This window comes from Suillus paluster (genome assembly GCF_016628075.1).
Source record: "Suillus paluster strain FC165 chromosome Unknown EDB91scaffold_74, whole genome shotgun sequence".
NCBI classification, from domain to species: domain Eukaryota; kingdom Fungi; phylum Basidiomycota; class Agaricomycetes; order Boletales; family Suillaceae; genus Suillus; species Suillus paluster.
In genome coordinates, this window is record NW_024537634.1 from 3,640 (window position 1) to 137,953 (window position 134,314).

The window sequence follows — 134,314 nt, forward strand, 5'->3', positions numbered from 1 at the left end:
CCCGTTTGCTCTGTATACAAATCAAGTATTTCTGAGTGAGTAATGGCGTTCGTTTGGTGAGCAAGAGCTGAGATTGTCCCGCAAGAGAAATCAGCGACAAAGCCTCCCAAAAAGATGCAGAGTCTTAGATAGACTCGAAGCGAGAGCAGTTGAATTTGTGATGATCTAAGCTATGGCGCAAATTCAGAAAGGAGGAAATCTGGGCACATGGAGAAGGCACTGCCGCTCCGCGCGGAGAAGCGAGGAAGGGGAAGAGTCTTCTTCAGTAGCGCATAGACCCTCGGATAAGGATGTCGCTTGGCAGCTTCCTGAAGTCCAGTAGGCAGTCGAAAGTTGACGCTGTCTTCTTCATGCTATGGTGAGACATGGCCTGAGCTAATGCTGCGGAGCACATACCTGATTCGCACGAGAAACAGATGTTCAAGAATCCAAGGAGTGCTGGTGCGTTCCTGCTTGATGATTGAGTCATTGAGGTATCGATACTGGTAAATGGTTGTCAACCGAGAGATGTCTGAAGAGATACGGGAACTGCTTGCTGAGATGATTTGCGAGACACGTGCTATAGAAGACAACGCGATGGAGTCGGATAGACGTCTCCGAGTCTCAGAGATATTTCTTGCTGGCGATGGACATGAGGGCGGGTGAAGAACGATAGAAATGCGGGCTCGCTTGATAACAGGACTGCCAGATGTGATGCTGAGATGTCGATATCGATGAAGAAAGTGGTTGTCAGACAACGTGACTCTTGCGCTTGATCGGCACAGCAAGCTGCAAGAGGATAAAGCAAGAAAGACGCACATGTACAGGACTTGAACAGCAACCTCCCTCTAGCTCTAGCGAGGATCAAACAATAAATCCATTCCTTTTGAGCTTTCATTCGTCCTGGGCGGGTGTGTTCTGTGTAAAACCAAGTACCTCTGAGTGATTGATGGCGTTCGTTTGGTGGGCAAGAGCTGAAATTGTCCCGCTCCTATTAGGTGAAGTCCAAAATCATGTCTTCACGAGGCCCTGCAAAGCAAGAAAGATCAGCGAGAAAGCCTCTCAAAAAGATGCAAGGACACACCAGCTTGGTTTCTGGCGTCCTACGGCTGCCCGATAACCGGCGGATTATCACCTGTTCATTCGACGACACACTTCGAGTCTGGGACTTGGAGAGCGGTATGCAGGTCGGGAAGGCCTGGATGGACGAAGGAAGTGGACTTGTGATTACCATAGCACTTTCGCCAGACGGCAAGACAGTAGCAAGTGGGAGTGGGGACGGTACAGTGAGATTGTGGGAAATTGACACAGGCAAGGTCATCAAAAAATTGACGGGGCACACAAAGCAAGTGTGGTCTGTGTGCTGGAGTCCAGATGGAGGGCGAGTGGTGAGCGGGTGTAAAGGTGGGACATTCAGAGTATGGGACGTCGAGAGCGGAAAGATAATCCTGGGACCAATCGAGGGAGTGAAAAACGACTGGGCGTGCAAGGTTTACTACTCACCCGATGGTACGATGATTGCGACGGGCGGGGACAAGCTGAGAGTCTGGGATGCCAACACAGGCCAATTGCTCAAAACACTCCACTTCGCAGTTTTCTGTCTGGCATGGATCTCGGACGGAAAGACACTTATCGTCGGGTCATACCGCGATAGTTGCTATCAAATCAGGAAATTTAACACCGCCACCTGGACCGAAACCGCTGTTCTGGAGGGACACGGTCATGTCCGGGATATTTCACTGTCTCCAAATGAACGCATCCTCGCAAGCGTATCACATGACCAGACAGCGCAACTATGGGACCTAGAAACCAATCAGCCCATCGGACAACCCTTCTACCATGAAGACTGGGTGAACTGTGCAACCTTTTCTGTGGATGGAAGGTTGCTCATCACCGGCTGCTACACCAAGGACATATACAAATGGGATGTCTCTGTTATTGTCAAGGAAGCTGGCCTCGGTCATCTTCTATCAGACAATGTAAGCTTGTGTGCATTTCATCCTCAATCACACTGACAATGGGTCATCCTTTCAGGTGGTATGTCGCATCAGGTCTCTTCAACAGCCTTTCTCACTCATCTTCATTCATCGCAGAATACAGTCAAAAAGCCATTTAACATTAATGTATGCTATGTGCCTCTTGACCTTTTTCATGACCTTGAATATCTACATACTAGGCTGATGCTGCACGGCCACGACCTTCGCAAATCGACAGTGCTCGTCCGAGTCGACTACCCCCCGGATTTTTTAATGATGCACGTGATCTCCCTCTGTAATCTCACGTCCCCTTTGACCATTATCTTATTAGTTCTCTACCTCCCGAGGACGAAATGCCACCACCACACCAAATCAACACACACTCCTCGGTCGCTTACCTTCCCTCTGGCGCCGGCGCTCCAATTCACGCGGAGCAACTGAACACGACACCCCGTCCAGATCCCACCCTCATAGCTGGGCTAAAAACATCATGTCCAGCAGACAACACAGACAAGATGGATCAAACATCCAGTTGCGAGAGCTACCGGTAGTTGACGTCCCGTGCACCGCTGGGAAGCGTGTACGCTTTTTCCCACCTCTATTCTTCTTATCACTGACACATTTTCACGCAGAGGGACTATCATGCAAGAGGGAAGAAAGCAGCCAGCTCCTCTCGACCTTCCAAGATCCATGTCATGCAGAAACCTACTGGCGGAGCAACCCAGAGCACACCCCCACCATCCTCATCACAGCAAGCCACGACAACAGCTGCAATTCCTACGGTCTCCACTACTGCGGCAGCGACTGGAACCTCACACGTTGATATCACCATACGCGGGGCTGGATGCTGGACGCAGTTCTGGCTCTGGATTGGTTGTATCTCTGTCGAAAATAATCAACTATAGGGCAGAAACATCTTCGTGTACCATTGTCATTTTCTTTCGTCTCATCTATAGCGATCTATAGCTCTTCTACCCTCCACCATTGTATTGTATTCCCTACTTACTCTGCTACGCTTGTCGTTCCTTTTCTATTGCCTTATGTCGGTCGAACTCGGTTCCACTTCGTACTTGTAGAAGCTGATGGCTTAGGCTCTTTGTAGAGGAATGGTACTCCTCACAGTATTGTGCCGCTGTTCTTTGTCATGTAGTAAGCTGACACTCTCTCATTCAGTCAGTAATAGGACTCAATAGTACACTTGAGATGGTTATTATGATACTACGCTTCATTGATAGAGCCCCAGAAGTGTTTCATTACACAGATAAGTATGCAGAGATAGGGTCCCTCAATGAGGACAAACTCATAATGTTTACTCCACTTGCTTCTCTTGGATCCCAGAATCCCCCCAGTGGTCACCAATCCTCATTGATTGTTCCCACCCGCTTCAACATGGCAGAGGAAAGGGGAACTTTACCCCCTGGAGGGGGGTGGGAATTCCGCAACATACTGGCAAATTATCTTGAGAAATGAGTGGCTGAGAAGCAAGAGAAGACTTACATTGAAGATGACACGACCATCCCACACGACCTTGCCGGTCTCTGGCTTCACCCAGGTGGTCACAAACTTCCAACCCTGGGTCCCATCCTCCTCAATGTGGCAGAGGAGGCAGGTGACTTTACTGCCCTTGGGAGGGATTGGGAAACCTGTAGAGTACTGGTGAATAATATTGAAAAGAGGGGAGTTCAGAGATAAAATAGGACTTGCCTTGAGGATAGGATGGTTGTCCCAAACCACCTCCATACGTTCTTTCTCATACCTGAACACCTGCAGGAGAGAGAACTGATCAGTGTGATATCGAAGATCAGAGGGAAACAGCCTACATTTTCTGGTTGTGGCTGGTTTAAGGAGAGTATTGGGACCTGCAAGTAAAGTCTATCAGACCGGATCCACGAACAAGATAAAAAACCTGACATTCCAAAGGTTGCAATTGTTGCAGGTGGGCTGTCCACGGTTCATCATGACTTTTCTGCCCTGCACATGCAGAAATGTGAATTGACACAGATGCAAAACAGGAAGAGCATACCTGTGGGACTTGAATGACTTCCTCACATTCAAAGCATACTTGGTTGTTTCCTTTCATCTTAAAGACAAAATATCTTGGAGATGATGATGACTTGATAATTCCAACGGCTTGAAAGTTTGAGTGATGAGAGAAGAAACATGGTGGCTGATATATGAGATGAAAAGGTACAAGTGTAGTGAGGAGATGTGGAAGGTAGGAGCATGAAGGCCTAACCATGGGTGGAAGAATGACAAGAGTGAGGGTGACAAGTGTAAGTCCAAGCAAAAACAATGTGTCATAGAACGTGCCAGAGATGTGGCTGCATTTGAGATGATCAGGTGTGGAACTCCCTACAACAACATAACTGAGACATAACGCAAGAGAAGGTGGAAATAATGCTCACCTGTATTTCTGCTCCACAGTACTTACTTTCTGTGTAGCAGACAAACATTTCCATGTGGCAGGTGGGTTAGGGTAACCAATGAAACATGGAGCAAATTGACTCGTCGAGCTCAATACTGCAGCTCTTTGTTGATACAGCAGCTATCTGAGAATACTACTTGCCTTTTTGCAAGTTCTTTAGTTTCTTGTATCACGGTAGCACAAAATGGTGTACTTGACAAAGTTAGTACCCCTCCTCTTTGACAGAGGCCTGGAAGTGCCTCATTATGCCAAACCAACTTTATTTATTATAGCCATATGAAACAGATTAGGTTGTTGTTCGTCACAAACATATTGATGCTGCTTTCCTCCTCACTCAACTATAAGTATTTCTTGACAAAGACAATGGAATATGACCACTTGCATGGATGATCATGATGTTGCACTGATGATATCCTGCTGCCTGCAAGAGATCCCTCAACCAATTTCAAGATAATGCATGTATCCAGCACTTATGAATTTTGAAGACAGAATAATAGATATCCAAGACATTTTTAGTTTAAGTGATAGCAGCCAAGCTTTTGATGGAAGTTTCAATGACTGGTTCAGAGTCTTCCTTGTATGGTTTGCTCTCCCAACTCTAGTGCAAATGTGTTCCTAAATCTGATATTGTTGTTCTCATTGTCATTGTCGTTGTTGTTGCTAACATTGACCTTGTTGAGTTACTCATGTGTTCATATCTGTTAAACAGGTTTCAGATTACCTGCGCCCTGATAGACACCCATACAGCAAGTGTAACTTCACCCACACCACCATGTCTACCGGCTTGGATGCATGAAAGCGAACATTTTTATGAGCAGAACGACTGTCATATCCTGTACCTCCAGACCTGGAATTCTGGATGCTCCCCTATGAAAGTTCCAGTTCTTCATCCTATTCTCCGCCCGGTGCTTCGCTTTCATCTCTGGACTCACTCCTATCTCATTTTAGAATTCTGCTTTTCAGCTACCGGTTATGTCTTTCTGCTTTGCTTACTGATCTGTCTGTTTGTACTTCATTTCCGACTTCACTGCTTTGATCTGTTATACTCTTACTAATAGACTTTCCATATGCTTTGGACATAGCCTTTACTTTGCTAACTGATTTACTTACATGATACTGTTAAGGTTGTGCTTAAGGGAAAGGTAACTCAAAGGGCTTTGGCTTCAGCTTGTGCGCTGCACCCCTTACCTGAGTACATGCCCTTAATTTCTGAGAGGCAGAGGGGAAGTCCAACGGAAGTCCAGGTAAGTCCGGAGTAGAAGCGGAACAGAGTTAGACTACCCTAAGGTAGAGCCAGAGATATAGTCCTAAGGATTAATCCCTAAGACTCGGAGGTGGACAAGAGATCAGACTCAAGTCCAGAGAAGCAGGAATGAGCAGAACTAAGATGATATTTGAACTGAGGAGGTACTGGAGCATTACAGGAGTTTATATACTGTAGGTATCATGTGAGTAAATCAGTTAGCAAAGTAAAAGCTATGGCCGAAGCATGTGGAAAGTCTATTAGTAAGAGTATAATGGATCAAAGGAGTGAAGTCAGAAATGAAGTACGAATGGACAGGTCAGTAAGCAAAGTGGTGTGGGTACAACAAGTGCGGCAGAGGGAAATCGATCTACTACAAAGTTGGGTCTTTGCTGCCTGCTGCCTCACTTGAGAACAAGCACGTTCGACCCTAAAGGGGATTGCTACTGGGGAGTGCTAATCTCTGTCTAAGCGACCCTAATCAACCCTACTGCAGGTAGGATGAGGATCTGCAAAAATGCAGAACAAGAGGAACAAGTGGAACTCGTGTGGAACAAGCGGAACCCGAGCGGAACTCAAGCAGAATGGAAAGGAATGAAACGGAACTCAAACGGATAAAGCGCGGAACGTACTGATTCGTTGGAACTCGCAGGTGAAGTCGAAGGAAGTATATCACGAGGTTAGATTGATAGTGGGCATAAGTCAAAGTGGTCCTCTAGTAAGGTGAAGGGAAAGTGGGAAGGTAAAAGATGGGATTCGATAAAAATACCCCCAAGCCCTGAGTACCACTACTTAAAGGGAAGATTATTTTCAAGGTACACTGAGGTGCAGGTACTAAGTTCTCAGGAAGCGGAAGTGAAGGCAGGCAGTGCACATGGGCGCAATACTCCGGAATAGGGGTCCGTGCCATAAGGGCATGTGTCAGTGTGATCCGGATAACATTAGGAACAATGGGAAGAGAGATACAGCGTACCAATGGACCTGGAAGGATGGGGACAGAACATGCGAAGGTTGTCCAATGATGCACGGGAATATCGGATAGTGCGGGCGGGTTCTGAAGGATGTGTGGGAATGCGGAACCCATCGGATGATGCGCGGGAAACGCGGAATGTGCGGAATATGTGGAACTGATGTGAGACGATGCGGAAAGGACGGGGTTTTACACCTACAGTGGGGGAATTCCCCACAGCGGAAAGGTATACATCTGGTAGCCAGAAAGCAATTATTCTAACAGGAGATAGGTGTGAGTCTGGAGATGAAAGCGGAGCGCCAGGTGGACAATAGGATGGAAACCTGGACTTTCATAGGGGAGAATCCGGACTTCTGGATCTGGAGGTATGGGAAATAGTGCCGGAGAAAATAGGGGTAGTGTCAGAGGAGCAGAATAGAGTTAGGTGGAGGTAGCAGGGCTAGTCCTGCTGAGATGCACTTTGTGCATTATCAGAGAAGGAGGGATGGAATGGACAGGGAAACAGGGGGTTGGACTAGCGGTAGGGACGACCCACAAAAGTATTTCTGTTTTCATCACTCCCACTCCTGAGGCTGAGATTAGAGCAGGCAATGATTGTACTTTGCAACTGGATACGGGCTCATTCAATGTGTGAAGGGTCTCATGTCCTTCGAGGATAAGGTCCATCAACACCCATATATTCTGATTTGTCCCTGATTTAATTTACTCCTTGTTGTTCAGGATCTGCTGGCTGCTATCAACCACACCAAGCATGGTACAACATCGCTTCAGCACACCACAAATGCCCTGCCAGTTTTGCAGGTCATCTTGCAGGGTACATTGTTCCCTCCCTCAGCACAAGTGGGACAGAATGGATTGCTGGTATGATGCCTGTAGAACAACATGCAGAAGTCGTGTATGCAGAGAGTCTTTATCAGAAGGTGGGTGGTTGGTTTCTACTGGCAATGGGATGTGTTTGGGGCGAATGGGACTGATGCTGTTTCAGAGTCTTCTTGGTATTGTTTATTCCAGCAACTGGCTTGTGTTCATCAGAGAGGTGTATGTGCTCCATTCTTCCTTCCACTTCTCTTACTAACACATACCACTGTCCCACCCAGACTCAACATGTGCACCACAATCTCTATCTACTGTCAGCTCAGAAAATGGATTGAGACTGTTGACGCCACATATGCCACTGCACACCCAGAGCTACTTGCTGCCATCTCACCACCCAACTCGACACCAGCAGGCTCAGAGACAGACACTGAGGACAGACACTCACAGTCAAGTGCCACAAGCTTTGCAAGTGCCAACTCTTCCTTTGCCACCCCTTCCATGTCCAGTTTCCCCAATCACACCTCTACACAACAACTCACCACCGACCCTCCATCCACCCCATCTCCCTCACATCCATATCTCCCTGACCCATCCATAGATATGCATTTCCGCACTGGAGTATACCTTGGCCTTGGCATGTTGCACCTTGTGCTAAGCATGATGCCTGGGAAGTTGCTAGTGCTGGTTGATTTGTTTGGGTATAAAGGCGATAGTAAGCTTGGGCTGGAATTGTTAGAGTGGGCTGGTGGGTGGGGTAATGGGAGTCGTGTGGTGGACAAGGGTGAGTGGTTCGAGTCCATTCTGTTGTCTTCAAGTTGAAAATTCGTGGGCGCTATGCTTACATGTATTCATACAGAAACGGAAGGTGTCCAACACCCAATCTGCGACAAGTCCCTGCTGATCTTCCACCTTGTACTTTCAGCGTTTATGTTTGAGGGTGTGGATGTGTGTAAGGCTGCGAGAGTGCTGGAGTGGAATTTGAAGCGGTATCACAATGGTGTGTGTATGTGTGGTGTTAGCATTATGTGATCTGATGTCTCCTTTGTCCCTTTCCTCTTCTGCTCCTCTTTGCTCTCTTTCCCCTTTTGCTGCCAAATGTCCCTTGACTCCTGATATCCCATGGCTCTCCAAAACCCCCTTCACTCCTCATTCTTCCACCTACAGGCATCTTCTTCCTCTTTGGTGCCAGCAGACTCGCACTCGTCCGTTCACAACCCACCAAAGTGCTTGACTATTATACATGTGCGGCACAGGCTCAGAGCCAGTATTGGAATTTACATCATATTTCGTGGTAGGAGAGTGCAGTAGCGTGTTTGGGGCTTTGGAGGTGAGTGTTTTTTTTTTGGTGTTTTCTATGTGGGGAATGGGATTTGGTTGGTGGTGATGAAGGGAGGGAGGGTGCATGCACTGATGGTGAATGCTGTGTGTTGGAGTGTCAGATGTGACATGGAGCTCGGTTTTCAAGGATGCAGTGACTGAAGGACTGTTATAGTGGATGCAAAAAATGATGCTTCTAAGCAGTTCTTGCACCACTATGCGAGAGGATGGAATGGAATTTGCGAGAAGGCATTGGGGGAACATGGATCTATAGGAATGATACCCCTCACAATCATGTACCTCCTCCCGCACTGCCGGTGTAGGGAGTATCCCTACGCTAGGCTCGTATCCACTGTTTTTCTGTCCATCTGACGTCCATCCGCATCCTATCCATTCCATCCGATACTCATCTGCTTTTCAGATGACATGCGGATACCTTCGGATCTCCTCCTATAGCTCCCGCATCTGCTGCATCCATCCTGTCCACATCCATTCTACCTCATTGGTACGTACTCACATGCATTTTCCTTGAAAATACTCACTTCATGTAACTTCCTCCCACTTTTCCTGCACCCTACCAGAAGATCGCTTTGACCTATACCCACTATCCATCCAACCTTTAATGTACTTCCTTCAACTTTGATTTGCATCCCGTCCGATCTGCAAGTGCCATCCGCTCCATCTGATGAATCCGTACATTTCGCATCCTATCCGTTTCATCCGCTTTTGTGGATCTTTCATCCTATAGGGTCGCTTTAGACAGAGACTAGTGTTTCCCCAGTAGCAATCCCCTCAAGGGTCGAATGCACTTGTTCCCAAGCGAGGCAGCAGGCAGCAAAGACCCAACTGTGTAGTAGATTGAGTTCTCTCCACTGCACTTGTTGTACCCACACCGGTCATGGGGGTTCTAATAGTATATAAAGCCCTTCATTACATAGATGAGTACATACTAGAGAGATAAGGTCATTCAATGGTGAAGATGAAGGTATGATGCCTACTCCACTTTCTTCCCTAAATCCGCACACGTGGTCACAAACCCCCATTGCTTTGCCCCATATGTGTCGATATGATGGAGGTAATGAGTGACCTTACCCCCTGGAGGGGGAAGCGGGAAATTTGCAGGATACTGGTGAATAATATTGAGAAGAGAGTGGTTGAGAGATAAGATGGGACTTACATCAAGAATGGGTCGACCATCCCACATGACCTCGCTAGTCTCTGATTCCACCCGCATGGACACAAACTTCTATTGGAGTCTATACTGTCATATTCATACATTAAATAGACTGTAATTATCAGTAAATTGCCATACATTAATCATTGTCATTATCACTTACAGGCAAGTAATGTATGAGGATGAGGATCCCTGCAGATCCCTGTTTTGATGACCAGCCGGTCATATATCACTGATGTATTACTCTTGTTACCCCCAAACAGGACACAGCTGGTCATATATTACTGATGTATTACTCTTGTTACCCTCAAAAATAGGACAGGTTATATTTGGTACAGTACATATTACCTTTTTGTACCTGTCACATAGGTCTCTGTAGCTTACTTCAGCTTCCTTCCTGTGCCTTTCATACCTTACACTTTCTGCTTCTTTCAAAGTAGGTAATAGAAGGGATATAGTATGGCTGTCATGCTTGGGCCAAATATATAACTTGAAGTCAATTGACGACTAAGTCCCCCTTGTTTTTTGCCAACTCCAGCCATCACGTGACATTCAATAAATTTTTACCAAGTCCCGCCACCACCGGTTGTTTTCACCAAGTCCAAACGAGGACATGTAGGATATGGCCAGTCTGTGTGAAGTCTGCACAGACTCTGCGCCAAAAGTTTGGGGGACACGTCTAGGATAGTAGGCAACATCTGGACTCTGCCAGCACCTGATCAGGAAATTCTGGGCTGTCAGTACTTCAGTATCAGCCGCCATGTCATCACTGGCTGTCTATGCCTCCTCTAACACCTTCTGTTGTGCGAAACCTCTCGGATGAGATCCAGTGGCGCTAAACCTGCAAGGGGTGTTCAAAGCGTGGCCTTCAGCACTAGCCCAGCAAGGAGCTTGCCTGCACTAAGTCTGAGTAAGGGTTGAGGCCCTTTACTTGTGTAGAGTTGTTTTGGAGTTTCTTAAGGATATGATCCAAAAGATGGAGTTCAACTCAAGAGTATCATCTCAAGAGAAGATGGTTCTTTGTACAGAGGGAGTTCTCTTTAGATAAGAGAAGTTCAGACCCAATGACAAATATCAGATGAGAACTGAGTAGATTCAAGTTAGAGAATCTGTCTACAAGAGAAGTGATATATATATGTAAAGTGAGATACCAGTTGAGTGGTAAGGGTACAGGGTAAGTGGATGTATTACTGAAGCAGCGGTAAGGGTTGAGGGTGTGTGTGAGTCATAGGTAAGAAAGGGTAAGAAGTACCGGTTGAATGGTAAGGGCAAAGGGCATGGGGAATCCCCATCAATGAGAGAACTGATACAGTGGGTAGGGCATAGGGTTCAGAAGAAGCCGTGGCTTCTGTGATCTAGGGGTAGAAGTGAGAGCTTCTCGCATTTCAGAACAACAAGATCAAAAAAAGAAAAGAGATAGAAATAGAATTGTAACCATGGTCTAGGTCTAGATGAGTCTGAAGAATGAAACGATGCACAACATTCATGTTACTGTAACACCTTCAACACTATCTGGCATTCCCTGCAACTGAATCACATGTACTGTACATATATCTTTGCTGCAGTACCACAATAGAAACTAGTGCATCAATCACTCCTCAAGCTCACCTGTTTCCGAGTCATGTGACCGATGCACGATCATTCTGAAGTCTCCTCACCATCCTCGTACTTTTCTAGGATTGTAGTATTGAGTAATGGGCATGTATTGTGACATTCTCTCAATTTAAATTGCCACACTGAGATTGATAGGGCTACAACAACAAGTGACAAGGGAAAATAATGTTAAGAAACGACCAGTCTGATAGATGCATCCGCAGGTATGGCGTGAAGAAGTCAAGAGGCACGTGTATCACAAGATGGGCTCAGAGAGTGGCAGGGACAAGTCAAACACATTGCTTTCTAATGATTGTTATTAATCACAGTACTGATATATCACTTACTTTGCGGGTGCTCCATGGGTAAGAGACTTTGGCCACTTCTTCGATGTTGAATTTTCTTTCCTGATGTTCCCACTCCTGATGGAGTTGGCAACCTCATTGCGGATTGACTCCTTGTGCTCTTGTTTTGATCGTCTGAGCACAAGGGACTCATGTTGTCAAGCTCCTTTTGTCGCAGCAGGTTCTGCTGAAGGTCCCACTGAGAGTTCTACAGGCTGCATAAGATTTGGAGGTGGCTGGACAATAGAAAGTTTAGGCACAAGGTGCATGAGAGGCTGCTCGACAGTAGGAAGTGCAGGCGATGGAGATGCAGGATGGACCAGTTTGATGACAGGAAGTGCAGGTGTCTTGGATGTGATATGTTCCACTGGCACCATGGAAACAGGTGTTGCCATTGGTGTCTTGATGACAGGAGGTGCAGACAACGTAGAAGTAGGATCAACCGACTTGACAATAGAAAGTGCAGGTGTCTCAGATGCAATATGTGCTGCTGGCGCCACGGAAACAGGAGTTATCGCTGGCATCTTGATGACAGGAGGTGCAGATGATGTAGATGTAGAATTGACTGGCTCGACAATAGGAAGTGCAGGCGTCTCAGACACAATATGTTCTGCTGGCGCCATGGAAATGGGAGTTACTACTGGCATCTTGGATGTGAGATCTTTGGTTTCTGGTGTTTTGGACACAAGAGCTATTGCTGACACCACAGAAGTGGGGAGTGGTGCTGGTGTCTCGGATGTGAGAGTTGCTGCTGGTGTCACGGATGGGTGAAGTGAGAGGCTGCTGGTAGGTATGACTGGCTGGTTAAAAGGCAGACCTGGCCAATTTGGACCCAATGGCACATTAAACAAGTCTGTCAACTCCAAACTGGATGAGGGATGTGCTGTGGGAGGTGTGTATCCCTCTGGCATGGGAAGGATGGGTCCATCATGGAACAAGGCAGAATCAAATAACTCCAAGCTGGGCAATTTTGCTGTGGGAGGTGTATATCCCTCTGGCATGGGAAGGATGGGTCCATCATTCTGAAACAACAGTGCCGGACCAGAGATTGCAAGAGTAGAGAAGACGTCATATGGCTGGTCATTGAATGGAAGGAGTGATGTATCACTGGTTGTGATGAAGTCAATCGGTATTAAGGTGGTGTCTTCGAAAGATCGAGGAGTGGGATTAGAGGGTCCTGGACTCAGAGTTCCCTTCCCCACTGCATCAGCTGCATAGAACAATCAATTGTCATGTATTACAAGTTGTGAACTTGGTACTCATGAAAGGCATGCTTTGTGAAATCTGCACATGGCCTCATAATGTGTTCATTAAAATCAGAGTAAGCAAGATTGAATGTGTTTCCCATCGCTGTTCACCCCACATGAAAACTCTCAACCTGAATTTTTCCACCCATTCCTGGAGAAGGCCTGCCCATCAACACAGAAAAGGCCCAGCCTGTCTGTTTTGCCAGTCCAGCAAATATATCAGCTAGAACATTGGGTAATTTTTCGATATTCCTGGAAGATGGTAAGTTCTGCGAGTCAACTCACAATGCATAGATGTGACTTACTCAGTGAAAGAAATGACATTGTCCTCGCTTGAACTCTTCTTGCGGTTTTTGCTCCACTGCTTGACGAAATCGGCTACCTCTGCCTTGATCTCAGGGGTCTCATTTGTGAATAGAGCACGTGTGTGCTTCTTTATGAGAGATAGCCTGAGTGTCTTAGGTAACGCCTGCTTCACATCACCTCCAACAGTGCTAGTGTCGTCATCCTCTTTGTGTGATGTCATCGGACTCAGGCCAACCTCCCGTTTGAGTACCTTCATCTCTGCATCCACAACAGGTTTGATACATGTCTTGTAGTATAACTTGGGGTAAGCCTCAGCAGGCTGTAATGTGTGTGTTCCTTTGAGGCTCAATTGACTTGCCAACATTTTCTCAACAGTACTCGTAGTCTGCGCTTTCAGCTTGCACTTGGCACTGTAATTGCCATACACGTTATGGAAGCAATGCACTAATTGGTAAAGCTCAAACAGTTAGTATTTAAATCCATGCTCATGTTTATCTTTGGCACATACTTTCTTGCATGCTTCCACCATACTCATGTTGACGACTTTTTGTTCTGGTGTGAGATCTATGTCGAGGGGGACATTGGGAAAGAGGTGCACCCTCTCCGGCCATCTGGTGTGATAGTCTTCAAAAAAAGGAGCCCAGAATGGAGTATAATCTTCTACTGCCTGGCACTCGAGGTATTGTTCTCGATACTCCTCCATCATTTTAACTTGCTCAGCGGTGAACTTGGAGCAAGGAGCCATTCTAAAGTGTATTCTTTTTTTAAAAACAATAGATGTGATGAATTTGTCTCATACCTTGGTTATCTATCGACTGTTCATGCAGGACAAAATAAGGGTGAGGTGTCTAGCAATGTATGAGCCTGGCAAGAGACGTGTCTAGTAATGTATGACCCTTGCAAGAGACACAGACAGTCATCAACACACAAAGGAAGTATCAATCTCACTAGATTGAATCCTAAGGTTAGAGATCTGAGATCACATATTGATGGGCGTGAAGCCTAAGTACTGTAAAAATATGGTTAATATTAGCCTGTGTCACGACAGAAATGGTATCTGGTATGGGCGAATCATGAAGATGGTAGAAGAAGCAATCCTGGCATGCACTTATGTGTCCCAATGCAACAATCAGTTGCACCCAGGGTCAGCGTCGACTCAGCAACTCGAACAAGCAAAGGAAATTCTATGAAATTTGGAGTTCAACACCATAAATTCACATCAGTCACATGCTATTACCATGACTGAAATAACAAATCCGCCTGATCATACATGACAGCCAGTTCAGCAACACCAGAGAGACTGTGAATGAAAACTTCCTCCAATGCACTCAGGAGATGAGGAACCTTCTTGCTTATGACCTCAGCTTGCACCAGCTTTGGTCCCACACCGTGGAACTGCAGGATTCCAGCCTCCTCAATATGAGTATCTTTCTCAAGTCTTTGAAGTTTACTGATGGAAGAGGAAATGTCTTCGATATTGATCATATTGTTGGTGTGCCCCAGTAACGTGAGGCTGATGGTATCAAGGTAGTCATATATCACTACATCCAGGCCACCAAGAAAAGTAATAAGATGACTCTCGATACATGAGGTCGGTGAGATATATCTAGAACAAAATTCAACTAATTGTCTGTGGAAAACAAGAGAGAACACATTACCGTTGTCTCTTTTGGGGGCCATTTGGTAGCCCCATGTTTGCATCATTCTTGAGAGGATATTTGGAGGTTGATATCTCAGCATTGATGCCTTCCGAGTCACCATTGACCTGGTCTTGTGACCTGGTGCATGATATTGAACTCAAAAAAATAATTATTGAGAGCGTTCAACTTACCTGCATTTACGTCAATGATAACGCTCTTTGTTTTTGAGGCAGAACTCTTCATGGTTCCTGGAACAGTGGAACCACAGTAAGAGCAACATAATGAGATGATGTGCGTGGACTCGGACACTGTAGATATCACGTACCTTTGATAATAATTGAGTCTGTACACACGAGCGGCTTCTGCCTGCTCCTTGAGACTGTGATACAAATGAGGTTGCCCCATGAAGTTGTGTTAGGTTCTATGTGTGAGTTAAGTGAAACTTGGTCAATACCGTGACATGCACGCGAAGTTCATTTGGCATGCACACCAGGCAAATTAATGCAAGTTTTATGCACCAGTTACTATGAAATCCCTGCAACTAACTGCTTGCTGCTTGGTGTCATTCAGTCAAGTACTTCTTAGGTGCTTTAGCACTTTCCCTGAAGTATAATCATTTGTGTTCACTGACTATCACCTTCGCAAATATACAAAACTCAATATTAATACAAGTTTTATGTAGTGCCACATGCACACTTTCAACTACAAAATAGACAACTAACCATTCACTACTTTGTGCTTTTCTATCATAGAAGTACTTCAAAGCCCTTTGCCACCAATCATGTTTTAATAACAATGGACACTCGCCAAAAACACTCAGCTATCCTCAAGATCAGTGAGAAATTTCTCCTTGCATTCATGTTTCAGTCTGCTGCACACAACACACGCGATGATCATCATAAACACAACATCAAGAGAACTGTCAATGGATCAGTTCACAACGCAACACTAGATAGACACTGAGATACTAGAGACACTGACTAAATACAATACAAGATAGCCCAACCCATTTACACCTGCACAGCAGTGCCAGCATCAATCGCAGCTATGAGAGCCTCAATGCCCTGATCAATATTCTCCACACTACCAAAAATGGTGCGGCTCACACCCAAGACCTTGAGACCAACATTGCCCCTGCTGGAGAGCAGATAAGTCAAGGTCATTACCAAAACAAACTTGATTAAAGCATACCATCCCAAGAACACACTGATCTTATGGCCCCTTGTGACATAGTACAGAGGCTGTGCAGCATCACTGGACAATGGGACATTGAAGTATACGCACTTGTAAGCGTTGAGCATACAACCTTCTGCAATTGCATCATACACATCATCATCATCATCCACAACAGTCACAACAGAAGGAAGAGCAGTCACAACAGAAGCCATGGGAGCAGCTGCAGGAGGGATAGACGAGCTTGTGTTGGGAACAGCTGCCATGGTGAGGGATGAGCTTAGGTCAGACACGAACTTAGCATCTGCCAGCTCAGCATCATCGCTCAACGAAGAACAGGTTTGCAAATCAATGGCATGTGCAGCACAGGCTCCTCCACGAGGTTCTACATATGCACATTAGTAATCTTTGTAAGGGAAATGATTCTAAGGGAGCTTACCGGTGATATCAGAGAGAAGGTTAGTTGCTAGAACTGCACGATTATAATGCAGGTCATTGTGTAGGGTAGTTGAACAGATGAGAAAGTGATATATGAGTGATGTATGAGACGGACAGATAAACAAAAACTCGCCTTTTATCCCATCAAGGGCAAACTTCAATGCTTGTTCCCTGCATGGTCATTGGTGGACAAGAGGAGGATCCAACTTCGAAAATGTTGACTTCCATTGAGAATCTTGGTAATGGCAATGTGTTGGGTGGTTGAATAGGTGTGAAAAGCAATGCATGAGTGATGTATGAGACGAACAGATAGCCAAAAACTCACCGTCTATCCCGTCAAGGCCAGACTTCAATAGTTGCTCCAATAGTTGCTCCCTATGTGGTCATCAGTGAACCGGTGGAGGATCAAATTACATTGTAGGCCAGACTTCCCTCCATGGTTGTTGATATGGGTGGACTAGTGGATCAAATTTCGAAATTCAAAGTCTGAGAATCTTTGTTGATGGTTGTTTATCCATAACGGATCGAGCCATTTGCGCAAATGGTAAACCGGAATATTGCCCTTCCAGTTTGCATGGTACTGTGAATGCAAGCAACTCCAGTTCTATTCAAGGCTTTTGGGCATATTAGCGACTTCTTTGCTCATCGCCCATGTGTTAGGTGGGGTGAAAAATATGAATCCATACAATGTTTGTTTGATAACTGGCCTGTCATAGTGGGCTGACCAAGCAAGAAAGCCAAGTTCTCGCGCTATGTTGACGTGAATGAGACTTGTCCTGCACCTGAGTACGACCGTTTTCATTCCTATGGGATACAGCACGATGGCGACTTGTCTGTTGACACTACGTATATACTTTCTCAACCTACTGATGAAGTACCAATCATTCATCACCCCTCGTCTACTGTTTTACCGAGTATTGATGATTGGAATGAAGTCGAATATCAAGACCCTGAGCCTCAGGGACGGGAATCAGAACACATACCAAAGAAAAAAAGGACTGGTGCGGTATGTGTTTTGATACTTAGGATGATGAAGCGCTCACTCCAATATTTTGAAGGATAATCCTCTGTTACAATGGTTGCACGAATGCTCTGCTTTCTTGGACGAGATCATCCATCTTGAAGGCCGTGGTAATGAGGGGACACTTTTGAATTACCATTGTGGTACCAATAATGCAATCCATCTTTACTGTTGTAGAGATTGTTTTGGGGTCGAAATGGTCTGCCAGACATGTGTTATCTGCCGTCACTTAAGCAATCCACTTCACCATATAGATGTATGTATTCTTCATTGTTATTTTCCTTATTTGTTTATCGCAATCTTACTAGATGTGGAATGGCAAATTCTTTGAGAGTGTAACATTAAAAACTCTCGGATTGCGTGTGCAGCTGGGCCATATGCCTGGTGAGTGCTGCTACAATGCTCAGCCAGTGTCTTGCAATGAATTTACAGTAATTGATGCGCATGGCATCCATAATGTCACAGTAGACTTCTGCGGATGCGAAATGGCAGAGATCCGCTACAAGCAGCTTCTACGAGTTTGGTGGTTTCCAGCTACTACAACCGACCCTTGAATAGCGGCAACCTTCAGTATCCTGGAATTATTTCATTTGCTCTCCTTCAAATTGAAAGTATCTGCATACAAATTTTACCATAGTTTAGCAAGGCAGTCAGACAACACAGGAACCTCACCGATCAAGGTACAGTGACATGTGAAACTCCCTCCATTAAATTCGATTGATTTGCCCTTTTAGGATCGTTATTTGGAGTTCCTGTGAATGATGCAAGAATGGTGTCACATAACGCAACTTATGTGTGCTGATCATGGCCATGATCCCAACGGTATTTAAGCAACACCAGATGGGGGTGTGTTGTACCATGCCCAGCATGTCCACATCCAGGAATCAATATTCCTGATGGATGGGAGGATTCACCACCTGACATTAGGTAAGTAACACATCCTACATATGCTTGCCACAGTGCTGAGTTTTACAGGTGGCAGTATGCATTATTCCTTGCCATTGATGCTGACTTTCGGCTCAAGTGCAAGGCTATATCTAGTGATGATGGCAACCCAAGTCTTAATTCAGGATGGGCTTATTTCATTGAAGAGCATGCTTACAAGAAGTTTTTGTCTGAATGAAGCACAGAATGGCAAGAAGTACGTATCCTATTCGTCCTGTTTGGTAGCATGATCTGATGGTTTGGGGTAGAGAAGCACCTGTGTCAGTCACAACGTGGTGAATACTGCGGACACAAAGGCATCCCGAGGACTTGCAGTGATGGGTATTGGGTCTGTTGTCTGTGCGCACCACGAGATGAGGCTTCCCAATAGTGTAGGCAACCTCCAGAAGGGAGAAAAGTAGGAGGTCATATACTTTTTGAGACTCTATGATACTAACTACTAGACAGATATATAAACATGGATTACCTTGTCTTTTCAGTCCTTGTCAGCTTCGGCCTTGCTGTATTCAACTTGTCCTATGACATCGCCTGTCAGTGGCATAAGAGACTCTGGTCTTGCAATAGCACAATGCCACAGTGACTACAATTCAACCGTGAAAATAAGACAGTTCGCTTTTTTGTTCCCAAATTCCACCTCAAAGCCCATATCCAGTCTTGCCAAATGACATTCTCATTCAATTTCTCCAAATGGGTGGTCAGATGCACGGAGAGGCACCCAAACGTGGTTGGGCGGATATTTATTGGGTTGCAATGAGTACGAGGGAGATGGGGCCTGGTAACTGTCATGACACGCTACACACTCAATGATCACTTCAGTGATTGGAACTTGAAGAAGACAATGATGTTGGGTATGTTGATTCATTATCGTCTGTTGTATTTCATTGACATATTTTTAATAGGGCGTACTTTACTGCGCAAACTCAAGGAAGCTGCTGTGGCTGCTTGAGCCCATCATGAAGAACTCACTGAACTTGAAGATGCAATCAACACGTCAACATTAGCACTGTGGCATGCGGATGTAGAGGCATGGGAGGAAGACCATACCAAGTCAAACCCCTTCAAAAGTCAAGTCATTCATGCATCGGTTTCTTGGTTTCTATCCTTCAATACTGATGAACTGTTTGCCGTGGTTCTAGCAATGACTCAAGCTATGGTTTGCTTGGAATTTGCAGAACGTGAAAGACATGACCTGCAAGATGGAATTGACTTGTTCCTTCATGCTGAGATTTCACCCAGCGTGCTCATAGTAAATGGACTCGAACTTGAAGACCAGCAGTACGTCTTGGGAACTCATTTGTTTTTATTTGTTGCTAAATGATTTATTGCAGGTGGTGCCTATGTGCAGACAGGAAAACACCAAGCCAAAATCCTTCCGATAACCAAAAAGCCAAAATTCAAATGTGTTCAAATGCGCTGCAGTGCAAACTTGATGCCTAGGTTCAAGTTCAAACACTGTATATGCCTGCAGTCGCTTCCCTTCGCCTTTGCACCCAGCATGATGACAGCCCCCAAGACAAAATACCTGAGGACTTCATTCTTCTCCTTCCATCACAGCTCAATGCCACAACTCCCTGTGATCCCTTACTGCGCCAAATCGAGTGGCAGCTTAGATATGCCCAGGTTGATGATGCTCTAAACAATGTTTGTCAGAATATCCACCTGCACGCCCATCTCAATACCTTCAAAACTCTGCACATCTGTAGCCAGTGGGCAAGTACCCGTGCACGCAGTGCTCTTGACCTCGCAGAGGCAAAAAAAATGTGCCAGCCAACTCAAATATGAGGCTGCTCGTGTGGTGCTTGATAACCTTGGGGATCATCTAGGTATGGTAGGCTGGAGGGATATATTTCGGCCATTAAACGTGTCGGATATGAGACCTATGGTCTGCAGGGCAATAGGAGGGGAGATGCAACATCCTGTGGATATGGAAGGTGCCTAGTGTTTTGCACAATAATGATGCAGGTCTTCAAGATTGTAAGTTGCTCCTTGTGTGATCCTTGGCATTTGTCTCATTGTGACACTGTCAGGTTTACATATTGAATGGTGTAAGGCCAGAGCATGAGCATCCCAATGGTCCGAAGAGTTCTCTTTGCTTATTGAGGAGATGCAAAGAGTACTGGCATTTTTCCGCTGGGAAATGACTCAATGGAATGAATGGGGTACTGCATGGTCATTTACTAAGGATGCTGACCGCGAGGGGAGCGTTGCTTATGCACAGTGCCAAGTATCAGTTCAGGAGGGTCTGGTAATGTGTTTCTCAATGCTTTGGAGGGGTACTCTCTCCGCTGTGATCTCCGAGCTTGATCCGGTCCCTGAAATCAACAACAAAATGGCCGATGATCAAACACCATCATTGGAAGGTCCTCCTTTACAGGGTGATGATGAGTAATATTACATTATATTACTTGATGTGTAATCAACAATGGATCTGATGTGCCTTCTGATGTCTTCGAAGAAGTTAGCGAGTGCCTGTGTGATAAGAGGGAGGTTAATGGATAAAGGGCCCTAATGTATGACTCGAAGCACTGGGGGGAGAAGGGCTTTAATGTATGACCCGAAGTACTGGGGGGAGAAGGGCTTTAATGTATGACCCAAAGTACTGGGCCTTGTTATGATAATGATTCATGTATGAGACTTTTTGCTGTGCTACAGTATATAATGTATTACTACTACAAGAACAGGTGTCTATTGCTTCGTCCCATCTGCCTCGATGTTGTGGAGGTAACGGGTGATTCTGCCCCTCTCCGGGGGATTGGGAAGTTCGCAGGGTACTGGCGCAAAATTATATTGATTAGAGAGCAGCTGAGGGATAAAACGAGACTGATATTGAGGGTGAGACGGCCGCCCCACACGACCTTGTTGGGTCCGCTGTTGTTCTTGACCACCTGCTGGAGAGAGAGCACAAATCAGCATGATATGAAGACAGAAGGGAAACACATCGGATGCACCGGTTGCGCATTCCTAACGATGGGAATGGGCCTCTGCAGGTAAGGTCTAAATCAGTGTGATATCAAGAGAAACAACCAACATTTAACAATTCGCATGTGAGGCACATCGGTTTGCCTTTGAGCAACGAGCCTTGTTGGCCCTAAGCACACAGCGCGTAAATCGACGAAGCGGCAAAACAGGAAGAGCATACCTCTGGTACTGAAATAACTGCAGAATATGATTGCCATTATTCTGATATCAAGGGGGAATAAGGACAAGATGATGTCTTGGGATGAGAAGTGCTCGAAAGTTCGAGCGGCAAGAGAGGATTAGCGAGTGAGTTCGATGATGATGGGAGAACAATAATGGTGGCTTATATACGCGACCGAAAGGTACAAGCATAGTGAGGAGACGTGAAAGGTAAGGGCGTGAAGGCCTAAGCATGGTTGGAATAATGATAAGAGTGAGGGCGACAAGCATAAGACCAAGCGAAGACGATGTGAGGTAGAATGTGACAATAGAACAGAGATGTAGCTGCATACGAGAGTACCACAGCGATGCAGGTGGGAGCTTCTTTGCAAAACAGAACAGCAATGTGATTACATATGAGAGTGCTTCGACGATACAGGTGCAGAACTCCTCACAATAAGATAGCTGAGGCGTAATGGAGAGAGGGTGGAAATAATACTCACTTCCCTAATGCTCTCTTTCCACATGGCACAGAGTCAAGTTGTGTGAGTTGCGATAACAGCCGGAACATGGAGTAAATCGACTCGTCGAGCTCGACACCGTTGCCGGTACGCTACGTCTATAAGTACCCACTTCTGAACTTGAATATTAGACCACAGCTCACCGAAACAGATATAGTCGCCCGCCCAAACGACTGCGGGGAGTCCTCGAGTGCATGCTCCATGTTCTTCACGACTGTTTTTTACTGGACGGAAAATAAAACAAGTAAGGTAGGAATTCATAACCGTGCGGCTTTGGGACGTCGATACGCTGTAAGTTTGACCTGCGCAGATTTTTGGCTGGCTACTTACTGGGATATTGGGATGAGCAATGTACATGGATCGCAAGGTCTACCCGTCCCTTTTCGTCATCGTCCTTGCAATCATTCCTCAGACTTGTGTACAGTCATGTTGGCAGCACGATGTTTCCGCACGCCCACTGGAGTGGGGCACTATATGAGGATCAAGTAGTCGGACATGGCAAGTATGTAGAGTGCGACAGGCCCGGCAAGCCCGAAATCGGCCGTCCTGTAGAGGATTGTGAGATGTGAGTGCTTATGCGAGAATGTTTTGGAGAGAAACCTGCGAGCATTGATAACTGTAAACGATTGTCTTGGCAGCTCGAGCATGGTCAGCCATAGCAGTTGCAGCACAAATTTGCGGATAAAGCTTCGTAGTAAACGGCAATATCAATTAGGAAGACTGCATGCGACTGTCTTCAGAACTTGTTTAGCTGTAGTTTACGAGTCAGTGCATAGTAGCTTGATTGCACCATTGAAAGGGGCAGTCATAACCATTCGAAGTCGGAATGATGATGTTAGGTGCTCTAGCAAAGTTGTCGTTGTGGCAAATTCGCTACACGTCGGACAATCATCCGAGATGTGGGAAGGTGCGATGGCAGAAGAACGATAGCGATACAGGCCCAATTATCTCATACTACTCAGTGTCGTATTTATCCACTGCAATCTTAGATAGACTCGAGGCAAGAGCAGTAAATCGGTGATGATCTAATCTGTGGTGCAGATTCGGAAAGGAAGAAATTTGCGCACATGGAGAAGGCACTGCCGCTCTGCACGGAGAAGCGAGGAAGGGGAAGAGTCTTCTTCAGTAGCGCATAGACTCTCGGATAAGGATGGCGCTTGACAGCTTCCTGAAGTCCAGTAGGTGAGACATGCCCTGAGCTCATGGTGCAGAGCATATACCTGATTCGCGCGAGAAAAAGATGTTCAAGAATCCAAGCAGTACTAGTGCGTTCCTGCTTGATGATTGAGTCATTGAGGTATCGATATTGGTAAATGGTTGTCAACCGGGAGATGTTTGCAGAGATACGGGAACTGCGTGCTGAGATAATGTACGAGACACGTGCTAGAGAATACAACGAGTGGAGTTGGATGGACGTCTCCGAGTCTCAGAGATATTTCTTGCTGGCAATGGAGATAAGGGCGGGTGAAGAACGATAGAAATGCGGGCTCGCTTGATAACAGGACTACCACACGTGATTCTGAGATGTCAATATCAATGAAGAAGGTGGTTGTCAGACAACGTGACTCGTGCGCTTGATCGGCACAGCAAGCTGTGAAGCGAACATGAGGATAAAGCAAGGAAGACGCACATGTACAGGACTTGAACAGCAACCTCCATCTAGCTCTGGCGAGCATCAAACAATAAGTCCATTTCTTATCAGCTTTCATTCGTCCGGGGCACGTGTGTTCTGTGTAAAACCAAGTACCTCTGAGTGAGTGATGGCGTTCGTTTGGTGGACAAGAGCTGAAATTGTCCCGCTCCTATTAGATGAAGTTTCCGAACTAATATCATGTCTTCACGAGTCCCTGAAAAGCAAGAGAAATCAGCGACAAAGCCTCCCCAAAAGATGCAAGGACACACCAGCATCGTCTCTGGCGTCCTCCGGCTGCCCGATAACCGACGGATTATCACCTGTTCATGGGACGGCACACTTCGAGTCTGGGACTTGGAGAGCGGTATGCAGGTCGGGAAGGCCTGGATGGACGAAGGAAGTGGATATGTGATTGCCATAGCACTTTCGCCAGACGGCAAGACAGTAGCAAGTGGGAGTGAGGATGGTACAGTGAGATTGTGGGAAATTGACACAGGCAAGGTCATCAAAAGATTGACGGGGCACACGGAGCAAGTGCGGTATGTGTGCTGGAGTCCAGATGGAGGGCGAGTGGTGAGCGGGTGCGACGGTGGGACATTGAGAGTATGGGACGTCGAGAGTGCAAAGATGATCCTTGGACCAATCAAGGAAGGGAAAGATGGCTGGGTGGAGGCAGTTTGCTACTCACCCGATTATGGCGCTGGATCTGTTCAACTATTCTTCACATGCAAAACTCACACACGCACAGACGCCACACACACACAAACGAGACGCACACATAATCACTCCTTCGCATACACATTCTTGTATTGTAGGAAAATTAGTACTGCACTATGATCATTCATAAAATTCATTGATGCCCCAAGGTATCCAACTCTGCACGTGTCAACATTGGGCCAGGCTCCGTGATCAGAGCTGCCGACAACTGCTGAGCCGATCTTGAAACGCCTCGCAAGGCTGCCGTGAGGTTGAAAGAGTCTAGTGAGGCCTTACGAGACGAGTATGCGCACCTTGCATAATGACGAACAAATACATTCAAGCCTCGGAAGGCATCATGTGGCCGTGGGAGACTCTCCGGACCTTGCCGGACCTTGTTAGATTTGGGCACTTATTGCTGATGGCCCTTCTCATCGACACTTACATCAAGGATCCACCCAGCGCGAACATCTTTTTGACACCAATACTGGCAGCTTTCCGTCTTCTTTTCTCGCTCTCGTCCACCAGCCGAGGCTTTGCTGCCAATGCTGGCGGCTTCGGTGCGTTTTTTTTGCCCTTGGACTCTACTTGATTGGCGCTTATAGAACCCTTCATTAGCAGCCTTGTCTGCAATATAAATTGATCATCACTCCGAGACCTACTCACTTCTCATCACTCCGTCTCGTCCACCGGCCAGGCCTTAAAAAGATTCGAGGCTTTGCTGCCAATGCTGGCGACTCTCAGTGCGTTTCACTCCGAGACCTACTCACTTCTCATCGCTCCATCTCGTCTACCAGCCGGGCCTTAAAAAGATTTGTTTATAGAACCCTTCATCAGCAGCCTTGTCTGCAATATAAATTGATTATCGAATCATGTCAGATCTAATAGTGCAGTACTAATTTTTCTACGGTACGAGAGTGTGTATGCGACGGAGTGATTATGTGTGCGTCTCGTTTGTGTGTGTGTGGCGTCTGTGCGTGTGTGAGTTTTGCATGTGAAGAATAGTTGAACAGATCCAGCGCCATACCCGATGGTACGATGATTGCGACGGGCACGCACAAGCTGAAAGTCTGGGATGTTAACACAGGTCAATTGCTCAAAACACTCGACTTCCCAGTTCTCTGTCTGGCATGGACCTCAGACGGAAATACACTTATCGCCGTCACGCCACCCCATCAAATCAAGAAATTCGACACCGCCACCTGGACCGAAACCGCTGTTCTGGAGGGACACAAAAGTGCTAGTGATGTCTATGCTATTTCACTGTCTCCGAATGAACGCATCCTCACAAGCACATCATATGACAAGACAGCGCGACTATGGAACCTAGAAACCAATCAGTCAATCGGACAACCCTTCTACCATGAAAACTGGGTGAACTGTGCAACCTTTTCCGTGGATGGAAGGTCGCTCGTCACTGGCTGCGGCGACCACAACATATACAAATGGGATGTGTCTGCTATTATCAAGGAAGCTGGCCTTGATCACCTTCTATCAGACAATGTAAGCTTGTGTACATTTCATCCTCAATCATGCTGACAATCGGTCATCCTTTCAGGTGGTATATTGCATCAAGTCTCTTCAACAGCCTTTCTCACTCATCTTCATTCATTGCAGAAGACAGGCAATAAACCATTTAACATTAATGTATGCTATGTGTCTCTTGACCTTTTGCACGGCCTTGAATATCTACATACTAGGCTGATGCTACACGGCCACGACCTTCAAAAATTGAAGGCGCTCGTCCGAGTCGACGACCCCCGGGGTTTTTCGACGATGTACGTGATTTCCATCTGTAATCCAACATCTCCTTTGACCATTATCTTATTAGTTCTCTACCTCCCGAGGACGAAGTGTCACGACAACACCAAATCAACACACACTCCTCGGTCGCTTACCTTCCCTCTGGCGCCGGCGCTCCAATTTACGCGGAGCAACCGAACACGACACCCCGTCCAGATCCCACCCTCATAGCTGGGCTAAAAACATTATGTCCGGCAGACAACGCAGACAAGATGGATTGAACATCCAGTTGCGAGAGCTACCGGTAGTTGACGTCCCGTGCACGGTCGGCAAGCGTGTACGCTTTTTTCCACCTCTATTCTTCTTATCACTGACATGTTTTCACGCAGAGGGACTATCATGCAAGAGGGAAGAAAGCAGCCAGCTCCTCTCGGCCTTCCAAGATCCATGTCATGCAGAAACCTACTGGCGGAGCAACCCAGAGCACACCCCCATCATTGTCACCACAGCAAGCCACGACATCAGCTGCAATTCCTACAGTCTCCACTACCGCGGCAGCGACTGGAACCTCGGACCTTGATATCACCATACGCGGGGCTGGATGCTGGTCGCGATTCTGGCTCTGGATTGGTTGTATCTCTATCGAAAATAATCAACTATAGGGAGGAAACATCTTCGTGTACCATTATCATTTTCTATCATATCATCTATAGCTACCCATAGCTCTTCTACCCTCCATCATTGTATTGTATTCCCTACTTGTTCTGCTACGCTTGTCGTTCCTTTGTTATTCCCTTATGTCAGTTCAGCTTGGTTCTACTTTGTACTTGTACAAGCTGATCGCTTAGGCTCTTCTACAACTCTTCTACGATATATTCATTCTGACGAGCTTTTTCAGCGAAACGTCAATGCCCACTGCCCAAGCCATCACAGAATGTCGCTATCATTGTTCATGATTCTCGCAACCATGCCGCGCTTCAAAAAAACAAGCCACCCTGGAATGTCACTCAAGACAGACGGATTCCACGTGGATTCGATATCAGGATATCTGAAGTGTCTGCCGGTGGTCTGTAGACTGTTGGTACTCCGTGCCACGTGGAGATCTGAATCCGTAATCCTTTGTTGAAACGACGCAAAACTCGAGATAAGCTGATACACTATATGTTACAAAGCATCCTAGCTTCATCGCGCGAAACGCAGGACCCATGCATGAGATGATATGTATGACGTTACCCTCCGTGGTACTGGGAGCTGCACCTTCATTCTAGTTGCCAGCACGTGGGACGGACGGACGACCCAGTCCAAACGCACGAGTGACGAGTCGCTACTTACTACGTCCATGCAGGATTGGATAACCTGAGTCACTCTGGGGCAGGTGACTCATGGAATCCTCGACTCCCCACAGTCGCAGATGGTCGTAATGGAAAGGAGTGAATTTAAATCGAACTACCCTCTGACACGCTTCATGAGCGTGTTTTGCCTCGGTGGTGGAGTCGTTTGCGTGTAATTTCACCACCCGGCAGGGTGACCCCAAGATGTGCAGGATACTGGATACTGGCCAATCATATTGAGGAAAGTGTGGTTGAGAGCTGAGATGGGGCTTATCCCGAGTGGGCCAAGGCGATTGTCAACCCTTGGCGAATAATGTACTTATGTCTGAGTGTGATCCACTGGAGAAGAGCATAAGCTCGGAGTTCACAATGTATTTAATTAGAAATGAGGGGACATGATGTTCTGAATAGACATAAAAATGAATAGAGTCCGTGTCTGGTGGAAATTCGCAGGATACTGGCGAATCGATATCATAGTGAGAAGAGAGTCATTGAGAGATAAACAGGACTTACGTCGAGGATGGGACGGTCATCCAAAACGACCTCGTCCGAGGGTACATAAGCGGCCGCCTGCAGGGGAACACACACCGTTAGCACGAGATTGAAGACCAATGGGAAACAAGCAACAATCGCTGGCTGTGGCTTCTTGATGATATGAATCGACTTGTGCAGGTAAGGTCAGATCTAAATCAGCATGATATCCACGGACGGATGAAAAGAGAAGCAGTTGACATCCACCAATTCGCATGTAGGGCAAATTGGGAATTCGTTTTCTATCTGGCATGGATCTCAGATGAAAGAACCTTACTAGTCCCCGTTGAAGACAGCGCAACTATGGAACCTCGAAACTAATCAGGTCATCGGTCCACCCATTCACCATGCACTGCACATTTCCGAGTCGATATATCAGTCACCTACCGTTGCTCTTGTCAATGCAGCAACTATCTGACTGCGCAGTCGAATATATCAATGGTGAATATGTGGCGCTAGTGTATATGTGAATTAGTGGAGTACTCGGAGGAGCATTTTGTGAATTAGATTATACAATTTGAGTGATAACCCACAAAATAAATCGAAACCGTTGATGCCGCATATGTACATAACCTTCCTCGCTATTAGCTGGCACATGTCTCTGTATTGTAAGGAAAGTCGGCCTCAATGACCATCTGTAAGCTTACATCCCCAATAATAATACTGACAACAAATCTACGCATCCTTGCAGGTGGTACATATATCGCATCAGGTCTACCTTTACTCACTCATCTTTGTTTATTACAGAAGGCGCCCGACGCCTGATCTGCGACTCATCTTCCACCTCGTACTTTCCGCGTTTATGTTTGAGGTATGGATGTTCATAAGACTGCGAGAGTGTTGGAGTGTAATGTGACGCGGTATCCGAATGGTGCGTGTGTGCGTGGTGTTTTTTATGTTGTCTCCCTAATCCCTTTCCTCCTCTGTTCCTCTTCGCTCTCTTTCCCCCTCCTCCTCCCACACCAACAAGCGTCTACTTCCTCCAGCGCAGGCAGACTCGCCCTCATGTGCTCACAACCCACCAAAGAACTTGACTATTATCTGCGTGTTGCCCAGCCTCAGAGTCAGTATCTGAATTTGCACCGTATTTCGTGGTGGGAGAGTGCCGTGGCATGTTTGGGGCTTTAAAGGTGCGTTTTTCGTTTTGGTTTGTGAGGTGGGGTCTTTAGTGGTGATGGAGTTTTGGTATTGATAATCTTGTTGAGTTCGACTGAGTTCTTGTAAGACAGACCAAGTGCTTCGTGGACCTGATATAATGTTGGATGTGAGCTTCCATGTCAAAATGCTAAATAAATTTATTATACATACGCCTTCGGTTGCTGGGAGATTGGTGAATGCGGTCAATCCCAGACCTTGTACTTTTGCCTAGTGTGCAACTTCCCAGTCCATCTGCAAATTAAATGGAGCCCAGGGATTTTCTGTGCTTCCCTTCATAGCAGCTGAGTAATTCATGTACTTGGATCTCTTCAGTTGAGGTACAGTGGCTCAAAAAACTGTCCGCATGTTTTCACATTTTTCACTATCTATGATATTGTGTGAGAATGTACAAACACATCAAGGACATGCTGGTACCATATTGTAGTACTACTTCAGGGCTTCCAATTGAGCCCTATGGCGTGGGAATTGGTCGAGATATGGTGGAGATATGAGGCTTACAAAATGATGACTCATGCGGACAGTTTTTTGACTCAAGTATTTTACAGTGATAATCAGGTATTCTAGTACATTGTGTGACCTCCCTTGGCTTTAATTACTGCCTCTATCCTTCTAGGAATACTCTTAAAACTATATCTAACTATATAAACCAGAATGTCTCCTGTGTCATGGTCATAATTACCATGAAAGCCGTCTCCTCTACTCAAAGGGATAATATCTTCTCTTTGTCCTATGCTGGCCTCTCTGCTCATCAAATTTCCTCTAGAACTGAAGTATGCAAGTCTACTGCAGCCAAGTGTATCAAAGAAAGCCACCTGGACAAGGAAAACTCTTGTGGAGGACGTCCACCTCTGCTAATAAGGGGGCTATCATTCAACATATCACTACAGGAAAGGCTAATAATGCCCTCCAAGCCACCCATTATACCAATTCCACCATCACCACCACTGTCTCTTCACAAACTGTGAGGAATGTTCTCAAGGCAGCTCATCTCAAGGCAGTAACAAAGAAGAAATGCCTCTTATCTCTATTAAACATAGGCTGAAAAGACTACCTTTGGCTTGGCCCATCAAAACTGGACTGTAGAGGACTGGAAGCATGTTATATGTTCAGATGAGACCAAAATCAATAGGATTGGGTCAGATGGGAAGGTATATGTATGGAAAAAGAAGAGGGATTTTCTAACAGACAGAGAGGTTAGTGAGGCTGTCAGATTTGGAGGAGGTTCTCTAATGGTATGGGGCTGTATGAGATGGAATGGTGTGGGTATGCCCGCTGAAGTTGAGGGGAGGATGGATGCTGAGCAGTATGTGGACATTTTAAATGACCACTTGCTGCCTAGCATAGCTGACTCAGGGATTGATGAAGAAGACATCATTTTCCAACAGGATAATGATCCCAAGCACACATCTAGGAGAGCCAGACAATGGTTTAAAGAACATAATATCAATGTTCTTGACTGACCAGCACAGTCCCCTGATGTCAATGTCATTGAACATCTCTGGGGAATACTCAAGAAGATGCTTCAAGCCTATGAACCCCCCCCCCTAAAGGAGTATAGGAGCTATGGGAGAGAGTAGCAGTGGAATGGGCAAGGATTACAGCAGAATATTGCCAGAAATTGATTGAGAGTATGCCTAGAAGGATAGAGGCAGTAATTAAAGCCAAGGGAGGTCACACAATGTACTAGAATACCTGATTATCACTGTAAAATACTTGAGTCAAAAAACTGTCCGCATGAGTCATCATTTTGTAAGCCTCATATCTCCACCATATCTCGACCAATTCCCACGCCATAGGGCTCAATTGGAAGCCCTGAAGTAGTACTACAATATGGTACCAGCATGTCCTTGATGTGTTTGTACATTCTCACACAATATCATAGATAGTGAAAAATGTGAAAACATGCGGACAGTTTTTTGAGCCACTGTATATCATCCAACAGAGCCCCAGCTTCACCTCCAAAATATTCAATAGTGATCAGAGGAGAATCTGAAGTCAGTGATGCTGTGTCTTGTAGTGGCTCCCGATTGACACCTTCAATATCCTCATTGTCACTCTCCAGGACGTTCACATCTTCCTCTGCCACACTCGCATGATGGTGAACATCAACATGGACTGGTTATTCATCATTTATGAAGGGAAAATCTTCTTCTCCATAGTCATCACCGAAATAATCCCCACCAAATGGTTGAGGATCTGATATGACATCTGAGTCAGGTGTGGACCATGTGGACCTAGTATGGCCATGGGGTGCATTTTTGCATATGGGTCAATGCACCAAACTATTGAGGCTATCATGCTCATGTTGACAACATGGATTAGAGGACTTGTGGAGGTGTTGAAGATAGGATCCTCTTCAAGGGAAATATTCATGGCAGCCTGCACATTGAAACACCATAGTGGTTGCACTAAGAAATAGCATACAGAGGAAAAGGCTAACTGAAAAGGAAAAGGCTGAGGAAATGTTATGGCCAACAAGGTTCAACAAAACAAACCCTGGTCAGTTCTTGAACTTGCCAACTAGCCTGTTGCATTTTTGCCTTTCTTCTTGTAACACCCACGCCCACCTCCATCAACGTTCACTTGGACCCGCCCACCCCCACCTCTGTCAATGTTCACTTGAACCAATATGGCTGCATGAAAACAGCCAAAAACTTCTGCTGCACAGTTGAGGGAAACCCACAAGGCCAGAATGCAAGCCCAACTTAAAAATGTCTCTGTCGCAGATACAGCTGATAATATGGAGTTAGATGAGCCCAGTACAGGACGACATGAGGGCATATGATATATACCTTTTATGATTAACACTGATAAAAAATTTAACAGCAGCTCATGCAGCCAAAACTGCAGCACTAACAAGACCCAGTCAGTACCAATTTATACTAGTGGCAACAAGATATATACTCAGATGTTCCCAGATCGCCCTATGAAACACAAATGAGTTAGAAAAGAGCTAGCCAACATGATACAAGGACCAACCAGCACAGTACAAGCACCAGCATTGCCAAAGGGCAAGCGCAAACATGCTAATAGTGTGGTAGAAGGTCAGAGCTGGCCTATGAAGCTCTCATCGAGTCAGCTGATCATGAAGGTTATACTGGGGACAATGACATGGCTGAATGCCTTCTTAGTGACTCATGGGCTCAGTATGCCAAGCCGCTCATAGATTATGTGAGTTCTGTCAGTGTATAGTTGTATTTTTTTAGATTTATGACTGCACTTCAGACTACACACCGCATTCACCTCTGCCGCAATCAGTTTAAGAAGGTGGTTGGTGTAGTCATCACAAGTGTTCTCAATCTTGCAACAAATTCTGCAGCTCAGAACTCATCACTCTTAGAAGACATCAACTATATCTACTCTTGGTTGGCCAAGGTACAGGGTGCATGTGTGGCGTCTGCACAACCTCAAATAATTTATTTCTTTCAGAAAAACAAGTATGAAACCTCGAAGCCATTCCAGGCCGAAGTGATCAAAGAGGGCATTCGAGCCAGCTTCTTCGTTGCCAACCAATACAACAATCTCAGCATCAAATTTTCTTACCTACTTTCATCTTCACTCTCCACAGCTCCCGATGAGTTGGAGGTTGTCAACCACATGATAGCCAGTGTTGCTACTGCAGTTTGTAAAGTTCATTATTTGTTACTGCCTCGGCTGACGTGTACAATCTTAGGTTGAAGCTTGTATCCTGGACTTTAACATTGGAAAGAGCAACAAATTTGTTGGCCCAAGTCACGACAACACATTCAAAGCACACATGCTCCTCCTCACTATGAAGCAGAAGAAGCCACTTGAGTATCACAAGCTAACTCATGGCATCTATTGTGCTGTCATGTACGCATTTTTTGGATCTTTTGTTCCAATTCCCAACTAATCTCTTTCTGTTATAGTGGCATCTGCAGCGTTGGGTCTGCCCGACTTTCGAAAGAGCAAATTATTGCACAGGTTGACTGGGAAAACATGGGTGGCAAGTCTGATTAGGTTCATTTAATTCACCAGTTTCTTCCTATCTACTATTACTTCTACCAGTACCACTAATCTGTTCTTCATGTTCTAGTGGGATTTTTCCGCTACCTCTGATACACTCGTTGACTGGCCGCACATTTCTCTATGATCATTACCATATCATATATTGAGTCTGGATGACAATATAATGTTTTTTGTTTACATTGGTGTGATATTCAATGGTCGTGAATGGCGCAGCATGGATGCTACAAACATTTTGTGTTTTTTTGTGTTTTTTTTTGTGTTTTCCTCCACTTTACTGTGACGGTGTTGACAGGGGACTGCAGTTTACTATGTAAATGTCAGTAATGTGAGATATTGTGATAAAACCTGGTAAAACATAGTAATCCACACAATTTTTGTGTAATTCCCAGGTAATACACAGGGGAGGTTTTTCCTGATGCACACTACCACCCACCAAAAACCTATTGTAGAGCCCTAAAATGGTCAAGGTGTAGAATAGCCCTGAGAAATATTTATAATATGGTTTTGGCACTATCTCTGTGAAAGGTTTTGTTCAGAGCTGTGTGAGAGCTGGGAAACAGACCTATAGGCGGTATTGTGGCTGAAGAAAGAAATTACACTAAAATTTAAAATGTAACCTTGCTGATTCGAACTCAAGGGCTTGTTGTCAACCAACATGCACTATTCATGCGTGCAAACTGTTAGGCCATAGACACTTGTATTTGCTAGGTGTTAATTTATATATGACAACCAACACGTCATCTCATCACAAATTTCGCTAAGTCTTTGCACCAAGTCCTAATCAGTCTCTACTGTCTAGCAATTACTGTAGTGTGACATATACTTTGCACAAAGCAGTTCTTGTGAAATTTGAGTTCTATATGATGTATTTGCCTCCACTGTGCTTAGGTAAACAGAACTGAGTGTAATTTGTGTAGAATACAAATGCTGAAAGCTAGCAAGTCTCGAGTCCATCATGGAATTCTGGGACAGGATGTTCACATGAGCTTTTTCATAGGTATACCATAGGTTTGATACTTAGATCTATGGACGAGCCCTGGATCGGACCATATCTGAGCTATAACCAATCTGTTGCCCAGGTGGGAAAAATACCTTTGATAAACATCTGATCTATGAGCTTTACAGCATTATTTATTTATTTATGTACTAAATCTCTATTCCAGCTCATATCTGCCTGGTTGCCATGTATTACAAATGGTTTTCACACTATCTCTCTATGGCCCAAAGTGGCAGTTGGTGGTGTACACTGCCATATCCTCAGCTTTCTTTCATACAATGAAATTATACGCTGCACATCAGTGAGTCATATATTCATCCTGTCCATTGAGTTACGGCACTAATGCACTGGTATGCATCATTGCGGACTTGTCAAACAAGGTATAATAAGTACAGTCAGATCCTCTGTTGAGCTACAATATATCATTGAACTTGGCACCAAAAGGTCAATACAGGTTCATCTGCAGCCACCTACTATCTCCACGGTGGACTGCTTGTGTATCCTCTGAGACAAGGTGAACACGTGGAATTCTTTCAAACTTGATGCCACAAAAGTGAAAGCGCTTCGCTTTCCAAGCATGTTGGACTCCAACACCATCATACATCAACAACTTGGTATTTCTCATTCATCCATTGATACGGATGCTTGTTCCCATGCTGTGGATCTCAAATATACATGTCGGGTGCTTCTCGTGTCTTGTGGCATCATTCGGATCCAGTACTTCGCACATTCAGGTTCATGGATGACACACAAGACCTTATGATCACTGCTATATTCCCAACAAACATTGGATCATACAACTTCAAGTACAAAATACTGTTCTGCACAATATCAACGGGGAAAGAACATCTTTTAGCCCATAGATCTCGTGTAGTCACTGGACCTGCTTGCACTGAATCACATGAACTCGGCTGTTACTATTTCTGTCCTCAGAGATTGCATTGCAGTCTATGCAACTGAGCGCGACGAAAATGTGCCATACTGGTTGCTGTGTGTCTGGAATTGGCATAAGGGTAGTCAAACTGATGTAGGTGTTATGTTCCATATTTCATTCAAACGTCTGATGTGAGCACCCAGTTTAATCTGTCATCCACTCGTCTTCGGCAGGGAAAAATGGGTCAATGACCTCATGGTAAAGTTCCAGTGCAAGGAAATAGTCGAGAACCTGATCAATCATCAGGACACTGGCTGACCACCATCATCCCTTTGCTGCAGAATACTACAATAAATGCAACCTCTCCACGGTATTAGAACACTTGCAGCTACACACCTCGAACGTACTGACATTCATCAGCGTGAGACGGTAAGATGGAAACATAGCAACTTACCTCTCTTGTTTGTTGGGGGTGGTCGATGAGGACAATATCAATTCATTCAAGTTGAAGGACTTGGCAATCATGCCAGCTAGGGATTATCCAGTCCTTGTCAATGAACGAGATGAAGATGACCATATGCACAACAAAATTGGACTGAAATACGCACCCAAACAGCTATGATTAGATGGTATCGCAACTGGTTCGGGTGTGGTTAAGCAGTTTGTTGCTGTCCCCTATGAATCGGGTTATTTGATCGAGCATCAGGTAATTTTTTGACTCTTCGGATTTAGTGATGGCTGAGAGAGAATCAGATCACTGGGTCAGAAACAACTGGCGGTATCCAATTCGAGGTGATACCAATTTACAAAGCTTTGGTGCATTTTGGGAAGGGATATCTATCACACTCCTCGAGAGCTTGGACTCTCCGTCTGCTCTGAAATGACGATGACCAACCTCAAGGTGGCTCCGTCTAGGACTTCTGGGGCCATGGCGATTTATATCAAACTCCCAAGGGGAGAGACAATCACTGTCTGGTTAGACAGTTGTGATACTATAGGCAGTCTCATATCCCAGATGCCACACAATAACAGAATTGAATACTGCCTATGAAAGAATTAGTGGCCATTCCTTGACAGCCGCCGAACACTTTTGGACTACAATATTTGAGCTGAAATGACCCTCAGTCTAATGCATAACATAACAGGAAGATCAACAGGGCAAGAGATGCCAATGATGAATTTTGGCGCTGGCGGGACATCCAGTTTGTAGGAAAACAGCAACAAGGGTTGTAAGCATTGCCACCCCAATGGGCGCCCCTGGAATGGAGCCAGTTCCGAAGCTTCCGGTAGTGTTGTTGGAGAGGTATCAAGTGGATGATGGGAGAGAGAGGAATTCGTCAGTATTGTCCGTGATGGGGCGAAATGATGGAACTAACACCACTGAAACATAAATTTTACGACAAACTCTTATACTCACCTTATAAAATGTCTAACTCCTACAATTAGTAAAATCATGGCATGTCAGTCTGTAAACTCATAAAGAGGATTATACACTTAAGTCCCGTGGCCAATGACTGGGGTGATGAGGGTGATTTAGCTTCCCTTTCACTCATATTGAAACTAGCGACTTACTTCTGTGCAATATCATTTTGGCTGTAGATCCATAAAGCTACAACTTGACCATAGGCGTCTTCAATATGACACAATTATGGTATAATGTCCAAAAGTTATAACTCACCAGTAAGTGGCATCCTGCTGCAAATCTGTAATTCTGACTTCATATGTCATTTGTTGGAGCAGTGGATATCATATGGCGGCAGTTAGAAACACCTGGTCTATTCATGCAGAATTATTGATAATAGATACTACATTATAATCATAGTAACCATGGACCAGTAGTGAAACTTATTCCCTCTTGATATATGTCTGAAATTATGTTTGCTGTGGAGCATCTCTTGCACTTACTCCATTCTGATGCGTGATTTGCACTGTACCAATCTCAGGCAGTAATCACATCTATTTTATAAACAGTGACAACAGGGAGAGATACGGGAATAAGTAGGAAATATAGATGGAAGCCAGACAACAAAGATAGATGACACATGCACACCAGAACCATCGGCCAAGCATGAGAACCACTAACACTGTTACGCCGAAGTATAACACAGGCAAACAATAATCAATAAGACCAAAGGTCTGTTGATACATTCTAGACAAGTGTCTAAAGAACGTCCAGTTTCAAGTAAAGACTAAGCACTGAAGAGGTGACCTAGAATCAAGTCAGATGTTCAGAGGAAAACCAGCGTAGGTTAAGCTGAAGAATCAGCGTCACCTAGCCAGGGTTTATATAGTATACAGGGTATGGGTGTGATGTAATAATAGGTATGTATCAGTAAGCACATGCGTAAGCAATGAGGCGTCTGAGTAATACCGAACTAAATATAGCATGATAAGAGACATGCTTAGAAAGTGTGGATCAAGGGAAAAAGAAGTATGATAAGCACAGCCGTAACATCACCCCCTTCTTACGTGGAAAGTCCCAGACTTTCACTCAAGACCATGACGCCGATCGTCCTCAGTTCCTCCAAGCCCGTCAAGGGCCTCAAAGAAACCTCATTCCTCCATGAGGATCAATGTCAATTGTTGAAGCTTCTCTTTGATGTCTCAAATGCTGTAGTCGAGAGAGAATAGTTCTTCTCTGTACTCAGCATTATGCCTTTCCAAGGTATTCTCGAGACGACCTCCGAGACGGTAGAGGTCGTAGAGGGCATTGAGCGCTGGCTCAGTATCAATGGCGTCTTTGATGAGATTCTTGAAAAGTTTTGATGACAACATAATCCTACGACGGAGTCTACGATCTTCAAGATCGGACAAGTAGGGGTCAGTTGCTACTTTCCAAGGAGCTGCTCGTCGACGAGCTGCGACACGCTCACAGGTTCTGATAGTAGTGGGGCTGGCGGGAGTGTTGATGAATGTGGGGATCACTGGTTCATTAAATATTTGGTATGGGGATGTTTGTCCGGAATGTGGCAAGGGAGACGTCGGACGAGGGGGTTCAGGAGAATTTCTCTGACTGATAGTCATATAATGAGGATGTGGGGAGAAGACGGGAAATCTAAGGTTGGGAATAGGGACATTTGGGGTGCTGTTGTGCGTGATGACGAGGTTTATATCCTCGTCACTAGAGGAGATGTAGTTACGTCCACTGGTAGAGGGCATGGTCTGAATGGTTTAGTGATGATGGTTTGAGTTGAGAGGGGAATAAGTTGATGTGCCTGCTTATATCTGTTCAAGATTTCAGCGGAGTTGGCTAAATCAGACTCCGACAACCATTCATTATCGGCCGATGGGTAACCTTTCCATTTGACAAGGAAGCGTCGTCATGAGAGAGTTCCTTTATGTCCGAGGATAGCTTCTACCTCGTGTTCTTCTTCTCCGTCAATTAGGTCAGGAGGTGGCGATGGGAAGTTAGGGCCATGTTCTTCATTTTCACGATAAGGGGTAAGAAGTGCCGCGTGGAATACTGGGTGGACACGCCATTGGTTCAGGAGTTTTAGGCGGTATGTGACTGGTCCGAGGGCTTCCGAGATAGTGAAAGGTCCCTCTCTCTTGGGTGCTAATTTCCTATTGGGGTAATTGAGATGGAGGTTCTTTGCTTCTAGCCAAACTTTGTCGCCTTTCTTAAAGGGTGTGAATGATCGAGTGATTCTTTGCCTCATGGTTTGTCTAGTGAGTTCATGTGAAGATAAGGCTTCTTCTCAAGCCTTCTGGAGTTCTGATATTCTCGCTTTGATGGCAGGGAGATCCGACTTTTCAGTAGCCAATGGCAATGCTTGAGGGTGGTATCCCATCATGAGATAGAAAGGAGAAGTGTTATGTGCGGAGTGATGTCGGGAATTGTGTATGAATTCTGCCATGGGAAGTTTTTCTGACCACGAGGTCTGATCATTCGCGCAGAAGATGCGGAGATACACCTCTAATTCTTGATTTACTTGTTCTGTTTCTCCATCAGTTTGAGGGTGGAAGGCAGTGGAGAGTGCGATTTTGTATCCGAGAAGTCTTCCTAGTTCTTGCGTGAACTTAGCTGCGAATTGAGGTCCTCTGTCAGAGATGATTTTATCATAAAGTCCGAAGCGTGTATAGATGCGGTTAAAGAACACGTCGGCGACTCCTTCTGCATCGATCGTCTTGTTGCAAGGCGTGAGCACCACCCCCTTTGTAAGCCCATGGTCTACCACGACCATGATAGAATTGAAGCCATTGGATGGAGGGAGGTCAACAATGAGGTTGACTGAGCACTGAGCAAAGGGGCGGGATGAAGTGGGGGTGGGAATAGGGCAAAGAGGCAGTGCTGTCGGGTGGGTATTGACTTTATTCTGTTGGCAAACAGCGCAACCTTCAATGTATTTATGAACGAAAGTTGGAAGACCAGGCCACCAATAGTCACGAGAGAGGATTTCCTGGGTTTTGAAACGACCAGGGTGGCCGGCAGTAGGAGAGTCGTGATGCAGGGAAATCAGTTCCTTTCACAAAGGACCAGGGGGAATGTAATTGTGACCTTTGAAAGTGAGAATAGCATCGGAGAAGGTCCAATTTGAAAGCGCAGTTTTCATAGGGAGGGGTAGGGTGGGATTTGAAAGGGCATTGATAGTCTGTTGCACTACAGGGTCAACTGAAGATGAGATGCGGAGTTTCTCGTGCATGGTGCTGTCAATGAGTTTAATGAATAGCCCGTCAGATAGGACAGTGACATCAGAGTTGTCTGTAGCGCCGGTGGGAATATGATCAGGTCGGCGGGAAAGAGAGTCAGGGACAGAAAGATCTTTGCCCGGTATGTGTTGGAGTTGTAGATCAAACCGAGATAGGAAAAGAAGCCAACGGGCTTGTCGGCGATTCAATTGTTGGGCTTGGTGGAAATAAGTCAAGTTCTTATGGTCGGTCATGACAAGAACTGGGAAAGGGGAACCTTCTAGGTAGTGACACCAAGCTTCCAAGGCCCGGATGATGGCTAACAATTCTCAGTCGAAGATCTGATAATTCCGTTCTGCAGGAGAAAAGGTCTGGGAGAGGTAGGAACAAGGATGCCAGTCACCATTGGAGTCCTTTTGAAGGAGTACTCCACCGGTAGCATAAAGAGATGCATCTACCACAATGGCAAAGGGAGCATCTTTGTCAGGGATGGAAAGTACAGGGGCAGATAGAAATCGGTTTTTCAAGTCTGTGAATGCTTTTTCACAGGCCGGCAACCAATCGAAGATGGAGTCTTTCTTTGTGAGATCAATGAGTGGTCGCGCGATGGTAGAATAATCGACAATGAAGCGTCAATAGAAACTGGTGAATCCAAGGAATGATCGGACATGTTTGACGGTCGTTGGTTGTTCCCATTTGACTACTCCGTCCAATTTGACCTTGTCCATGCAAATTTGTCCCGGACAGATGAGTAGACCAAGGTATTTGACTTCAGTGGTGTCGAAGACACATTTTTTGGGTTTGAGGGAGAGCTGGTGATCACAAAGTCGTTGTAGTACCCGCATTGTGTGTTGATGATGGGATTCGAGGTCTTTGGAGAAAATTAGGATATCATCCATATAAATGACCATCCATCCTTCGTCAATCATGTCAGAGAAAATGTTGTTCATCATTGCTTGGAACGTTGCAGGGGCGTTGCAGAGACCGAAAAACATAACCGTGGGTTCAAAGAGTCCCCGTGACGTTTTGAATGCTGCTTTCCATCTATCAGGACCGTGGATTCTAACGTTGTTGTATCCTGCGCGAACATCCATCTTAGTGAAGATTGTCGCGCCTTTCAATTTGTCGATGAGGTCAGGAATGTGGGGAAGAGGATAGGCATCTTTTACGGTTGCATCGTTAAGTCTTCTATAGTCTTGACATGGTCGGAGGGATCCATCTTTCTTTCCTATGAAGAAGACAGGGGATGCTTGAGGGGACTGCGATGGTACAATGGTTCCTTTTGCCAGATGTTCGTCTACAAATTCATTCATCGCTTTTTCCTCTGGTGCAGATAGGGGATAGATCTTGCAAGAGCGTGGTTCGAAGTCGGGTTTCACTTTTATTTTATGGTCAAAGGGTCAAGACGGTGGTAATGTATCCATGGCTGCTTTGTCGAAGACATCTTTGTACATATGGAAGACTTCTGGTACAAGTTCTTCAAACGTCTTCAGCTTTTCCATAGTGTATACTTCTTGTGCTAATTGTTGAGCAACATTGGCAGCCTTTCATACTGGGAGCGGAGAAAACATGAATCGAGCGGAGTTAGGGATTTTAGAGATTCTGTTTGTTCGGGACACGAAAGAGAAGGTAGTGGGAATGTGTTCTTGAGTGAGTGGTGAATCAAAGTTGATCTTCTTGTATACTCCCATGAATTCTTCTCCTTTGACGTAAGTGATAAGAACTTCATTGTCTTGTAGTTCTTCTATTATTTCTTCTTGGTCTTCTTCTTCTTCAGGTAGAAGTTCGGGTTGTTCCTCAGGAATTTCTTCTGAGGGTGTGTACACTTCTTCGTCTAGGATTTCTTCTATTCTTGGTTGCATAGAAGTGTGTTTGTTTCTATCAGAGATAAGAGTCTGAATCATGATTGGGTCTTCTTCTAGCGAGATTTCGCTTTTAGCCCAGTCTATGGTTGGATTTTTGTTTTTGAGCCAGGGAAGTCCGAGGATGATGTCTTCGCCTCCAAGGGAGGTAATAAGGAAGGTGGCGAACATAGTTCGACCTCCTGCTGAGAAGAATAGATTGCAGGCCTTGCTAATGGTTCCTGCTTTGTTCTTCGTTCCATCCACGTTCCGGACTTCGATTTGTGAAGAGAGGTTGTGAGTTGAGAAATTGTTCTTTCACATGTATTTCCAGTCAATGAATGTTCCGGCTGTGCCCGAATCAATTAGGGCAGCAGCTTCGGCGGTTTTATCGGACTTGCAGGATTCGATCGAAATAGGAATGCGCATAGAATTCAAATCGCCTACAGAAGATACAATGAGTCCGATAGATGTACTAGGGGTTTCCGACGCCGGTCCGGTCTCCCCATTTAGAAATCCTTCTTAGAAGAAGAAGGTACTTTCGACGCTTTCCAAGCTTTCCAAGCGAGGAACTCCTGATACTCAGTGTCTTGATCGTCTTGTTTGATCTTGGTTTCACAGACTGGTCGTCCGGCTGGTTTCTGCCATCCTGGCGCAGAGTCTCTGTGGTTTGGGCAATCTTTCATAAGCCCTTTCTTTCCACATTTGAAACAGAGTCCCAATTTGCAGTGTCTGTCTTGTTCAGAACAAGAGAGTCGAGTGTTGCGTACTTGAGTAGTTTTTTCTTCGTCTATGTTGACTTTGTCAATGTCCATTGCATATGGATCATTCTTCTTTGAGAAGCCTCGGTCGGAGTTTATGAGTTGTCTTCTGGATTCGTACTCTCTGGCAGCTTCGATCCATTCTTTGATGTCAGTGGGCATTTTTTCCCTAGTAAGGATTGCTTCTTGGACTTCTTTCTTTTGTCCTTGTCTGAAACACGTTGTTTCGATGTCTGAATCTACACATACAGCTTCTGCCGAGATTTGTTTGAAGTAGGCGATGTATGCCGAGATAGTAGATGTTTGTTTCGCTTTTATCAGCATGTTGATGGTAAGGGTGTCGTTCTTTGGGAAGAATACAGCCTTAAATTCAGTGATGAATTTGTCCCATTTTCCAATAGGGTTTGCGGCGTCATGTTTCCTATTAAGCCATCCCATAGCCCACTGTTGAGCATGTCCCTTCTGCATGAATGACGTTGCGAATGCAATGCATTTCGCGTTGCTGTCATAGATTTCTTTGTTCACAGTTACATATGTGGTTACGGATGTCCACCAGGCTTTAGCCTGTTTTTGTGAACCATCAAAGATAGCCAGTTTGTTCAGATTGATTTCACCCATTTTCTTAGGTGGAGGTCTAGGTGTGTGTGGTGGTGGTGGAGTTGGGGATCTAGGTGGTGGTGGTGGTGGTGGTTCAGATGGTCCTGGTTGATCAGGTCCGTATCCTTCAAAGTATTCGTTCTTGTCCTGTTGGATGGGAGAACCTGGTTCAGAAAAGTGTTCTTCTTCTTCTTGGTTGGACTCCGAAGAGTATCTTCTTTGTTCTCTATAAGCCACGATGTTTCGTGACGACTACTAAGGTAGCGTCGTTTGTGATAGAGCTTAACCTTTTGTTATGACGAAGTATAACGCAGGCAAACAATAATCAATAAGACCAAAGGTCTGTTGATACATTCTAGACAAGTGTCTAAAGAACGTCCAGTTTCAAGTAAAGACTAAGCACTGAAGAGGTGACCTAGAATCAAGTCAGATGTTCAGAGGAAAACCAGCGTAGGTTAAGCTGAAGAATCAGCGTCACCTAGCCAGGGTTTATATAGTATACAGGGTATGGGTGTGATGTAATAATAGGTATGTATCAGTAAGCACATGCGTAAGCAATGAGGCGTCTGAGTAATACCGAACTAAATATAGCATGATAAGAGACATGCTTAGAAAGCGTGGATCAAGGGAAAAAGAAGTATGATAAGCACAGCCGTAACAAATACCATCACCTCCTAACACTCTATCACCTCCGACCCCGGTGCAATCCCACCATAGCTTCCTGTCCTTAGTTATGCATCAGGCCCGGCTTGGCCTGAAAGCCCGGGCTCGGGCCTGGAGAAAACTCAGGCCAGGCCCTTTAGGGGCTCGCTGCTCCTGGGCCTGGCTTGGGCTTGGCTCAGGCTTGGGCCAGGGCTTGTGACTCTGTCAGTAGGGAGCTGCACGAGTGTATCACACTACCATATGAACAAGCACGAACAAATGAGTGCGAACGAGCGCAAATGTACGAGCATGGGCAAATGAACACAAACAAATGAGTGCAAATGAGCATGGACGAACAACGAGCACAAACGAACAAGTATGAACGAGCATGGACAAAGGCGAGTCAAAATGAGAAATGAGTCCAGGTGAGTCCAGGCGAGTTCAAATGAGTCCAAGCGAGTCCAAATGAGTGCAGGCAAGTCCAGACGAACACTATGGGTTACATTACTTGGAGATTGCGACATGGGTAATAAGAACTTGAAGGAAAAAACGGGGGTGATTGACGTACTCAAGATGACGAGCTTTTCAAGCACCGATATTTGAAATTGATGTGGAGCAAGATTTACGCTCATTGGAGCCATGGTCCATTGACTAAAGTCGAATAAATAATAAAATGCTCCACTCTGTTTGGAATATTAGAATGGAACATACCATCATGTCATCACACGGACCCTCGTGGCATTTTCCGAAAAGTAGTGTTGGCTCCCCATCAGTGGAACACTTTCAGCTGCTTGAGCACTGATCCATGAACATCAGCCATTAACTTGTGTCTTTAGGTCCCCAAGGGCGCCCTGGGAACACTCATCTTTTCTTTTCTTTGCTGTGGGTGAGGCCACTATGCTACTAGTATGGCATTATATCTGCGCATTTATTATTTGTGCATGAGTCCACAGCTTGCGCACTGCACATTTCGTCGAAAGTTTGTTAATCAAGGGTGGCACATTTGCCCGCTGTGAACTCAACAGTTCTACAGCTCTGTAGTAGCATCTTCGATATACATAACCTTCCGGAATACCATGTGTACTAGTACTAATCATAAGTAGCTTTGTGGTTTTTCAAATTTTAAGCAACTCAAGACTAGTGGGCGCTGGGAATGAACATATTGGAGTTTGTGTTACAACTTACAAGGGTATTTCTTGGAATATGATTATACATCGACGAGAAGGGCAGCTTTTCTCATTGGTGGAATTAGCGATCCACCCTTGTCAGACTATCCAATACTATCTCAACAGCAAGAACAATGATTCAGGTTTGTAGTTTGAATTTACTTGAAGATAGACTTGGTAGCACTTGATAATGATAACAAAATTTGGAGCCTGTGTTACAAGGGTATTTCTTTGAGTATAATACTTCACCGAGAAGGACAGATTTTCTCGTTAGTGTAATTAGTGATCCACCCTTATCAGACTATCCAATACTATCTCGACAGCAGGCATGATGATTCAGCTTTGTATCTTAAATAAGGCCATATCACGGTATGAGGTTTTCAGTGGTGAAGTTGTGATCATTGTCGGAGGAAAGAAGATGTATTATATTTTCTGTTTGTGTTGTTTTGATTGTGGTTAGTATTTATACTTTCAGGCTCAGATATGCACGAGCTCCCTACTTGTCCCTTCGCTGCCAGCTGCTTCGAAGCATCACACTGCCTCCACCAAAACGAGTCTCGATAAAGCTCTTCAACTTTTGAATCAACGAGGCAACAGCTCCCTGTCAAATGACATTCCATTGCAACACCTTGTCACTCTCCGCCTCTATCCATCCATCTTCCTCCATCTTCCTCTTCATTCAACAGAATGAAATCGCACTCACGGTCAACCAAGATCTGGATTCATTTGACAGGATTCTCACTACGCCCGACAGCAACAGCTTCCTTCTACCCCAATAAAACATCCTTCCGCTCCGCAGTCGATGGTCACCCTGCATCCCCTGCACCGCTATAACACACAATATATGTCCGACATGCCGTTTACCCAGTGCTTCTTCGTCGCACAATCTTTTAGCCCTCTTGCGGAGGTTTGTAAGATATACGTTGATCCAGGACCACAGGTCCCTCGACCTGTGACGAACAAGTCTTAGAATGGTGTCTCAAAAGGAGCCTGCCAAGAGTGATATGTCCAGAACGCGAGGTGGCTGTGTTGTTCTGATTCACTTTTATCACTGGTCCGTATTCTCAATTTTCCTCTGTGCCTCTTGGAGATAGCTGAGCTACGAATAGGCATGATGGAGAAGCGGGGACCAGGCATGCAATACATCCACGACTCTTATTATCGGAAGAATCTCTTCATCGTCTCCGCTTATCCACCACACCTCCTCAGTCCTCTCATTTCTCCCCATGCTCGTTTTCACAGCTAGATCCATTTTTCCAAGGCGCTATCTATATCCGTCCACATTCCTTCGACTCTCCTCTCCTCCCATGAAGCTATTCTCTTTCGGATACTTACTTTGGGGGCATCGTCGGGGAGCTGATTGTCGAGCAGTAGGTTGTGACTTCGTTTCCTTGGGCGGAGATCATCATAGGCGGCAGGTACGGTTACACCTCGTGGTCTGGGGTGTGTGGATATATAGCCGATGATATTGGGAATGGGATAAATCTCCTTGGACCTTGGGCTTGATAGGGGAGGTCACACAGCATTCTGATTCCTCGAGGCAGGTGCCACCGACCGAAATTTGTATCTTGAAACAGAAAAAAGGGACGTGGTGACTCATGGAGATTCGTCACACTTCAGTGTTAGTATAGCTATGAGTGTATCAGTTTCAGCGTGCTGCCTGTGATCATACCCACCTGACACTGTCATGAGGGCTTCTAGGTTCAAGCTTACAACGAGACTACAAAACTGGATTGTAAGTATTTCAGTCATATGCTATGTATTCAAGTACTTCTTTGAGATACACTCTATTCCAAGATATACATCGCTCGAGCGGCAGTTAAATGTGTTCAGAAGCATGCGCATTGATCAACTCGGCATGAAACTACTAGTAAGTCACGTGTCGTGCTATCAACCATACTGTACCGATGCGAAAGCAGAAACACGACTCACTGCAGTTCACTGTCGCGACATGCCACTCACTTGTACACACATACCCAGATTTCCTAGCATGCCAGTGAGTCACGGTTAAATCCAGGACGCGAACTACTCGTACTCACTTCGCCAGCTGTACTCACAGCGCCTGACAAGACGCATTTTTGTCCCTTGCAGCAGCGATCCCAGTTGCAATAGATGCGACAAGCATCACTGGTGTCAGCGTCGCTGCGGCTGTCAACGGGACTGGCAGATATTGACGCTGTCAAAGCAGCAACAACCGGGAGGACGAAGTAGAAACGCATCGTTTGTAAGGATGTGATATCGGATCAGATAAATCTGAAGGGAACGGCAGAAAGACGGCTTGCTTTTATGTCCTGAATATTGTTATGGCAGAACTTTACGGCGATGTAGGAAGAACCTTTGATTCTTCCTCATATCTTCCCAAGATCTTGTGAACTTTGTTCACGCACGGTTATACGGACAGTTCGACCGTAACGTGGTTCGCGAACTACAACCTCCCACCTGACTCGACTCTGCATTGAATGAAGCACCCACCCCGTTGCGACTTTCATTCATCCGGTGCGCATTCGTTTGATGTAACGATTAAAATTGTGCCACATCCATTTGATAAAGTCTGGGCTAAGTCCGCAAGCCAAAATCATGTCTTCACCCGCCCTTGCTAGTCTCCCCTAGTCGGACCGTATAGAAGGAAGACAGTCGTTCCTTCTATTATGCGCCCCTGCGAACTAAGAAAAATCAGCGACAAAGCCTCGCCACAAGATACAAGTACACACTGAAATAATCTATGGTGTCCTACGCCTGCCTGATAAATGGCAAATCTGCGGGTGGGATGGTTCACTTCGAATCTTGGAAAGTGAAACACAGGTCGGGGATGCCTGGAAGGATGAAGAAACTGCAAGAGTGCGAGTACTCACCCATAGCATTATCACCAGACGGCAAGACAGTAGCAAGCGGGAGTGATGATGCAGTGAGATTGTGGGACGTTGACACGGGAAAGGTCACAAAAAATGGACGGGGCACACCAAGGATGTGTGGTCTGCCTGCTGGAATCCGGACGGTGGGCGAGTAGTGAGCAGATCCGAAGATACGACATTCAAAGTGTGGAATGTCGAGAGTGGGAACATTATCCTTGGACCAATTGTGATTCGAGACAAGGAATGACAGCTGGAGCATCAGGAAAACCCTCCCACGCTAACTTAGACAAAGTTGACAAATTATACCAAATACCACTAGAATCAATAATCCTTTCTAAAACATGGCTAATGTAGTATAACATTTACACTACAATATAATGTGATACATAAAATCAACAAAAAAGCGGTTGTATCATTGTTTTTCTGTAAGGCTTCTGTAGAATGTACGAAGGTGCTGTTACCGGGTGATATATAGAGCTTGGTATGTCTTCTGACTGTCATTTCTTCGCATTTTTCGCTGTTATTTTATTTTAATAAAATATATTACCAGTTGATGCTCATAGGATGTTTTATATAGTAAAACAGTTAAAAGTGCGGAAAAGATAAGGATTGGTATAGTTTTTTTTTGGACAAGCAAGTCTATTATGTAGCAACTGACACTGTCTAGCCCTACATAAACACTTATATCAGTATCATTGAGATGCTGGTCCGAGGGAAAATGCACTTGTGCACACTCTGAGATTGATGTCAGAGTAGTGTGGGACTCTGTGCTACCTGGTGACCCCAGTCTGCAGGGACCTGGGAAGTTTGATACCCACTAAAACCTTGAGGGATGTGACCCAGTTCTTTGGTGAAGGGGATGCTTGTGTGATTACTTCTGACCAGGTTGATTCTACAGTTCTTATTTGTTTTTTTGATTTGTTTAGTTTGCATGTTATTACTCGGTCTGTACTGAGTATTCAATTTATGTTGTGTTGCCAGCACTTGGTGATGGAGTCTTCTGAGATTAGTTGTCTTCCCCATGATGCATTCACATCTTGTGACCCAGATAAGATGCACTGATTCTGATATCAGTATTCTTAAGAGGCGTGATGTGCCTCTTTTCTTTTGTGCTAACTTCCTGTTGTTGGGGTCATTTTCATTCTTTGTGTGGGGTATTTCCAGTGCCCTGCATCCTAGGATGGTGCCAAGAAATATTGCAGGCTACAGAATGGTTGATGTTGGCCATAGTTGCTCAGCCAGGTTCCAGATTCTCTGTAGTGTTGGATTTTCATATTCGGTCAGGATGTGTTCCATGGATTTGGTGTTGGCATGGCAGAGTGCACATCATGTGTGATGTTCATGTAAAGGGATTTTGCTCCAGTAGTTTCCAATTCAGTTGGCATTATGGATGGCTTTGTAGAGAAGAAGCTGAATTTTTTTGAGGTGTCTTTGTTGCAGCATTTTAACCAGATTTTACTGTCTGTTTCTAGGGAGTCGGTTGCCCTCTGTATCATGTATCTGGTGATATTGAGGTGACTTAGTGTGGCTCTAGTGTATGGTAGGTTTTTTGCTTTGTATTGACGCTGCACTGGGTATGACTAAGTAACAATGACTGGTCTTGAGGTGGGGGGAGTCGACCAATCAATTGTGAGAGTGCACTTGTGAACAGATGGGGATGAGTGAAGGGCTAACAGTAGTTTATGAAGATGACATCAAGAGAGGTGTGGGTTTGGACTACAAAGGCAAAGCCTTCGTAGTTGGTGGGGAAGGTCTGGCTTGCCAGACCGCAGCTGTAGGCACGATCTGGGAGGGTTTTGAGCATGGTGTTTTGAGCCAATGAGAGGTTGAGAACATGTCGAGCGTGGAGAAAAACCCAAACCTTCTGAGCATGAAAAGGTTAGTCTTGAGTTGCAGGAAGAGGGGAAGAAAAAAGCTGTGAAGAGGAAAAACGAGACCACACCAGAGTGAGCATGGCTCGACTACAGTTGAGTTCCTCTTTGAGGAGCCTGAACCCAGACACAATGTGAGACGTGGACACAAGGGAAAGTACATGTTGTGAGAGGATTGGTAAGAAGTACATGATCGAACACAGTTATACACTAGATAATGCAGTATTAGGTAGGATATGCGAGCATTGAAAATTGAGCATGGTGGAATCTAGGCATGCAATTGCAAGAGGGGAATTGATGGTGGTGGAAATGAAGAGTGGAAGGATGGATTCAATTTGACGCCAATAGTCCAGGAAAGCGCGTGACTTCCAACAACCCTGCGTGGCGACAATGTCTGGATGGACTCCTTCTAATAGCAACTCTGTAGCTCTGCCTATGCGGAAAGTGTGACCTGGCATGCTGGGGTGTCCTGCTGAGACCCAGATTTCGTTGCAGTGCACCAGGAACCATGGCTTGGTTAAGGGTGACCAAGAGCCCTCTGCGGTTTCAAAGGAGAAAAGAGGAGCATGCAACAGAATGTTGAGGTTGCTTTGCAGATGGTAAATAAAGGTGTTGAGAGGACACGTGGGATGTGTGCGCCCTGTGATGCTGATGGTGGCGCCTTCAGTATTGGTCATTTTTGTCCATGGGATTTGAAATGTGGTATGATGTATGTTGTCAGTCTCATGCACCAAAATAGGTAGGATGAAGCAGGCAACATGTTTGACTGGATCAAAGGTGTTTGGGCTTTGAATAAGGAGTTCCCTGAGGCTGAGAGAGGCCTTATGTGTGGAGATGATAGAAGTGGGGAGGTACATACCGGCAGCAGGACCAGAAGGCAGTACAGGCCATGGCGAAGACGGCAATATCAAAGGAGTTGCTCAGATTGAGTCCTGAAGCTAATTGCAAGAGGGCTGTGAGAGTGACAGGAGGGCATTTGGAGCATTTGGAGCCAGGGGGAGTGAGCTTGGAGAGTCCTTGGCAGACATGACAGAGAACATCCAATTCACCCATGTGCCAGTCTGCCCCATTGACAGAGTGCCAGTAGTGAAGGCCTGCCATCCAGGAATTGGCAGCACTGCTTGATACAGTCCCAGCTGCATTGGCAAGAAAAGCAGCAAGAAGTTCAGATGAGGTGGGCATGCGATTGGACTCCAGAATGTCATGGAGATCACAAAATTGAGTAAAGCGAGTAGTCCAGCACCGTAGTTACTATGAGTGTCTTCATCTAGGGACTGGATCATAACCAAGAAAATTTTGAGTATGATGGAGTCGGGGAAACAAAGGAGAAGATCATTCTGGAATTGTAAGCCATGGGGAGTGGTCCAGAGGAGGACATGTTCGCTTGTGAGGACATTGTCATATCCCGTACCTCCAGATCCGGAATTCCGGATCTGCTTCATTGAAGTCCGTTCCTCTGTCTTACTATTCCGCCTGGCGCTCTGCCTTCATCTCCGCACTCACCCCTAACTTCTTTTAGATTAGCTATTGCTCCGGTTACCAGTTATGTTCTTTCCACTATGCTTATTGATCCGTCCATTCCTACTTCATTTCCGACTTCACTGCTTTGATCCACTACACTTAGTAATAGACTGTCCACATGCTTTGTACATAGCCCTTATCTTTGCTGACTGATTTACTTACATGTTACCTACAGTATATAAACCCCTGTAATACTCCGGAACTCCTCAGTTCGAATATCATCTTAGTTCTGCTCATTCCTGCAATCTCCGGACTTGAGTCTCATCTCTTGTCCACCTCCGAGTCTTAGGGGTTAAACCTTAGGACTACCTCTCCGGCTCTACCTTAGGGTAGTCTAACCTCTGTTCTGTTTCTACTCCGGACTTCCGTAGTAGCCTTACTCCGTCCCAGTATAAACCTTCCGGAGTTCCGCCAAACTCCACCGACACTAAGTCCTCCGGAACTCTCTGGACTTCCATCGGACTTCCCCTCTGTCCCCCAGAAATTAAAGGGCACGTACTCAGGTAAGGGGCGCAGCGCACGAGCTGAAGCCGAAGCCCTTTAAGTAACCTCTCCCTTGAGCACGACCTTAACAGACATGGGGTCAATGGGGGGAGGGGGAGATGGTAGCATCTTTGCGGGGAGGATGTGGGATGTGAACACAGCTGTCTGGACAAATGACGGCTGTTTCGTGGATGTTGAGAGGAGAAAGGTTTGGGAGGTCTGCTGCGGTGTCATTCGACATTTGAGAGGAAGGGGGTGAGTTTGATTGGGAGGGTGATGCAGAATGGGATGTGTTTCGAGGGAGGTGGTATGATATTGTGTGAGATGGGGTCCACGAGATTGATACTGGTATTGATATATATAAGGGATATAGAGAGATTTTCAGACCTGAGAATCTCCTTGGATTGTCTGATGGACATGTTCAAGGTGAGGTTGGAACATCAGCCTTTGTTAAAAGCACCAATGACGCCTTCGTTGTCGCTGCATATGAGGATATTGGCATCAGATATGCCCAATTGAGAGGAGATGCAGATCACAAACTCAACTGCAATCATTTTGAGTCAGCCAATGTCATGACTGACAGGGTCATGCCATCCGTCACACATAGGCCACATGTCCCAGAGGCTGCTCCAGAGTATGCTGATCCTGGAACTAGTAGATGTGTCCACCCAAATACCATAGTTACAGGTTGGCAGACAGGGAACAAGTGAGTGAGGGATGGGTTTGGATGTGAGTAGCTTGAGCCACCAGCCCAGGTCAGAGATGACAGCAGAACACATGAAGTATGGAATGAAATCATTTGGGTAGTCCACAATCCAACAATAAAGGTTGGAGAGGTATGTGTGGCCATAAAGGAAAATGAAGGCACAGTGGGTGAGTGTGCCTGCAATTTTTTCAGCATCCCATTTGAAGACCATCTTGTTTCTGAAGGTGTCGAGGAAGGATTGGAGGTGGAAAATGTATTTGAGGTGTTTGCATTCAGGGAGAGAGACCAAATGGTCTGGGAAGTTGAAGGTGTAACCGATGTAATCGTGAATGTCACCAAAATTGGCACCTTTAGTTGGATGCCAGGGAATGTTGATGGGGCCAATGTAGACCTTGGAAGAATGGAGATCATAGTAGTAATGGTATGGAGTGCCATTGGATATTCTGGTGAAGGGGCTGTTTGGATCAGGAACACAGATAATGAAGAAGTTGTCCACCCATTTCCAGGTGGGACCGATGTTAGCATGCTCCCAGATGTCCTGGGTAGCATCAGTGACTCTGCCTTGGAGACCAGATGCTGAAGTGGTACTGAAAGGTAGGTTATGGTCAAGGAAAAATTGATTGTGATAATGTACCACAAGGTAACATTTATGATCGGGGAGAATAGGAATGGTACAATAGGCACCTTTGATATTGAGGGAGGCAGCTTGAGTGCCAGATGGAGTGGTGGCCACCTAGAGGGTGGGAGGGTGAGTAAGGAGACTTGGAGAAGGAAGAGGGAGGTTTGCATGGAGGCAAGGGGAAAGGAGAGCCTTGGGGCTTATAGAGTGTGTTGGCTGCCCCTAGTGTGTGAACTCCTCAGTGGTTGGTAGCTGCGAGGTCATAAGTGAGGTAGGGTAGCAGATGGGGAAACACAGGAATGAAGGAAATGTGGAAGGCATGAAGGAGACTTATGAAATTGGCGACTAGCTAGGCTGTGCCCCAGTGAGTGGGGAAGTCCTTGGCATCAATTTCATCATTGATAGAACAGCCAGAGGGGCCTTTGAAGGAGAGATTACGACAAACTCAGAATTTTTTGGGATGCCCAGGGGCTTCTTCTTTGACAGCCACTTGTAGTGGGGAAGAACAGAAGGGGCCGATTTTGGCTTCTAAGACTTCTTGCGTGAATGGACTAGAGAAAGGCTGAGAGAAAGTTTGGTCTTGATGTAATCTTGAATTAGCTGATCGTGCTCAAGTGCACTAGGCAAATTAGGGGGAGCATAGGTAGTGTCAATGGGATTGAGCTGCCCAAGAGGAAAACCATGTCTGATTTTATCAGGGAGCTGTTGGTACTGGTCAAGAAGATTGGCATTCCGGAGAAAGAGTTTGAGTTGGTCAGTGCAATAAGGTGTAAGGACTTTGGAGAAGTCAGTGTCCGAGTCATATGCAGTGGAAATGATGTGGAGATTGTCTAAAAATACATGACGAGGAGGATGCAATAAAGAAATAGGGTCCATGTCCCATGTAGAGTATGGGATTGAATTAGGATCCATTGTCCAGACATTTTTGGCTGCAGGCGCCATGGTCTGAGGATCTGCATAGGGAGCATGCATAGATTCCACCTCCACAATGGGTGCATCTAGTGCAGGCTCGTTTCCCATTGCAGTAGATATTGAAATCGACACAGTATTTGGTGTCTGGAGAGGCACAACAAGTGATCTGCTTGTTGATGACCTTTGAGTGTGGTGTCAAACCCGACGGCGTGGTGCTGGCGGTGCAGTTGGGAAAGGTATGACCAAGGTTTCCGCAGCAGAGGCAGATGGGGGGGAGGCGGTCACCTTCTGGCTTTGAGGGGCCCCAAAAGGACTTGTCAGCAGCAGAAGGTTTGCATGTAGAGTCACGGGGGTAAGGTTCATAGTAATGAGACTTTGAGGCTGCTTCATGAACCTCTTTGAGGCATGCTTCTCTAAGAATGCAAGTTTTAATGCTCTCAAATTGGTGATGGTACTTAACTTCATCAAGAGGTTACAGATCCGCAGTGTATGAGGCTCATTGGGCCATGTCAAAAGCTAGAATGGCTGGCCAGTGTTCTTCAAAGTCAGCATGTTCGCGTAAGTCCTTGTGGTAACGTGCCCATTGGTCATGAATCTCAGGGGAGGCATAGTCTGTAAGCAATTTGAGGAAGCATGCCCAGGCTTTGTGCCATTCTCCAATGGAGATGGAGGATTCTGTGGGAAACTGGGAAACATTGAGGATGTGGCACTTCATAGGTGTGGAATTGCAATGGGAGGTATAATGTGTAACAAATTTAAGTGTTGATGGTTCTAGGAATAAGCAAGTCATGACTTTCATAGTTAGGATTGAAAGTGGGATATGCTGATGGCACCTGGCTAATTCCACGATGTAAGTATGTATGCCGTATGTGTCTGAAATGGAGGTTGAGGAGGTACATTCATTATTGATATCAAAGAGGAGGATGGGAACATTGTTGGAAGTAGGTACAGTGATGGATGGGATGACTGGAGTAGTGATGGATGGGATGACTGGAGTAGTGATGGATGAAGAAAGAGAAGTGGAAGTAGTGGTAGTAGATGAAGAAGAAGAAGTAGTACTAAAAATAGTTGCATGTATCTTGGCGAGTGCCAAGATCATGGCATTGATATTCATATTAGTGGGGCTAGGGGTTGAGGGAGGAACCATTGGTTGCATAGCAGTAGAGGCAGAAGTGGAGGAGGATGACAACGAGGTATTAGTGTTAGTAGTATTAGGATTAGTGAATATAACAGGGGGAATGGGAGGTACAGTGATGAGAGGTTCATCATTATTGACTTTAGTCTTGCCTTTGTTACGATGAGTGAGGTGGATATTATTTCTGGCCACAATGGCCATGTTTTTGGTGATAATCTGATCATGGGTGCGGGTGATTCTACCAGCAGGAGGGTTAGAAGAAGTCATATCTACAAAAGACTGAAGCAGATGGAGAGATGATGAACAATATCGACAAAAGACTCGTGCTGATATGGGAAGGTGAGGGCACGAGGCAAAGAGAATCTGAGAATCTTTTTTGAAGATTGCGCGCATATATGTTAGTGCACACAGATGTGGTCTATGCAAGTGCAAGAGGTGTCAAAGACACGTGCACTTACAAAGCCCTAGCTCAATGTATTGTTGGCTCGCAGGCTCACTGACTCATTGAGCATCCAAGTGCTTTGATACTTTGATACATGGAAGAACCCGAACTGCTAATCTGCTTGGATGATGCTGGTTCGGTACAATGCCCACTGTGCATGTGTCTACTGCTATGACCCCTTGCACTGCTGGGCTCCTGGCACCCTTTGCCCTGCTCCTGACTCTGCCACTCACTCTCGCCCCTGCCTGCTCCTGCCTGATCTGTCCTGCTGGAATGTCCCGCCAGCACGCCCCGTTACACTGCTGATAGTTTTGCACCCTGCAGGTCAAAGTCTGGTGGGATGGTGGTGTCTAAGTTGTTGGGGATATCTTTTAGTGCTCCTGTGTTAGCTAGTGAGTCTGCTTCTTTGTTTCCTTGGTTGCCATTATGACCTTTCACCTATAAGAACATTGTTTGTGCTGCTTGTCTTCTCAGGTGGTATGCTGTTGCTTTTAGCATGTCTTTATTTGCAATTCCTATCCAGCCTCTGTCCTCCCAGCTTTGTAGGTGGGTTGTCATTCCATCTATTACATATCTTGAGTCTGTGATAAACAATATTGGTGTGAAGGGGCTGACTGACTGTAGGCCAGCCAGGATTGTGGTGATCTTGCCGATTTGATTTGATTGTGATTTTTCTGGTACTTATATTGCTTTGTTGTTTGGGTTGTTTTGTCTGAACCATATGCCACTCCTGCAATGTGTGTCTTTTCCATTATTCAGGCAGGATCCATTGGTGAATATTTGTATAGTTTGTTCATTAGTGATGTTTCGGATGTTAGGATGTTGGAGTCACAGTGCTGGCATTTGGGTGAGTCTATTTTTGTCAGTGAATATTCTAAAGCATTCTGAGATGTCCAACTTAGCATTATTGTGGGGTCGAAGATTATTTTCCCCCTTCTTCTGGCTCTTGCATTTTTTTTTTTTTTTTTTCTTTTTGGTGGTGAGTTAAGGTGAGGTTGTCATTTCTGTGTGTCATTCTTGGGTTGAATTTGGGGAGTAGTTTTTTTCAAGATGTCCTTCACAATGGAGAGGCATCTATGTGGGTTGCAGCTGTTGTTCCTGTTGTTTTTGCAGGGGTCACATGCACAGTTGCTTCTTGGTCGGTGGGCTGTGTGAGAGTTAGGTCTATCGGTGATGGCTACCATGTCCTTTATCATTCTTATTCTGTGGGTGTTTTGGAGGCACACATTTTTTTGTTTTGTGGTATGTTCTGGGTGGGGTGCCTAGGTGGTGCCATGTGAGCAGCTGTTGTTTCATGTTGTTTGAAAGTTTGATTTGGGTGAAACTGACATGGTACTTTCTTGCAGCCTTGAGCATAGAGGTAATTTCAGGGGGGATTTTCTTTGTTTTTGGTCCTTGGGAGGGTGGTGCCCAGGAGGTGAGGAACAAATTGATGTCATTGGTGTCTTTTAGCCCATCGGGTTTAAAGAGGTTTATTATGGTGTCAGTAACAAAAGCCCAGGTGGGGCAGGCCAGTGAAAGATTGAGGTAGGCACTTAACCATGTTATTGTGATTGCTTGATTTCTGGCATTGATGTCCAGCAGGTTAATTCCACCTTCTTCACTTGGTTTTTGCAGTTGTTCGAGGCTTATCGGTGGGGTTCTTTTCCATCCCAGATGAAGTGTCTAATTGATTTCATTGGGGCGTTTTCTATGTTCTTTGGCATACCTTGTGCCTTTGATAGGAATTGTGTCATGCCACCTGCAAACATTTGTATGATGTGGTGTTTACCATCAAGGGTAGGATGTCCAGTGTTCCATCTTTATAGGTGTGTTTCAATTTTGTCAAGGATTGGCTCCCATGGTGTTATCACATTCAGATTGTTCCCAATCCATGCTCCTAGAGATCTTATGAGGTCACCATCTTTGGCAATATGTATATTGTTTTCTCATGGTGTGTCTGTTTCATTCATTTTTTTGTTCTTGATTCTTGATGCTCTGAAATCTTTAGATCTGATTGGGAGAATTTTGGTTTTTTCTAGGTTAAATTTCACTCCAGAGGTGAGGCACCAATCATTTAGGATGTTTTGAAGGTTGTCATATTTATCTCCTTTTCATAAGTAGACTGTTGTGTCATCTGAATACATGTTTACTATGATTTTGTCCTGCAGGCCAGGTATGGTGTATCCCTGTAGGAGGGGCATGTTTCTCAGTTTGCAGGCTAGGGGTTCGATTGCGAGGTTGAAAAGGAGGCACGACAGGGGGTCTCCTTGGCGGATGCCTCTTGTGACTTGGAATGAGGAGCTCATGAAGCTGTTTATAGCCATGGTCATGAATGTATTTTCATATAGTGCGTGGACTGTATTGATGAAACCATCTGGTAAGTTGAAGACTTTCAGTGTGGCGAGGAGGTAATCATGGTTATCCCTGTCATATGCTTTCTCTTGATCTAGTGCTACAATTAAAGGATTGGTATAGGAAAGTATCAAAAGTGCGAAAATGATAAGGATTCATATAGTATTACACTACTCAAAGTATTAAAATGTGGGAATCATAAATATTGGTGTAGACAGTGTCAAAAGTGTGGAAACCATAAGCCTTTGTATAGTAGTGACATAGTCTAATGACATGGACACTTGGTACTACTATTCGTTACCACCAGTTCATGCACACCACATCTCATGCAGTCACACAAATGTCACTAAAAGCCATGGTATGGTCACACTGCCTGATTTTGAAGTCCACTCAATGTTGTATTAGACATTAAGGAAGGTATATATGTATGAAGTGTACTGACTATGTAGTATGTATGTAGTGATCTAAATCATGTATTGCGGGTTACTGGAATAATATAAACTGTGATTATTATTAGGATGCTTGTGCAGTAATGGCTGTGATGAAGTAGATGTGATGGGAGTGACTGATGAGAATACAACACCAACATGATTTGGCCAATGGTGTTAGGTACCATGCCGGCTCAAGAAGCGGAGGGGTCGGGGCTTGGCTTCAGCTCTTGCACTCCACCCTTAGCCAAGTATGTGCCCCGAATTTGGAGCGGGTCCGATGTTGTCCGACAGTAGGAAGAGTAGACCGCTTAGGTCCGCTTTGAGGGTTGGGAGGTAAATGCTACTAGTGGCAGGCTGACTAGGAGCGGAGTGGAGAAGGCGGAGGATAGTGCAGAGGGTGGATAGGAGCAGGGGGAATACTTGATAGGGGCAGAGAAGTAAGGAGAAGACTTTAGAGCATGGCTCTAAGTCAGAGCGGAGAGTCGGAGGTGACAACAAGATGAAACTTGTGTCCAGAGGAGGCAAGGTCCTACTGAGAATTCTCACAAGTAGAAACTGCAAGAAGACAAGTAATATTAAGACTGGGGATAATATCTAAGTACAGGATATATTATATACTTCTAAGTATGAGGCAGTGATCAGGATAACTATGTTGTAAAGCTATGTACCAAGGATATAATTTGTGAGTACTTACACAGGCAAAGACATAAGTCGGAGCGGATATCAATATGTACGTGTCAGATCAGTGATTGAGCGGTAAGGGGAATTACTAGTGATCCGGAAGTAAGGGTCTATGTACTGAAGGGGAAAGTATATATCTAAAAGGGGAAAGAGGTTCCAGTTGAATGGAGACGTTATAGAAGGGGACCGGTCAAGCGGAAGCATAGGAGCGGAATGCAGACTGTAATTGGATGGAGTGGAGGATGGATGGAGCAGAGGTGGTCGGAAAGTGGAGCGGATATTAATATCGGAGTGGTCGGATCAGGTATATGACAAATGGTTTGGATATGGAATGGGGACAGATCCCTGCATCTGCAAGAAAACCAGTGGTTGTGGGTTGGACATAGCATTGGTGGCCAGAGGGAGAGAAGTACTTGCTGAAGGTGTTGAAGTTCCACTCGAAGTTGGGTTTGCAACATGCCCACACCACTTCAAACCATATAGCACCGAAAATAGAGGATTATCCCCAAGGGCTTTGCAAGTGTTGGGATCCTCCAGGTGAGTTTTGATCTGTGCAGAAAGATCAACAATTTTCCCATTTCTCAAGAGTCCAAGTGCCCCCACAAGTGCTTCCAGATCTTCTTTCTGTTCATATGATGTGAGGGGGCCATTGAATGTCCTTGTTGTGATGTTGTTGTGAATGTGTGCAATGCAAGCTTCTTCATCCAACTTTTTCTTTTCCTTCTTCTCCTCCATTCTTTCTCTTTCCTCACATCTGCATCCACTTCAAACAACTCTTTGAGCTCTGGAGCTGTAACATAACAAGCTTTCATCTTTGTTGTTGTGCAAGTTTTTTTCTCCTCTCATTTTCAGCTTGGACCTGCCAGTCATGATTCTCATGCCATGTGATAGTACAATGAGCATTGGTGGCATCAACCTGTGCTGTTTGCATAGCAACTGCCTCCATGAGTGTTCGATTTTGTCCATAAAGTTGCTTGATGTGTTCCTAGAGCTTGTCCTTGCTTGCTGCCATAACTTGGACAGAGGACATAGGACATACAAGAGCTTGACATGGTGCAGAGGCAGATAATCATGTGAGAACTCTTGTTGTTGCAGGTGTGATTGTAGAAGTTGAGGCTTCAGAGGGAAGATGAAACAAGCCTGTGACAGGTGATAACAAGTGGCACCTGGCCTTCCCAATAAGTAACTATACTAATAGTGGGCAATTACATATGTTGGCGATTATTAGAATAGTCGTTTACACTAAATTCTCAACACCAGCCATAAACCTTGCCCCAAACCCTGTGTGTCCTTAGGTGTATCCTATGTCTAAGGGTAGGTATGTTCCGTTCCATATACTATTTCGTCCCGATGCTTATACAGCAGGCCCTGCTTTGTTGCTAAACCTTCCGCTCCACTATATGAACTGTTCCCACAACTTTCCCTTCCCCTCCCTCATCATCGTCTGCAATGTCAAGGCTGTCAGTCCCTCTCCTCTCCTACATGGGCTTGGTCATGAACATCAGCAGCCTTGATGGATTACCGTGGTTCCTCCTCGCGAAGGGTTGCCGGCCTGTCAAAAGCAGCCATTAAACACGGCTACTGCGGTCTTAACAGCCATTAATCACGACTACCGCAGTCATACCAACCAGTCAGCACCTTGCCTCATCTCCATTGATCGCCACCATCCATGCCAGCGAGTATGACCATCTTTCCAAGCTTCCCCTCATCAGTGACTCTGGTGTTAGAAAGGTATGTTGCTACTGCAGCACCCAATCTCAAGTATCTGCTGACCTCGTGTCATTCAACAGACTCCTCTTCTCCATTTCAGAGACAACACGTACACAGAATTATGCTATCACTGTTTGTATGTTGCTACTGCGGCATCTCAAGTATCTGCTGACCCCGTGTCATTCAACAGTCTCCCCTCCTCCATTCTGCGGACGACATGTACACAAAGAGTTACACCAGCACTATTGGTGTTGACCTCAAGACCTGCACTATTGAACTCGAAGGCAAGACCGTCAAGCTACAGATTGTGAGTTGGTCCGTGCACTATTCTGTCCCGATGCTTATCCGGTGGGTCCCGCTTTGTTTCCATTTCACAGACTACACGTACACAGAGAGTTACATCAGCACTATTGGTGTTGACCTCAAGACCCACACTATTGAACTCGAAGGCAAGACCGTCAAGCTACAGATTGTGAGTTGGTCCGTGCACTGTTCTGTATATCTTCTGATACAAGATTTACAGCTCACTGAATGTTGGTTTGAAGTGGCCAGTACTGTTTACAAAGCAGAGTAGGTAAGGGGTGACTTTTTCAGATGTGAGTACATGTGCAATGGATGTTGCACTTCATTGAACAGCATTTATGAATATGTGATGTTCATGTCTGTATTGCAGGCAGTTGAACAGATAATGGTATATGGTTTCATTGATTCCTGGACATATGGGACAGTGTGGAGTGTCACTCTTGCTTATTCAATGCAGGTGGTAGTTCAGTGGGATGTGGTGGGTGCAGAGTTGTATATAGATGCTCAATATGCACTTGTGTAGACCATTGGTGAGTTTGAGAAATTTTGAGGAGGGCATTGATGGGTCTATTGTTCACGACCTTGCATATCTCAGTGATTTTTCCCATATGGTCTTCCATTGTGTTTTCAATTTGATCTTGTGTGGTAGTTCTTGATTGGGTCTGTTCTGATGTTGTCCTTCAGCAGCCTTTTTTGCTTCTTGGTCTGCGTGTTCATTGCTGTGGACCCCTTCATGTCCTGGTATCCATCATAGTGTTAGGTTGAAGTTGCCATCTCCTCTTCACTGTTTTGCCAGGTATCTTGTCATCTGGTCAAAGTGTCTGGCCAAGAATCCACTTCCTTCCTTGCTGGTTGATGTCCTACATTTGATGGCAGCCTGGTTATCGAGGAGGATCAAGATTGGGTATACAATGTTGGGTTTGGTCACTATTAGTTGGGCTGCCAGTGTGAGTCCTAACATTTCTGCTTTGTATATGATATGTTCCTCATCTGTTCCTGGGTTGTATCATAGTACTTGTGGTTCTTGCCCTTCTCGCATCAAGATTGCCACAGCTCCAATTCCTCTGTTATGTCCTGAGCCATCAGTAAATATCTGGATTTCGTCCTTCAAATTGCGGTGTTCACTGATTGTGTTCTTCTTCATTTTGGCTATATGGATTGTGTAGATTGTGTCGGCAGGTAGCTGAGTCTGTCAGATTGGGTCTATGGTCTCTGTATCTTTGGGGAAGATTTGAAATGAGTGAAGAAGGTTGTGCAGTGATGATCTGTGCGCTTGAATGTTGTGGTTTGTAATCCATTTGAGCTTATTGTGAAGAGGGTGGGTCTGAGGGAGTGTAGCTAGGTGTACTGTGGCTCTGTGGCAGATCTTCTGTAAGAGCAGGGAGATTGGGAGTAGGTTAGCATGTGCTTTGAGTGAGTCTGTTGGCATGGATCTCATTGCACCAGTGATGCTGATGGCTGTGATGCATTGGATGGTTGTTAGACATTTTGCAATACCTTTGGATCCATGTTGTGTGTTGTTTGATCCTCACTTGAAGATTGGGTAGAACCATATATCAGTGCCGTATGTGAACTTTGGAATGGCTATGGTTTGGTATAGTTATTGCATGAGCTTTGTCAGTATTCCCATTGAGGTCCTTGAAAGTTGGTGAAGTTGGAGTACATATTTGGTCCCTTTTGTGGCAGCATGCTCCTTCCAGGTAAGCTCTTGATCAACAATGATGCCTAGGAATTTGGTGTGATGGGAGGGTTGGATTATTGTGCTGTTGAGGTTGATGGGTCGTCATTTCTTGGTTCTGCTGCGAGTAAAGTCCATAAGAGCAAATTTACTGGTTTCGAATCTAGAGTTGTGATCTTTCGACCATTGGAATCCTCCTCTGTCACATTCAAGCATATCTTGTAAGATCTCATGGGTTTCTTCAAATGTTCTTGCAATAGCTACATATGCGGTGTCGTCTATGAAGGCTAGGGCCATTTCTTCTTGCTTGTTGCCTATCTTCCCTTTGACAATATTGACTAGGTCCAAGTTATAGATGAGATAGCATATCATAGACAGTGGATCTCCTTGTCCAATACCATTCATGACAGGGAACCATTCTGATATGAAGTCATTGAACTTGAGTTGCGTGCGTTGGCCTGTGAGTATACATTCAGTGAAGGAGACTAGTTCATCCAGGAGACATCTTTTCTTCATATTGTGTATGAGGCAATCAGTGACAGCATTGGGGAAGGCTCCTTCTATGTCTAAGAAGAGCACTGAGGCTACTCATCCTGTTCGCCAGGCATCCTTGATCATTGCTTCCAGTAGGTGGACTGAGTCCATCGTAGATCTTCCAGGGCATCCTCCAAAGTGATTCGCTGGCAGTATTTGATGGGTCTCAAGTATGTGCATTACCTGTTGTGTGACAATTGCAGTCAGGAGTTTACATATCATATTGATGAGGGCAATGGGTCAGTGTGCCTTGGGTGCTGAGTAGTCGGCTTTTCCAGATTTGCATAGTATGACTGTAGTAAAGTCTCTCCATAGTTTGTAGTAGGTCTTCAGCACGAATACGGCCCTGAATATATGGTAGAGGTATAGGGTTAGTTGATCTGAACTGTGCTTGAAGACAATGTTGCATATTCCATCGGGTCCTGGTGCCTTGTACAGACTGGTGTTACTGATTGCTTGTTCTATGTGCTCCATTGTGATTGGTGTGAATGGTGCAGCTGGGTTTGGGTATTCAAAGTCTTCAGGTACTGAACTCATGGGTGGTGGAGGTGGGAAGAAGGTCTTGGCTAAGATTTCACTCTTGTTGTCATTGCTAATTGCTTCGCGCATGGTGCCATCAGCATTTTTGACTTGGAGGGCCGGGATTCATGTCTTGCCACCGTTGGTGCTTGGGGTTGAGATATACTTGTTTGCTATCCATATTTTGTGTTGCATTGCCTCCTCAAGGAATTGTTCCCAGTGTTCTTTCTTCACCTTGTAGATGGTTTCTGATATACAGTTTTGGAGTTTGCAGTGTTCCTCATGTGATGGGTGATCTGGTATTGCTCTGAACTTATAGGATAGGTTACTTAGCTCATGTTTCTGTTCTATCAGCTGCGAGATTTCCTTGGTCCACCAGTGTTTGGCATGAGGGTTGGGTCTGGTCTTTGGGACGGTTTCCTCTATGGTGTCATGTAGGGCTTTCACAAGGTTCTGTGCTGTCATGCTGAATTCATCTCTATTTGCTAGCAGTCAAGGTGGAGGGATGAGTCCTAGGGGTGTCTTGAGCTTCACGCAGAATTTCTCCCAGTCTACATCATGATAGTTGTATGACATGGATGTAGTGGCCTTGGGGACTTTGAAGTCAAGTGTGCTTAAGATTGGGACATGGTTGGTTTTTGGAGGGCAGAGGGCAGGGGCTGTATTGCAGACGGTGAACAAGTCTAGGGTGTTGTCAGTGCAAATGATGTTGTCTGGTCTAGTCCAGTTTCCTGAGCTCATTGATTGTAGTGTCAGTAGGTCCTTTGGGAGGGCTTGGCACATTCCATATTCTGCCATCAGTTCAATCCAGGTTGTGCATGAGTTTGGGCCTCTCATGTTTCACATAGGTGGTGGTTGCGTTCTTCTTCCCAAAGTGTGTGGTGACAGTTGAGATCGCTGAGCCAGATCATGTGGTCCTCTGCAGTTGGTTGCACTAGGTGGATGTGGTCTTCGAGATATTGGCATAGAGTCAGGGGGGTGTCTTGTTTTATACTGTCATTGTTCATGTTGAACAGGGTAAGTTTTCCAAAGGTGCCAGAGAATTGAATGATGACCACATCTGCCAAAGGGAAAGGTAATTGTCTCCAACTGTTGATGTTAATGTGTTTGTGTACCAGGGTGACTGTGCATGATTGCTTGGTGTGGGTGTATCACTGCATTGGATATACTATGTGCCAGTTGGGAGTTGCTCTTGTATTACCTTTAGTATCAATAGTTGGTTCCTGGATTGCTACTATGTCCCAGTCTCTGGCTGTTTGAGGTCCGCTTAGTATACAGTGTTGGGCGTCTGAGGAAGTGTTTAGGTTTTGCTGCCAGATGCAAAGACATGTTGTGGAGTTGTTCTGCATGTTAGATTTAATCCCAGTCGGAGGTGTTGGCCTCTGTTGATGGTCCTGGGATAGATTTGAATGTGAATGGTTCTGGGTACTGTCAGGGGGTACTCGGGTTGGAGCAAAGCCTCTCAAGGGTTGTCTCATGCCTCGGTTTCCTTGAGTTGTCGGCCTTGCAGAGTACATGTCTAGATGTTGTTGAGTGAGAGTCAGAGGTTGATGCTGGTTATCTCTTGAGGGAGGAGGTCTACAATATGGAGGGGGTTTGGGTGGGGCTGTTACTTGCATCCATTCTTTGTTTCACAGCATTTGATGAAGGTTGGGCAGTCTCTGTCTCAACTCGAGTGATCAATGGATTCACATTCCATGCAGTACTGTTTGTCTTCGATGATGCAGTCTGTCATTTGATGGTTGTTGCCGCAGTTAGCACAGGTATCATTGTGAGCAATACATTCCTTGGCTATGTGTCTGAAGTGTTGGCATTTGGCACATCACATTGGTTCTCGCCTGTTCTTCTTTGGCCAGAGCTTTACTTGGTCTACTGCAATGCTGTCTCAAATCACGTTGTTGGCAGTTGTAGGGTCTGTAAGTGTGATTAGTATGTGGGCTACTCTTTGTGTGCTTGTTCTCTGTTCCACTGGTTTTATCCATCATGCTGTCAGCACCATTCCCTCATTCCAACTGTTCTCTTGTTCCATCTGTAAAAGGTTAGCATTATCTGCTGGTCTGAATGAGGTAGGCATGAATGGTATGACAACAGTGTATGTTCTTTCCTTGAGCATGGCTTGTGGGTCTAGATTTCAGAGGAGGCATTCTTTGGCATCATTTTTGGTTCACAGGTATTCCGCAGCTTCCTTAGTTATCATTTCAATAACCATACCTCCCTGACAGAACTGGGTGATGGACCGGGTCTCTAGTTCTGGTGTGTCGCCGTCTTTGGGTAGGGTGGCAAGCACATTCTTGACTTTCTCAACTAGCTGTGCATGTGATGATTTTCCTGCTGCTAGTTCACTGTTTGAGGGAAAGTCAATAAGGAGCTGGCATTCTTTGATGGCTTCTCATGCTACTCTTTGGAGGTGTTGCGCCTGAGCTTCAGGGTCAGCATGGTTTCCTGCTGCCACTATTGCTGCATAGGTTGGCTTCATCAAGGCAGTTTCCAATACTTGGGTGGAGAGTTTGATGAGTAATAGTTTCATTTCTTCTAGTTGTGTGTCTTGTGTTTCTGTATTTGTCTTGAGGTCAGTATTGGTTTTCATTAGCTTTTCTTCAGTTTCCTGCAACCTAGCAATGTGTGGAGATATTGCTGCCATGTCATGATGCACAATGGTCTCCGCTGTTACAGTAACATGAGCATTACATGTCATTTCATTCTTCGGACTTGTCTAGACCTGGACCATGGTTACAATTCCATTTCTATCTCTTTCCTTTTGATCCTGTTGTCCTGAAACGCGAGAAGCTCTTGCTTCTACCCCTAGATCAGAGAAGTGGCGGCTTCTCCCAAACCCTATGCCCTTACCACTGTACCAGTTCTCTTTCTTTGATGGGGATTCCCCATGCCCTTTGCCCTTACCGTTCAACCGGTACTACTTACCCTTTCCAGTATGTGACTCATACATACCCTTGATCCTTACCGATACTTCAGTAATACCTCTGCTTACCCTGTACCCTTACCGCCTAACCGGTGTCCCACTTTACATATATATATCACTTCTCTTGTAGATAGATTCTCTAACTTGAATCTACTCGGTTCTCATCTGATACTTGTCTTTGGGTCTGAACTTCTCTTGCCTAAGAGAACTCCCTTTGTGCAAAGAACCATCTCCTCTTGAGACGATACTCTTGAGTTGCATTCTGTTCTCTTGGATTGTATCCTCAAGAAACTCCACTCGACTCTATGCAAGTAAGGGCCTCAACCCTTACTCAGACTTAGTGCAGGCAAGCTCCTTGCTGGGCTAGCGCTGAAGGCCACACTTCAAATACCCCTTGCAGGTTTAGCGCCACCAGATCTCATCCGAGAGGTTTCGCATAACATCCTGTTAGAAATGAGCAAGTGCATTCACAGCCGAGACGCATTACTGTTACGGTTCGTTATTGTTTCATCACATCCAGCAACACATATGTTACCTGTTGTGTGCTCTTGTTATTCTTGCTTTCTTTGTACTTACAAAAACCATTGATCTCTTGGGCCAGCGCCATATCATCTCTTGTTATAGTCTCAGATACTGATTCACTCACACAAGAGCATGCGAGCTATCTAGTTAGCTACAGATTCGGGCTATCACCTCAGATGTTTGCCTTCGCGTGCACGACTGAGGTGAGACACTTACTTTTACTTATGTTCATCATTACTTACTCCAAGCAGAGTGTCTGTTTGTTCCAGACCTGTGCAAGTGTATTAATCCTTTACATCCGCCATTTCGTTTGTTGCCTCTTCTTCTAGTATAAAGGCCATCACGCACATAGCTGTTTGGGCGGGAAGAGAGACACCTGCTAGTTGAGTGGTATGAAGAAGTAGTTCGGAGTTTTGGTTTTGGTTTTTAAAGGGTTTTCCAGTGAGAGACAGTGCGATGTGTTCTAGATATTTCTTTCCTGTTTTTTGCATTGGTAACTTCATTTTTTAGTGCTATTATTTCTGATATAGACAGTCTAGGTGGTGTTTATTTGTTATTAGTTATGGTTTGTGTTGGGTTTGCTGGGGTGGTTGGACATGTTTCGGAGGCTTGGTTGGTACCTGAGGTTATCATGTCCCTTAGGTTTCGCATTCCATTGCCTTTATTTTTGTCTTTATTATTGACTGGAGTGACTGCCAGGGCCATGATTGAGGAGGCGCCATTGAATGTGTGTTGAGTGCGTGTGAGTTCTGGGGTCCTAGTCGGGGTGCCACTTGGTTCAGGCATCAGCAAAATACCACGTTACTTAATCAACTTGGCTGACTTGGCTGAAAACTGTTTGCTCTCTCCTGCAACATTCACTTGGCATATCTTGATTTTTTTAGTGCAAACTATAATAAAATATGTATGTTAACATAACCCAACAACTTTTTTCTGAACATGTTGAAGTTGAAATTTTGGCAAAGTGTGTCAACTTCTGCAAAGTCACTTGAGTGCAAATTAAGTCTGTTTAAGGCAGCTTAAGTAACGTGGTATTTTACTGATGGGGCCAAGGAGCTCTATTCAAGTACTTGTTTGAGATTCACTCTATTCCAAGATATCCATTACTCGAGCAGCAGTAAAATTTGTTCAGAAACATGTGCATTGACCCACTCGGCAAGAAACTACTAGTAAGTCACGCGTCGTGCTATCAACCATACTGTACCGATGCGAAAGCAGAAACACGACTCACTGTAGTTCACTATCGCAACATGCCACTCACTTTTTCACACATACCCAGATTTCCTAGCATGCCGGTGAGTCACGGTTAAATCCAGACGCGAACTACTCGTACTCACTTCGCCATCTCTACTCACACCGCCTGACAAGACGCATTTTTGTCCCGAGCAGCAGGGATCCCAGTTGCAAAAGAGGCGACAACTACGACTGGTGTCAGCGTCATTGCGGCTGTCAATGGGACTGGCAGATATTGACGCTGTCAAAGCAGCAACAACCGGGAGGACGAAGTAGAAACGCATCGTTTGTAAGGATGTGATATCGGATCAGATAAATCTGAAGGGAACGGCAGAAAGACGGCTTGCTTTTATGTCCTGAATATTGTTATGGCAGAACTTTACGGCGATGTAGGAAGAACCTTTGATTCTTCCTCATATCTTCCCAAGATCTTGTGAACTTTGTTCACGCACGGTTATACGGACAATCCGACCGTAACGTGGTTTGCGAACTACAACCTCCCACCTGACTCGACTCTGCATTGAATGAAATACCCACTCCGTTGCGACTTTCATTCATCCGGTGCGCATTCGTTTGATGTAACGATTAAAATTGTGCCATACCCATTGAGTAAAGTCTGGGCAAAGTTCGCAAGCCAAAATCATGTCTTCACCCGCCCCTGCTAGTCTCCCCTAGTCAGACCGTATAGAAGGAAGACAGTCGTTCCTTCTATTATGCGCCCCTGCGAACTAAGAAAAATCAGCGACAAAGCCCCGCCACAAGATTCAAGTACACACTGAAATAATCTATGATGTCCTACGCCTGCCTGATAAATGGCGAATCTGCGGGTTGGATGGTTCATTTCGAATCTTGGAAAGTGGAACACAGGTCGGGGATGCCTGGAAGGATGAAGAAACTGCAAGAGTGCGAGTGCTCACCCATAGCATTGTCACCAGACGGCAAGACAGTAGCAAGCGGGAGTGGTGATGATGCAGTGAGGTTGTGGGACGTTGACACGGGAAAGGTCACAAAAAATGGACGGGGCACACCAAATATGTGTGGTCTGCCTGCTGGAATCCGGAAGGTGGGCGAGTAGTGAGCAGATCCGAAGATAAGACATTCAGAGGGTGAAATGTCGGGAGTAGGAACACTATCCTTGGACCAATCGAGATTCGAGACAGCTGGATGTACTCGGTTTGCTACTCACCGGATGGCACGATGATTGCGACGGGCACGAGCAAGCTGAAAATCTGGGATGCCAACACATGCGAATCACTCGAAACACTCGAGTCATCGGAGCTCGAGTTTACTGCCTGGCATGATGGACCTTAGATAGAAAGACCCTTATCGCCGGCGGGCCACTCTATATCAGAAAATTCAACACCGCCACCTGGGCAGATCATGATGCGCACAAAGGCTAATTGCTGTCTACGGAAAACTTAAGGCAGTCCTGAACTTTGCCTTCTGTTGCTCACGCTGTTAGCTTGCTGATAAGACACTGAGAATTAAGACTTCCAGCAAAAACCCAAGACTGCTGTTGTCCATGTCCGAATCCATGCTCTACGTGTGTTACAGGTTGCCCTCCTTCTATACATTATTTACGCAGTCACGGTTCAGCCAAGCAATCCGCCGATCGCAGGTGGTAATATCTATCGAACGTTGGAACAAATTTGCTATCTAATCATAATCATATGTGGTGTCATGGGCGTCAGCGCGCATGCTCCGGAGAACCTCCTTCTGCAAAATCCACAAAATTAGTATGGTCTGGATCAAACCAAGTAGGCTTCGGCTTCGCCGCAGTCATCCTATTTCACTTCCCACCAAGGGCGAATGAGAGCAAGCACGATCTTGTGCTTCTTGTCCAATATATATCCCTTGCCCCATCTTTTGCCGCAACTTCTCGAACCACAGCCTAGAACGCGGTGCCGTGTTGCTACATTCAAGTTGGCCACATTTGAATTGTTTTACGCTCTCTTCACTGTTCAATCAAATTATATCACGGTGTGGCCTGATATAGGTTGATTCCAAGTTGCGATCAAGATTTTACAAATTGATCCTGATAGCCTATTTCGAGCGACAACCATGGATCATCCAAGTTGATTTCATAAAAGTGACACATCCAGTGCATGGAGCTATTGATAACTTACCCCGCCTCATCGCCACTAGCCCGCTTCAGCACATGTGGTTCCGTCCGCATAGTCTTCTCACTGGGGGCGACATGGCAGATATTTCATTCCATCATACATGGTAAGTACCCCTATTTATGTCTTTCATATTCAGATTCCGAGAAATTTCATATTTGACGCCAGCCTCCAGGGTCCCCCGCGTTTCGTTCGTAGCCGCAGCCGACTTAGCTATGCCTATGTTTACTCCCTATCGCCGTGATAAGATAGTGTTTGAGACCATGTGGACGGGCGAATCATATCTGGATCCCACCAGGTGAATTTTTGGCATATTCGTCAAGAACAGACTGATGTCATCTGTACGGCAGAATGTGAAGAGGAACGGTACATCAGATTTAGGGGAATGGTACAGATCTGGGAAATGCAAATGCTGACTCAATCGGCTTGATATGTACGTACACCCAGAATCTCCTGCGGAAATCTACACGCAATGTAGCCCTTACTTTGCATCGTGTTTATCGTGTTTATAGTGATAAATAATGGGTTACTCACACATTGGACGGAGCAGCGCTTGACCTTCGCACTCAGCCGTTTGAACTGAGTAGCCGTCATCGTTGATATTCAAACTTGTTTTCGCAACAGTGGAAACGAAATCAAATGTCTTGACGGAACATATTTTCTTACGCAAATCTGTTGTCGCAATGCATATCGTACTCTACAACTCCTCGCAACCTCCGACGGCGAGCAGACTGCTTGTGAAATATAACCCAACGCCCGAATCAATATTGGTCCACACATCACTACATGCTCATGACACTAGGGAGGAAGAGCATGAAATCCGCGCGTTGCCCTAATGTCGCCTGTGTGTATTGGATAGAACACAACCAACCTAGAGCAAGAATCGAGTCCAGTATCTGGCCTTACTTGTAGGTCGTACGATAGTGGCGATTATGCTGTTGCATGACGAGAGGATGTGGTAACTGTCTCCGTGTGATAGCTCCTTTGCTTGAAAATGAGTCAGAAGATCTGAGAAGGGGAGAAACGTGCGGCTTGACCCCTGTGCGCACTGCGCAGCATCTCGACTATTTACTACTGATGCTCGCAACTAGATATCCCATCCATCTTTTGTGCCGGAGACAAAGTTCTTAGCTGCAAGGGCGGGATGGAGACTAGATGTCGCGCTCAGTTTCCCCACCAAGTTACTCGGAGGGGTAGCGCCAGAAGGAGGATCAGCTACTGTGGAGAGTGCGTTGAACTGGTGTGATGGTCACGTCGCTCACGGGATAGGACAAGATGGGACAACACTCCAGGTAGAGAAGGTATCGGTCAAGGGAAGCAGTACGTTATAGATGGAGGTCACGTGCATCGTGAAAAAAACCCTTAAGGTATGCAACGAACATCCTCAATTTGTGCAACGCGTCAGTGTAGCATCAACCTAAGGTATAGATACTCAACAACAAGGGGAAATGACAAGAGACGCATCACATACATCTAAGACTAACTTTTTGGCGGTGTTCTGTATTGAGCGATCGCAAGGTTGTTGAATCCAATGCAACATACATACTCCCTAGGAGGTTGAGCGGACTGAAATGCATTCAAGTTTGCGTTGTGTGACAGAATTTGGTGGAAGCAACTTGAAGCTTCTCAGACGATAGGGGAGATATTCCATGTGTTGTGTGTGGTAGCTATAGTAGTAGCAGTCTTTCGCACCCATAGAAAATGGCCAGGTAAGTTCATGGTGGAACTTTCCGATAGGTTGGTCAGCGTCGAAATTCCAATTGCCCGGCAATAAGCGTGACCAGCTGGCAGTTCGCTTTCAGTGCTCTCGCAGCGCCCTCATCATACCATCGGGTGGGTAGCAAATATCAAATCCCAACCATGCTTGGACCATGCCATAGTCTAAGTTACTCCCTGTCTCGATTGGTCTCACATCTCTTTCAACTTTCCACACTCCGAGTCTCAGGCTCAACTCAGGCTGGTATGTAATACGGCATTCCCCTTCGATTAAGCTAGCGCTCGATTCCTCATATGCTGCAGGGTCATCGATTTCCATGCTTTTGCTCCGATCCCATCATCCAAAGGCGTGTTCCATTCACCGCTGCCGTTAACATATGGACTGCCTGAACTACGATAGAGACAGAACCTCAACAAAGTTGTATTCCAGATCCTGTGGATTCATGACGGGTGTAGATTCTCGCGGACGTATTCATATTACTCCAGGTTGAGGTTGATGGTCTGAGCGCTAACCACCTTCATGATGACCTGCTGACCAGCAGATTAATCTGATTCGGGAGAAGCTTCCTTGTCGTTTTTGCTGCCCCATTTCTCCTCGAGCACATGCACATCAGGAAATGGTCATAAGTTGGAAAGTTCGCCGCCGCCGTCGAGTTTCTGTCTCTTTGGAGATTTCAACGAAAATCGCTGTATATGGCCATCTACTATTGCTAGAGCGGCTGAATATTCAATGGACTGAATCGGTTCCCAATCTTCGTTGCCTGTCACAGAACCCATGATCGCCTCCAGACGCCCATCAGCTCCCATCGCGTTCTGGTAACCTAAAAAATCTCCTCCACATGGCTAAACAAAAAAATTTGGAACCCACAAGTTCCATGTTAGTGGGCCTGGACTCTTGTTCTGTGTGCAGGTTGTTTATCCTACTGAGATTCAAGGTACTCTCTGCCACTTTCCCTGGAATGCGAACAAATTATGCTCCATTCCTCGCTTGGCCCTGGGTTTGCATTATCTCTTCCTCAGATCTCCTCATTGCTCTGTCAGTATTTGGACGCCAGAATTAACAGGGAATAGCGTCATGGCCTCAACACAATGGTGTGATCGGAGCAAGGAGATAATTGATCGAAGTTCATCGGACACTGAGTTGCCCGGCTGGCCGTACCTTCCATCGAATGGAAGGTACCATTAGAACACCGTTTTGTATTGTGAATATCAATGTACATATGACATTCGTCGCAGTGGTGCGTAACATCGATCCTACATTTGGATGTACTGACACCTGGCCTCGCATATATAAGGACCCCAAGTCGCTCCTGCTACCCCATCATCAACATTGCATCCTTTCTTGTGAGTCATAAATCCTCGTATTCGATATCTGGTCTAAAGTTTTCCCCCTCCAGTACGATGGTTACTACTACTACTGCGTGTTCTGGCTATGGCGGGTGGCTTCCTAAGCATCCCGAAATCTACCAGAGCTTCTTTAGAAATCTCATCCGGCACACCTTGGATCGTGCCGAGCGATCTACCACGCACGAACCTGCTGTTGCAGATTTCGAGAAAGCAATCAAAGATGACCCTATCATGACGTCTTTGTTCGACCAAATATTCCAACAAGTCGATGAGACGAACAAGGCATGTAGCTACTAGTAGCCAGCAGACCTATGTCAAATATTTACCCTCTTTCCCAGGTCAAAAACTTCGACCACTTGTTGTCCATGCTCGACACTATCGTCGTGAAAGCGCCTTCGTATGAAGTAGCAACAGACGGGAATGGCAATGAACTCAGCGAGCCCATCGGCGTGCCTATCTACCTCATTTTCGATCTGCTCAGCAACACGGCTGCGGGCTATGACCTGTTCCGCATGGAAGCGTTTAACCGTGCGCTCAAAGCCTTGTTGGACAGTTGGGGCAGATTCCTCATGCAACCTAGATCGAATGAGACGCTTAATACGACCAAGACCGGCTGGTTCGGAGAGGCTGGAATTAAGGCTCTCTCGGAGTATTTGGGGCAATATACATTCGAGGAGACATTCGAGTGTCCTGACCCAGCGGCTGATAACAGAGGGTTCCTAACCTGGGATGCCTTCTTCACTAGAGAGGTTCAGCCAAACGCGCGCCCCATCAAAAAAGATCACATCATATTGAAGCCAAGTAGACCCCCTCACACTGCGGAAATCCCTCTCCCACTAGCGACTACCATCTATAGCGCCTGTGAATCCACCGTCTTTCGCATTTCTAGGAACGTTAAGCAGCATGACCAGTTCTGGCTCAAAGGCCAGTCATACTCCCTTTACGACATGCTCAACCGCGACGACCAATACGCCAAGCTGTTCGAGGGCGGGACTGTCTATCAGGCATTCCTCGGCCCCACCGACTTTCACCGCTGGCACAGCCCCGTCAAGGGCGTAATCGAAAAAGTTGTGTTGATTGACGGATCATACTACGCTGTGATTCCCGATGCTGGGGCGGAGCCGGGTGACCCCGAACGCCCGGTGGGTGACCCCCATGGTGCATTGATTCGTTCCCAGCCCTTCCTCACCATCGAGGCCACTCGTGCATTGATCTACATCGCGTCAGACCTCGGCATGATATGCTTCATAGGAGTGGGGATGGCGGAGGTGTCAACGTGTCATGTGAGAGTGAGACAAGGTGATTTAGTGGAGCCGGGCACGGAACTCGGGATGTTCCACTTTGGTGGGTCTTCATCCGCTATCATCTTCCCCAGCGGGGTTGCATTTGTGGAGGACGCGGACAACGGGGTCGTAGTAGGCGAGCACGTCTGGGTTAACTCGGTCCTTGGAGTCGCTCAGCGAGTCTTGCCACTTGATGCGTAGAGCGTTTTGCCAAACATCCTTTTATCGAAGTGTCATATCTTCAAACTGGAGCTATTACGGAAACCAGATGTATACGCTTTCTGTACGATTAGGTCTCGTCAGTCGGTCTTGTACTACTAATATGATGATGTCATGTTTGATTTGTTACCGCGCTTTGCTATACAACCTTCAAGTGCCACGCCGAAAACACTTGGACAAACCCAAACATTTGAAGAAGGCACCATGTATGCTTGAGCACGACGCCAACTTGCTTTGCTATGTCATAGCTCATGCCGTCACAGAGAAGAAACTTCAATTCATACTCTGAGAGAATACTGGCATGCTGCACTTGCAGCGTCGACTCTCACGGACCCTGGTACTTAGGCGAGCATAATACACAGCCGCCAAAGCATTCGCAACGAGTCTGGTGCCCTTGGATCGGAGTGTGGAAACGCACTGATGTTTCCAGAATACCCAGCCTGAGGCGAGTGATTTCACTCATGACGATGAAAATGAACTCACCGTAATCTTTTAACGTGGCCTTTCCTTCGAAGAGGGATGGAGTCCTAAGGTATGAGTTCCTTGTCTGAGCTGACTTCTGACCTTCCCAATATTACATTCATCCCAATGGTCACCCCGGGCCTTGTGAAGGATCTCTATCGCATGAACTTGCTTACGACGTGCATCTGCGGCAGAGATGGGGCCAATGCATGATTCCGAGATGTTAAATATACTATTGCATCTTGAGCCCTGCTCGGTGAAGTTATCTGCCTGCTCTGAAGCGGTAATGACAATGTGGCCTGGGGATATCAGCTACCTGCCCCGGTCAAAACAGTACTACATGAGTTCTGCAGTGGATGATATGAGTCAACATTATGCCAGAGTAAAACGTGAAACTTAGTCACCAAGCGTCGACAGTCGAACATGAGTCACGAGTCAAATCGCATGCGGCATGACCACAGAATCCTAGTAGCCAGTTGAGAAACAATCGAGGGTGAATATGGTGAACTACTAGTGTTCGATGGCATGAAGCCTGGGACTATTCAACCAACTTGAATCCACATCCCACGTTTCCAACAGCGAGAGACGCCTAGCCGTACTGACAGGTATGTTAGGAGCAACTAGGTCGAAGATTTTCCACCGAAGATACAGTGAGTAGATGCAGGCAAGAGTGGTGAAACACCGGTTCCGCCGTGAGCATCTTCAAGTTCACGTCAGTACATTTCACGTTCATCGGTTGCACAGCCACACACCTCAAAGCGTTTTGTCAGTGTCAACAAGTTCTTGCGTACCTTCTACAATTCCGTTCGGGGTTTGTAAGCCGTACAAGCCAGCAACCGGCCTTACACGCCAGTGACACTTTTGTCAATGAACAATTACCCGCATCACAGTCTTTTCGCAGTCCATGGGTGCACCGGTGAATATTGTGAATCCCCAACGTTTGAACTTCAAGGTAGCAGGTCGGGTCGGAAGGTCAACACCGTACTCTAATACTCGTACGAAATCCCCAGACGTGACATCTGACATTTGGAAAGTTCGTACGCATATTGGATATCCCCTGCGCTAAATGAAAGTGCGCAGCGAAACAACAGCGAAAAGTGCCAATAACGGATATTCGAGAAAGGTCCAACAATTACCCATCAGTCCATTGGACTACCCCTCCGCCATGAAGACTCTGAGGTGAAGTGCGCGACTTTGTCGGCGGACGGAGAGTTCCTGGTCACTAGCTGCGTCGACGGCTGCAAGAGAAGCTAGTCTCAATGACCTTCTATCAGAACATGCGAGCTTTAATTCCTCTTCAATCACATCATTCCAACAACAGGTCTACTCATCCTTTCAGGTGGTATGTTTCATCGGGTTTCAGGATTCTTCAACAACCTCACTCACTCATTTTCGTCCATCGCAGCACGCTGTCAACAAATCAGTTTTGGACGCATGTAACGTTTTCTTTGCAAATTTTTCGCTTTTGAGTATCTGCATCCTAGACTCATGCTACACGACGACGAGTCCCGGAAGAAATCAAAGCATGATGGTCCCCGAATACTCCGGTTTTTTGACGACGCACAGCTCGTGCTGATATACATGATCTCAATATATAACCGAACAGTCTATTTTCAAGATTAATATGTTGACAGCTCTCAACATCACGCGGAGCAACTGAGCGTGCCGCTCGATCCAGATCTAGCCCTCTCAGTTGGGCTCAAAATTTGGTATCTTGACATGCTACGCAGACGCCGAATGCACGTGCCACCAGAAATCAATGTCCTGCTCGCAGCGGGCAAGCCTGTATGTTTTTTCCCCTTTTCGGCTCCCCATCACTAATACACGCCTTGAAGCAGAGGAACTATCATGCAAGAGGAAAGAAAGCCGCTAGGTCCCCTCGGCCTTCCAATTCTCATACCACGCAGCAACACAGTCGAGCGACCCAGAGCAATCTGCCATTGTCACTGCAACCACCTACCGCTACCACAGCATTCATTACGCTTCCCGCAGTTGCTGAGACTACCATGGGGACTGGAACAATTTCGCATCCTGACATCACCATAAGACGGGCTGCATGGCGGGCTCGTTTTCTTCTCTGGGTTTGCTGCGTGCCCACTCAGAACACCGACAGTCAACATTAGGGAAGAAATATCTCACTTTCCACCTTCGTTGCCACTTGCTGTACCTAATCTAATTCTCTATGGTTGCTGCTATTGTACGGTATGCGTTAATGAGTAGTTCATCAGTGTGTAGCAATAAAGAGGCGGAATATTGTTACACATGCACGGCTCAAGGAAGAACATAATGGTCGAAATACCTTGCCGTTGTATGCAAAGTCCAGAGCAGGAACGCCGAGTAAGTATCTCCTGCTGCGGAAGCAAAGACAGACTTAGCCATGTGAAGGGATCCCACATTCAGATCTGCATGAAAGGCCAGAGCAGATGAGGAGAAAGTGGCCCAGGTATAGGTGCTTGCAACTTATTAGATGAATTCAGCCGCAGAGCTACGGCTTGAGGTTACGGACATCCGAGAATTGTGACAACAAGTCCTGCGTCGATGATGAAATGATATTTGGAACAAGATAAGCTGCTCGAAAAAGTTGTCAATATTTCAACGTTGAAGCGCGTATGCGAAGTGAAAGTTAGAACTACTGCTTCGTACTAGACAATCATGGTACGTAGTCAATGGTGATCATGACACCCGATATCCTGTATGCGCGAGCTATTCCCCCTCTTCACTGCCGCTCGTCCAATATTCAATCTCCTAAAAATATGACAGGGCCGTCATGCTCGAATACATTATTGTGTCTTTCATAAAGTGTGTAAAATCGGGGGGCGTCCAACTATAGGGTAGTCAAAGCTACGGTTCGAGGCTACGGAGAGTGTTCAAGGGCATAGCATCGGAGGCAAAGTGCATCCCAGATCCGAACGCCGTCGTCCCAAAATCACCTTGTCGTTCGCACGCTTTGCGCAGTTGAAAGAATATACGGCAGGCAAGGGTGCCGTGTAGTACTATTTCGAACCTTGGGAAAATGTCAGAGCGGCTTCTGGAATAATTCATATTGTTGATGTTTACAAATCAAGCATCGCAGTTTCTCCGTCCTGCAGCTGCAAGATTGAATGGTCGGGTAGGAAAGTCAGCAATTTCAGCAGGACATGCAACCGAAGGTGCGCACAGGAAGTACGAATAGAGTGATGTTCACGGTCGAAATCACTAGAAAAAATGAATATTCCAGGGAAGTTTCGTGTGCAATGAACATTAAATCTCACCTAGCAAAACGGAGACATAGAAAAGACTTCCATGCGTGAGCGCTTTCACGAGCCTCCCGGTGGAACGCAGGCGAACGGCGTGGATGATCGTGGATATAACGATCACTGGCAGGTCAGATAGTTTCGCATGAATAAACACATCTTTTGACTCACCGAGCTCAAAAAAATATACGGAGCAGAATATGCCGAGGACTAGATGTGTCACCAACGCAGTGGCTTTGAGATTAGACGTGGATGTGGTACAAATGGCGCTCATCAGAGAGGCAGATGCGATGTGACATGCTAGCATTGTCATAACCACGATCTGTAAGAGGATTGTTAGTACAATGCCTCTGAAAGTGTCAAAGATTGTGAAGTACGGTATAGAGAACTAAGAGTGTCACTTTTACAGGTCGGCAGTCATGCCAGAGGGCCAAAGCACGCATGAGGAGCAGCCCTGCCATATAATGAGTGGGCGCTAGTGGTATTATTGCAAGACTACCTTCAGACGCCATCATGACTAGAAAAAGAGCGGCTATCCAAATATCAATGATCACGCTTCGGTGCACTACTTCTTAGACTCACTGTCCGATACTTTGTAATTAACTACGCACTGAACGGAGGTGAAAACGTGCTCGCTCAAAAAATGCGAAATCATACCTGGCTTTCATCTAGCGAAGGTGACAAGTCGTCTGCAGGGGTTCCTAAGGCTGTGTCAGGCGCCTCGAGTTTGGTATTGCTCACTATAGATGGAGACGCCAGTCGAAACAGCTGGCATATAGCGTGCTAATACGAAAAGGACGTGCGCCATGCTCCACCCTTTCTTCGTCGTGAAAAAGTGAACCTACGGAGTTCAGACACGACAAAATGGGTCAACACAACGCACACAGACCTCCTGGTCCAGTGTGAGGAAGTAGTCGAGAATCTGATGAACCATTAAGACACGGCCTGACCATCATCATCCTTTACTGCGGACTCACCCAAACTGCGGTAGAAGCAACTTTCCAGCGGTATGAGTACACGTGTATGTGGTTGATCCATGCGGCTACGCACCTCGAACATACTGTGTCATATTCATCAGCGCGAGACGGCTAGAGACGAACATAGCAACCTACCTCGGTTGTTTGTTGGCGGTAGTCGACGAGGACATTGAGAATGTGTGGTTTGTCGAAAAACTCGTGAGTCATATCCGAGTCAATGGTTTGTTCGGTCCTTGAGCGAGACGACGACGACAACGAAACTGAACCGAACTGTGACTGGCGATAGAAGGAACGACTGTCTTTCTCCTATTGGTCTGTCTCTAGTAGGAACCTTAATTGTCGTATATATCGATTCGATAAGCTACGAACCTCGGTTTCAAGCCGTGACGCACGGGGCAAAGTGACTCACGTCAAGGAAAGGAAAGGTCATAACTTACAAGGTGTGGCGTCAACAATCCCCGCGTCTTTTGAATGGCTTGAGATCCCGGGGCTATTGATCTTGACGCGCGAAGCGCTGAGAAAAGCGTGGAGCACGGATATACTTACGACACGTTGAGCCGACGGAGAATTGGTGAAGAAGCCACGCTCAACTAAGTTTAGCATGCCATGAGGCTTATGTTGGTGGTTGAAGCTTGCAGTCGGAGCACCGAAAGCGGGCGCTCTGATTGGTGGGTTGTAATGAAAACGAAAAAGCTGTAGGCATCAGGAAGCAAGATGGTGTTTGACTTCCAAACAATCTGATGTTGTGAGCAGGTGCAAAATTGTATACTTGAGGATTATACGTACGTGTAGCATCCCTCAACCGACCAAATGACCACAAGCATATCAGGCCTCAGGTTTCAGTGTTTTATCAGCAAGCTAAGACATAGCGTGCACAACAGAAGTCCAACGGCATGTTCGCGGGAGGCTTGGACAACACTCCATAAATTACGTACACTGGGCTTATACCCTCAATGAACTATAGATTACATGTTAAACACAATGCCTTTCGTTTTCGTGACGACAGTCTGATACATCGAGGGAGATAGTTAGCATCATATTAGCTCGAAAGACGGAAACACACTCACAGACTTGGTTATCAGTAGGGTAAGAATCACCATCCTCACCTCGTCTAGTGCAATATCCGAAAGAAGGTCTCTTGGAGTCTTCCGAGTCGCCGCTCGAGCTTTGGCTCTTAATAGCCTCCTTGATATCTAAGCTATTGGCGACATTGCGCCTTCTGCCTCACTTCTTGTGCGTGATCCACTTCACTCCCGTTCCTTGTTCGATGCTCTCCATAGCGTTCTTCACACCTTTATCAACCGACTCTCGCCCAGCAGCAGTGCCTTCTTTTGCACGCTCCCAGCTGGCCATTCCGCTGCGCGCAATGGAGGTTCTTCTGATTTCTCCAAGGTGAGGAACATAGTGATCTTCAAGCTCCTCGACATATGCGTCGACCCGAGAAGCAGTACCCGGCAGGAAATATGGGAATACATCAACTAAGGCTGCGGGCGGAAGTGGGATGCCTGTGTGGAGTGCGTGCGAGCGAATGAAGACGGACGTTGTCAGGGCAAAAATTCTGGTCTCCGGTGAGTGGGGATGCAATGGTCAGCATAGGAAGATATCACTCACAACTCCACCATTTCTTCAACAGAGGTCTACCGGTCTATGGTACATTGGGCCTTGGAGTGGATACAAGTAAAGTAGTCCGTGATTGCTCGAGGCACCTTTCTAATGCAGATGGGGTGTCGAAAAGTAAAGTCTGGGTATGTGTTTATGGTATCTGTGGTTAAGACATAGAAATTAGGCTTCAGAGCTATGCTCTTGTTGACATCGATTGACATTTTAACAATGCTGAGGTACACGGCGGCCACTGTATCTGCAAAATGAACCGTACGATTTTGGTTGCAATAGATGAGTCGAGTACAAGTTCACGTAATTGACTCGGTGGGACTGCAGGACGCGCTGCTGTCAGACAAGCAAGAAAATCAAATCATGAGTCATTCACTCCAGAGTGGCGGTGGCGATTGTTTACCTCGTCGTCGAGAGGACCTGTACGTGGACTCGGTAAACTTCAGTAGTTTTGGAATATAAAGGGTTGAAGAAGGACATGCATGTTAACAACTTCGATGGGATCGGATGCAAGGCATACATACGTTTGTACAATCTGCAGAACGAACGCCTTGAGCGTCAGGCTTAAATTTCCTGTCATGGTTGGCATGGCTGGACATTCAGCAATATCACTCCGCAGTAAGGCAGAAAGAGAAGAAACAGGAACACTTGCCTTTGATATCTGTTTGGTGATTGCTGAGCCCTGGTGTTACGGTTCAATAGGAACAACACTGTAGTGAACCTTGGTTGACCTCGTGCTCGCCGCCCAATTGTTCAAATACTACATTCAGGTGGCGAGTCCAACATCAGCTTCATAAGACGCTGCGCGCATCCAAAGTCTGAGACAGCCTCATTATCGTTGGGTCCGTCAAATGTTGTACTTGTCTTTGGAGGGTGTGCAGTTAGAGCCGTATAAGATTCCTGAGCTCATTTCAAATTTGCCCATGATGGACCCGATAAGCCCACATCGGCAACCATAACATCAATTCGTGTCGATTCGACAAACACGTGGTCAAACCAGTCCCTTGCAGCGGTTGTTTCTTGATCTGCTGTGGAAGCTAAGGAAACTGTCTTGAGTGATGTTGCAGGGGTGGCTTGTTTGTTCAAAGTGCTTCTGCAACTATTTGATGTCAGGGATGCTTATAAATTTTACATAATAACGAAGCACGATATGGTTGTGAGAATCGTAAACAACGACAACGCCATTCTGCGATAGCTTACAGCCATTTCTCGCTGAGTCTAAGAATTTCTTGTTCATGCAGGCGAATAGCTGCGAGCTTCAAATCGGACGAGATCTTTCTTTTGCCCATAATATTGATGATTGTGATATGCAAGTCTTGTAAAATTTACGCTATGTCCTTTTTCGGTCTATGTCATCTTTCAATTTACATCGAGGCGCCAGTACTTACCATTACATATGCAAACGGCTGTAAGTGGGCATCGATGTTTCGCTCGGAAAGCTTGTCAGAATTGATATAACGTCGAAGAGTCTAAGTGATCAGCATCTACAGGACGAAGTGGAACCAAGCTGGATCGACATAAAGCAATACAAAAGGAACGAAAAACATAGCAGAACAAGGAAATACAATATAATGATGAAGGGTAGATACTTCTTCCCTATAGTTGATGGTTTTCAATAGAGATACAACCGATCCAGAGCCAGAGCCGCGTCCAGCATCCAGCCTGACGTATAGTGACATCAAGGTGCGAGGTTCCAGTCGCCGCCGCGGTAGTGGAGACTGTAGGAATTGCAGCTGATGTCATGGCTTGCTGTGATGACGATGGTGGGAGTGTGCTTTGGGTTGCTCTGCCAGTATGTTGCTGCATGACATAGATCTTGGGAGGTCGAGAGGAGCTGGCTGCTTTCTTCCCTCTTGCATGATAGTTCCTCTGCGTGAAAATGTGTCAGTGATAAGAAGAATAGAGGTGGGAAAAAGCGTACAGGCTTGCCTGCGGTGCACGGGACATCAACTACCGGTAGCTCTCGCAACTGGATGTTTGATCCATCTTGTCTGCGTTGTCTGCCGGACACAATGTTTTTAGCCCAGCTACGAGGGTGGGATCTGGACGGGGTGTCGTGTTCAGTTGCTCGGCATGAATTGGAGCGGGGGCGCAGGAAGGAAGGTAATCGACCAAGGAGAGTCCATTGATTTGGTGTGGTGGTGGCATTTCGTCCTCGGGAAGTAGAGAACTAATAAAATAATGGTCAAAGGGGATGTTAGATTACAGATGGAAATCATGTACATCGTCGAAAAATCCGGGGGGTAGTCGATTCGGATGAGCACTGTCGATTTTCGAAGGTCGTGTCCATGTAGCACCAGCCTAGTATGTAGATATTCAAAGCCGTGCAAAAGTTCAAGAGACACATAACATACATTAATGTTAAATGCCTTCTTGACTGTCTTCTGTGATAATGTGATGAATGAAGATGAGTAAGAAAGGCTGTTGAAGAGACCTGATGCAACATACCACCTGAAAGGATGACCAGTTGTCAGCGTGATTGAGGATGAAATGTACACAAGCTTACATTGTCTGATAGAAGGTGACTGAGGCCAGCTTCCCTGACGATAGCAGAGACATCCCATTTGTATATGTCGTTGTCGTCGCAGCCAGTGACGAGCGACCTTCCATCCATGGAAAAGGTCGCACACCTCACCTGGTCTTCATGGTAGAAGGGTTGTCCGATGGGCTGATTGGTTTCTAGGTTCCACAGTCGCGCTGTCTTGTCCCGTGATATGCTTGCGAGGATGCGTTCATTTGGAGACAGTGAAATAGCATTGACCCAACCTTCGTGTCCCTCCAGAACAGCGGTTTCGGTCCAGGTGGCGGTGTCAAATTTCCTGATACAGGAGGTTGACGCGGCGGCGATAAGTGTCTTTCCGTCCGAGATCCATGCCAGGCAGAAAACTGCGAAGTCGAGTGTTTTGACCAATTGGCCTGTGTTGGCATCCCAGACTTTCAGCTTGTTCGTGCCCGTCGCAATCATTGTACCATCGGGTGAGTAGCAAACCGCCCACATCCAGGTATCTTTCGCTGCCTCGATTGGACCCAGGATTATCTTTCCGCTCTCGACGTCCCATACTCTGAATGTCCCACCGCCGCACCCGCTCACCACTCGCCCTCCATCTGGACTCCAGCACACAGACTTCACTGACTCTGTGTGCCCCGTCAATTTTTTGATGACCTTGCCTGTGTCAATTTCCCACAATATCACTGTACCATCCTCACTCCCACATACTACTGTCTTGCCATCCGGCGAAAGTGCTATGGCATTCACACTTCCACTTATTTCGTCCATCCAGGCCTTCAAGACCTGCATACCACTCTCCAAGTCCCAGACTTGAAGTGTGCCGTCCCATGAACAGGTGATGATCCGCCGTTTATTGGGCAGGCGTAGGACGCCAGAGATGAGATCGGTGTGTCCTTGCATCTTTTGGGGAGGCTTTGTCGCTGATTTCTCTTGCTTTTCAGGGACTCGTGAAGACATGATTTTGGCTTGGGGACTTCACCTAATAGGAGCGGGGCAATTTCAGCTCTTGCCCACCAAACGAACGCCATCACTCACTCAGAGGTACTTGATTTCACACAGAACACACCCTTCCAGGATGAATGAAAGTTGAAAAGGAATGGACTTATTGTTTGATGCTCGGTTAGAGCTACAGGGATATTGCTGTTCAAGTCCTCTACGGGTTTGCCTTCATGCTGTTTACTAAGCACTTCACAGCTTGAGCACGGGCTGTGCACAATCAGGGCCCCCAGTCTCGTTTTCTCACAACATGCACGGTTTCTACATCGATATCTCAACATCGCATTAGGTAGGCATGCTCTCAAGTAAGTTCGCATTCCTGTATTTCTTCACTGACCCTTCTCGGAAAAATATACATGGCTTCGTCTGCCGTGCCATCAGCGTACGTCTTGCAAAGGATGTCTCGGCAAACCGGTCCCGTATCTTTCGCTCAACACTGCTGCTACCGACAGCATCACTACACCCTCCACGACTAGTGGTCAATGAGCATCAATCATATCAATCGCAAGGCTAATTCGAAGGCTCTGGAAATGTCTATGCAAATGTCGACGACACTCACATCAGATTGTGGATTACATTTCCCCGTGTCTTGCATTCAACGACTTTGTGACTAAGTTTTACCTTTTGCTCGGACACAGTACTCGCAGGTGATGGAATTGGGTGCGTCATGCAGTTCTTCACCCGACGCACAGCTAGGTCATCAACTTGGATCAATGCATTGTGCACAAGACAGTCAGATTTCTTCTGTCTAGCCAGTATGGGGACGGTTTGTGATCCCGGGGTGACTAATGTTGTGCAGGAACTACTGCATGATACAATGGTAGATATGTAGACTTTCCTGTACTTGGTTCCGTCCTTTGTCACCGGTCAATCAAAACAGTGTATGAATCATGCGAGCGCTATAATATTCCAGCGTCCTGGAACATTAATATCTAAGTATTGTAATGTGATTGGAGCTGTGAGAGACATACAAATAAGATTCTATACAGACAACTTGGTCGTGGACCACCTCCATGTAAGGGAGGTATGTTGTCACCTGCACGTCTGGTTCAATAGCTATTGTCGTAGGTTCCCGGATGACCTGGTTGATTCCACGCACCACGGCGGAGGTATTGAAGTCGGTCATATGCAGTCGGAATGATGAATTGGTTCGATCTGCGACGGAAACTTCCCATACAACACGAGTTCCTCCCACACCAAAGAAGCCTGCCCCTTGCTCGAAGCAGCGAGAGTTCTGTGGACCCCATGAAGACCATGGAACAGATAGTCCATCTTTTGTGGTTGCATCGAACCATGCCAGAGGGATATCCATGAAAAATATACGAGCGGATATAACAAATACCAACGAGGGAGAAGACCATGGTACGGATGACTCGATCTGCAGGGTTTGTTGACCAACTCTATTGATTGTCTGGAGGCGTGCACAGCTTTGAGCACTATGGAACACAGAAGGAAATACAAAGGCGGCCAAACCCTCACGAACGAGCCGTATAAACCTTGCCTGAAGCCGCAGTGTCTTTGATAGATCCTCAACAGCATACAACTTTATATGGCCAACAACTTCTCCTTGGTAAGAAAACAAAAATCGCACACATTATTGCATTCACTGAGCACATACACATCCTAATTTAATGGCTCAAATCAGATGTGTGGATGAAAGATGGAACGGGACACCTACTTCGGCTTGACCACCTTGATGCCACCTCGAGACGTGCAGCGACCAATATGGGTCCCCGTTTCTGTCGGGTTCGCCCATACAGATTGCAATGCAAGACAGAGACGACAACATTGAATTCCTCATTTTCACTGCAAACGGGTCTACCAGTGACTATACAGGAGCCATTGGCCAAACGATGTTCCTCTGCCGTGGATATCGTACAGAACAGTATTTAGTACTTGAAGTCGCATGTTCCGCCGCCGCCGGGAAATGTAACGGTGACCAGAAGGTCTTGTGTCTCGTCCATGTATGTCACTGTGTGAAGACCAGGATTCGGACGATTCCTCTATAGACGATCAGCACACGTCGTGTATGTCTTGAGACCTATAGTGTAGGACCCGAGTATCCGCATCGACGGACAGATCAGAAAAACCAAGTTGGTGATGGGCGATGGTGTTGGAATCGAACACGCTTGGGAAATGAAACGCTTTCACTGTCGTTGTAAAGAATTCCACGTGCTCGCCTTGTCTCGGAGGATACGCAAGCACTCCGCTGTGGATAGAGTAGGTGGCCGTGGACGAACCTGAATTAACCTTTGGGCACCAAGTTCGATGATGTATTGTAGCTTAACAGAGCATTTGACTGTATTTGACAAGTCTGCAATGACAGAGATCAGTGCATTAATGCCATAACTCGATGGACAGGGATAAATATATGACTCACCAACGCGCAGCGTATAATTTCATTGTATGAAAGAAAACTGAGGATATGACAGCGTGCCTCCTCTGGGATATCTTCTAGGGTGACCCTTTCAAAACGAGAAGAAAAAATTCCGCAACAGATAAAAGGCTCTTGGTCTATCATCTCGGAGGAAAGAAGAATATCAACATCGGACAATTGATATGATGGCGTATGTGGTGTAGGAGGGACCGGTACCTTGACCTGGCTACTATGAGGAATGCCATGAATACCAAATTCATTTTCAGCCTAGACCGCAAAAGAGGATGAGAAGGCCGCACTCAGCAAACGTTTGAGAACCCACCTTTTTGCTATTAAACAGTTTTGGGGGGCAATTCGATGACGAATCATGATGAAATCGCATATCATAGTAAAACGATTGGGGTTTTCGAAATATTTCAGAATGATACAAAAAGACATGATTTGTTGGATGAGTAGAACATATGGAATTTCCCGAGATGACCTCATCCGGACGCTGAGCTCACCATTGTTCCACTGGAGTCCCTCTGTTATATTACTTAGAGATGTTGCCGACGGATGCCGCATTTCTAGAGCATATACAGTGTAGAAGGTAGGAAACGCAACTCGGAGTGGTGCGCACGAGACTAAATTTATCACTGCAGAAGGCAATTGATATGAGCACGAATGCAGCGCTAGAAGCATTCGACCAGAATACTATCTACTTATTCGCATGTCTGTCAGACTGTCTTTGCATGCGTCCATGGTATTTATTTACTTGCAATTGGGCCGATCATACCTATATAAATACATTATTTGCGTACATGCGATGGGTAGACTGTATTTGCTCATATGGGAGTTGATAAATAATACGTCATACTTAGCTAGATTCCGAGTGTCCATGTGGCTGTGCCCCGGTCATCTCGGGAACACTTTTGAATCTTCCGCTCATCCGTCATCCGAAAGTTAGTACCCGCTCACTTGTAAGAAACCTACACCTGCGCGCAAATATGTCTTTTTACATTATTTTCACCAACTACAACACTGTCACCTACTTACAAATCGTTTCACCATGTTCAGAAACTTGCTCAGGAACGTCATCAACCCATTAGTGGGTTACTCAAACGAGCTGCTTGAACGACCAAAGGTGGGCAATCAAAAGTTTGCTGAGCAATATTCTTATCCTCTCTTGTGGTTTAGGCTCGAATCGATGCTGGTGTTCATGGTGATCTTTGCCACATTAAGGTGCCGGTCCCTCCTATGCCCCCTCGTATTGGAAGGGCTACCCTAGAAGACATTCCAGAGGAGTTACGCTGCCATATCCTCAAATTTCTTTCATATACTGACATTTTACGCTGCGCGTCGGCGAGTCCACATTCATCCCTGTCCTTCGACTCATACACTAATGCATTTATCCGGCTTGTCACAGACTTGCCGATCGATGTACTATACAGTCAAATCGTCGGTCGAACTTCAATATCTCGTCGAACTAGACGCGCAAAGTTTAATTCAGGTCCATCCGCGGCCACCTACTGTCTCCACAGCGGAGTGCCTGCGGATCCTCCGAGACAAGGCGAACGCGTGGAATTCTTTCGACCTTGATGCTACGAACACTCCAGCGCTTCATTTCTCGAACGTATGCAACATCCACTCCGTCACTCATCAACAGCTTAATCTGTCTAAATCATCCATTGATGCGGATGTTGAGTCCCACACCATGGATATGAAGTCATGCACGACACGTAGTCGATGGTTCGATTTCGAGGGTTCGAACCCCACTCTTAGGACACTCATTTATATGGACCCGCCACAAGACCTTATGGTCATCATTCAAGCTCCAAACGGTGGCCGAACGCACGACTTCAAGTACAGAATACTGTTCGGCACGATATCCACGGGTGAGGAACACCCTTTGGCCCATGGATCCCGTATAGTCGCTGGTAGACCTGCTTCCAGTGAAGCGCGGCAATTCGGTGTTTGTGTCTCTATCCTCGGAGATCGCATTGCAGTCTTTCTCGCTGAGCATGGCGAAAATGAGGACCCATACTGGTCGCTGCACGTCTCGAGCTGGCATCAAGGTGGTCGATCTGATGTAGGTGTCACGTTCCGTCTTTCATTCACCTATCTGATTTGAGCCATTAAATAGGAAATATGTGTGCCTAGCGAAGGCTACGGGTTGCGCGACCTCCGTTTTCTCACGAAGGAGAAGCTACTGGCTCTCTCACCACAGGGCCATATCCAGCTATACGATGTCGATGACCTGTCAAAGACGCCACGGCTTCTGGCAAGATTTATCCTGCCCGTTCCTAAGGATTCGGGCGTCTTCGTATTTCCTTCGGTGTTCCATAGTGCCCAAGGCTGTGCCCGCCTCAAGTCATCAGATGATAATTGGATCTGGACGACAAACCCAGCAGATCGAGTCATATCCGTGATGTGGTTCTCTCCCTCGTCGCTTTTTGTTATATCCGCTCGGATATTTTTCATGAACATTCCTTTGGCATGGTTCGATGCGACTTCAAAAGATGGACTATCCGTTCCATGGTCATCATGGGGTCCACAGAATTCTCGCTGCTTCGACGGGGAAGAGGTGCTGTCCTTTGGAGTTGGAGGATCTCGTGTTATTCGGGCCGTTCCCTTTCCAGATCCAGATGATTCATCGTTCCAGTTGCATATGACCGACTTCAATCCCTCCGCCGTGGCGCGTGGCATCGGCAAGGTTGTCCAGGAACCTACGACAACAACTCTCGAGCTGGATGTGCCGATAACAACATACCTCCCTTTCGTGGAGGTGGTTCATGACCAGTGTCTCGATGCCTCCCTTTGGAACATTGTACTAGACGAGGAGAAGATGGTGATTCTTACCCTACCGACGACTGAGTCTGTGAGTAAATTTCCCTTCTTTCGAGCTAATGAACTAACAATTTCCTTCGATACATTAGACTGTGGTAACACACACGGAGGGCACCTTTTTTAATATGTAGTTTATGCCTCGTTGGAGGCATAGTACGCAGACTTTTAGAGCGTGCCATTATGCCACTTTCTATTACGCACGCTGTTGCATACTACTCAACTTGTTAGCTTGAAATAAAACACTGAAACCTAATACGTGAAGCAGAACTCAAGATTATTGCCGTCTGTGTCCTCCAGGTTACTTACATACAAGCGTTCCTTACACCTTCGGACGTTTTCCATCGTCAATCACAATAAGATATGTCTGTATACAACGTTTACGAATCTGTGCGCAAGTCAAGCACAGCTTTCTCTAGCGTCAGCCCTTGACATCCGTTGAATGTCGTCGCATAAGCAGGTCGCAGAGGAAACTGTTTGCGAATTACAGTCCAGCTTGAACGTGCTGGATTGAAGGTGAACGTGATCCGAGGCAAGCAATGTATCTCTCCGGTATGAGGAATCTGAACTTCGACAACTCTGCGATTCAAAATGCTACTCCAAAGCATGACGAGTAGCATTTTGAATACCAACGACGCCGTGAAATGAGCATGCAGACGCCATGGTGGTAAAAGCAGAGGAATACAGTTAGGAGAGAAACATGCGATCGCATGTGGAGCTCGGTGACGTGCAATTGCAAAGGAGGAGTAGACAAGGTGTGCCGACGCCAACGATAGCATGCTCAAAATCAACTTGGAGCTTGTAACACGACAAAGTCAGCGATGGTTCCGGGTCAACGTTCGCCTACATATATAGACATCATGCGTCATTTAACGTCAGAGAATAAGGATGTGGTATAGGTGATGCATCGATGTCGTTCAAAGACTCCAACTGAGTATGCGCATTAGCATGGCCTTGGTACCACCTCGTCAATGAAATCGTCGATGTCATACGAATGCTTTGAACAACAATTACTCTTCGAGCTCGAATGCAGAAGCAAGTGTTCTCCAGAGAACCCATCGTTCCAACACGCAGGTTATTGCGATTTTGCCCAATCTGCCTTGCTGTAAGGAACGAACCCTCTGAACATCACGCAGCGGCTAAACTCGACAGCTTGCAGGATCTAGTCCAGGAAGATTGACATCCTATAACACCGTCCAGAAGCTGAGATTAGCCCGAGCCCTTCGGAAGGGGGCGTCTAAGCAATCAAAAACTTGGAACAAATCACTTTCGTATCTTTTTTTGAGGTTGGTATTATAAAGGAACGCGCCGCATCGGACCGTAGCTGACTCCACCAGCGAGAGCGCTCGCTTCAGTATTCGGGAGCGTGCCCCTTACACTGGGCGTTTGCACACTCTCAGGGAAGTCGTGGTATCGACTGAAATGGTAATCAGCACGATCGTAATAGACGCTGTGGGAGAGTATATTAGCGACCTAGATAAGCTGGTCGGTAATCATGCAAGTTAGACAAAGAGATTTTCGGCATGTGGAACATCAATCTATGGCCTTCGACTAGTCATGACACGCACCCCGGCGGTCCACAAGACTTGTGCTCCTCCAATAATGCTCTATCCAGTCGGATAATACAAGACAGCACCAAATCAGCGCCCCGGAGAAAGAGCAAACGTACAAAACTACAATGTTATACGATCATTGCAATATGGAGATATCATAGCTTACGTTGACAAGTAAATCCCTTCCATAGAAAGCCCACCTAATTCCTATTGTCCAAACGGCTATGCAGTGTGAGAGTGTCGAAGAAGAGACGTCTCCAATGAGGATATAGGATATGCTGAACAAATCGAATACCGACGTTCGAAACAATCGATATCGAGTACGTTTGCAGTCAGTCCTGACCTAGTGTTGACACACCTCAGTATTGTGACGGCGAAAGTGATGGAAAATCGAATTCACTACTAGGTTGACGATGGTCATTGGTGTCGGAGTTTGATCGATAAATAACTTTACATAAACTCAGATCTAGAAATGTTCCATTACAATTGTTACTAATGTTGATATCATTACCGATACCATTAAACCTGGATCTCCATCATGGCACCCAGAATCAGCGCACAGGATAGGGAAGCTCTCAGGACTCTGCCCCGGTTGATGCAGGTATGGCTCGGATCTCTTTAACAGGCAATCTGACAGTCTGATTTCTCGTTTTTCTTGCTTTAACAGCGCAAAGTTGCCGGGGCATTGCGTGGCTCAGTCGAAGACCTCCGAGACGTTGTTGGTAGTCTCAATCAACTCAAGGATGTCATGTCACTATTACTTCCCGTCTTTCATGCTCAACTTGAGGCGTACCCCGTCCCGGACGGAATTAGTCCTGATGTCGTGCCAGTGATCATGCTCGCCAAATGGTCCATGGGTGGCATTGTGCAAATTTGTCATAACCTCGGCAATAATATCAGTCTCGGAGAACGCCTTGTCCATGACGCTGTGGCTTCAAAGTGGGAGATGCTCTTCCCGTGGATGCAGTTCTTCAGCTACAACTTCCTCCCTCCTTCACAAAGACCTGCTGTCCTCCCGCATGGCCTGTATGTTAGCACTTACGAGGCCCTTAGGATTACCATACATCCACTGTCAACCTTATGTCAATTCACAACAACTGGCAGACAGTTGATGAGGACAAATCCCACTGTTCAAGCATTTTTTTTTCGGGCTTGGGTCATCGTGGACGGGCTGAAGAGCGATGATGTCGCCGATCCTCTTCGAGAAGGCGACAAAAATCTCAGTGCACTGATACGGGCGAATATGTGCTCGCTCAGCGTTATTTGCATGGAAGACACCCCAGCATCTTTGCCAGTATCCATCATCGCCTCTGCTGCCGGCGGAACCTTCCCCATGGCATCATTAGCCCTCCGATATATTCGTCATATGACTAAAGAGGTGTCTAATATGCCAGAGCCCCGGTTACGAACAAGAGAAAACGTCGACTTCTCGTCCATGACAGTATGTGCTACTGGCTTGGCGCAGGCCATCCTCTTCATGCAATCCTTGGGCGATCGAGAGGGTGGTTGTCAAGAACTGCTCCTCCAAATTGGCTCAATTCGTACCGTCCTACATGCTGTCAAGACACTCTGGGAACGGCTCCTAACCCCTGCTTGGAATAGCTCGGATAATGAACCAGATATAGGGCTTGCAGCGCGACGCAGAGTGCTATACATTGCGTATCGCTATATCGGCTATTCAATGAATTGCGCAGATGACTCTGCTTTGGTGATATCCCAGGCCCTTCAACACGGTCTACTTGAATGTCTTCTGCGGACTGGGTCATCACGAGCTGAACGCGTTGACAATGCCAAACGCTTTGAAGATGACCACGACATTCAGTTACTCAAAGAACTTCCCCGGTTCTTCGTATTCTCGAAAGTGCTACGTTCTCTTCAACCCGCACTTCAGAGAATAGATCATGTCGACCTTAAAGAACGAGCATCCCAAGACCCCGTGCTGTGGGAGGTATGGCAAGCCGTTGACTCCGCAGCCCATACCTTCACCAATTTTCACGAGCTTCCTGAGGGAGCTCCTTTCTACCGATATCATTGCGGTAGCCCAACAGTACGTTCGAGGATGCTTCACTTCTTCTCGCCAACTGAAATCCTTGAGTTATCAGTGCTCTCTCGATTTCTTCGAAGACGATGTCACAGCATATCGTTGTTCAGGGTGCTTTTTGACGCGTTACTGCTCAAAGAGTTGCCAGAAGGACGCTTGGGAATCCGGTCACCGTATTCACTGCCGCATGCTGCGTTCTGCTGTCGGTCAGATTCTTGTCCTGCGCATCTATAAATTCTTGTCTGACGATTTATTCCAAAGGCAATCATGATGTACGCGAGATCCGCAAAAGTTTACCCGTTATTGCGATGATCGAATCTTGGATATGCGAAGAACGCGTCAATGAAGTCAGGGCTCTCTGTCATTCTGCCAAAGACCCGGTGAAAACCTCCGACGACGATCGCTCCGTCGTAGAGGTGGACTTGTCCGTTTATCCCATTGAATTGAATATGTATTCCCTGCGGGAATATTTGCTCGTTTGCGGCTCTCACACTTTCGGACGTGGAGTTGCTGATTCGATCACGACCTCAGAAGACAGCCCGTACGATCTGGTTGCGGTCAAGGTCAGGCTTGGGAGGGAGTATTATTCTCTGTTCAGCCCAGCCACAGCTTTGAACATCGCGTTTGGGTGGACGTCGGGCATTCAGGGAGGACGATACATCCATGAACATTGTCGGACACCTGATCCATGAGATTCTGTAGGACGTCCTCCGACGACCGAGGTACAGCCACTTGGCACGCTGGGTCTCAGACGAGGTGCGGTACTGTTAGGACCTTGAAGGAGGATATAAAGGTCCCAGAGCGTAGGTGAACTGTTGACAAAGCTATGTTCACGGATTCATTTCGTTGTGAACGTAGTTCGCAGGACCGCATCAACTGGAGGCCTTCCACATTATGGATACGCGGTATCTAGTGCCGTAACGTATCAGGAGATGAAAAGATTGGTCCCTTAGAAATATCTACACCTTTTCCAATGATTTACATCACAGCTCTGGCTAGCTGGGATGCAATAGACCAAACAACGTTACAAACTGAGAAGTGAGCAAGCCAACATCGGTGTATACCATCTTTCTACCTAACATCTACGTCTTTTCGAAGTTCGTCATCAACAACTCATTGTGAGTGATGCCGATAACAGGGAACTGTCTCATACACATGGTATGTCTCATTTACTGAGCTCATCGTATAATCACGCGGCAGTAGCATGCAGCATATTGCGGCTGGTGCACCGAATGACTCAGTCGAAAACATGGTAGAGCTCATCAACCGTACCGGCACAAATCGATGTGTTCCTCCTCCTGCCCGTTATACCCCCTTTGAGTCCAAGCGAAGATGTTTACTTCGACTCATCGCATTGAAGATTTTACCAGCCGAGTCAGAAATTCTGTGGCATACTATAGCTTGGGGAGCCATGTATGTGCAAAAGTGACATGCATGGTCACCGTACAGAGGAAGGGGAACTCAAATCTCTGACTTGAGCGGAATCTCGTTTACGTAGTCTGTTTTCGCCGTGTTCCGCTTTCATTGTGGCCCCCGGTCAAGATCGACGGTGTGCCGGGCTTCCGCTCTTCCGGATTCTTGGTTCTTCATTAATGCTCGAAGACATGTCAGAAAGCAGCATGGAAGCGTAACCATCGGGGGTACTCGAATTACGACCAGCAAGTCCTGATACACATTGGCTCTCCACACCCTAAATTTGAAAAAGCTAAAGACACGCCTATGTGACAACCTTTCCCAGTCACCTTGGGCGCATATGCACACCTTTGGGAATGCTTGTCTACAGGCTCCAGAATTCCGTTTAGACTCAGAGGAAGTGCAAGTTATGATCCGTCAATCCTACTGCGGGTTGTGGGCATTATAATCTGGATTCCGAATTCCTACAAATTGAATCGCAGCTACTCCTGTGCAAATGATATTAATCTGTTGATCCATATCAAACAGACCTCAAAGCGGAAGTAGTCTGAGGACCATACGTTCTAGGAACATTGATGCTGGACGAGCGTGGATAGGCGCGGATCCTGAGATAGCTCACACTGTAACTGAAATGTCTGGATTCGAACAAAGGGCGTTCCGGATCGGAAGCCATGTCACGGACCCCTATGGGACGTCCATGGGCAGCGTCGATGCTCGAGATATTCAATGCATAGCTTGCGCGTCCACCTTAGACTTGATGCGGCATCCTGAATGCTCCGACAACATTAAGGTTTCCATGCGGAGTGGCAGTTATATTTTCGGGGTGCTGATGGTCTAGTTGATATACACATGCTGGTGAGAACACATCACGAGGTACGATCATGCTGCTTCTCGGTGCTTTTATCTGCTTCGATTGCTTCCTGATGCTGCGAACTGGCATTGACAGCGCTGAGGTATGTGTCTGATAGACAATCGTCAATAAGGAAGGTACTTCAAGTAAACTCCCACTTACTCCAAAACAAGCTGACAACACTGACGACAACAAACTGGAGATGATGCGGTACGATAGCGAAGTTGATGATTTGGGTGGGTATAAAGACGCCCCTGTATATATTTGAGCACATGATGCGTAGACAACACCGCAAATCTTACCAATTACGAATTAACGTTGGGGTGTATGCCTGTGAGATATGTGAAACGGTACCAGAGTGCAAGGGGAGTGTAACTTACAGTACTAATGCGGTCCTGTGCGCCAGAAATACCTTTTCCCTCTAGAATACTCATTGTGCCGAAAAAGAATCCGACAGCCACTAGAAGAGTGAAGAGAGTGAGAAACACAGTAGATCTTCCCACATGGAGTCAACGAACCGGGAGTCAGGATCGCCTGGTCGAGCCAAACCTGCAAAAAGGCGATCATTCCCTCATGAAGGTTCGAGGAGGTAGTACTCCCATACGCGATACATGACAGCCTTCGTAGGACTGGGGAACTTGATCCGGTTGAGAAGTTGATACCATTTTGTCAATGCTGGACCAAAGAACGCGCCTAATAGAATAAGGCATGAATTAGAATTCAAGAGTCAAGACCATACTCGGCTTATACCTCCATAAAAAGTGAGACGTGCAGTACGCATGAACTGCACAGATGATCAACACCAGTTTCTTTATACGGTACTAGCATCAATACTCACATCATGATTCTTGCCCTGACGCTCAATAGCTTGCTGGGCAATTACATCACCTGCACCAAATAAAACAGCGGCAGTAACAGATTGTGCGAACATAGGTCTTCGGATGAGAGCAGCACTGGAATACTTGAGCAAACAAAACTACGCAAGGTGGATTTGAAACCACCGACTTGTACAACCGAAGAATTGAAGCCATTGTTGAAGAAACCGCTGGTGTAATTAGAGAACTCCAACACGGAGACTTCAAGCTTCAAGGCAATGTGTGAGGACTAGGAACATGAGTTGAGTCGCGGAAGTTGAACTGATGATTATGTAACGAGTGGTACATCCCGGGGCACAGTTTGTTAGCGGTTGAAGCACCGAAAAACTGTGCTTGGATAACTTGTGAAATGGTCAAAATCATGTAGCTAAGCAACAGTCAAGTAAAAAGAATTCAATATCTCTATCTTATAAGCATGCCATTTCCAAACAGTTAGGGGACTGCTGCGCTTCTTCGATTCTCGAGCTGTTTTGGTCAGGTGTGGTTACCTTTGTGCGAGCTATCCCCAGAAAAACACGATGGATCGGCATGGTCACTGGTTTCAGTAAAGTAGCACCTATTGTTGTTAATTTTTCTGATCTACTTACTTAGTCTCATGACTCGCTCAGAGGTAGCTGGTTGTCTTTCAAAACTTGCTGAAACAGGTACCTGCACGGCATGGCTGCTGTGGACGAAAAAATTGATGTATTTATATCCATCATAATGGAAGGCATTGGGAAGGACATAACTTTAAAACTTCGACTGTTGCATTTTGAACATATTTGGCGTCGCACTCCTTGCGTTATCTCATGGAGCACATTCCCGGTATCAAATGCATTTGACAAACCTGTGATATCATATCTGTCAATACGCTAGAACGAAAGGCAGCTCGTCGGTTTTAACAGCGTGTAAGTGTGAGATGCGCCAATGCTCGTAGACCGAAACTTCAAATCAACATCTTATGTTAACTTGAAAGGGAAATATTGTTTCTTGTACTTCTGTGGCCACTATATTGGACCTCGACGTGTGCTGAGTGCGCCCAAGAGCATTTCCAGTATCCACTTGTAGCTGCACAAGTTGGTATCGAAGAAACTTGTGAAAACCAATTCTACCTGCAACTATTTGGTTGTTACGGGCTTGGTCACTGCTGCTGGAACGTCGGCCAGTATCATATGATCCCTGCGCATGACAGTTCGGTCCATCGGGTAATGCTCCGTTGATAATTGCTGCCCGATAGCATAGGGAGTTATATTTGTGTGGTCGGAAGCATAGGCGAACTGCACCCTAAATAAGCACGGCTCCGAGGACTTCGCACGTACTTAGCTTGTACCCAGCGGATGCACAACTGCTGCCATCGCAAATTCAATCAGCAACTTGGCAACTTCATGTGTTCAGTCGAGACATCCAGATGTCAATCTGATACAAAAGTGAGTAGCAACTACGTGTAAAAAAAATTACGGCTAGAATGAAGGACTGCTCAAGTCCAACGTATAGCGGATGGTCGGACACAACCAGCCATTTGGCGATAAGATGACTGGATGGGTGAGTTTTGTAAAGCTTTCCTGGTGGGTCAAGGGCGTTGTCATGTCGAGCAAATTTCCGTACCTTTGGTCTTCGGCTACCTCTTGCTGCTTGCTACCTGCTATAGCGCGGCGCATCGGAGTACTCGTATGTTCACCGTGGGTCACTCGGTGTGTGTGTGAATTGCTCCTCCAGAAAACCGAAATGAAACACCGAATTTGAAACACCCAGGGCCAGCAGCTTTTTATCTAAAGATAGTGGGCCGTTATCATTTCATACATTGTACAGGGCTGGGATGAGGGAGCGAGAACCCAGAAATAACGTGACTTCATGGCTTGAAAAGCCAAGGTTAGATTGACAGAACAATACCTGTTATGAAAAATGATACTTAACTGGCAGCGATGAGAGTGGGAGGACTATGGACTGTGCACAATTACAGACGCAACCAGAGTCTCAGGCCTGCAGAGGTACAAAAACTTAAAAACTCAGGCCAGTTGTTATCGCCTGGGACGACGTGCGTGGGGATTCTTCCACCCGAACTTGGACAGGTTACCCGTTCCGGCCCATTGATCACTTCTTTGACTTTCTAACCAACGCTATCAAGACACCGTATCTCAACAAATGCCAGTGGCGTGATGCGCAATCCCAAACCAGGTTGTTCGTCTCATGTAAATCATCGAGTCGCGACTAACATTATCTCCCCTAATAGGTATTCCAATAGAAGGAAGATTACCGTTCCTTTACTATGAACAACTAATACTCTCACTCATCTGGACAGAAATACTTGCATAGGCCAAGCATAGACTGTAATTCTATCAAGTAGAGGGGGAAAGATAAAATAGAAAATGGGGGAACCACAATCATATCCTGCGATTTTTATTCCAGTCTGGACTCTTCCTCGGAGCTCTGCGCCAGATAATCGGGAGTAGTTGGATCGTGAGTGAGAAGTGAACAGTATGCACGTCTCTTGTATCAGTTCCTGGAAGCTACTGTCACCCGCCCTCGAAACGTTCGCTCTCTCACTCAGATTAGAACTTTATCACGCTATTCACTGCAGCGGAGTGCGTGCGTGCAATTGGCACCGCACACCATACGTCAACGGAGATACGCGAGTTCTACTATTATAAAGGACTGCACAAGATGTGCACACCTGCTGTTGTCCCAACTCTCTCTAGCACAACAAGTCGGCACTGATCATCTAGTCATGTCTTCGAACTCGATTACCGAAAAGGAGGGCGTAAAGGACAACTACTACGTCCAGACTGTCGCCATGGACGGCCCTGCACCCCCTACACAGATGCAGCCCTACCAGAGGACGTTTGGTAACCCTGTACGTTTGCCATGATTTACTCATAGTATGTCGACAGCATTTAATTGGCTTCTAGGCACCTTTGGGCATGCTGGCCTACGGTACCGTCTTCCTGTGCTCGTCAATCCTGACGCTCGCCTCCAAGAACGTCGGCTCACCCAGCTTGGTCATGGTTTTTGCCACCTTGTGAGTTTTCATTATTCACAAATGATCTTGAACTTGACGTAGTCGTTTCCAGCTACGGTGGCATCTCACAAACACTTGTGGGCATGTGGGAGATGTTCCTCGGGTATGTTTCTCATCTCTGTGTGGAGGGAGCTATCACTCACATTTTACATAGTAACACTTTCAGCGCAACGGTATTTACTACCTACGGAGGTTTCAACTTCTCATATGGTGCTCTCTACCTGCCTCAAATCGGCCTTGCGTATGTTGTCGGAAAGCGTTGCTACATGTCCTCCCTGACAACCTTTTAGGGCTGCATATACCGTCGACGGAGTTGTCGGACAGGAGTTCTACAACGCCATCGGCATCTACCTTGCCATCTGGGACTTGATTACGTTCGTCTTCTTGTGAGTCTAAGGGAGTTTACTATTCGCACACAGCTCTAATAACTTGTATAGGCTTGGTGCAATCCGCACGACAGCTCCTATCGTTGCAACGCTCGGATTCACCGTCTGCGCGCTTACTTGTCTTTCTGCAAACGCTTTCACCGGTGCGTTTTCACCTTCCTAGTTTCATGTTCTATCTGACGCCCGATATGCAGGCAACCCGCATTTGGCAACCGCAGGTGGTGCCCTGGGTATAATCGCTTCCTTCGGTGCATACTACGGCGCCCTCTCGCTGTTCTGGACACAGCAGACCACCCTCTCATTCATTCGCCTCCCCCTTCTCGTTACAGCCCCTTCCAATGTCTAAGTGCTGGGTCACGAGTCCTCAACGGATCACGGTTTTTCTTCTTTGATTGCATTTTCAACTACGCTCTCAGTCTTCATTAAATGTTAGCGCGTTTAGATTAACTTCTACGTCTTGCGGGATGAGGTTTAGTGGTGTAGAGTGGAGTATGATACAACTATTTCTTATGTTTGTCGCGGTGCCAACTTTGGTTCCGGGTTGATGGTAATATAGATCACAGAGTGATATGACTACAGATTTTGTTCATCTCCAACTAAGCTGTGAAGGACGGTAGGGTTTCTTAATGCTCCAGCGATGGAGACAGTTCTTCTGGCCCTGAGAGTCATAGACCGTTGAAACTTGATCAAGACAAATCGATCGTAAGGCTCATCCTAAATGGCTATCATCCGAGGTCGTTTGGGAGGCCACGAACGTTCGTCCGAAGCTTTGAAGCGCGACCGCCTTGGATCTCGATATTCAGGCGCATCGTCACCAATACCACCGAATCGAGAATCATCGGGCATCAGTGACACCTTGACATTACGAGCATGACGGCTCCGCGCCAAATCGCTAAGGTCCCCGGTCGATGTCTGATACATGGCTCCTCGACAAGCCTTGGCGGGCGGCGCATGACAGCGGAGACAACATGTAACATGTGTGAATGCCGCACCTACATTTGGCTACCTACGCTAATGTGGCTCGGGCACAATATATATTGCCAATACCTCGATTGCTCACCCTGGACGGTAGTGCAAGTATTTGGCGAACGCCTAAAGCAGAGAGGAAATATATATAGAGGAAGATTGCCAGAAAGATGCAGGATGAAGTTAGTAGAGTACTATACAGATTGTCATTGCGACTGAATCATGCTTGTACTTACAGAACATGATGATATAACACATGAAGTGGGGGAATCCGAGTCGAATTGTAAGTGATATACAAAGCGTTGACTCTTCAATCGCGATAGAGGGTTGATTAAAGATAAAGATAAGTATTCTGAGGGCGCCGGTGAGCATATCCAAGCTCTAGGCCTTTGAATATGTCTTCAAGTCTTGCTCAATTCAACAGTGAACGTATGTAATCTACAAGGCGTTGGGTACGCCGCGCCCAGCTATCCGGAGAAAGTGAACCATTCACGAAGTCAATTGGAAACATGATAATCTCTTGTAGCCCGAACCGACCAGTGTGAGATGAAAATCAACAAACCGCATCCGACTATTCCTAAAAGTATGATGGAATTAGATTTAAACACCAGGAAGGAAAATGCGTATACCATCCTGAGTCGATGATACTCTGAGCATCGGAAGGGATAAACCAAAGAGTACTCACCCCGCATAAGTATGTAGTGCATTTAGAAGACTATGTAAAATCGTGAGCGCTCTGTCACCAAATGTTTTTGTCGTTTTGGTAACAAACATGAACTGCACAACAATTGTTAATGCGAGTACAATCCAATAGAAGGTATCTCAGACGGTGCTACTATTCGCAGACACATTGTCATATTTATGGTTTTGTCCAGCGAGCAGGGGATGGAGCGTCTTATCTACGAACACCGCCGATCAGAACTGTGGGCCTTCTTGAGTGGAAACGTTTTCAGTGGCAGCGGTGTTGAGCGCATTGAACAACTCAACTTGCTCAATTGTTTCACCTTCGGAAGTAGGTTGAATGCATCTCAGATCAGGTGAATAGGTGATTATTTGGGCTGTAGCGGTCGACGTGGCATCAGGAGACAAGAGGCCGTCGGGAAGCACATAAAAGAGACAGTCTGATAAACCAACATCTATCGTTGGAAGGATGAAGGAGAGCCTACCTTTTCGGAGCCGTTCAACTCCGGAGAACATGATTGGATGGACCCCAAGTGTGAAAAGCTTAAGAGAAATTCTGCGAAGAGTCCAAGCACATTGGGTGCCATTCAGCGTGGTCCTATGCGCGAAGAAGCGGATGTTTCGTTGGTGAAACGCAGAGGGCCCGATTCATCGAGCTCCGTTCGTTTCAGAGGCCTGGAACAAACATAATCAGAGAGAAAATGGACGCATGGGAAACCACGAGTGTGAAAGGTGTTGCACACTCGCTCACTGCAACAATCGTTGTCAATCTGGCAGTTGCATATGTATGGGGAGGAGCATGGAGCATTTTTTTTAGGTTGATGGGCCCCATCATTCTAGATGATGGTGCTCCCCAGACTTGCCTCATACCTTTCTCCAAACCAGATCCCGATGACTCAAACACGAGAATATCGGACTTGGGGATAAGACCTTCCCTTTGACCATAGTCTCCGGGCCCACCCGGCTACTCCCGGTTGATTGCAAAGCCAATGCAGGTCGTCACCCGCGACATTGTTTAACTTGTCTTCCTTCTTGTATAGGCCTGGCTAGGAGAACCTATTTGATCCCACAAGAAATGATCGAAGGGAGGCAAAAGGGAGGCGACTTATTCACTTGCATTTTGATGTATCGCAGTACGGGCGATAAACAAACAGTAGGTGCAAGGGTCAAATGGTTTCACGTTCACTCCGGAGACAAGGTACGTACTACGCGCCACCTATTTTGTTGTAACAAGCAGAATGCAGGGAGATCTAATGAAGACACCAGCAAGTCAACAGAAGCTTGACGACACACGATATATCGATACCTAAGGTTTCCAGCGCTATGACGGTAGCCTCGCTGAAGCTTCTAATCCATCGCAAAGTATGTCATCAATCAGATTTTCCTGTGTATCAAACAACAAAAGCGATTAGCTTCCTTCAATTCCTACTATGCAATGTGAACTCTCGACATACAAAAGTACGAGAGCCTCGGTCTTCACAAGGTTCAAGATGGAGTCATCACCTATCCGAGTCACAGGAGGAGACATGGACGGGCTCCTTCAAGGGGGTCTCTCTCCCTCTCGATATCTAGGAAATCTGTGATGTGCCAGTCATCACAAAAGAATCCAGGTACACCATTTGACAGTCTGCGGCGACCTCTCAGACGTGCCAAGGGTGGCGTCATTTATTGATGATGATTGCGGCAGGGACCTGAAGGTCTGAGCGCTGGGACCTGTCAGTTTAACTCAATTACACCGCTTAGCTTTGACGGAGGTCGCCAGGCTATATAAGTAAGTGCTGTTATAGGGATGCTCAATTCTACAATGTCGTTGTCGCTGTGCACTTGATCTTACGGTCATCCTTTCGTAAGTTACCTACACGGACCCTAAACCTTTCCTAATTTGTCCACCACCGCTCGGCTAAACCTTCGCATGGGAGTTCTAAACCTTGTCGCAGAGTGTCCTCGTCCTAATCCTCACTGTACAGTAGCTACCTAAACCTTTTCATGTAGTAGTGTTCCTAAACCCTTCAATGCATCATCAGCACTAAACCTTATCATGTAGCATTGCTAAACCTGCTCTTAAATCAGATTCTTTTGAATATTTCAACATGTCTCATTAGTACCGAAGATACTATATGAAAAATCGCTTACATGACTCAAATATTGCCAGAGAAAAACAGACACTAGGTACTTAACAAAACTACATGAAAAGGTTATTGAGCATCCCTATACTTAGTGTCTCGGTAGTTGCCTGCTGGTGTTGTTCCCACACCCTGAAACGAAGAGCTCTGCCAAATTCCAACCATAACGTTATACTCACCGTAACGGCATCTGCGACCGACTTGGGCAGTGCAGTGATGATGATCAAGGTCCTGTGCAACTATATTGACTAAGAACCCAAGAAACTCAAAGATGGAGTCTTCAAACTGGCGCTGCCATCAGACCAATGTATAATTTAAAAGGTGCAATCCTGTGCATGTAAGGTCAGTACATTCCCACTGACACTAGCATACTCTTCCCCGAAGTATAGTTCACTCACAACTATTATTTCTCTTGCTAGTCACTAGACCTATAGCACAGTGTCATGTACAATCATCACGATAGCGTGTTCCTTGACACAGAGGTGAACCCTTCGAGTTCTGGCGTCTAATTCAAACATTTATGTTTTTTTTTTCAGGATCAATTGGCTTCGCTTCGCGGGCAAATTAGTGAAATCAAGGCGCACATCGACTTGCTTATGATGCAAAGCGCCGTTATACGGGAGCGGATGTGTCTTCTTCAGCAACAACAGGGTGCCGAATTGCTTACAATAACGAAGCGACGGGATCAGCCATGTCCGGAGACCAGCTCTGTCAATTTCCTTGACATGGAGGAGAATATTCAGGATTCCGTCGTTTTAGGTGGCGCAGATGACCTTCTAGCGTCTCTCCCCAGCTCAAGATCAATAGTGGTAGGTGACAACTTGTGTTTACTAGTAGCCCCTTCATCTCTTACACGATGGGTACTTCTTACAAGACCATACCTTCTGATAACTCAGTCGTTGTTCAAACACCCACGAAATCTCGGGGCGGCACTTCCAAGCTGAGCGCCAAACCGGGAAGATACAAGCCAGGACGTCATGAATTTCAGGGCATGTCTGCACGGCATGAACCTCCTGCTTTGTTCCAGGGGTGGTTGGAAGTCTCTGGCAGCATTTTCTGAACTTCTGCTGCGGTTATTTTGATGCGGATGATCTATGATATATACTGATAATGATGAGTACGCATATATCCGCCTTCATACATATTTTGATTCCCAAGTCTTGTGTAAAGTAAGATGATAGGGTCGTGGTGTTTCTTCCAGTGCACTTATTAGCATATTTATCTGTGAATGAGTCTATACGTTTAAATCAAGCTTTTCTAAGGTCTTGGCTGTATGAGACTTTGGATGCACGCACGCACGATGCAGGTAGGAAAGGCACGCTTTTATATAGGCAACTTATGCGGGTGATGCGCGGGGCATGTATGTATACAGTTTGTATGCGCAAGATGGCAGGATAAAAGAGGGCATTTATAAAGGCCAAGTGGTGTCGCCGGGTGGTTAGCATCGGCTGTACTTTGGAGTCTACACATGGGCGACAGCGATGCTGCAGACAGTTCGATAGACATTGAGCCACGGTCTACAAAAACAACTCCAGAGTCAACGTCTTGTGTAGTTAGCCTGCAATTTCGTGGTCTCGAAATAGAATACCCATTTGTCTTCGCCACTCCTTAGCGGATGTCCGCCCCAATAGAATTGTTTCCGTCGTCCGTAAGTCCATCTTTTTCGCTCTGGAATCGTCATTGAAAGGAACATAATGAGCTCGGTAGTCGATTTAAAAAGTGATTTTTGGACGAGTTTGTAATGGGGTAAATTGACGAAGCAGAAATGCAGTTCCTTACCGCCAACAAGAATGTATCCCAGCAGCCTGTCTTCTCGAATGACCACGCGCTTTGGAAGCCTCTCTGTGTCATTTACGTGTCCAAGTAGTAGTGTCTCGATAGCCGTCTGTCAAAACATCAATTGAACATGTGAGTGACTTCAGGTTTGGCATGTGCCATGGCTCATGCATGCTTACCGTGATATCGTGCTGCTCTATAGCAAATATGGCCAGTTCCGCCTTCGAAGGTCTGGAGGTTAAACACGGTCAAGACTCTAAGGATAAAAATGAAACTATCTCCTGCAGTTGACTTGTTACCTTGCGCTTCTGCTTTTGATGGTAACTTGTACGACTGTCCCGATAGCACCACCGAGACTCGATAAGTCGGCGGTAGCGTTGTTGTGCCGTTGGGCCTCAAGGTATAACAGTCGGGTCTTGTTGAGAGGTAGCTTGTATCCTGCCATCGTAAGTTATGTCTTCAAGTTGAACTTCGCCGGCGCTGCTCGATGAACGTTCAAGGGTCGTGTCGTTGACCGCATTTCTTGCTTACATAATGCCACAATTTCTTTGGCTCAGTTGCCGCTCCCCACTTATAGCAAGGCAGATAAGCACAATAAGTAGCCTGTGATGGGTGTTCTCAGTGCTTCTGCATTTTGAGCTTGAAGAGTAATTAATTGTTCAAAGTATTCGAGATGAGCACCGACGACGGACCGACACGGTGGTACCGAGGTCATGCTAATGCGCATACTCGAGGCTGCTGGGAATGATATCGGTGTATCACCACATACATCTACTCCACCATCGTCAGTTCGACCAGATTAAATGATTTGGTATGGTACACGTGTGCAGGCTCGATACAAAACTACATGATATCCATGTGTACAATGCGGTATGTCGGTCGGAACAGTGATAGTACATGAAACAGGAGAAAGGAATGTAGCCAGCCTGTTAAATAAGATGGGAGGGATGATGCGACTACTGCAGGGTCGGCTCCTCCGCATCAGGCGCGAAACGGAGTCGTGCGAGGAGTATCGTATCCAAGGTCTTGGTCTGGTGCGACCGTGACACCTTACTAGTAAAGGTGGTCCTCGTGGGGAAGGACTCCGTACCATCAGACTTGACCGTGAAAGTGCCCCATGGACGGTGCGATTTGCGCGAAGCGAAAACATTGAAGTACGCCTCTCCTGACGAGATGGGATCAGTGACGAAGAGAGCGTAGTCAGGCGCGCTAATAGTGCCGGTGACTGTAGAACAGCATCACTAAGACTAAGCTGACAGAAGTAGAGATTGGAATATACGTACCGAAGAAGACATCCTCTTTCTGAATAGAGTGATGTGGCGCGTATTCTTGCAGGATGTTGCGGATATTGTCTTTAAACCACCGCGTAGCTGCGGGAAGACTCTCGTTTGAGAAATTCTGGCGCTCGTAGCGCTCGGCGTATACCCCAGCTGTCTTCTTACCAGCGTGCACGGTAAATGCTTGCCTGTGAGATACGTGCTCCCTGCAAATGTTCAACACCAAATATACACTCATAAGCCAGTAAAACGCACTCTTTATGACCGCCGCCACGGTTGAAGATGCCTGACAGCGCACTCGAGCCGTGTTTATGACCGTGATGTGTCTTCCGGATGCTGGTACTACCGTAATCCAGCAAGGGAGGTATGCATTTTGTTACATCACCCTCGGCCTTCTTCTTGCCTCCAATCTTGATGGCGTTGCACAGGGTGATAAACTCCCCGTCAGGTTTGGAGACATATCCCACAGCACCCACTTCGACGGGTGATGGATACCAGAGCGGCGTCGTGACTGCAAACAACGAGCATCCACATACGTGATCGGATCATCGGGAAAAGGCGAACAGAATAACGTACACAATTCTCCATACCCATGTGTGTCTTTGGCCAAAAGTCTGTAGCGCCTCTCGTTTTGCATGGCCTGTGCCCACGCGTTCATGGACATCTCGGAAAGGATACTTTCGGTTGTGTTGTCGACGGGGGTGCTGGCGTCGTCGAAAGCGTCCAGCTCCTCGCAACACGATGTCTCGCTGGACATGGACGACTCTGGAATGTCCTGCGAGCCAGAATCTGTATCTCCGGTCTCAGATCCGAATGCAGATAACGTGTTGTAACCAGCGGACATCGACGAGGTGTGTGCTAGCCAAGAATGGATTTCACGGGGCGGTGTGGCAGGAACTCGAAGGTCAGGAGAGGGGCGGTCCGGGAAGCTGACGGTTGGCGAGTTCGCCGGACCACCGGGCGTGCAGCCGTCTGCACCGCAAACAAATACAGAATCACGACAGCTGAGAAGCATAGCGATTGCCATGGAAAATGACGAGCGACAAGGAGGGTCACGTGCCCAGCAGCAGTGGATGACTGGCAAAACGATACTGGCAAGAGGACTGCTAGAAATCTCTGGGCGAGCGTCGTGTTCTAGAGACACATAAGCAACGTTGAAAGTTAGACACGATACCTTGAACGTACCAAGCACAATCCTCTTTACGTCTTCGTCGTCTCGGGTGCCATAAGGAATGTCGCCCATATTGAGGATTTCGACGCAGCAAATGGCAAAAGCGTAGACGTCCGCTTGCATTGTTGGCCTTGGGGCACCGTCTAAAAGTTCTGGTGCTTTCCATCTCGGAGTTCCCTCTGTGTGATCAGGTCGTCAGAAACAAGGCATTACTTCAATAACTGACATACTTAGTTGGTGACACCCGCTTCGCCTATAGGCCTCATCCTTGAGTTCGCTCTGGCCAAAGTCAGCGATGGCGCAGCTTCCTGCCCTGTTCATGAAAATATTCGCGCACTGTTCCGTGATATAGGTGAGCAAGTGTTGAAACGTCGTATCGGTCGCGAACCTTCAAATCACCATGCACCACCCCCTCGGCATGCAAGTATTCCATCCCGCGAGCGATCTGACGCATGAGACGAAATAGATGCTCTTCATTTCCGCGTGGAGTGGCATAGTCATCCCGCGCTGCGGCCAGCAACCACTCCACAAGGCTTCCGCGTTCGTAAAGCTCGCTGACGATGAACCATGGTTTGGATCCCTGAGCGCTGCTCGCTCCGAACATACGAACCACGTGAGGGTGCCTGAGTCGGCGCCAGAGCTGAACCTCTCGGCGGAACGCCGTAGCTGGGGTGAAATCGTGCAGAACCTTGATGGCGACCACTCTATCGCGCCAGGATCCGGCGTAGACTCTGGAGAATGATCCTTGGCCGATCATCTCGAACCGGTCGACCTCGTACCTGCGCAACTCTATTAGTACATGAGTATGGCATGAAATTGAGGCGGGACTCACCGCGTGATCGTCCATGAAGGAAGCTCCCATGGTGCGACAAAATTGCCAGTGTCGCCGCGCACCTGCATGCAGTGCAGCTTTGACATGGAGACGATACCAGCATCCAGAAGTTCCATTTCAGCCAGAGTACCATCGCTGACTACGGTGGGCGTCCGCGAGAATGCATTGCGCAGCGACTCTAACTGTCGTCGCATCGCCTTCATGGTCTCGACGACTTCGTTCCGATCAATCTCCAAACCGTTGAGGACGTCGGCATCGCATCGCGCGGTGCCGATAAAGTCCGGGAGATGATCGAGCTGGAACTGGTCATGTTGGAGTTCATTATCCAGATTATCTTCAGGGAAGATAGGGGGTAACTCGCGATGAATCTCGCCCTCGGTGGTCGTTAGACAGTGGACAGTCTCTGGAAGTGAATGCTTCATGTTGCACTTCGGGCCTAAAACGCATGTTGCAGACGTCTCAATGTCCGCAATCGGTGGTGCAGGTGCCAGCGACGTCGTGGTGCTGTGCTCCAAAACCGCCGACTTCAGCTCTTCAACCTTCCCGTCAAGGCATTTCACGTCCTTGACGATGTTTACAGAGACCGTTGCCTGTAACGCGAGTTGTCACATCAGATGGTGAAAATGTTAGAAAAAAGACTGGCATACTGTGAATCTCAGCCAAGCATCCATCAAAGCCTGGTCGCAATTGCAGAGTTCTTTCGCAATTTCAGCTCTCCTGATGAAGCGTTTGAGCATCGGTCGACGGCTGATTCTGCAGAGAAACCTCTCAATCTACGATTTACGTCAGTGACAAAGCTAGAGCAGAGCCAGACAGACAGACAGTAAGAACATACCTGGAAGATGACTTCTCTGAAGACGTGGAAAGCCGCGTCGAGTTCCTTGCCAACGAAAGGACCGACCCCTTCGATCTGCTCACGCACGAAGTACAACATTCCGGCACAACGTTCCACCAGGCGAAGGCAAGAAAGTCGATTCGACTGCAGGATGACGTTGAAGGGTGATGTCAGGAACGATGGGGACGAGTAGCCATGCATAACACAAATCAACTCACTGAAAGTTGCTCGCATGCCTCCCAGATTATTAGGAGGGTTCGCGACGCCTCCAGGAAAAAGGGTACCGGAACAAGCGCGACGGCGTCATACGTGCATTCCAGAATGGTCTTAAGAACAGGGAGTGCTTCATTAGCAATTGTCCCGAGGGTCGAGACAATGCCTAAGAGGACGAAATCAAATTTCCTTTCGGATTAGCGAAGAGAGACAACATACAGGAGACCGTGGAATTCTTGTTCACATGTTCAGCAGTTAGCTCGTCTCGCGTCATTACTGAGTAGCACGCTAAGATAACATTCTGCAAAGCTACACGTGAGAAGGTACAAAAAGGGACGAGGAAGGACTCACATCCTGTGCCCTCTGGAAACCATCTCGTTCGGCGCCACTAAGGCGAAGACTTTGAGATTGTCTGTTTGCTGCCTGCGATTCATCGCCCACGACGATGCGCTGTGAGAACGAATACCGTCGAAAGGATTTAAAAACACTCTTGGATACCGTTGCCGCTCTCTCATCTTCCGGGATTCCGACACCCGACGACCTGAGCGCCTTACGCTCGCGAGCTTCATTGTCGGATGGGACAAGCACCACCGTGTCCGGTTCAAGCGGCTTCAGCCTTTCATCATATTTCACTCTCGGCTCATCCTGGCATACAAATTCTGCGGGGGCCCACCGCTGATCTGCGTCCCATGGAACTGTCAGATTCCACCAGAGCCTTGGCGGGTGTCCTGGATGTGTGACATCGCTCTTGATATCAATAGCAAGATCTACTCCGTCGTAGTCGCAATCCGCGAAGGAACTACTAGGTTGAAATTGGAGTGAAGCACCACGCGGGAGACCAGAGCGGACGGGCGAAGACGGAAGCACTGAGTTTCTATGACCTACCAACGAAGGGCCGTGCGCGACAGAGCTAGACCTTGAGCGGATTGGAGACCCACCGCCAATCGCAGGAACGTCGTATGATAACGATCGCTTGTGACTCGAATAACGTGCTCTACCATAAGGCGGTGAGCTTTCCAGTACAGGAGAGCTTGCAAGTGAGGGCGTCAGATATCTAGAGAGTGGAGGCGACGAAGACTGGTCAAAGGACCGAGACGACGAGCGAGGGCGCACAGGCAACCCAATGGTAGGACTGGTAGGGGTACAGTGCGTGGCAATGGTAATCCTCGATTGCTCAGCGGTATTCTGTCTAAGCGATGGCTGGATGTCGGATAGTCCGACAAGACGATGAGCGACATCCGAGGAACGGACTGGGGACTGCGGGACGGCATTGAGCTTGTTTTGAAAGCTGAAAGAAGGTCTGCGAGCGTGTGGCGGAACGATCGCGCTGCTTGGGCTCTGCAGTGGAGATTGCCGATGACAAGATGAAGACGGATTGAGCGGGGAGGAAACATTGACGTTGGTGTCTGTCGGGTTGCAAGGTTGCAGTCTGAGCGCAGCTGAGTCTCGCGGAGAGGCTCCAGGGGACGACACCATTATGCCAAGATATGATGGAAAGTTGTAAACGAGCTTGAGGTTGAATTTATACAGTAGATAGACGTGAAGAAGGGAGAAGGGACGGGTGAAATTGAACAGACGGGCGGCTGCCTTTATACCCTTTCGTCTGAGCAGCGATGTTGAGTTCCAACCCAATTCCAAACTGCATTGCAATACTAGACTTGCCTTTTTGAGGTGTGATCGGCGATTGCTAGCATCGAGAGTCCGTAGATATTCTGCGCCGAGGAGCCATCCGGGAAATGACGCTCGTTTGCCACAAAGGTACTGAACTAACCGTACAGAACGAGTATCAAAAAGCACCAGGGATGGATCGAGGCTTCCTGCCGCATCATAGCGCAGAATAATCCTGATAGGATTGTTGAGGCTAGGAGACTCGCCTGAGTATTACTACACTGATTGACAATGATGTATTCAATGATGGCCGGCGGCGTCAGGATCTAATGTTTAACACTAGGATCGCGACACGGGAGATACTGAGAGGCTCGACATCCAGCAAGACCGACGGATTAAGCTGCTATATCCATACTAGTCTGATCCAGCGCAATGAGATGCGGAATGGTGATCAAGGTATTCGGAGAATGAGTTCATAAGCACCGGTCAGCCATCTGCTTTTGCTGTCAAGAATGAAGGGTCCCTACATTTGGTACGAGTAGGTGGTGTCTGTACCTGGCTGCACTCGGGGACATGTCACCGGTTGCATACTTCAAGTACTGACGCAGAGGGGGTAAGGGCCATATTTTTATTACTGCCTAGCAAATTTGAACGCAAATTTCGGGTCCGAATGTGGCGTCGGACAAACTCGGACAAATACAAGATCGAAGCATAAGCTTTCAAGTGCTTACTTACTTATAGGTCAGACCAGTGGTCATGGCTCCGTGGCAAGATTCGTGTACGTACCATAAAATACAGATCTACATGTTTGGCTGGCGGTGAGCACTGAGCATGGTAGGAGGAAAAATCAATCAGCGACCTGGCTCTGTCTACTTGTTCAAAGGTAAGTACATACATCTGATATCTGAGTCCTTCTAGTAACTTTTAAAACTTGCACATACTCACATTAGATTGTGCGGGAATCAGGCACCGTCTTTTACCGGAACACTGCACATGTATTTTGGTGTAGTCCATCCCTTTTTCGATACCTACTAGTCAGAGCACCCGCTTTCGGTCCTCAGACAAGCTTCAAGCTCAAGGTCTAACATAGGCTGGCAGTCTTATGCCAGCATGCTAAAATTAGTTCGGTGGGGCTTCCTCGATGGTTCTCGGTTGGCGCAACTCACACATCTATATATCCAAAGTATGACCCATCCTCGGCATGATCTGCTCCGTATGTCTCTTTGAGCTTGGTGAGTGAGAAAGACGTATTTATTCGTACGAGATATCTTACCTGCTAGTTATCATTATATCCATGTTCATTCAACCCGTGCATTTATGTTTCACTGGGAGACTCGAGAAAACGCTCACACATGGCATGGAAGTTTTCTCTGTTTCCGTTTTGCTAAGTGCATTCTAATGTGTTGGGCGATTTCGACCGTGATTATTCAGGTCTTACTTCCTGTGCGTACCTTCGATGCTATGTGCTGCCTAAATTGCTGACTTTTCTACCCAACTATTCAATGCGGTAGCTCGAATGTGTAGAAACCGCAATGCTCGACTTGTGAGACGCCAAAAATATGAATGGTTCTAGAGGTCGCTCTGATATTCTTTCCCAAGGTTTGACATCGTACTGCGATACACTCTTGCCTGCCGCATCTTATAAACCGTAGCGTGACTACCCCGGAGTTCGATGTACGATAAAAATACGTTTATCGAGGACGAGGGCGCCATGAACCCGACAACGCTACCTGAAGTACTTGCTGTATGCTCGCCTCGTCTCGCAGTCACTGGTCGTAGGTGATACAACATCACTGTGTGATTCCACGTGGAATTAGAATCGGCCTGAACTGCGTCACGAAAGATCGCAACTTGGATTGTGATGCATTTGTCTCAAGCATGTAGCCTGGAGGACGTGGACGGCTTCAATGTTGAGTTTCTGCTTCATGCATCAGGTTTCAGTGTTTGTGGCAGGTTAATACATGATCCCAAGTTGAGGAGTATGCAACGGCGTGCGCAATAGAGAGTATGGTTTAATGGCACGCTCTAATTTTTTTGCGTACGACTCCAATGAGGTATAGACTACATATTAAAAAAGGTGCCCTCCGTGTGTGTTACGACAGTCTAATACATCGAGGGAGATTGTTGGTTCATTGGCTCGAAAGAAGGGAAATTTTACTCACAGACTCAGCTGTCACTTTGGTAAGAATTACCATCCTCTCCTCGTCTAGTACAATGCTCCAAAGGGAGGCATCGAGACACTGGTCATGGATCGCTTCCACGAAGGGGAGGTATGTTGTTATCGGCACATCTGAGTCGAGAGCCGTTGTCGTAGGTTCCCGAACGACCTTGCCGATGCCACGCGCCACGGCGGAGGGATTGAAATCGGTCATATGCAGTCGGAACGTTGAATAATTTCGATCTAGAAAGGGAACGGCCCGAATAACACGAGATCCTCCGACTCCAAAGGAGAGCACATCTTCCCCGTCGAAGCAGCGAGAATTCTGTGGACCCCATGATGACCATGGAACGGATAGCCCATCTTTTGAGGTCACATCGAACCATGCCAGAGGGATATCCATGAAAAATACGCGAGCGGATATAACAAAAATAGACGAGGGACAGGACCACACCACGGATATGACTCGATCTGCTGGGTTTGTCGTCCAAATCCAAGTATCATCTGGTGACTTGAGGCGTGCACAGCCTTGGGCACTATGGTACACCTCGGGAAGTACGAAGGTACCAGAGTCCTTATGAACGGGCAGGATAAATCTTGCCTGAAGCCGCGGCGTCTTTGACAAGTCTTCGATGTCGTATAGGTGTATATGGCCATCTGTTGAGAGAGCCAACAGTTTTTCCTTGGTGAGAAAACGAATGTCGCACAACCCGTAGCCTTCGCTGGTCACATATACGTCCTAATTAATGGTTCAAATCAGATGTGTGAATGAAACATGGAACGAGACACCTACATCAGATGTACCACCTTGGTGCCAATTCGAGACGTGCAGCGACCAGTATGAGTCGCCATGCTCAGCAAGGCAGACCACAATGCGATTCCCGAGGACAGAGACAGCAACATCAAGTTTCTGCGCTTCACCGCAAGCGGGCCTGCCAGCGACTACACGGGATCCATGGGCCAAAGGATGTTCCTCTCCAGTAGATATCGTGCAGAACAGTATTTTGTACTTGAAGTCGTATGTTCTGCCGTCGATCGGAAATTGGATCATGACCATGAGGTCCTGCGATTGTTCCATATAAAACAATGCGCGGAAACCGGAATTCGGACCATTGAGATTGAGCCATCGACTGCCAGCACATGCCGTGTATGTGTTAATATCCACAGCGTGAGACTCGGCATCCGCATCGATAGACCAGTTAGAAAGATTGAGTTGGTGATGCGTGATGGAGTTGGAGTTGCATATGTGCGGGAAACGAAGCGATGTCGCTTTCGTGACATCAAGCTCGAAAGAATTCCACGCGTTCGCCTTGTCTCGGAGGGTACGCAAGCACTCCGCTGTGGAGACAGTATGTGGTCGCGGATGAACTTGAATTAACCTTTGGACATCTAGTTCGATGATGTATTGAAGTTTGACCGACAATTTGACTGTATTGTACATTGATCGGCAAGTCTGTAACAAGTCGTATCCATCCGTTAGTGCCATAAATTGAAGGATGGATGAATGCAGACTCGCCAACGCGCAACGTAAAATCGCAGTAGATGAAAGGAAACTGAGGATATGGCAACGCAACTCCTCTGGGATATCTTCTAGAGTAGCCCTTCCAATACGAGCGGGCATCGTTCCACAAGAAATGGGAGGCTCTTGGTCCATCATCGAGGAAAGAGGGGCATCAGTATTAGACAAGCGATGTGATGGTGGAGTAAGAGGGGGAGTTGGAGGGACCGGCGCCTTGAGCTGACGACTGTGTGGATCGCCATGAGTACAAGACTCGATTTGATCCTGAACAGAAGAAGATAAGGACGTTGTAGTCAGAAAATTTCGACAGCTCACCATTTGTCTATCGAGCAGTTCTTTTGAGTAACCCAATAACGAGTTAACGACGTTTTTGATGAAGTTGTAGATCATAGTAATAAAATGAGTATGGGTGAAAGTGTTGGGGTTGGTTAAGATATTTCAGAGTACAAAAAAACATAACTGCGAGCATAGTTTTGAGTGAGCGATGATGTTCGGATGACGGATGAGCGGAACATTCAGATGACCTCATTTCGGGGCACAGCCACTTCGACCTGTGCTCCTGGACCTATAGGAGCAAATACAGCTACACATGTTCGCAAATACATGGTGGATAAATGTGTGTATGATCGGGCAAATTGCAAGTAAGTAAACCACCATGCATGCATGCATGCAAAGACAGCATAGACAGACGAATAGATATGCAAGGTCGGTGCGGTACGTCTTCACTGGCAGTACTTATCACAGAAGTCAGTTGTGCCGTACAATGCTTCTAGCCAGCGCTGCATTCGTGCTCATATAAAGTACGTTGTACTGCAGCGATTGATTTAGTCTCTTTTGTACTACACTGTATATACTTTATAATTTCTAGAAACGAGGCATCCATGAGCACTGGCAACATCTTCAAGTGGTACCTTGCATCCCGACACACAGATCAGGTGCCATGCATAATCCAAGTTCGGTCTGAGCTACTCGTAACTCAGGTCATTTCAGGACTGTCTAGCAGTGCATCTAACCAGGCCTGCAGCCTGACGGTCTTGTCAGCGTCACACCATGTTCGGAGCTCCTATTTCACTCATCTGAAAGCTGGCCCGTCATCAAGAGCCCGAAGGATGTTACAATCAGTGATGAGGGCTAACCGTTTCTCCGAGTCGGCACTAATAACTACTCTATCAAGACCGCTGCGGATATGTGGTTCTTTGTTGCACCTGTTGCAGCTCAATTCTCCGGGTCTAGCGGCTCAGATTTTGGGACTTCATGTCTATTTTAAATCGCGGATTATCATGTTCGAGCCGTAGCTATAGTATAGAGAGCTTCGACTCTCCAGTGTGTGAATTCGTTAGCCTCACTTCCTCTCATAAAATATATAACCAGTGCACCGTTGGTTCCTCAGCATCACGCTGAGCTCGAGCCTGACGAAAAAGTTAGTGTCCTACTCGCCAGAGGAGACGCGCACATGGACCGGTGATGTTTCCGGTTTCGTGACACGTGCATGTGTTACGATGTCGAAACTTCTTTTGATTACCGTCCCATTCGGCACTTCCTTGCTGACTTATTTGCCTGCCTCGTGGACTATTGGTATGGAAGGGCCGGGAAGGCTACTAATGCGATCAGGCGACAAGGATGGCGCAAGGACGTAATTTGATCTGTGATGTCGGGATGCAAGGTACCACTTGAAGATGTTGCTCATGGATGCCTCGTTTCTAGAAATTATAAAGTATATACAGTGTAGTACAAAAGAGACTAAATCAATCGCTGCAGTACAACGTACTTTATAACAGGAGCTCCGAACATGGTGTGACACTGACAAGACCATCAGGCTGTAGGCCTGGTTAGATGCACTGCTAGACAGTCCTGAAAGGACCTGAGTTACGAGTAGCTCAGACCGAGCTTGGATTATGCATGGCACCTGATCTTATGGAACTTTGACCAATATGTGTACTTCGAGCCTGAGCGACCGGTGAGAAATAAAGAACAAAGATACGAACCTAAAAAGGTTCCAGGGGTGTGACATGAAGGTGAAGGAATGACCTGAAGTTTCGGTATCGATGACGTGAATGCTCTAGCCAAGTACTACAGGAAAAACTGGGCGGAGATGAAGATAGTCACGTTAAAGGTTCTGGAATATGTGGACGTGCTCAGTGTGCAAGCACTGGTGTTGTAGTGCCACAGGTGTTGCACTGCCGTTCTGGCAAGCTGTGGTGACAGGCTGAGGGTGGGGCTGAGGGCTGAGGGTTGCTGGGAATCAGACAAGACGGTGATGTCACTGATGTAAAAAAAAACGTACGTCAGCGTCGAGCGCCGAAAAGTTGGGCTGGAGCACAGACATGTAAATATAAGTAATCATTGCAGTGAATATGCTTACTACCCGAGGAAATCAAAGTGGTACTTGAAGACATCTTATTTATTTAGTACATGTGTAATGTACAGCCTCAAAGGGAGACGAGCACATATCAAATACATGTGCGCCTACGTAGATCAATAGTTCTGATCATGATGAACACCGGCCTAGATGTTTCAGCACAGCAGCTTGATCGATGTAATGAAGGCTGGAACCTCCAATCCTTGAAGGAGAATAACAGTAAGTAACGTCAGAGACGAGATGTATACTACTTACTTGCGAGTGGTACCATCACTTGGCCAATGACAGATCACCTATTACGAGCTTTATGTATCGGGCTGCGCACCTCTTGTGCACCATACAATGTGCATCGCCTGGCTGAAGGGAGCCCTGGCGGTGAAATCACTGAAATGAAGGTTCGACTTATCAGTTGTCAATGGAATTGATCAAAATCAGGTTTCTCAGCGCAAAATCTACGTCGCACTAACACCCTGCGCTGCTAATCACCGTATGCATCACCTAACACCAATGATCGATCGATCATCGATCATTTGTTATCCTCCACTCCAGTGAAGACTTGGTTCCGCACGGGGCGGGAGCAAAAAGTGAACCCTAGGGTGATGTGTGACCTGGTACCATTCGACTGACGTTATTTGCATAGTAAATGTTGGACCCGCAAACTGTGTCAGAGAAAGGCACGAATTCTTTTCATGTATTATTGTGCACAGCATCCTCTGCCTTTTTCTCGAATCCTAGTGCCCGTGAATGCCGCCATCTCTCTGCATCCTGCTCCTCCTTCCTGCAGCCCAGCTATGCTGTCGCCGCCGGTTGGAACAGCGCATCAAGATCGGGCGGCACTTCCGTGTCAAGATCCAACGCCAGATTGCAATCACGCTCGTAGTCGACATTCGTTATCTCTTCCCTTCAATCCTCGTTGAATTCCACTTTTTTTCGTCCTCTCGTACCTTGCAGCTCCACCTGGTACATACTACCCTACTATGTATCAGTGCCTACATACATGTTCCTGTCATTGATAGTCATAATTTGAATATTGCGGCAAACCAAAGCACGATCGAGAATTTAAGTTGATTTATGATTAAAATTTTGTGGTATGTAAAGAACAGAACACTGTCAAGGATATGCTACACTACACACCCAAGTTAGCAGCGGCGGTTTTTGTTGGTGGCGTCAGAACTGGTAGTATCGTGGAAGTCGAAGTCGGGGATGTGGATTGGAGTAGCTCGCTGATGTGATGTAGGAGTGGCACGAACGCGGCAGAACAGGTATGCGCGAAGGCGGCGACCTTCGACTTAAGAATGACCAGGAAATAGGTTTACCGAGCGGTGGTTGAGGTCTTTGCTACTGAGGGACTTGCCTTTCTCACGCCATAGAGAACTGAAGTATTCCGGAATGGTAACAGGTCACCATATGCTCAAAATTAAAGCCGGGGCTCCAAAGAATGCGATGACCATATGAACCGCGTATTGATGTATCTGTATAATACCTCGCAACCAGCTTGCTGTATCGATTATCCTTCTTTCTTTTCTTTGTTTTCTTTCATTTCTGTCTAGCTAACTCTGACCCATGGTGAGCAACTGACGATGAGCACACCTCCTGGCAAATCCACCTCTCCTCGTCTCAGCTCGTCACCCTCGTCGTCACCTTCGCACTCACATTCCCTGCTAACCCGCACCCGACCCTTATCATTCGCAAATGTGAACCAATCCTTCTCCACTCTACCCCCAGAGTCTATTCCAAGTGTGCATTCCTCCCCGGGGCATAGCACCATCGATCTATCTCATACCGATCCAAATACCAGAACTCCTACAGGCTCGTATCCCATCCGAATTAGGTACCATTCCCCCGCACCTGGTGGAGGACACGGGAGTACGAGCATGAGAAGTGCGCGCACGATTGCTAACACACCTCGTGACTCCATTCTTCTGTCGCCGGCAAGCACAAGTCGTGATACGTCCCCTACGCCATCTGTCATACTCACTCTGCATCACCACGATGACCGAAAATGCTCCTCGGCACCGACATCTCCTACAGAGAGTGTGTCACCTCCGGCGTCTCTCGTGCCTAAGCAACTAAACGAATACTTATATTTGCATCGTCACTTACAGGATCAGCGCCCTAATTCCACGGGAGATGCAACGCCCCCGAACGGCAGTACCGAGGAAGTGGTGGTCGCGCTCACCGTCGAACGAAAGGAGGGGCTCTGCCTCTCCCTCCAGAGGGAGGAGAGTCGTCTCCGATAGAAGCGCGTTCTCAGTAGTTTCCAGGCACCGATCAGACGCAAGTCTACTCTTTGATGATGTGGAACGGGAAGTTCCATTTCCTTCTTTGTCGCACGCAGATCCGCCCCTTCCACCTTTATCCAGCGACCTTCCTTCTATATCCCGCGAAGATCTTCAGATCCGTGATCTCGGTGAGAAGAGTGTCTGCGACGAAGAGTCACTTTTGTTGTCCTCTCCCGAGTCTCCTTCTGCCATCCTTGGTTCACCCACACTCCCCATCGTACACAGGCTCCCGCGAACCCTCAGGTCATTAGGTGTAGGAATCGAAGAGGATATTCGGGATCATGACATAGAGAACAGCTTTTGGCCGAAGCTATTCGGCATGTCTCCCAAGTCGTCTCCGTCCCCTCTTGCAGAATTGGGAACCAGTGCGTCCCCGAGCGAGACTATCTTGCAAGTGGACGAACAGCTCGTTGTCTCAATGGAGACCTGGGATGGAGAGTCCCTGAATGTCTCTCCTGTTGCCATGTCGTCATCGCCTGCGAAGGGCAAGGTACCTGCACTGCCGAATAAGGCGGTATCCTCGACATCCCCTGGTAAGCACCCTCGTCGCTTCCTCTCTAAATATGATGGTCTGAAATCACGCCAGGCAAACCACCCTTGACGTCTCCTGGGAAAGGTAAGGGGAAGGCCCAAGATAGTGCACACTGTCAAGCCTTCCGCTCCTACACCACAAGAACGTCCGGAATCATGGCGCCACAAGTTCACTCGCCATCAAAGCCCAAAGGGGCGGGAGAAGGAGAGAAATCACAAAGATAGTTGGCTTCGGGCGAGAGAGGTAAGTTTTGTTTATTTCGTGTTCTCTCTCTCTCTGCCTTATTGTGCGTAAGATGAACCTTTCTCGTATCGTCTTGTGTTCGTGGACCAAGGGATTCAAATTTTTTGTTTTTTTTCCTCTTTCTTTTTTATGATAAAAATCTACTGGATGATGTGCCTCATAGCTATCATTCCAGAATGTTTCTCTAGCTTTGAATGCTGTGCTCCCACCTTCTGAGCTCGCGCAGCTCTCAGAAACAGGAAATGAGTTTGCAAACGAGGGAAAGCTGCTCGTGCCACCGCCGAGCAGGAGAATAGCGAAAAAGTCAGTGCCCAGAAACGGGCTGAGACTGGGAATAACCAGGGCACGGAGAGAGAAGTAGGAACGGGTGAGAAGGCTTGGTTGACGGGTAAGTCCTCCTCGCGTGGCAGTTGGATTTGGCTCATTTCGTCATTGTGCCCTATTTTTTGTACTACCGCCCATAACGAAACTCCAGTGAGATCTGCAGTAACAACTGTCTCGCCTATGCTTCGGATTTCTCTTACGATCCTCGGTGATGTTTCCAAACTTACGCCTATCCCTGGGCTCCGTGAAGCTGCGAGGATGTTGTTGGCGGTGTGGGAGGCTGTGGATGTAGTTGAGGTGAGTATCACTCTTTTTTCGAGCAGTGTTCGATATTGAACTGACTTGTTTTAAACATAGACTAACCGCCTCCAATGTCTCCGCCTTACCGAACGCTGTGCGACTGCGATTTTTTCTGTGCGCGCTGAGATTGCGGATGCTGAGAGGGATATGAAGGCCCAGCAAGGTGAGCGTGGGGATGGTGGTGTTGTGGGGCTGGCGGAGGAGATGCAAGGCCCTGTCGGGAAGCTGAGCGATTGTGTTGAGATGGTGAGTGTTTGCATCGCTTTGATTTTGTTGGGGGTCGACAGACCCCTCTCTTCCATGATGAAATCATCGAGTGCCAATGCTGATTCTCTGTAGGTGTACAACTTCCTCGTAAAGCTCAATCGCCGCCCATTCATCAAGCGGTTCCTGCGTAGCGACGAGATCCAGCAGGAAATCCAGGCATGCGATAAGGCACTTGGGGATGCGATGCAGATGTTTAGTGTGCGTATCGTTTTCTTTGCTTAGAGTTCTCTCTTCGGGTTTCACTGCCACATCCTGAATCAACTCAACGTTTACCTGGACAGATCTCAATTCAAATCAGAATCCTCAAAGAATTTAAACGTTTTGCGGGGGAGTGGCAATCTAATACGGGTCGCCAGGCGCAAGGGCTTACTCCCCCACCCTCGTATGCTACTCCGCTGATGCAGATCCCGCATGTGTCCCTAGACCACACCCCAAGGGTCGCGCCACATTTGCTTCCAGAACCGCAAGACATTCTCCCAGAAACGTCGGGGCTGAGCAGGAATCCTCCGGTACAAGATTCATCGTTGTCCCCACCTTCTATGCACTCCCTGAACAACAATGCTGTCTCTTCCTCTGCTTCCAACGACACGCACATTTCCCCTCTCACTGAACTTCAACACCTCCACACCGCCGAAAACGCCTCAGATATAGAACACGACCGTGCTCTTTTCCACGCCACACTCCAATCCGTCATCAGCGCTCGCAATGATGCTGAGGTGTTGAAGGTACTGGAAGTACATCCTGGAGAAGTACCTGAGGCATTAAAAGCGCTGCGGAGGGCCGTGGAAACGCTGAGGAGGACCGGGGACGCTAGCGAAGGGAAAGGAAGTGAGGTGATCGAAGATCTGGGCTTGGAGAGAGTGTTCATGGAGACTGGGATTGAGGCTATGACAAGACTGAGTAGTGTTGCTGTACAGAAGGCGGAAGATGTTGATGTTGATGTGCCTTGGGACCTACCGTCTTGGACTATAACTCGGTGAGTCTCGTTTCAGAGTCAATTGGCGAAGTCGGTTAATATTTTCTCAAACAGCTACGAAGCTGACCGACTCACCCTGATTGGCAGTGGCTCCTTCTCCAAGGTCTACCGTGGCAAGTGGTCTGGGCAGCGTGTCGCCATTAAAGTCCTCTCCTCCTACACCCCTGCATCTCTCTTCAGAAAAGAGGTAGAGATATGGAAGAAGCTGAGGCATGAGAATGTATTGAAGATGTGGGGCGCGAGCAGTGCACAAGGCGAGCAACCGTGGTTTATCGTGAGTGAGTATTGTGGGGGCGGAAGTTTGGTGGAGTGGTTGAGGGAGAGGAAGGGGAGGGTTAGTGAACCAAGCGCTGGGGTTGCATTGAATCCTCCGAGTGTAGGTGCCAAGGGAGACATTGATCTTCTCCGGTGCATGCATCATATTTCGAGGGGGATGGTGTACTTGCATAATGAGAATGTGTTACATGGAGATCTCAAGGTATGTGTTGATCTTTGCTTAGGTCTTCGAGGTCTGAGTCTTGAATGTGTAGGCCTCGAATGTGTTGGTTGATGACAACGGGCGTTGCGTCATCTCCGACTTTGGGCAGAGCGAGATGAAGTGGGAGGTGGCGAGGAGGAGTGGTAAGCCGATCACGAGTGCGTTGATTTTGTTTCTCTTCCCTGTTCCTTGACTGAGTGCATGTAGACGGGACGCTGCGCTGGAAAGCACCAGAATTGCTGAATGGAGCCACAAAGCTGACGGCAGCTACGGATGTATACGCCTTCTCCATCTGCTGCATTGAGATTCTTGGCATGGGCGACCTTCCGTATGGACATCGTGATGATACGCTTGTTGCGCTTTTCGTCCTGGGTGAGTCCTGACCTACCTCAAATCAACACATCACTGACAGCATCCACAGATCAAAATAAACGCGCCGAGATTCCTTCCACACGCATCACTTCACTCGTCGAGCCCCTCATACAAGAATGCTGGGTTCGTGATCCCGAGCAACGACCTGCTTTTACATATGTAGCCGCGACGCTCAAGCGTTTCCGTAAGCGCCAGGGCGGGATCGAGGAATCCCCTGTCCCAGTGCAGGCCGATATACTCATGGAGGCTCGTTCCTGGTCACAGCCGCATCACCACTCGCCCAGCATGCTTCCTTCTGAGCTGCCAGAGACATCTCCAGATGGTGTTCAAGTCATGCCGGACAGTGAAGCAAGTTTAGGTGATGGAATCTAGGTACGGCGCCAGGAAAGAAGACCTGGACCTAGTGATGCGGAGTCGTCGTCAACAGCATCGTGTGGGTCCCAACCGAGACCCTTCCACCCGCTTGGACGGCCATGCAATAATTCATCGCATCATTGGGAACCCATCGTGGACCCTCATACGGGGATTATGCAGATGCCTGAGGGTAGATATTCAGGGACTGTGACCTATACGCCGTCTCGCAGGTTATCTTTGGTGGAGAGCCTGAGCGATTCCATGAGTAGTGTTTCGTCGCATCTTACGTCAACGGTTGAACACGCCACGCCGGAGGAGGTCCGGCATCATCATTCGCGTCTCACGCATCATGTTGGCTTAGGGCACGAATTGCCCCTGCCAATGGATGAGCACCTCATGGAGAGGAAAAACGAGTGGCGGTTCAGGTCCTTGGCGCAATCGGGCCATGGATTCCATCGTTCCCGTATGTCTTTTCCCTTGCATTATAAATGTTTTTATTCTGGGCCATGGCACTAACTGATGCTGTGCTTTTGTTGGTAGTTACCTTACCCCTTTGGTCGCCTTCTCATGTCGAGCTGGGTGCAGTAGGATATCTCTCTGCGCCAAAAGGGGAGTTCATCACGCTCTTTAATGCCATGCAGCCCCAACAAACAACGGGAAGCAAAATCACGAATATTCCTTCGCTGGGCGGGTACGCCGAGGGACCTATTCGGATCGGGAAGAAGTTCGACTCGAGGCGCACGGTAACGCAGAGGGGGCTTGAGCTCATCTCTGGGTTGTTGACCTTCGGGCTGGTGGATAATAGGTCGTATACGTGAGTGCACCACACTCGTATTTTTGGCTGGCTAATTGTAACCATCGCTTTTAGGGAACACATTTCGAGGCGTCATCCGTTCCCCCTTCGAGCAGGCCACAAGGCGGCCTATATCTATGTAGAGTCGACAATGTACCGGTTCATGGAGGACCTTACAGCACCGAAGGAATGGTTCAAGGCCAACGTCAATGCCATCATCAAGGAGTATGCTCCTCGTCACCCCATTCAGAAAGAAGACGTCATCGTAGGTGAGTCCTGCTACCTCTGTTTTTCATGGCTGAAGGCATACTGACTTGTCACGGCAGTTGTCGGTACTTTGTGTGCGCCAGAGTATGCGCTGTTCGTGAGCCACTCTCATCCTGATGGCCAAGCCTATTTCAACGTCTTTTCGGACCGCGAGAATGGTCGACCATGGGGCACCTTCACCATAGATACTGAGTACCCTTCTGACGAGGGCGGCCCCTCATACGAAGAGATACCCCGAAAGGCAGTGTTCGCGAGTAAAGTATCGCCGGTACGGATGAATGCTGGATCTGACGACAAGGAATGGGATACGTTGATGTTGGCCCGGCTTCGCTTCCCCATAGATGCAACGGAGCCTACATCACAGTAATATTGGAACCTGACTTTTTGATTGCATATCCAGTTATTTATCTCGTCCGGTTTCACTGACTAGGCGTATCATCTTGTCTTCATGTTTTCGTGCTGCATCTTATGGAATGTTATGAACCTTATTTTATTGCACAATTAGTTTCTTTCACCCGGACATTTACTTTATTGCCTCATACATATATCACAGATACCCTTCAATTGAGCTCCGGAATTGCCCTCTGAGCGTCTACAGCCAGTAATTTAAAACCGTACAAAACAAATATTCAGTTTTCTTGGTGACAGACGAGAGAAGACACTTTAGTCGTGGCATGATGTCTGTCGCGTCAGATTTAGGATGCCATATCCACTATTTCATGAGTGTGCAGCCTGCTTGATGAAAACATAGAGGTCGTGCTGGCAGCCGGTGAATGCCAGTTCTTCCGAAGGTACCTCCTTTCGATCATTCGAATGATTCCTCGATGAGATGATGATCTGGAGCGAGTCACAATTAAAGTGGCACTCACTCTTAAACTCCCTCCCTATTGACCATGCTGCGAGCTACGCAACTTGAGAGTCCCTACTATCCCTGTCACAGTTCTATTTCTGCCTTCGAAGATAGCTTTCCTCATGGCACTCGATACCTTGGGAAGAATTAGAACTGACCCGGTTGGTCGGGGGGAGCTCTTGTATTCGTCGAGTATTGTTCCTGTTTGATTTAAGTATATCATGAACACGAAGAAAGTTGGCTGAATGTGGCCTCTGAGACATTGATCATCGCCGACCGGTATAATCGTTGGAGTTAGGATGGGTACGATGGTAACAACTTACCTATTGTTGACATGACCGAGAGCTCAGAAAGTCACCAAGAACAACGCCATGGTTGTGGCAGAACGTCCAACGTTTTCACATGATATTGGCACAGGTGCACATGGTCACTGCGGTCTGGACTGCGCACGTGGACGGGCAAGGGTGAGAGCGGCACCTAGTATGGAAGTTTCCGACACGCTTGTCCACTGCTTCTCTCACAAAGACGGATAGCCACTTCATGACCAATTTCGTTTGCATCAGACTCCTGAGCCTGGATGTAAGTACTTGGTAAAACTTGTATCTTTCTACATAAATAGCCGTGACTGCGGCAACAACTGCAATTCTCAGCTGGGTATGTACCTAAACCCATGTTCAGAGACTCTGCCCTGATCGCCTGCAGCTTATGATTTCAAACCATACTTACAGACGTTCTTGTTTTTCGAGCACCAGTTCAGAGCAAAACACTTTGTTGTGGTGTCTTGAACCATGCTCTCTATCACGTCAGATACGGAAACGTCTGTATCCATTCCTTCAGGTGCTCGTTGGACGCGAGCTGTTGACCCAACAAGGAACACGTAAGCTCCCGGCAAGAGTCAGACCGGAAGCACACCATGACAGTCCTCCTGAATCCCATCCCAGCTTATCGGCCGTCGGCTACACCCATTTCATTACCAACGGGTGCTAATTTGAGGACGCTGCGGGCACGACAGCTTCTGGCCTGGTGTTTAGTAGAAATGGCTGGCTTTGCGTGTATAAGATCCCACTCTTCAACACCCACTAACTGCAGGCAATTTCTTCCGTCGCAATGACCGTCGACCCTGTGTTTGTTACCATTAGTGAGTGCCACAATGTTTTCCGTGACGTCCATGAACAAGTGTTCGGTGTACAGCACCAGTTAGTGTTGGCCCATACCACTATGTCCCAACGGAGTGGATCTGTATCCTTGTGAGTCACTACGTTTGAATGCCTCGCATCATTTCAGAGATCATTCCTTAGTTCGTGGTGTTGTACAGTATTTCAACCGGTATGAATTTCAACTGTTGACGGTGCACGGCTCATGATTTGACATTTTCAGTCCTCCACCTGGGCCAGGCAATCAAGTATAGACTGTGGTGGATGATTCCCACAGCGATCTTTGCGGGCATACTAGAAATAATGGGATGGAGTGCCAGGTTATGGTCGAGCCGGAGCCCCAAGCTTTTGACGCCTTATGAGATGCAGTGAGTGTTCGTGCAGAATGAATCACTTGCATGCCCACACAAGCGTTTTCGCTGCAGGCTCGTTGGCACTATCATAGCGCCTACTCCACTAGTTGCAGCCAACTTTATCATCCTTGGCAAGGTAATCGGTCAACTCGGACCGCAGTTCAGCCGTCTGACCCCAAAGATGTGTAAGTGTTACTCTTATGTACTAGCTTCAAGTTACTGATCTCGCGCAGATACCATTGTTTTTTGCTCCTTTGTTAGTGTTTTGCATTCAAGTGGTGTATAATTCTCTATATCTCCTCGACTTCTAGGATGTTATTTGCTTGATCATACAAGCTATCGGAGGCGCATCCGCTGCTCACTCCGCTGGTCAGAAAACAAGTGCTACAATGGTATGTGCATCATCCAGTATTTCGTATGGCATTTACTTCATAGACGCAGGGCGCAAACATCATGCTAGGAGGAATTGCTGCCCAGCTTTGTACGTGATGATGGGCCTTCGCTTCCCTCACTGACATTCCTTCTCTTCGCTCTCTAGTTGCTATTGTGGTCTACGTCACATTGGCAGCCGAGTTTTTCTTGCGTTTGAAATATGATGCACCCTTCCGCTATGTTGACAAGTTGGAGAAAGGTCAACGTCCTGTGAGTAAGCACTTGCTCCTTATGCTTCACGGCCTGGGATTCTGCTCCCTCTGCATTTTCATTCGGTTAGTGTTCAACTCAGCTCGTCATTAGCAGTCGTGATGTGCTCAATTCACCTTTAGATCCGTGTACCGTACTGTGGAGCTCGCCAACGGATGGGCTGGGCCAGTGATTTCGACTGAGCGCTACTTCGGTACGTTATCACCATCTTCGCTAGGAATACACTGACAATGCTCTATCACCGACAGACTGGCTAGATGGTGGCCTGGTCACTCTCGCTATTTACACTCTCAATGTCATGCACCCAGGTATCTGGCTGAAGAGGGATGATTCCGCTGCTCATGCTTCACAGCAATCCATAGACGAAGAAGCTAGTGCGAGCTTAGATTTAGACTTATATTGTCCTTGGACTTTACAACGAAATGGCTGGACGTTCACGGCTGCTAGTAGACAGTAGTCACCATTAGCATAGTTCGACGGTATACCCGTGCGCGATCTTTTCACGAATACCATCATTGGACATCTCACACTCATTCTGCACATACCGCTTCGACTCAAGTATCTACAAGCTTGTGTGATTGTTGGCACTTATCTTGCATATCCTTGGCATGTTATAATAAGTGATGCCTGTTTTCGCACCTACCGAATCATGTGTTGTGATGCCCTATAGTATATACTCATTCGGACTCGCCCCGGGCTGCCGTCCTGGTTTTAGACTATTCTCTCATATGTTACTACTAGTACTTACCCAGAGCCCTTCACCCTCCCTCGGATCCCGAGCACATACATATTCATGTCCATTTGTTGAGGATATGAACCGTCCGTGCATCCATACTGATCAAGGACACGTCAGTCATGACGGAGAAGCTTCCTGCAGGTCCTCCCAACTAACGTGGCAACCGACCCGGAGGTGACGTCATGCACCATACCTGGGTACTGCATGTGCTGGGTTTGCCAGCGCGACTGTCATCATTCGCCGAAACATCATTAATTAGGCTCAACATTTCAATATCAGACACCTCATTGGGCCTATGTGTGGGGTGCCTCACCGGCCATTTGTGATTTCAAACCAAATGGTATAATAATACTTAGTATGCGCTGTTGTTTCTCGAGCAAGTACTGACATTTTTACTCACTTTGCCATTGTGTCATACAGGCTCATGTAGTACTATCCATTGGATACTTCACGAATCATGAGCATATTCGTATGCGGTTGGATGCGAGTACTTGACTCCAATATGGAGTCACTATTGCACATAACTGGTCAGCCCACAACAAGTCAAGCTTCAAGCTGGGGGCACATTGACCATGACAGCTCATCGATGGCATTGCTGATCTGGCAGGTATTTCATTAACAACTTGAACTTGGATGCTAATTTGAAACTCTGCACGGTCCGATGTCGAGCTGACCTTCATTAATGCTGGCTTTGCTTATACAAGCTCCCACTGTTCAACGCCCACTAGCTGCAGGCGATGTCTTCTGTCACAATGTCTTCTCTCACTGGCACGATGACCATCGCCGGTCCTATGCAGACTCGTGAGTGGACGCAATATTATTTCGTCGTGACGTCGATGAACAAGCGTGTGGCCAACAGAACAGGTCAGCGATAGCCCGTACAACTATACCCCTACGAAATGGATCTGTGTCATTGTGAGTTATGATGTTTGGACGTCTCACATCCATTTCAGAAGTCTTTCCTTAGTTCGTGATGTTGTACAGTATTTCAACTGGTATGAATTTCTACTGTTGACGGTGCACTGGTTATGACTTGACATTTTTAGTCCTCCACCTGGTCCAGGCAATCAAGTATAGACTGTGGTGGATGATTCCCACAGCAACCTTTGCGGGCATACTAGAAATATTGGGATGGAGTGCCAGGTTATGGTCGAGCCGGAGCCCCGAGCTTTTGACGCCTTTTGAGATGCAGTAAGCGTTCATGTAGAAGGAACCACTCGTGCCCACACAAACGTTTTCACTGCAGGCTCGTCGGCACCGTCATAGCACCTACCCCACTAGTTGCAGCCAACTTTATCATCCTTGGCAAAATAATCAATCAACTTGGACCGCAGTTCAGCCGTCTGACCCCAAAGATGTGTTAGTGTTATTCTTATGTACTAGCTTTAAGTTACTAATCTAACGCAGATACCATTATTTTTTGTTCCTTTGTAAGTATCACACATTCAAGTGATGTTAATTCTTCATATCCGCCGATCTAGGATATTATTTGCTTGATTGTACAAAGCGTCGGGGGCGCATCTGCTGCAGAAGCCGTCAATCAGAATAAAAGCTCCACGATGGTATGTACATCATCCAGCATTTTTGTGATATTCACTTAACAGAGACAGGGCGGGAACATTATACTAGGAGGAATTGTTGCCCAGCTTTGTGCGTGATGAGTGGCCCTCACTTCTCTCACTGATACTATTCCTCCCCTCCGCTCTCTAGTTGCTATAGTGGTCTATGTCGCTTTGGCGGCCGAGTTTCTCTTGCGTTTTAAATATAACGCACCATTCCGCTACGGTGTTAAGTCTTTCATGTTCAGGAAGGGTCAAGGTTATATGAGTAAGAACGTGCGACGTATGCTTTCCGGCATGAGCTTCTGCATCCTCTGCATTTTTATCCGGTTAGTGTTCTGTAGACCTTGTCATCAGCAGCTATGATATGCTAACTCGTCCTTAGGACCGTATACCGCACTGTGGAGCTCGCCGATGGGTGGTCTGGGTCAGTGATTTCGACTGAAAGCTACTTCAGTAAGTTGCGGCACTATCTTCGCTAGGAATCTGTTGATAATTCATTGCTGATAGTCTGGCTCGATGGCGGCTTCGTCACTCTCGCCATTTACTCTCTCAATTTTATTCACCCAGGTGGTTGTTTGAAGTGGGATGCTGATGATAATTCTTTACTGGAAGACGAGGATTTTTAGACTTCAATTGTCCTTGATTGTAACGAAGCGGCTGGTCGTATTTGTTACTAAGTACTAGTAGCATGGCGTGGCTGTCGTACAATATTGTAGGGTTAGGTTTCTTTTACATCGCCGCCCCTGCTCAAGCATTCAGAAAACGTCGAGAATCACTGACGAGAATATAACCCCAAAATTAGCCCTAGCATTACAGAGACTACATCATCAAACAACCGAGATGAAATTCCGATATTCACTTTAGCATTACAGAGTAAATAACTCTGTATGTAAAGCAATACCGCCCACGTCCATGTTCATGGTTAAACCTAGTCTCGCAACTGCATTCCGTGCTTCTCTTGTCAAGCTCTCTGGGCCACTGGCGCAGACTGCGACCCCTCCACCTGAGCTTCGCCACTCTTGGCTTTCATCAATACGGGGCTCGATCGAACCCTCCTTCTCAGAGGTAGGCGAAAGACTGATGAAGTCCTTGAGAAGACCCTGGACAGACGGACGAGACAGAGTGACAATGGAGTTGGGAATATGAGGCACCGCTTCCGGGTTGCAAAGACACGTTACGAAAATAGAGATGTGCAGGTCAATGGAGTTATCTGATGCTGCCGTAGCAATATCCACCAGCATCGGAGCGAACCATTCTATCTGACCTGTGAAAATGGATCAGATTGATATGACGTCCATCGTCCTTGCAAAAAATTACCGAAAGATCTAATGCACCAAATGAATTCAATCTTCCTCGTTCGTTCCCCTTGACTGCGACCTAGTTTTACACATCTACCGATGATGTCGTCCAGTAGACCAAGAGTGAATGTGATGCCAGACCCGCCGGCTATAAGGAACACGCTTTCGTATCGACCCAGATCGATACTTGAACCCCCATAAGGACCATCCAGCATAACCTGAACGGAAGCAGATGAATCGACGTCGGGCTTCTCATCGATCTGTAAACGTTCTTGTTCCTTTCTGGTATAGTTATTTAATGCCCGCGTCCAGTCTCCATTGGTTCGTGCGGCAAGAAGGAATCCAGGGGAGGTCAGGCACGAGTGGGAAGGCGGAGCGGAGAGAATAGTGAGGGCGTGGGATTCAAACACTCTATTGGAGAAGAAAACACGCAATCTGACATGCTGACCAGCAAGCCAGCCATCGTCGCAGTTATGGACGCGGATCTGTGAAAGGCAAAGTTAACAGGTTATCAAATAACGCTGAAATGCTGCTTGTACCAGAGTCATTTGATCATCCTGCGCAGTGAGTGTGGCGTCCTTGATTCGATAACGGAGTAGGCGTAATAACACATCGGCACCATATAATGCGAGGGGAGGGAATATCCACGGTGACGCATATATAGTATGGTAGCATATGGTGACAAAGAATGCCACATATGTCAAAACGCTACAGCATGTTTTAGTTTTAGTGTGATACGAAACAACAAAACTCACTGGATAACGAAGAAGCACTCGTAAAATAATATCCTGACTGGCCTCAAAGACGTAAGGACAATGATGCAGAGCAGCGCCAACGAAGCTACTCCCGAAGTCTCTTTCTGCGGACCAAGAATCGGGAGTCCATACTGTAGGTGGTTGCGTATCCACAAGGACCCATGAATACATCCACCAAGGAACATAGCTCTTCCCGCCATCCTATGCATAAAATTGAGTTTCTCGTAGCCATTCCCTGGTCCTAACAGTAAGGACAGAATTGAATTTTTTGTTGCGAATAAAAAGACGACCGGGAACTGTGCAAGAGCGAGAAATCCTACGTGACTCATGTAAGTTCCTCTCGTTCAACGGTGAGTGTGGCTGACTCACCAGCTCTATTGGGGTTTGAAATAAGAGATACATCCTTTATGATGCAGACCAGTACAGCCGCGAGGTACGCCAACAATATTATGACTGAATATTACAACGTGTCAGTCTCTCTGGTGTATTATGACACATTCGACGCGCACTTTGTCCAAGATTTAATCCAAGCTTCGGAGGAGACCAGTACGTCGGTGAGATAAGGGCATTCCAAGCTCCAACTAATCTGCGACTTCGCCGTCGGATAGGCGGGGGCTTCTTGCCATCTGACCCATACGCGGACCGATATCCATTGGTCTCTGAGACTCCAGCGATGCCCTTGAGGGAACGCCCGTTCCTCAAACCAAGAATCAAGCTGGGAACAGAAACGACCACAGCCAGCGCCAGGCCAGAGCACCAGATTATGGTGAATTTACGTTGCCATATGGGGTCTTCGACGTATGAGCTGTAGCAACTCATGCATGCGTTTCAGTGTGCGGGATCAGGTTTGTCAAACATACTTGTAAATCTGCAAGCTACTTGGAACGGTTGGAGCAGACATATTGTCGTAGTAAGGAGGTGATAGCCAAGGCGGTGACCACTAGCACAGACCGGCACTGCGCTGCGGTTTCATCGACTGCCTGATTAGTAAGTCGGAATAACATTTTCACTAGTACTCTTGTTCACATACCTTAAGACCACTTCAATGATCAAGAAAATGAGCACGGGCCACAGAAAAATTGATGGGGCAAGTCGTAGCAGACCGTCGTCGTCGTGTGTTCACTCTAGCATGTACCGACCACGAATTCGGGGTATGCTATCGTAGTATTAACGCACGTAACTCAGATATCTTCACGATGCACCAGCCAATGGCAGCCATATGATGTAACAACGTTAACTAGAGTAAAATAGTAGTAGTATGGAAATGTATAAGTGGTGATAGAATGAAATCCAGTCTCACAATTTGACTTAGTGACTTCTCTACTTACCCTGTCTCGCGCGAGCAGTTCCCATGCACACAATTCTACTTCTACCCGTCGAGCCCGGTCATGTTTCGGGGGCAAGTGATACTACGTTAGAAAGTAACTCCGAGTTGCCCGCATTGCACTGTACCAGGCTGTACCCCAGCTGGCCTGACATGCGCGATGGTAACCAAACAACAAGAGGAATACAATCCTTTGCAGGCATTATAATTCTATACTTACAAAACGAATGCATGCCATCAATTTAATGCGTAAGCCCAATGCTACTAAACCTTCCAAAGAGAGTCTCTCCCACTCCGAGCCCCACCACCAGGGAGAATATGAAACTCAGCTGGTACGTCCTGTCCATGTCCAACACATCAACACATCAGCGAACGAGGAGAGCGACGCAACGTACATGACTGTTAGCATGAATAGGTAACTCAATAGCGCCTGCGCTGCGAACATGACTCCACGAACAATATCATGCGCGGGAATGAAAGGGGGCGTGAAGCGCTTTATGAATCCCACAGAAGATGACTTAGTCGGAAGGGTATTGAGTTCATCGGAGGCAATGATGGTTGCCCTGTTCATTCATGAAAGAGGTTCCATGCAAAAGAAGGAAAGGGGCGTACTGCTGGCGCCAGTGATATTCCATCACTCCTCGACAAGCTGCTATCCAGCGCTCGATCAATGCCAACATAAACAGTGCGATGCATGTGCCAATCATGGCTCCCGAGCTCTTAGGAACCCAGCCAAGGAACCACACTATATTCCGGACTGTTAGTAGGGCTCGTTTTATGTACTCGGAAAATATAACTCACGGTTGTCTCCTGGCGTAAAGTGCAGGTAAGGAAGCATATTCCCTACGGCAAGATCCATAGGACCGTCCGTGGACATATCCATGCCATTGTCGGCGAGACCAACTTGA

General features: G+C 46.8%; 30 protein-coding genes across 30 annotated transcripts in view; 15 read left to right on the top strand and 15 right to left on the bottom strand.

Annotated features, from left to right (window-relative positions):
- Positions 1–289: 289 nt before the first annotated feature.
- On the bottom strand, positions 290–886 carry EDB91DRAFT_1158157 (uncharacterized protein; the record flags this gene model as incomplete). The annotated part of the gene is made up of 2 exons (XM_041319696.1): positions 397–886; positions 290–346 (listed from the first exon to the last, which is right to left on the bottom strand). Coding segments are annotated over exons 1-2 (420 nt in total), but the record flags the coding sequence as incomplete, so codon positions are not given.
- A 2,479-nt stretch (positions 887–3,365) lies between these two features.
- Positions 3,366–4,414, bottom strand: EDB91DRAFT_1085577 (uncharacterized protein; the record flags this gene model as incomplete). Its single annotated transcript, XM_041315912.1, has 5 exons — positions 3,366–3,401; positions 3,453–3,711; positions 3,862–3,926; positions 3,979–4,307; positions 4,387–4,414. 5 exons carry the CDS (start codon positions 4,412–4,414, stop codon positions 3,366–3,368), a joined length of 717 nt encoding a protein of 238 aa, XP_041172812.1.
- A 2,821-nt stretch (positions 4,415–7,235) lies between these two features.
- Positions 7,236–8,704, top strand: EDB91DRAFT_1252814 (outer membrane protein Iml2/Tetratricopeptide repeat protein 39; the record flags this gene model as incomplete). Its single annotated transcript, XM_041323563.1, has 7 exons — positions 7,236–7,253; positions 7,314–7,347; positions 7,407–7,513; positions 7,579–7,631; positions 7,691–8,190; positions 8,266–8,406; positions 8,574–8,704. The coding sequence occupies 7 exons, from the start codon at positions 7,236–7,238 to the stop codon at positions 8,702–8,704; spliced, it is 984 nt and encodes a 327-aa protein (XP_041172813.1).
- A 7,336-nt stretch (positions 8,705–16,040) lies between these two features.
- On the bottom strand, positions 16,041–16,469 carry EDB91DRAFT_1252818 (uncharacterized protein; the record flags this gene model as incomplete). Its single annotated transcript, XM_041323564.1, has 2 exons — positions 16,041–16,164; positions 16,222–16,469. The coding sequence occupies 2 exons, from the start codon at positions 16,467–16,469 to the stop codon at positions 16,041–16,043; spliced, it is 372 nt and encodes a 123-aa protein (XP_041172814.1).
- Positions 16,470–17,858: 1,389 nt separating this feature from the next.
- EDB91DRAFT_1239155 (uncharacterized protein) lies at positions 17,859–18,351 on the top strand (the record flags this gene model as incomplete). Its single annotated transcript, XM_041321817.1, has 3 exons — positions 17,859–17,918; positions 17,971–18,185; positions 18,234–18,351. 3 exons carry the CDS (start codon positions 17,859–17,861, stop codon positions 18,349–18,351), a joined length of 393 nt encoding a protein of 130 aa, XP_041172815.1.
- Positions 18,352–19,391: 1,040 nt separating this feature from the next.
- EDB91DRAFT_1085580 (uncharacterized protein) lies at positions 19,392–20,996 on the top strand (the record flags this gene model as incomplete). Its single annotated transcript, XM_041315913.1, has 6 exons — positions 19,392–19,455; positions 19,585–19,882; positions 19,936–20,007; positions 20,258–20,435; positions 20,570–20,581; positions 20,712–20,996. 6 exons carry the CDS (start codon positions 19,392–19,394, stop codon positions 20,994–20,996), a joined length of 909 nt encoding a protein of 302 aa, XP_041172816.1.
- Positions 20,997–23,230: 2,234 nt separating this feature from the next.
- Positions 23,231–23,960, bottom strand: EDB91DRAFT_1158203 (uncharacterized protein; the record flags this gene model as incomplete). The annotated part of the gene is made up of 4 exons (XM_041319697.1): positions 23,804–23,960; positions 23,661–23,764; positions 23,435–23,628; positions 23,231–23,413 (listed from the first exon to the last, which is right to left on the bottom strand). Exons 1-4 carry the CDS (start codon positions 23,875–23,877, stop codon positions 23,231–23,233), a joined length of 555 nt encoding a protein of 184 aa, XP_041172817.1. The 5' UTR covers positions 23,878–23,960.
- A 722-nt stretch (positions 23,961–24,682) lies between these two features.
- EDB91DRAFT_1338918 (uncharacterized protein) lies at positions 24,683–25,520 on the bottom strand. Its single transcript, XM_041325641.1, has 2 exons — positions 25,020–25,520; positions 24,683–24,888 (listed from the first exon to the last, which is right to left on the bottom strand). Exons 1-2 carry the CDS (start codon positions 25,187–25,189, stop codon positions 24,729–24,731), a joined length of 330 nt encoding a protein of 109 aa, XP_041172818.1. The 5' UTR covers positions 25,190–25,520; the 3' UTR covers positions 24,683–24,728.
- A 6,928-nt stretch (positions 25,521–32,448) lies between these two features.
- On the top strand, positions 32,449–33,318 carry EDB91DRAFT_1085582 (uncharacterized protein; the record flags this gene model as incomplete). The annotated part of the gene is made up of 5 exons (XM_041315914.1): positions 32,449–32,508; positions 32,563–32,712; positions 32,767–32,958; positions 33,011–33,171; positions 33,228–33,318. 5 exons carry the CDS (start codon positions 32,449–32,451, stop codon positions 33,316–33,318), a joined length of 654 nt encoding a protein of 217 aa, XP_041172819.1.
- An 18,337-nt stretch (positions 33,319–51,655) lies between these two features.
- Positions 51,656–53,720, top strand: EDB91DRAFT_1085584 (uncharacterized protein; the record flags this gene model as incomplete). The annotated part of the gene is made up of 7 exons (XM_041315915.1): positions 51,656–51,816; positions 52,145–52,267; positions 52,369–52,397; positions 52,492–52,784; positions 52,908–53,015; positions 53,236–53,250; positions 53,502–53,720. 7 exons carry the CDS (start codon positions 51,656–51,658, stop codon positions 53,718–53,720), a joined length of 948 nt encoding a protein of 315 aa, XP_041172820.1.
- Positions 53,721–54,294: 574 nt separating this feature from the next.
- Positions 54,295–55,200, bottom strand: EDB91DRAFT_1252830 (uncharacterized protein; the record flags this gene model as incomplete). The annotated part of the gene is made up of 1 exon (XM_041323565.1): positions 54,295–55,200. One exon carries the CDS (start codon positions 55,198–55,200, stop codon positions 54,295–54,297), a length of 906 nt encoding a protein of 301 aa, XP_041172821.1.
- A 3,921-nt stretch (positions 55,201–59,121) lies between these two features.
- On the bottom strand, positions 59,122–59,556 carry EDB91DRAFT_1252831 (uncharacterized protein; the record flags this gene model as incomplete). The annotated part of the gene is made up of 1 exon (XM_041323566.1): positions 59,122–59,556. The coding sequence occupies one exon, from the start codon at positions 59,554–59,556 to the stop codon at positions 59,122–59,124; it is 435 nt and encodes a 144-aa protein (XP_041172822.1).
- A 930-nt stretch (positions 59,557–60,486) lies between these two features.
- On the top strand, positions 60,487–60,838 carry EDB91DRAFT_1004483 (putative GTPase; the record flags this gene model as incomplete). The annotated part of the gene is made up of 2 exons (XM_041312289.1): positions 60,487–60,552; positions 60,722–60,838. Coding segments are annotated over 2 exons (183 nt in total), but the record flags the coding sequence as incomplete, so codon positions are not given.
- A 12,487-nt stretch (positions 60,839–73,325) lies between these two features.
- Positions 73,326–75,133, top strand: EDB91DRAFT_1158295 (phosphatidylserine decarboxylase). The gene is made up of 3 exons (XM_041319698.1): positions 73,326–73,420; positions 73,474–73,705; positions 73,762–75,133. The coding sequence occupies exons 2-3, from the start codon at positions 73,478–73,480 to the stop codon at positions 74,905–74,907; spliced, it is 1,374 nt and encodes a 457-aa protein (XP_041172824.1). The 5' UTR covers positions 73,326–73,420; positions 73,474–73,477; the 3' UTR covers positions 74,908–75,133.
- Positions 75,134–77,916: 2,783 nt separating this feature from the next.
- Positions 77,917–80,470, bottom strand: EDB91DRAFT_1158301 (uncharacterized protein). The gene is made up of 16 exons (XM_041319699.1): positions 80,384–80,470; positions 80,189–80,334; positions 80,007–80,138; positions 79,716–79,903; positions 79,598–79,619; positions 79,510–79,542; positions 79,362–79,461; positions 79,278–79,309; positions 79,203–79,230; positions 79,120–79,152; positions 78,998–79,074; positions 78,792–78,942; positions 78,639–78,743; positions 78,545–78,582; positions 78,445–78,476; positions 77,917–78,391 (listed from the first exon to the last, which is right to left on the bottom strand). The coding sequence occupies exons 3-16, from the start codon at positions 80,025–80,027 to the stop codon at positions 78,229–78,231; spliced, it is 1,023 nt and encodes a 340-aa protein (XP_041172825.1). The 5' UTR covers positions 80,028–80,138; positions 80,189–80,334; positions 80,384–80,470; the 3' UTR covers positions 77,917–78,228.
- Positions 80,471–80,591: 121 nt separating this feature from the next.
- EDB91DRAFT_798589 (uncharacterized protein) lies at positions 80,592–81,671 on the bottom strand. Its single transcript, XM_041328429.1, has 4 exons — positions 81,612–81,671; positions 81,209–81,541; positions 80,665–81,155; positions 80,592–80,604 (listed from the first exon to the last, which is right to left on the bottom strand). The coding sequence occupies exons 2-3, from the start codon at positions 81,217–81,219 to the stop codon at positions 80,822–80,824; spliced, it is 345 nt and encodes a 114-aa protein (XP_041172826.1). The 5' UTR covers positions 81,220–81,541; positions 81,612–81,671; the 3' UTR covers positions 80,592–80,604; positions 80,665–80,821.
- A 6,312-nt stretch (positions 81,672–87,983) lies between these two features.
- On the top strand, positions 87,984–90,166 carry EDB91DRAFT_798765 (uncharacterized protein). The gene is made up of 4 exons (XM_041328430.1): positions 87,984–88,213; positions 88,267–89,158; positions 89,213–89,947; positions 90,006–90,166. Exons 2-4 carry the CDS (start codon positions 88,472–88,474, stop codon positions 90,045–90,047), a joined length of 1,464 nt encoding a protein of 487 aa, XP_041172827.1. The 5' UTR covers positions 87,984–88,213; positions 88,267–88,471; the 3' UTR covers positions 90,048–90,166.
- A 1,792-nt stretch (positions 90,167–91,958) lies between these two features.
- On the top strand, positions 91,959–94,403 carry EDB91DRAFT_798792 (uncharacterized protein). The gene is made up of 4 exons (XM_041328431.1): positions 91,959–92,067; positions 92,134–93,513; positions 93,569–93,713; positions 93,769–94,403. Exons 1-4 carry the CDS (start codon positions 92,005–92,007, stop codon positions 94,197–94,199), a joined length of 2,019 nt encoding a protein of 672 aa, XP_041172828.1. The 5' UTR covers positions 91,959–92,004; the 3' UTR covers positions 94,200–94,403.
- Positions 94,404–95,786: 1,383 nt separating this feature from the next.
- On the bottom strand, positions 95,787–96,801 carry EDB91DRAFT_1252840 (uncharacterized protein; the record flags this gene model as incomplete). The annotated part of the gene is made up of 9 exons (XM_041323567.1): positions 95,787–95,881; positions 95,933–96,024; positions 96,073–96,101; positions 96,151–96,230; positions 96,289–96,319; positions 96,375–96,463; positions 96,521–96,554; positions 96,609–96,723; positions 96,776–96,801. The coding sequence occupies 9 exons, from the start codon at positions 96,799–96,801 to the stop codon at positions 95,787–95,789; spliced, it is 591 nt and encodes a 196-aa protein (XP_041172829.1).
- A 2,115-nt stretch (positions 96,802–98,916) lies between these two features.
- On the top strand, positions 98,917–100,634 carry EDB91DRAFT_798851 (GPR1/FUN34/yaaH family-domain-containing protein). Its single transcript, XM_041328432.1, has 7 exons — positions 98,917–99,475; positions 99,531–99,640; positions 99,693–99,743; positions 99,795–99,881; positions 99,931–100,026; positions 100,078–100,169; positions 100,221–100,634. Exons 1-7 carry the CDS (start codon positions 99,350–99,352, stop codon positions 100,370–100,372), a joined length of 714 nt encoding a protein of 237 aa, XP_041172830.1. The 5' UTR covers positions 98,917–99,349; the 3' UTR covers positions 100,373–100,634.
- Positions 100,635–105,102: 4,468 nt separating this feature from the next.
- EDB91DRAFT_1158407 (uncharacterized protein) lies at positions 105,103–106,087 on the bottom strand. Its single transcript, XM_041319700.1, has 4 exons — positions 105,872–106,087; positions 105,752–105,803; positions 105,576–105,681; positions 105,103–105,464 (listed from the first exon to the last, which is right to left on the bottom strand). Exons 1-4 carry the CDS (start codon positions 106,015–106,017, stop codon positions 105,334–105,336), a joined length of 435 nt encoding a protein of 144 aa, XP_041172831.1. The 5' UTR covers positions 106,018–106,087; the 3' UTR covers positions 105,103–105,333.
- A 326-nt stretch (positions 106,088–106,413) lies between these two features.
- On the bottom strand, positions 106,414–111,748 carry EDB91DRAFT_799075 (uncharacterized protein). The gene is made up of 14 exons (XM_041328433.1): positions 111,563–111,748; positions 110,252–111,503; positions 110,120–110,201; positions 109,906–110,066; positions 109,688–109,831; positions 109,500–109,625; positions 108,853–109,442; positions 108,409–108,799; positions 108,251–108,356; positions 108,035–108,199; positions 107,426–107,983; positions 107,105–107,360; positions 106,856–107,055; positions 106,414–106,797 (listed from the first exon to the last, which is right to left on the bottom strand). The coding sequence occupies exons 1-14, from the start codon at positions 111,592–111,594 to the stop codon at positions 106,529–106,531; spliced, it is 4,332 nt and encodes a 1,443-aa protein (XP_041172832.1). The 5' UTR covers positions 111,595–111,748; the 3' UTR covers positions 106,414–106,528.
- A 1,889-nt stretch (positions 111,749–113,637) lies between these two features.
- Positions 113,638–115,693, bottom strand: EDB91DRAFT_1227796 (uncharacterized protein; the record flags this gene model as incomplete). Its single annotated transcript, XM_041321008.1, has 4 exons — positions 115,501–115,693; positions 115,183–115,449; positions 114,460–115,119; positions 113,638–114,405 (listed from the first exon to the last, which is right to left on the bottom strand). The coding sequence occupies exons 1-4, from the start codon at positions 115,573–115,575 to the stop codon at positions 113,638–113,640; spliced, it is 1,770 nt and encodes a 589-aa protein (XP_041172833.1). The 5' UTR covers positions 115,576–115,693.
- A 2,336-nt stretch (positions 115,694–118,029) lies between these two features.
- Positions 118,030–118,661, top strand: EDB91DRAFT_799152 (uncharacterized protein). The gene has a single exon (XM_041328434.1). It carries the CDS (start codon positions 118,289–118,291, stop codon positions 118,610–118,612), a length of 324 nt encoding a protein of 107 aa, XP_041172834.1. The 5' UTR covers positions 118,030–118,288; the 3' UTR covers positions 118,613–118,661.
- Positions 118,662–118,962: 301 nt separating this feature from the next.
- Positions 118,963–120,644, top strand: EDB91DRAFT_1158429 (uncharacterized protein; the record flags this gene model as incomplete). Its single annotated transcript, XM_041319701.1, has 3 exons — positions 118,963–119,495; positions 119,704–120,359; positions 120,465–120,644. Coding segments are annotated over exons 1-3 (1,207 nt in total), but the record flags the coding sequence as incomplete, so codon positions are not given.
- A 455-nt stretch (positions 120,645–121,099) lies between these two features.
- On the top strand, positions 121,100–125,583 carry EDB91DRAFT_1310825 (uncharacterized protein). The gene is made up of 12 exons (XM_041325099.1): positions 121,100–121,222; positions 121,283–121,471; positions 121,565–121,690; positions 121,774–122,468; positions 122,523–122,946; positions 122,999–123,104; positions 123,154–123,318; positions 123,368–123,642; positions 123,691–124,135; positions 124,213–124,486; positions 124,541–124,734; positions 124,792–125,583. Exons 1-12 carry the CDS (start codon positions 121,106–121,108, stop codon positions 125,097–125,099), a joined length of 3,318 nt encoding a protein of 1,105 aa, XP_041172836.1. The 5' UTR covers positions 121,100–121,105; the 3' UTR covers positions 125,100–125,583.
- A 1,106-nt stretch (positions 125,584–126,689) lies between these two features.
- On the top strand, positions 126,690–128,188 carry EDB91DRAFT_1252846 (RTA1 like protein-domain-containing protein; the record flags this gene model as incomplete). The annotated part of the gene is made up of 11 exons (XM_041323568.1): positions 126,690–126,720; positions 126,774–126,829; positions 126,881–126,908; positions 126,960–127,104; positions 127,162–127,274; positions 127,323–127,345; positions 127,401–127,481; positions 127,531–127,570; positions 127,628–127,796; positions 127,854–127,924; positions 127,980–128,188. The coding sequence occupies 11 exons, from the start codon at positions 126,690–126,692 to the stop codon at positions 128,186–128,188; spliced, it is 966 nt and encodes a 321-aa protein (XP_041172837.1).
- Positions 128,189–128,924: 736 nt separating this feature from the next.
- Positions 128,925–130,775, top strand: EDB91DRAFT_799301 (RTA1 like protein-domain-containing protein). The gene is made up of 12 exons (XM_041328435.1): positions 128,925–129,070; positions 129,137–129,268; positions 129,327–129,382; positions 129,435–129,462; positions 129,514–129,658; positions 129,714–129,826; positions 129,875–129,897; positions 129,949–130,029; positions 130,078–130,117; positions 130,178–130,355; positions 130,412–130,482; positions 130,537–130,775. The coding sequence occupies exons 2-12, from the start codon at positions 129,205–129,207 to the stop codon at positions 130,653–130,655; spliced, it is 918 nt and encodes a 305-aa protein (XP_041172838.1). The 5' UTR covers positions 128,925–129,070; positions 129,137–129,204; the 3' UTR covers positions 130,656–130,775.
- On the bottom strand, positions 130,776–133,148 carry EDB91DRAFT_799322 (iron reductase). Its single transcript, XM_041328436.1, has 8 exons — positions 133,113–133,148; positions 132,943–133,062; positions 132,592–132,887; positions 132,452–132,535; positions 132,083–132,398; positions 131,867–132,035; positions 131,347–131,812; positions 130,776–131,293 (listed from the first exon to the last, which is right to left on the bottom strand). The coding sequence occupies exons 2-8, from the start codon at positions 132,981–132,983 to the stop codon at positions 130,896–130,898; spliced, it is 1,770 nt and encodes a 589-aa protein (XP_041172839.1). The 5' UTR covers positions 132,984–133,062; positions 133,113–133,148; the 3' UTR covers positions 130,776–130,895.
- Positions 133,149–133,455: 307 nt separating this feature from the next.
- EDB91DRAFT_799406 (Ctr copper transporter family-domain-containing protein) overlaps positions 133,456–134,314 on the bottom strand; it is a 1,057-nt gene continuing 198 nt past the window's right edge. The window contains exons 1-4 of the mRNA XM_041328437.1: positions 134,208–134,314; positions 134,019–134,151; positions 133,802–133,969; positions 133,456–133,745 (exon numbers count right to left, since the gene is read on the bottom strand). The exon at positions 134,208–134,314 is cut by the window's right edge and continues 198 nt beyond it. Coding sequence (XP_041172840.1) covers positions 133,649–133,745; positions 133,802–133,969; positions 134,019–134,151; positions 134,208–134,314 — 505 coding nt within the window. The 3' untranslated portion in view covers positions 133,456–133,648. The remainder of the gene's footprint in view (positions 133,746–133,801; positions 133,970–134,018; positions 134,152–134,207) is intronic.

Bases quoted from the DNA above. Each gene is read 5' to 3' on its own strand.
- EDB91DRAFT_799322 (XM_041328436.1), bottom strand. From the start codon at position 132,983: ATGTCTGCTCCAACCGTTCCAAGTAGCTTGCAGATTTACAA. The intron at 132,888-132,942 runs GTATGTTTGACA...GAGTTGCTACAG, and splicing joins AGTAGCTTGCAGATTTACAA to CTCATACGTCGAAGACCCCA. The intron at 131,294-131,346 runs GTAATTTTTTGC...CCATTTTCACAG, and splicing joins TTGGTGCATTAGATCTTTCG to GTCAGATAGAATGGTTCGCT.
- EDB91DRAFT_798765 (XM_041328430.1), top strand. From the start codon at position 88,472: ATGCATTTATCCGGCTTGTCACAGACTTGCCGATCGATGTACTATACA. The intron at 89,159-89,212 runs GTAGGTGTCACG...GCCATTAAATAG, and splicing joins ATCAAGGTGGTCGATCTGAT to GAAATATGTGTGCCTAGCGA. The intron at 89,948-90,005 runs GTGAGTAAATTT...TCGATACATTAG, and splicing joins CCCTACCGACGACTGAGTCT to ACTGTGGTAACACACACGGA.
- EDB91DRAFT_1158407 (XM_041319700.1), bottom strand. From the start codon at position 106,017: ATGGCAGGATACAAGCTACCTCTCAACAAGACCCGACTGTTATACCTT. The intron at 105,804-105,871 runs GTAACAAGTCAA...TTTAACCTCCAG, and splicing joins ATCAAAAGCAGAAGCGCAAG to ACCTTCGAAGGCGGAACTGG. The intron at 105,465-105,575 runs GTAAGGAACTGC...TGACGATTCCAG, and splicing joins GGGATACATTCTTGTTGGCG to AGCGAAAAAGATGGACTTAC.
- EDB91DRAFT_799152 (XM_041328434.1), top strand. From the start codon at position 118,289: ATGCCGCCATCTCTCTGCATCCTGCTCCTCCTTCCTGCAGCCCAGCTA.
- EDB91DRAFT_1158295 (XM_041319698.1), top strand. From the start codon at position 73,478: ATGGTTACTACTACTACTGCGTGTTCTGGCTATGGCGGGTGGCTTCCT. The intron at 73,706-73,761 runs GCATGTAGCTAC...CCTCTTTCCCAG, and splicing joins AAGTCGATGAGACGAACAAG to GTCAAAAACTTCGACCACTT.
- EDB91DRAFT_799301 (XM_041328435.1), top strand. From the start codon at position 129,205: ATGTCTTCTGTCACAATGTCTTCTCTCACTGGCACGATGACCATCGCC. The intron at 129,269-129,326 runs GTGAGTGGACGC...TGTGGCCAACAG, and splicing joins CGCCGGTCCTATGCAGACTC to AACAGGTCAGCGATAGCCCG. The intron at 130,030-130,077 runs GTATGTACATCA...TAACAGAGACAG, and splicing joins AGAATAAAAGCTCCACGATG to GGCGGGAACATTATACTAGG.
- EDB91DRAFT_1158301 (XM_041319699.1), bottom strand. From the start codon at position 80,027: ATGACCTTTCCTTTCCTTGAC. The intron at 79,153-79,202 runs GTGAGTCTAAGA...ATATTTGGATAG, and splicing joins TAATTACAAAGTATCGGACA to CCGCTCTTTTTCTAGTCATG. The intron at 78,744-78,791 runs GTGAGTCAAAAG...CTGACCTGCCAG, and splicing joins CGTATATTTTTTTGAGCTCG to TGATCGTTATATCCACGATC.
- EDB91DRAFT_1310825 (XM_041325099.1), top strand. From the start codon at position 121,106: ATGCTTCGGATTTCTCTTACGATCCTCGGTGATGTTTCCAAACTTACG. The intron at 121,223-121,282 runs GTGAGTATCACT...TTTTAAACATAG, and splicing joins AGGCTGTGGATGTAGTTGAG to ACTAACCGCCTCCAATGTCT. The intron at 122,469-122,522 runs GTGAGTCTCGTT...TTTCTCAAACAG, and splicing joins CCGTCTTGGACTATAACTCG to CTACGAAGCTGACCGACTCA.
- EDB91DRAFT_1338918 (XM_041325641.1), bottom strand. From the start codon at position 25,189: ATGAAGGGTTCTATAAGCGCCAATCAAGTAGAGTCCAAGGGCAAAAAA. The intron at 24,889-25,019 runs GTAAGTGTCGAT...TCATTATGCAAG, and splicing joins GCGCTGGGTGGATCCTTGAT to GTGCGCATACTCGTCTCGTA.
- EDB91DRAFT_798851 (XM_041328432.1), top strand. From the start codon at position 99,350: ATGTCTTCGAACTCGATTACCGAAAAGGAGGGCGTAAAGGACAACTAC. The intron at 99,641-99,692 runs GTGAGTTTTCAT...AGTCGTTTCCAG, and splicing joins GTCATGGTTTTTGCCACCTT to CTACGGTGGCATCTCACAAA. The intron at 99,744-99,794 runs GTATGTTTCTCA...CATTTTACATAG, and splicing joins ATGTGGGAGATGTTCCTCGG to TAACACTTTCAGCGCAACGG.
- EDB91DRAFT_798792 (XM_041328431.1), top strand. From the start codon at position 92,005: ATGGCACCCAGAATCAGCGCACAGGATAGGGAAGCTCTCAGGACTCTG. The intron at 92,068-92,133 runs GTATGGCTCGGA...TTGCTTTAACAG, and splicing joins CTCTGCCCCGGTTGATGCAG to CGCAAAGTTGCCGGGGCATT. The intron at 93,514-93,568 runs GTACGTTCGAGG...TTGAGTTATCAG, and splicing joins ATCATTGCGGTAGCCCAACA to TGCTCTCTCGATTTCTTCGA.
- EDB91DRAFT_799075 (XM_041328433.1), bottom strand. From the start codon at position 111,594: ATGCTAGCAATCGCCGATCACACCTCAAAAAG. The intron at 110,202-110,251 runs GTGAGTCCTTCC...GTAGCTTTGCAG, and splicing joins GTTTCCAGAGGGCACAGGAT to AATGTTATCTTAGCGTGCTA. The intron at 109,626-109,687 runs GTATGTTCTTAC...CGTAAATCGTAG, and splicing joins TCAGAGAAGTCATCTTCCAG to ATTGAGAGGTTTCTCTGCAG.